The sequence below is a fragment of the Phyllopteryx taeniolatus genome, chromosome 6 (genome assembly GCF_024500385.1).
Source record: "Phyllopteryx taeniolatus isolate TA_2022b chromosome 6, UOR_Ptae_1.2, whole genome shotgun sequence".
In the NCBI taxonomy this organism is placed as follows: Eukaryota; Metazoa; Chordata; class Actinopteri; order Syngnathiformes; family Syngnathidae; genus Phyllopteryx; species Phyllopteryx taeniolatus.
Window position 1 is genome coordinate 15,321,791 of NC_084507.1, and position 144,179 is coordinate 15,465,969.

The window sequence follows — 144,179 nt, forward strand, 5'->3', positions numbered from 1 at the left end:
GCAACCAGCTACGGGAGTTAGGGTGTCTGCAATTGGTGAAATAAATACTATAGACTCACTACCGATGCAGACAACTAGCTAACACGCTAACTAGTATCGGTAAAATCAGCTAGTTTAAGCTCTGACTGTAATTCACTCAGGGCCATATTCTCCTGTACGTAACACACAACTCTTTGAAGGCGAGGATGCGTTTTCTTATTCTGTTGGAAATAAATCCGATAAAAGTAATTTCATGAGAATACTGTCCTTATGACTGAACATGTGTTCGGGCGTCCATCAATAAAAAAGCAATACCGAAGCTTACTTTTGACAAAAAACAAACAAACAAAAAAAAAACTTCAAGCTGCCAGCAGCATATATGAAGTAGAAAAGCTCCTCACAGGTGGGATAAAGTCTGTTAGCGCCGATATCTTTTGCCAATAATATGATACAATATGTCGATGTGCGGCGTAATGTGGTACGGACACATTATGGCCAATTGTACAGTTGGTAAGAGTAGGTGAGCGTTAAGGGCCATGTGTGTCCCGCACCGTCAGTCGTCACCGGTGGCAATTAACGCAGTCAAAACGTGCAATATGATGTTTCACCCTCACGGGGCGCGAGACTTCCTCAACAACCTCTGGAGTGTGGAAGAGGATAAGTGCTTAAGTCCACGGGAGAATGCGCGCAGCATTTGCACAGGGCCAGATTTGACAGGCAACGGCCACATTTTAGGGTTGCTCCACCCAGAGTGCATCGCTGGCATGACGGTGCATGAATCACAGATTTGAGAGAATGAGTGCAGCCAGAAATGCATGCATTTGCACGCCTTTTGCACACTGGAGCATAGAGTACAACCTCAATTTATGAACTCAATTGGTTCTTGAACGGGGCTTTTAAATTGAAAACTTGGTAACTTGAATGTAATTTTGACATAAGAAATAATGTAAACATGAATTATTGCATCCACCCTCAAAAGTCCCTATTTTAGTAAATGTTTGTACAGTTTGTACACAATATAAACTGTATATACAACATGACAAGGGGTGAAAAATCCGTTTATTAAGTAAGTTAACAACGACAAGCGGAACTGTTATTTAAATACAGCTGCCCTGCTGACACACACTCATTGTCATGAGTCCCTCTGGTGCGTTCACAGCCTGTCGAAAATCACAAAACCCCTTAACTGAAAGAACCAGCTTGCTACTGCACAATTATGATGAATACTGAAATGAAATCCACTTTACCTTGACTAAATGCTCACTAGCTGTTTTTAATTTATCCAAACGAGCAACAGCTATTCGAGTTGGTACAGAAGCTTTGCTTGGTCCTTTCGAAGATACTTCATTCCCTTGGCCATGTCAGCAGCAGCAGCAAAAACATCCTTTTTTACCGCCCGCCACAAAAAATTGGTTGCAAACGTTCATTTCAAGACATCCATCAATCCATCCATCCATTTTCTGAGCCGCTTCTCCTCACAGGGGTCACAGGCGTGCTGGAGCCTATCCCAGGTATCATCGGGCAGGAGGCGGGGTACACCCTGAACTGGTTGCCAGCCAATCGCAGGGCACATAGGAACAAACAACCATTTGCACTCACATTCACACCTACGGACAATTTAGAGTTGTCAATTAATGCATGTTTTTAGGATGTGGGAGGAAACCGGAGTGCCCGGAGAAAACCCACGCAGGCACGGGGAGAACATGCAAACTCCACACAGGCGGGGCCGGGGATTGAACCCCAGACCTCAGAACTGTGAGGCAGACGCTCTAACCAGTCGTCCACCGTGCGGCCTATTTCCAGACAGTGTTATATATTTATATGTCAACATTGCCTTCATAATGGATGAATGAAATGTTTGCACACTATGATAAGGTTCGGCAATCAGGCAATATGGTGGTTTGTAAATGGAATAGTTTGAACATTGAGGCATTTGTAAAATCGGGGTTTTGCTTGTGTAGCGATTATGTACAAAATAAGAATTGTAATTAATTAGGATAAAGTAATAAGCCGGTTTATCGTAAAATCCGATTTGATTGTTAAAATCAAACTAATGTCTCAAAGGGCACCATGTCAAGTTTTTCAAGTTTAACTTTAGGCGAAATGACGACAAAACTTTTTAAAATCAGTCTCAGAAACTGGAGGTTGCTACATTCTACGACATTTTGAGTTCTAGATTACAGAAGTTTACTTAAATTCAGAACACACACAAAACACAACCACGAGTGGAATTTTATGGTATATTTAATGAAACACAACTACAACTACAGTAAGAAAATAACACTAACGGTAAATGAAAGAAAAAAAATAAGGCGTACGAAAATGTAAAAGAGGACATCGTGTGTGGTCGCTGGGCTAAACTAAATGAGCGTGTGAGCGTTTAATGCGTTGAGTCAGAGCGAGAGAAAGCAAAGTTGGGATTTCGTATGAAGCTAGTACTTTCCCCACAATTATTACGCACTGATGTTGTACGTCATAGTAAGGATTGCAGTGTCGACTCACGAATGCTGATCAGCCGGTCTTCGGCCGTGGTCTTCCTTTGGAAGGTGCTCCGGAAGCAACGCGACAGATTTGGTTGCAATGGCTGATTGTCACGCTTTCTTGGGAGAACTGGACGTCTCTCTTCCTGCCTCTTTCGTGGCTCGCTGGTAATTTCAGAGTGATCCCGCTTGGCTGGGAGCTGACTCTGTACCTTCGTAGTAGCGGCTCTGCTCGCTTAGCGGAGGCGCAAGTTTAGGCTGGGAAGCCATGTCCGTTCGATCCCGGCTCGCGTTTACCAAGTGTGTGGGGGGGGGGGGGGACGATGGCCAGCCCTGCTGGCGAGCTGCCCGCAAGGTACGAGGAGAGGAAAAACAAGACTAGCATGAACTCAACTCCCTGAGAAAGGTGTGAGTTTAGAGTTAAATACCCCAGGGGCGGGGCGTAGGAAGAGGGAGTGCCGACTTGGAGAAGACCACACCCATCAGCCTGAATCTTGTCTACAAATTTGAGTAAATGGGTTTTAAAATAATATTAATCTAAAGCACTTCCAACTTTTTACTCTCACGCATAGGATCATTGTTTAATCTTTGGTCGTGGCAGATCGGTTGCTTATTGTTCAATACAACATTTCAAATCATGAACAGCTTTCAAAATCATGCAGAGGACCTGTCAAAGTGAGAATGGGGAAACAGACACCAAGGCATACATTTGGAATATTTCTACAGAGTTTGCAAGATATAAAAACGGACATTTTATCTTCCGTTAACAAACATCAGAGGCACGTCCACAAGTTCTGGCGCTTGTAGTTCCTCTCAACGCCAGTGGGTGGAGCCTCACGCGCATCGGTGGATATTAACCACATAGTCTTCCCTGACCATTTGGTCCGGGAAGGGGTCTTTTGAAGACAGGAATCAAGATTTGACGGGAAGCTGCTAATTAGGTTAAGGTCCACTTGACGTGCAGCAGGCCCTGTCCTAGTCGCCGTCTCACAGCAGGGCAGTGTGAAGGAGTGGGGGTTCTCAGGTGGTCGCGAGTCTCTGTGATGCGCATGTCCGCTACACTTGTATGGCACAGAAAGCAGAAGTAGCTACTCATTTTCTGAGATATAAGTAGTTTTACTGCTGTACTACGTTTACATACATTTTAGAGCTGTAATTGGAATACGGTGAAACCGTAATATTCTTGCTCGAGGGTTATCATACTGTCAGAATCTGACACAGGCCCATACCTCGAGACAGCAGTTTTAAGTTTCATACCTGACATTACCTTCTCGCAAAATCGTCATGAAAACAGAATAGTGGGGCAAAATTTTTTGCCTGCTTACCCACAGACGTCCCTTCTGCTTTTACGGAAAAAAAAAAAATTCTAATTTTCCACTTTTCGGAGGTAGTATGAGGGCCATAACAGAGGCGACGCCAAGTACAGTAGGTCTAAGGGAGTTCTGGAATGGGGTGTTAATCAGTTGTTGCGTTGAAAGCAATTGTAGCTCTATGAAAAGTACGGCATCTGACATCCCATAGTGCAGAGCACCCCTATTTATCACTGGGGATACGTTGCAGAGCTACCCAATAAGGTGAAAATCTGCAATATAGAGACTATATAAAACACTTAAAGAAAAAAATAGCTTTACCCCTAACACAAGCTTTCAACATACTATTAAAACACACCTTTTAACTCATTCACTGCTAGCCTTCTCAGTTAACATGGATATTTGACTTCTAAAGTCGTCAATGGCAGTGAATGTGAACACAGTGACATTTCAACATGAAAAATAAATCAAATTGCAGGCATATAATTTATAGAAAATGATGTGCACATTGTACATGCATGTGCCTTTAAGAGGCGGGACCTTGTTGAGTAGTGTGTGAGGTCTGCGAGTCCACTCGAGTGTCTCGGGCATGTGCTGTGGCTGACATCAGCTCCTTTGTGAGTTTGCTCATTGTCTTAACGTGCTTTACTGTTCTCCCGGCGTTCAAAAAGCAGCTGAAAAGGACGTCAGCGACCGTGGTTCTCTTTCCCACATGCAAGGGAATTACAGTAAATAAGTGTACTGTAAAAAAAACAATTTGAAGAACCATAGTGGTGGAACACTAGGCCACTTTGTTGGGTTCAGTATTAACTGCATCGGTGGATAAATTCTGGATCAGGCAGGGATATGGTCATTTTTGCCCGGTCTCTGTGTAAAAGAGGCTGTAAAGTGCTTGAAGCAGTTTGTACAATGTACAATGTTGTTCTTTTATCACACAAAAACAAAATGAGAATTTTTGTGCAAGCGCATGTTGCAATTGATTGTCAAACGCGAGCGCTTGGCTGCCATGTAAACCGCGGAATGAATAAAAGGCATTTTAATTAGGATGATTAGTTAGGGAATCAATGAGCTGGCACCGGCAGAGCTCACAGAGAGAGGCCCCCCGAGTTCACTTTAATGGGGCGATCAAGTGAGCTGCTTTTTCAAGCTGCCTTTTGTTGTTGTGTGCCACAACCTCAAAAAAGAGGAAACGTAACAACCACGCAATATCATAGACATGATATTCTTTTGCTCGTGTTGTTGACAAGTTGAAAAAGCAGGCTGTTTGTATCGAGTCTGTTCTCAGGAGATGAAACACTATGTAAGGGAGTATTTCAGCTACAGTACACTGAAAAGGAAGTTGTAATTTTACAAGAAAACAGTCATAATGTTCAATTAATTTAATGCCTGAGTTTCGAAAGTTGTAAGATTACAAGGTAGTAATTTTAACAGTGAAACAAAATAAAGGCAGCAGTAAAAGAAATGAACTGAAATGCTATGAATATGTTGTAGTCCCAAAGAACCACCATATTTTTGGAGTTTCTTAAATAGCACAGTATTGAAAACAAACATCCATCCATCCATCCATTTTCCGTACCGCATTATCCTCACAAGGGTCGCGGACGTGCTGGAGCCTATCCCAGCCATCTTCGGGCGAGAGGTGGGGTACACCCTGAACTGGTCGCCAGCCAATCGCAGGGCACATATAAACAAACAACAATTCGCGCACACATTCACACCTAAGGGCACTTTAGAGTCTCCAATCAACCTACCAGGCATGTTTTTGGGATGTGGGAGGAAACCGGAGTGCCCGGAGAAAACCCACGCAGGCACGGGGAGAACATGCAAACTCCTGCCAGTGTGGGTTTTCTCCGGGTACACCGGTTTCCTCCCACATTCCCAAAAACATGCCTGGTAGGTTGATTGGAGACTCTAAAGTGCCCTTAGGTGTGAATGTGTGCTCGAATGGTTGTTTGTTTATACCTGTATGTGCCCTGCGATTGGCTGGTGACCAGTGCAGGGTGTACCCCGCCTCTCGTCCAGAGTCAGCTGGGGTAGGCTTCAGCACCCCCACAACCTTAGTGAGGATAAGCAGTAAAGAAAATGGATGGACGGAAATAACTTCGAAGGGAGTTTCCTAGTCTGGTTGGCTGACTCCAGAGTCAGTGTGAGCGCGAGCTGTGGCTTACAGCAGCTCCTTGTGCGAATTCTTGTTTTGTATTTGTATTGAAGTGTTTGTTTTGTTCAATAAAGACCTGAAAGTGCATCAGCGACTGTAGCTCTCCTTGCCCACATGCCAGGGCATTAATCACACTGCAATTTACAGTACATTAATTCCCTTGAATGGTATAACGTCGAGGTGTCAAACCCGTGGCTCGGAGGCCAGATCCGGCCCACCACATCATTTTATGTGGGCCGCGAAAGCAAATAATTTGCGTCAACTTCAATGCTTCTGCTGAAATAAAGCAAAGCAAAGCAAATATATTTATATAGTACATTTCATACACAAGGTTACTCAATGTGCTTTAGATGATTAAAAACATTTAAAAACTTAGAAAAAAAACAGTTTGTTAACATTTAAAACAAAACGAAAAAAATACACTTAAAACAGCGTATTGCAAGAAATATCATTTAAAAGTTGAAATGCTCTAAAAAGCATGAGGAAAAAAGAACATCACTTCTGTTGGCAATTTATTCCATTTGTGTGCAGCATCATAGCTAAATGCTGCTTCACCATATTTGCTTTGGACTCTCTGCTCCACTATTTGACCTGAGTCTGTAGATCGGTAGTAATACCAAAATTGCAGATTGTCTTCACCTTAAATAACATTGAGGTATTGCAAGCATTTCTTTGTTAGAAATCCCCTTTTTAAAATCAATTGAATAGCTGGACAAACAATTTTTTACTGGCTTCTGATTTCAAAACTCGTTATCAATCAATTTGTTGTGCATATGTAATAATATTAGGCGATTATACATTTGCAGAGGTGTCAACCTATGGAAATTCACTTCCAGAAAATGTGTCCAAATTTGACTGAATTTCTATATTTTCAAAGTTTTGTCAAGAACATTACAGCAGGACGCTTATATCAGTGTATTTTGCAATAGGATCAAAATAATTCTGCGTGCTGTTGCACAACATAATCATTACTTTATAATCATAATCGTTAATAAATTATGGCTTAAATATTTGTTATTTTAATGTTTCTATTGCATCAACCTTCTCATGGCGGACACAGTTGCAGCCTGAATCAAAGTATATAAGATTTTGACATGTCACACAATCAACACCGTCAATAATACAACTATTAACAAAGGAGGTTAAGGGATATAACAAGTCTACACACCCCTGTTCAAAACGGCAGGTTTTTGTGATATACAAAAATAAGACAAAGATAAATCATTTTAAAACCTTTTTCCATTACAAGTTAACTTATAACATGTACAAAAAAATTGGAGAGGGAAAATAAAATAAACAATTAAGATAAATTGGTTGCACAAGTGCACACACCCTCTTATAACTGTGTTCAGAATTAAGCAATCACATTAAAACTCATGTTAAATGGGGGTCAGCACACACATGCCATAAAGTGCCTCTGATTAACCCCAAATAAATTAAGGTGGGAACATACTGCATGTACAATGCTCTCAAGGACTCAAATAAATGCCCCTCAAATATCAAAAGACTTTGAGTGGATTTGATGACAGAGAGGGTAATTTTATTTCTTTTTTAAATATTGATGAATGATGAATAAAAATGGCCTTCAGCAAAAAGGGTGCTTTTTTTCATGCGGGCCAAAAGGGCAGGTGCTTAGCACCACTTGGGGTCTATGTGTGCACGTGAGTATGAATACTTGTTTGTCTATATGTGCCCAGTAATCGGCTGGTGTCCAATCCAAAGTGTACCCCACTTCTCACCGGAAGTCAGCTAAAATAGGTTCCAGCACACCTGCAAACCATTTGAGGGTAAGCGGTTTTGAAAATGGATGGATGGATAGATGGACATTACCACCCCAGATGGGTCACATTTTTTTCAGCCATGGCGGAGGTCGTTACATCATTTCTGTCTAGTTCAACGTCATCCTACAAAATTTCCCTGAGTTGTGAGACTGGGAATTTTGTCCTTGTGGCAGGCGGATGCGGTGTTTTGGGGGTGGGGGTCTCTTTTGCATATAAACGAAGATATGGAGAGTGGGAGTGTGGTGCGTATTGGCTGCCAGCTGCCATGGAGCTCCTCGCTTGTTTGGCCAAAGTTGATTTCCCCAGACCCTTCTCTCTTGGGATGGCCAGCTCCCCCCCCCCCCCCCCCCCCCCCCCCCCCCCACTCTGCCATCTCTCCGGGATCCCGCCAGTTAAACGGACAGGTCATACATACACACAGACACACACAAACACACACACACTCCACATCCCAGCATTTCAATCTCCTCTCCCCGTGGGCGCCCTGCTGCTGTATAAAGGCCACATTTCCCTGGTCATTACCGGCGAGTCACATAGAATCTCTCACCTCGCCGTACGACACAATAATCCGATCAAACCTGCAATTACCGTCATTAGAAGGAAACTGGCTCATGAAAAATAGCCCGACAAGCAAATGTGATTCTTACCCCAGCGTGCCTGTAATGAGCATTGTTTAAACGACCCAAATGAAATTGATGCCGACTCGCCGAGCATGAACGACAGCTCATATGAATTGTGTGTGTGCCTGTGTGTGAGAGAGAGAGTGTGTGAGAGTGTGTGTGTGTTTGTGTGTGTGGGCCCTCGTGAGAGGCTGTTTAACAGTGGTATTAATAATCTCCATGATCTATGAGCTCGTCTCGTGTCACTCAGTCATTAAAAAGACATTCGCTGCGTGTTCTCCACACCTCGTTTCCTCCACCCCCTGTACCCCAGTGTCAGCCCCCCAAAATAATTGTGTGTTAATGAGTTGGATGGTGGTGGCGTTAGGAGTGGGGGATTACAGCCCCGGGAGTGAGGATGGAAGGATTATCGGGGCAAGAGGTTGCTGTTAACAGAAGAGATGATTAGCTGTGATGACTGATCCTTTCCTGCTTAGGATATGTTGTCGAGTAAGGAGAATAACTACAGTGAAGCACAGTGGAACAACTAAGGTGGAACATAATTCGTCCTGCGACCATGGTGGGGAAATTTGAACGTGTTTTGCAGGAGTTACCAACCCTCCTGATATCCCAAACAGAGCATATCTTCCGACACAACAAAAGCAGTCGTTTTTGTAATAATACAAAAGCAGTTTTTTGTAATAATACAACTTTTCTTTGTTCTTATTACGATTTTATTCTCAGAAAATGAAAACTTTTTCTTGTAAAATTTTAAATTCCTCCTCGTATAATACAGGTTTTTGCTTACTATTCAAACTTCACTCTCGTAAAATTACAACTTTTTTTTCTTCTAATATTGCTTTTTTATTCTTGGACTATCCCAATTCAGTTCTAGTAAAATTACTTTTTCCTGCAATATTCTTCCTTGACACCAAATATTACTGTGCTATTTTCCAGGAATTGTGGCGGATTTTGTGGCATCTTCCTGTAAGATGTAAGAAAACAAAAGGTTCCACAAAAAAAAAAAAAAAAAACACGAATCGGGGTTCCCTGTATACTGCGGCGGTGGCTGTTGTGATAATGACAGTAAAGAGGAGCATTTTGCACCGGTCTGAAGACCGGGTAGCTCCCAAAGCAATTCAGGGGTCCTAATCTGGATGGAATGAGCTGTGAGAGGAAGCGGGAACTTGAGAACATTTTCTCCCCTGACCCCCCCCTGCCGACTCCCTCCCTTATTTCCTCTCTTCTTCCCGCCCTGCCTTCCATCACTTCCATCCACAAAATGAAGTTGTTTGGCATTGACGGGACCCTTGAGGCTGCCCGCGAGGAGAGGCGGGAGTCACCCCGGCAACACGCAGGCAGGCAAAGGCGGGAGTGAGGACACTGAAGCGTTTCTAATTTAAATAAAGCCTTCGGCAGACTGAAACTGGCAGCGAGCTTCCCCTTTGCTCATGGGGAGAAGATGGAGAAGAAAGGAAAAAGAAAAGGGTGTTAAAGGGAAGGAGAGCTAGAAGGATATAGAGATGTCTCCCGTGCTGGATTTGTTATCCGCATGGAGGAGTTAGAGGCCAAAGGACGACAGGGAGTGGGAGAAAACAGAGCAGCTGGATGAGACAGGGAGGAGGCGACACGAATAATGGAAGGAGAAAAAACAGTGACAAGATGCCAGGATTAAGGGAGCGGAGAGAATATTGAAACTTCTGATGAAGTATGTATGTATTTGTACTTGGTTCCTTACTACCACTGCAATTCTATCTATTCACACAATAGATAGAATTGCAGTGGTAGTAAGAAACCAAGTACAAATACTTTGTCACTGTACGCATATTTTTCAGGTATCTGTACTTTACTTGTGTATGTATTTTTCTGACAACTTCGTACTTTTACTCCCTTGAAAAAGTTGTGTACAAGATGCCACAAGATGGTGCCAAAAGTCCTGTCTTGGTGCCACAGAACTTCAGCGGTGCCTTGAGATGCGAGGGACCCGATTTATGTTTTTTGTAGATACGAACCTTCGTGTGGCCAAATTATTATTATTTTTTTGCTTTGACTTCCAAGCACAAACTTTATATACGAGCGCCATATGGTGGCAGTGAACTAAACTCAACTCACTTCACAACAAGCAGCAGTTTGGCAGATGGAACTAAATTTCTTCAAAAAAAGGGCTTCAAGCTATTTATTGCTAATCCCAGTTGAAGTTTACTAAAATAAATTTAAAACAAAGAGAATTAAATGTGTGTTTTCGTGAACGGAGTAAATCCTGCGCAGCCGGCAGCACAACTGTGCGCCACACGTGGGTCAGACCGGCATTGGTAATTTTGTAGACAAGCGCAGCCCGAGGGATCAGAGAGTGGGCGGGCTGCGCCACTGCGGAAGTGTTTACAGCCGACTTCATTTGCTGCCAATCAAAGCCACATCTCTCATTCCCTTTAAAGGTGCCACAACTGACAGTCTCGATGGGGACATGTCTGTGCGGAAGAGGACGATGTGTAAAGCGCAGCGATCTGTGCGTGAGTGGAGCATTATCACTTTTCTCGCCATGGTGTGGAAACAGACAATGTGAGTGGGTATACAGATGAGCTTGTGATAACCACTGCTGACTTAAATTTATCCACAGAGCTCAGTATCTGTATGCATACATTAGTTATTCAATCCTCAGTCACACCCTGGTGGTGGTAAGCTACTTGTGTAGGCACAGGTGCCCTGGGGCAATCTGATGGAAGCGTGGCTGCCATTCTGCACCTACAGCCCCTCCGACCTCCACTCGTAGGAAATGTGGGTTAAGTGGACACAACAACAACAACATGTGCCAGACAGGAATACGAACTGGCGACCCTCTGGTTGCAGGGAGTAAGCTTACCCTCTGCGCCAACCCGCACACCTCTTCAAGACCTACTATGGCATAAAAAAAAGTAAAAAAATTGAATCAGTACTTTACCACCCCACAATTATCTGTACTTGTACTAAGTACAGAGTTTGAGTACTTTGCCACCTCTGTCGAAGCTGTGTGATCCATCTAGTTGGGAGAGTTCATCCGTTCTCCTGCACCTGCAGAAACACACAAATGAAGGCAGAGAAAATAAAGAGAGGCTCTCTGCAGCAGGGCTGGGATGTGAGGACACCATCACTCTCATCTCTTCAAAACTTGTCCCAAGTTGGGAGCCACTCTTCCCTGTCACACCGTCTCCCCCTGCCTGTGCCCGTGGCTTGTCGCAGCCATGCTCAGCGGGCCGCCTAATCACTCTTCTGAAGTCTTACCCAGGAGCCTCAGCAGAGTGCTGCTAACTTTGCTTTCCTGCTGGTTGTTACGTGGACGGACGAGAGGTGAGGGCTGGCCCGTGACTCAGCTCAGAAACACAACAAAAACACGAAAGGGGACTAAACTGATTTGATTTAGTTTCCTCCATTAGGCTCGTTTAAAGCGTCAACTCTCAAGACGTGGCTACTAAGTCATCTTGTATAAAAGAGAAACGGATCCTGAGTGATTATCCTTAGGTGTGGGGTGGCCTTGCGAATAAAAGCCGTACTCAGTGGTGAGCAGTGGTCATTTGCATGAGACAGATCCCCCAGCCCCGGCCCAAACTGAGTGATTTCAATCAGTGTGACAAGTGGATTTTAAGTGTCCTATAATTGTTGTTGTTTTTTGACTGAATGTCAGACACATTTTATTCATACACCTGGGAACTTTATTATGGCAAATCATCTTTCCCCATTGAAATGAATTGAACAGACATGCAAACACCAAAGGCTTGAAAAAGGTGACAAAAAAAAACATTGTAGAGAATTTTTTTTTTATTTTAACAAATTAAGCAATCTGAAAGACTGAAGAGTACAATAAGGCTAAATAAACTAATTTTCTTCACGCAGAAAAACACTTATTTACACCGCTCATCTACATGTTGATGTACAAATTTAAGATTAAAATAAAATTTGCCTCATTTCTTTGCTTTTTTGTTTTGGCCTCCAAATTGAGCCAGGCCCATCTCCACCTGCACCTGATGCCTGCTTCGAGCTGTGCCACATGAATAGCATCCTCCTCTTTAAGCACTCTCATTCTGGAAAAGAATTGACTAAAATCCTTGTCTGTTTCACTTCATTTTTCACTATTATCAACTTCAAAGGCTTATCCCAAATGCATCCTCCAGGAAACTATTAAGTACAATATTCTTCTGTTTTTATTGGCCATTTCTGAATTAGAAGTTAGTCATTCTGTGTGGTGACATAATCCTTAACATCGCTCCGTCGCTTAATACATTTAACATTAACATCTGTAAACTAATTAGATAATTGTAGCTGCGTTTCCCAATTAATACAAGATGTACTAGTGGATCAATTCTTGTTGCCTCGCGTTTCCGCTGGGACCGTAACCAGGGCCATGACCCGCAGCCACTCAACGCGAAAATACAAAAGACCAGTGCAACAAATATGACACTGGCTGATCTGATGAGCAAAAATGTTGCTTAAACCTAATAGTAGCAATAGAGGATGTCCACTCCAGAGGTGGGTGGAGTAGCCAAACATTGGATTCAAGTAAGAGTACTGTAACTTGACAATAATGTGACTCGAGTAAAAGTAAAAACTCGTCATCCCAAAAATTACTTGAGTAAGAGTAAAAAGTACAAAGTGAAATTATTACTCAAGTACTGAGTAAATATTAACTTCTGATTTTTTCTTTTTTTTTTTTACCACAGCATGAACATCAATAATAAAAAAAATAAAAATTCCATCCATCCATCCATTCTCTACCGCTTATCCGGGTCGGGTCGCGGGGGCAGTAGCTTCAGCAGGGACGCCCAGACTACCCTCTCCCCAGCCACTTCATCCAGCTCTTCCGGGGGGATCCCGAGACGTTCCCAGGCCAGCCGAAGGATGTAGTCTCTCCAGCGCGTCCTGGGTCGTCCCCGGGGTCTCCTCCCGGTGGGACGTGCCCGGAACACCTCACCAGGGAGGCGTCCGGGAGGCATCCGAATCAGATGCCCCAGCCACCTCATCTGGCTCCTCTCAATGCGGAGGAGTAGCGGCTCTACTCTGAGATCCTCCCGGATGACCGAGCTTCTCACCCTATCTCTAAGGGAGAGCCCGGACACCCTGCGGAGGAAACTCATTTCGGCCGCTTGTATCCGGGATCTTGTTCTTTCGGTCACGACCCACAGCTCATGACCATAGGTGAGGGTAGGAACGAAGATCGACCGGTAAATTGAGAGCTTCGCCTTTCGGCTTAGCTCTTTCTTTACCACAACGGACCGATACAAAGTCCGCATCACTGCAGACGCTGCACCGATCCGCCTGTCGATCTCCCGTTCCATTCTTCCCTCACTCGTGAACAAGACCCCAAGATACTTGAATTCCTCCACTTGGGGCAGGATCTCATCCCCGACCTGGAGATGGCATGCCACCCTTTCCCGACTGAGGACCATGGTCTCAGATTTGGAGGTGCTGATTCTCATCCCAGCCGCTTCACACTCGGCTGCGAACTGCTCCAATGAGAGTTGGAGGTCACGGCTTGATGAAGCCAACAGAACCACATCATCTGCAAAAAGCAGAGATGCAATACTGAGGCCACCAAACCGGACCCCCTCTACGCCTCGGCTGCGCCTAGAAATTCTGTCCATAAAAGTTATGAACAGAATCGGCGACAAAGGGCAGCCTTGGCGGAGTCCAGCCCTCACCGGGAACGAGTCCGACTTACTGCCGGATATGCGGACCAAACTCTGACTCCGGTCGTACAGGGACCGAACAGCCCGTAATTTGTAATTTTTATTTTGGTGAACTGATCACCAAAATAAAAATTACAAAATAAAATGTGAATGTGCAAATTCTGATGTTGCTGTGTGTGTGTATGCACAGTCAAAACTCCAAAAAAAACATCTGCAATTTACTGCACAGTATTTTCTCAAGTTATAAGTGAGCTGAAATATCCACGTTTGGGCAGACTGTGCCAGACAAATACTACAAGACATGAAAGCTGTTGTTTTTGTTCGTCTAAATGTAAACACGAGTAGTGCGCCATTGCCTTCATGGTAACGATGACCTTCCCAACATGGCCGCCATGTACGCACGACGATCAGCGGGGAGGCTTATCTCGTGTGAATACCTATGTCCTGGAAGCCCAATGGAAGACGTTGTGTAAGGTCATGTGACTTTCTTGTGTCGTTTGATTGGTATATGAGACTTAAATGTCACTCGGGCTTAAATTGGATTGACGCAAACAGCGCCCAATGGGGAAATCGAAGTCATAGTCATAGTCTCGCGCGCGAAGTAGTTTATAAATAAGGAATAATTGATAAATAAAAGTAGCGAGCGACATTTAGATCATTGTAACGGAGTAAAAGTACTGTTACTTCTTAACAGCAGAAGTTTTTTTCTGGTCTCGTCAACTCCTGTGATTTATCCAAAGCAGGCATGCACTTGCATATGAGTCCGCCGCGGAGTAATATTCAGAAATTGCACCTGCGTGTGGATGGTGGATGTGTGGAATGGATCTCTGCCAGCGTTCAAGGATTACGAAACAGCCGATGACGTCAGCGACGGCGACCCCCACCCCACCACCCCTTCCAGGAAAAACTAATCGGATCTATACGATTCACATAAATGGCCTATTTTGAGTTCAAAATGGTGAATTTCGCCGAAAGGCAACTGATTTGCATGTATGATTGAAAGCCAACAGTATTATATATTTGTGTGTATTACAGTATTCCCCCCAAAACAAAATGTTCCGTTTGTAAGTTTTAAAAAATAGCACTCTGTAATATTGTACTTTATAAAATCATACAGTGATGACATAATTAAACAGAATGTAAAGAATTAAACCAATTTTTGCCACATTTTTTTTTTACTTCAATTCAAATGACTTTGTGCTGCTCCTGGTGTGTGCACCTCAGCCAGCTGGGGGCGGTATCATACAGACACAGATATAAATGGAGACGGTCACAAGTTCCTCCTCAGTAAACCACATCAATTTTAATTCGGCGTTACCAATCGAAAGTTATAATTGTAGTATATTACAAAATTGGATGTATTATATGACGTCTTGTGTTTTTGCAGGCTCACTGAATGTGCATTTGGGAAAGCAGAGGAAGAGAAGAAAACAGGCGGACTTGTTTGATCTTTGGCTTCAGTTGGTCCCAAATGGTCACTGGAATCAAACTGTATTTCTATCAGTTCAGATCCTCTCACTACGTAGGATTAAATGTACAGATGCAGTGATATACATAATCAGATATAGGAATCTGAGCAGCGCAGATTTTAGTAAACATTACTTCTATCAACGTAGTTTGCTAAATACATCACATATTTCCCCCCTCTCACATTTTTTTACAACTCAATTCATTGAGATATTTCACATCTACTCAGTGTGGACCAAAAATATTATTCTTTTGGGGTTTCCCCCCCCCAAAATTACCAGCCTCATAAGTCGCTTCTCTAGTTTTGTAGGACAAATAGTACATACTTCGAGTTAAACATGCATACGTGGTTGCAGTAATTTCCTATACTCGGGTTGACACCACCATGTGTCACGGTAGATGTCTTTACCACAAGCAGAGTGAAGGTGGCATCGGTAAAGCTGACATTTACAGTGGCATTGTCTGAAAGTACTGTTGAGCATTCATTTATGACTATGGAGAGAACAGATAATATGTTGAGATATATTATTTTAATCAAGCATAACTCGTTATTTGCACATAAAATGTATGCTTAAAAAATTAATAGTTTTTCAAATGCTACAAATTAAATGTCCATCCATCCATCCATTTTCTGAGCCGCTTCTCCTCACTAGGGTCGCGGGCGTGCTGGAGCCTATCCCAGCTGTCATCGGGCAGGAGGCGGGGTACACCCTGAACTGGTTGCCAGCCAATCGCAGGGCACATCGAAACAAACAACCATTCGCACTCACAGTCATGCCTACGGGCAATTTAGAGTCTCCAATTAATGCATGTTTTTTGGGATGTGGGAGGAAACCGGAGTGCCCGGAGAAAACCCACGCAGGCACGGGGAGAACATGCAAACTCCACACAGGCGGGGACGGGGATTGAACCCGGGTCCTCAGAACTGTGAGGCTGACGCTCTAACCAGTCGGCCACCGTGCCGCCCAAATTAAATGTCTCACCCATAATAAATGCCTTATCCCTAAAAGAGGCCTGGCAGTCTCTGGAGGTGAGTAAAAATCCCCTGGTCACTAGCTTTGGTAGTGTCCAGAAAGTGAGTGACAGAGGTGATAATACTATAAATAATAGATACTCTTATAATACATACTATACAGTAATATATTACTTATTCATCCAACCATCCATTTTCTCCTCACTAGGGTCGCGGGCGTGCTGGACCCTATCCCAGCTATCATCGGGCAGGAGGCGGGGTACACTCTGAACTGGTTGCCAGCCAATCGCATGGCACATACAAACAAACATCCATTCGCACTCACATTCACACCTACGGGCAATTTAGAGTTGTCAATTAACCTCGCATGCATGTTTTTGGGATGCATGCACCCACGTGAGGCAGAAGCTCTAACCAGTCGCCCACCGTGCCGCCAACATATTACTTAGTTAAGTCTAATTATAAATACAGCAAGATGTTAGAGGAACCGAATGGCTTAATCAGCATTGTGTCATCTCCTCTCCTTTTTTTTTTTTTTTTTTTTTACAAACGAAGTTGTGGATTATAGCTTTAAGTCTCATTATTTACTTGCTATTTACTTAATTAAATAAAAAATGAGGTGTCACGGTGGACGACTGGTGAGCACATCTGCCTCACAGTTCAGAGGTTGTGGGTTCAAATCCGGCTACACCTGTGTGGAGTTTGCATGTTCTCCCTGTGATTGCATGGGTTTTCTCCGGGTACTCCGGTTTCCTAAACATCAGATATTGTCATCTTTTGCAACTCTGCGGTGACATTTTCCATCCATCCATCCATCCCTTTTCTTCCGCTTATTCGAGGTTAGGTCACGGGGGCAGTAGCTGTAGCAGGGAAGCCCTGACTTCCCTCTCCACAGCCACTTCCTCCAGCTCTTCCGAGGGGATCCCGAGGCTTTCCCAGGCAAGCCGAGAGACGTAGTCTCTCCAGCGTATCTAAAAAAAAAAAAACTTGAAAATCTGAATTTAAACAAATTTTTTTATAATAACTAAACAATAACTAAAAATCCAGTTTTAGGCATTACTCTTTACTTTCACTTTTCTCTTTAGACTTTTCCTTAATTTCTAAGTCAATAATGTCTGAATTTTAATGACAAAATGATCCAAATTAGCTTTCCTCGATTAAGAACAATTACAGTTGTTTGTACCGCGGATCTAGCTACAACACTGAAGTTAAATTCAGAATAAGGCCTTGTGCTCCTATGCATATTACAGCAACTATAACAGAGTCAACGAAAGTGTCAGAGCCGCTGAGCAGAAATGACAGGATGCGATTACACAGTGTCGAGATTAAAAGGCGTGTGCGTCAAGGTGCGACATGCATGTGGCGGGAGGCAAAGTCTATAGGATGAATGGCTGGAGAAGGAGGGAGGAATTGGGTGTGGGGGGGCGAGAGACCACCCTTCCCCTCCTCCTCCTTCCTTCAAACATACACACGGAGAACTGGCTCAGGCAGCGGCTCCGCTGGAGTGGAGAACCATAAATCTTCATATAGCGGCTGTTTTGATTAATGCAGCCGAGTCGAGCTAGGGGGCTGGACCTATCCCATTACGGCCTAATGGAAGATGGAGCGGCGCTGTCTCCACCACTAGGCCCCTGTCATTTGTTCCACTTTGCAGTCCATTTGGCCGAGAGACTACAAGCCACTCCATCAAAAATATTTTCAGAGTTAATTTCCGCCCGCTTAATTCGCCTTGATTCGGATTGCGTATCGAATGGCAGGATCGATTTTCGCCTGGCGTCTAAATTAAATAAACGAGAGGGGGTATACTTTAAGGCTGCATTTTCTTTCTTTTCTCTTTTCCATTCCATTCATCCAGCCATTTCCCAGCCATCCTTTACCCCGGGTCGGCTCATTCTTTTTCCGCGATGCATCTCATTTCCTCCCCTTCTCCTAGATTTTGATAGAGCCGCGTTTGCAGTGGCGGCGGCACAAATGCGATATCTGATTGCGCTTACAGGAGAAGGCTGAGCCGCTGAAAAGGGGAGCTTGGGCATATGGGAGGAATGGATGGATGGATTTGATGTGAATTACGCAGACAAAAAGGAGTTGGATGGGGGCAAAAGGCAGTTTTTCAGGTAGGCTTTATAGAAAGTGAGATCGATGATGCAGGCCCCACGTGGCCACGCCACAACAGCAGCTCCCAAAAAAAGAAGATGGGGAGGAAGAAGAATTGCAAAGGTCTGCACAGGGGGAAAAAGAGGGGTATCAAGAAGAAATAAAAAGGGGAAAAAAGCAATGACAAATTGGTTGAGTGTATCAAGAATTCCCGTTTAGATTTAAAGCTGCGTGTAGCCTATCGTCATATCTTTCCAGAGTCATTTATTTTCTCATTTCTCTCTCGCTCTCTCCTCAGTATACTCTCTTGCTCGCTTGCTCTCTCGGTGCGAATTTATCTGGTGCTCACGTGAAACGGCGGAGGAGGGACAAGGGAGGAGGAGGGAAAAGTCAATAAAAGTCTGTGGCGACAACTGTTTCCCCCATCGCTCTCTTGTCTCCTTGGTGCATTATCCCCCCTACTTTACTTTCTATTTGTTTATGTGCTGAAGCTACTTAGCTCCTCCCTGTCTTCCTCCTTGTTTAGCCAAGTTTCCCGTTTCGGATCCACTTTCATCTCATGAGGACCTACAAGCTTATAGCAACTCTTCCCCGGAGAGCCCTATTGATTTTATTCTCCCACTGTGAGCAAGCTTTGAAATTACTAAATCAGGAAGCTGTAGGACACCACTTTATGCTACCACCGTCGATGTGTTGTGACGTCTGCGAGAAAGTTTTCAGAGGCTGGTGTATTAGTGACGAAGGCCTTGCACAAGTGAAGGGCATGGCTGACATCAAGACCTGAACTACATTTGCTGACTCAAGTCCGGAGTTATTGAGCTTACTTGAAAATCAGGGCTCTATGATTCTAATTCCATAATTCTGTTTCAGAAATGCGAGATAGTATTAATGGAATGGAGGACTATTTCGTCAAACAGTGACGGTGGCTCAATTAGAAACCATGGCACAAGAAAAATAAATGGCTCCCTCAAATATTCTCAATGCTGCCTTTTTACCCCATCAGGAAAACAGTTGAGCATAAAGAGAAACGCTGCGAGAAGAGGCTATACTTCTACGAAGAAGATAAATCCAACATTAAATTGGTCCTTCGAGCCGGATGTCAACACACCCGGAGATTCCAGTTGTGGAGCCGACTTCCAGCTAAGAGACCGTGGCCACGGCAAGTAAGACCCTTTACGGGACTGGTCTTCGTTCTCCTCAACTGGGATCTGAAGGTTGACGACAATCCACAGGATTGAAGACGACTGGTGAGTTAAATTTTACAATTTTTTTTTAGGAAAAAGGATTAAAGAGTGAGTGAATCGCGCGACGAAGAAGTCAGAATAAACCTTGTGTAATACTAGTCACTGGCAAGTGGTAAGAGGGACGGCGGAGAACGACATATTCCGCGAGGAATATAACCTCCTCATGAGAAAAAGAAACCAGCGTCTTCATTCCTTTTGTGTCTATTTTTTATAATGTTGGGTAAGATAAATCCAACAGAAGATCTCACATTTGCAAGAGCACCACCCATCACTCTTCGACAAATTCAAGGTAACTTTGATATATTAATATTACGCTGTCTTGAAATCAACGTATCACCCAGCTATGAGAGTTAGCGTGTCCACAACTGGTGACATAAATACTAAATACTTACTACCGAGGTAGATCGCATTGGCTAACATCAGCTGGTTTCCGCTCTGACGTTTCTTCACAAAGAGCAGAGAAGTACCTAGTCATTTTGTGAGAAATACTGCTACTGTTGTACTACTTTTTGATTTTAATTGGAAAAATGCAATTGTTTATTTTGTTTTTATATTTACGAATGTACCAAATATTCTATATGTTGTTTAAAAAAAAATGATCGCATGCAATGGAAAAAGTTATTTACCCAAAAATTTCAAAACAATACATTTTACAGCTGTAATTATAGTACCATGATACTGTGATATTTTTGCTCAAGGTTATCCTACTGTCAGAATCACTGTAGCGAACATGCTCCCCGCAAACTGAGGTGACACAGTGACTACCCACCTTGATAAACTGCATTCTTCCAAGCGACCGTGCTGTGAGACTGCCCCCAAGTAGACTCTTGGTGCACCCTAAACTAATTAACATCTACCCTCGAAGTCTGAACTCCCAAGCATCAAAGGCCAGATGTTTCCACCGGACCACCTGTCTAGGAAGAGGAACAATTGCTGGGACAAGGCGACACCCGTAGGCGTCGAGAGGAAGTGCAAAGTCGAACCGGGCGGACTCTCATTTGATGTTTAGCCAAGGAAAAATGTCTGTTTTGATATTTCACGAACTCTGCAGAAATTTTCCAAATCTATGCCTTGATGTCTGTGTCAGTGTGTCAACTTTACAAGTGCAAGCCCCAGGTTTGCCTTGATTAGACTCCCAGCAGCATAAAATGTGGTTTGAACCATAAGCAGTTGATTTGCCAAAACTAAAGTATAAACAGTCAGTCTGACATGCTTGACCTCTGAGTAAAGAGAGTACCAAGTTGAGGTTATTTTATATTAATATATTATTTTAAACCCCTTTTATCAAATTTGTAGTCTATATTCAAGCTGATGGGTGTGGTCTTCTCCAGGTCCTCAATCCCTCTTGCCCACGCCCCGCCTCTGGGGTATTTAACTCTTAACTCCCGCCTTCTGGCTCTCTTGTGGTTTTTTTCTTGCTCTCCTCTTGTCTTGCTGTCAGCGCGCCAGCCAGGCTAGCCGTGGGCCACCCCTCACCTTTCTTTTGTTCGAGCACATGGCTCGCTAACAGCGAGCCTTGGGGATGGAGACTCGGCTTCCCAACCTCTATGTGGGCCACCGCTAGGCGATCAGAGGAGCTACTCCTAAGGTACCAGGTACGCTTCCAGCCAAGCGTTATCGCTCTGAAATTGCCAGCGAGCCACAAAAAAGACAGGAAGAGACACGGTTATTTTCCCCCTATGAGGCGTGGCGACCAACCATTTTTCGTCTTCTGCCTCTTTTGTTTTGCTTTATTTTTCTACATCTTTTTCGTCTTCAACCATCCTTGCTTCCTGAGCTACGCCCAGAGAGAGACGACCAACCACCAGCTTGAGACTACGGTCGTGAGTAGACACGGCAAACTTTTGCCAGAATGTACAATATTAGTGCCTAATAATTTCGGTGAAATTATTAGCTTCAGACAAAACTTTGTCCTCTCTCTCTTTCTCTCTCTCGTCCAGAATGGACGCGTTAAACGCTCGCGTTTCCCACTTTAATCCAACACACGATGTTCAATTTTCCCTATTTTCTTTCTTTAGTTAGACCCCTTTGTGTGTTTCCCTCTAGATCCCTTGTAGATGTCATTAAATATACTATCAAATTCCACTCCTGGTCATATTTTGTGTGTGTTCTGAGTTTAAGTAAGCCTCCGTCATCTGGAACTCAAACTTTCATAAAGTGTAGCAACCTTCAGATTACGAGACTGATAAAAAGGTTTCTCGTCACTTTCCCTAAATTTTATCCACATAAAAAGTGACGTGGGTCCCCTTTAATAGATCAAATTAGTTTGATTTTAACGTTTAAACTCAAAATTACGCTACACTGGAAGTTACGCAGGCTTCGCCTCCGGCTTATTCTTTTCTCCTAAATTAATTACATTTTTATTTGACTCATATATGCTACATCGCGTTATTAGGATTCTCACATAGTTTCCAGGCAGGACATGCGCCACTGCAACATGATTGACTCCTGCGTTGCAGGAAGGGCAGGCTACGCAGATGTAACAAGATGACCATCCCAAACATGTACAGTGTCACATTTGTATGAAATAAAAACAAATATGTTTGTTATGGTTAGCTTTAGGGCTAGGTTTGGGTCATAAAGTGGTTTAGGATGGGTTACGATTAGGATTAAGGTGGGTTAGGGTTAGTGGGAAACATTAACGCCGCTACACTTAAGTCACATACTTTTCCCATCTGGAAGCATTACCGGGATACAGCAGCCAAATATAGTGCGTGTCCTGGAGCTGGTAATATTGCAGCAGGGTGTGTACAGTCTAAAAACTATGTGGGAATCCTAATAACGCTTCAGAATCTGATACCGGCCCATGCGTAGGCCTAACTTTTTACAGATTTTAGTGGAGTCTGAACTGGCTCTCTTGCCCAGGCCGTCTTCTGTTCCTTCCTGTGATGGTCCTGTCTTCCCGTGTTCTTGCTAAATGACAATCAGAATGATTTCTGTCAAGGACCCGTCACCATCGCAGCTTTAACAAAATCGCACCGATGAGGGCTTAGCAGTGCCAATGTCAAGAACGTAAAGCAAAGACCAAGGCCACTGATACTCAGCAACGGTGGACAGTAAAAGGCATTTCAGTGGTAACCACTTTTGAGAGTCATTTTTAGTCAATATAATTTCAGAGTACTGCTGTAGTCTGCTGTACTACATATTCAGCCCTGGCTAATCTTGCTCCAACTGCTAAATGCCCATAGATGTGAGCTAGTAACCACCATTATTGTTTCACGTAATAACTGAGCTGAAAGGGTTGATAAATGTGCAGGTCACACTGCCACAGCACACAGGACTGATAGCTGAGCCATCCGGCAATATATGACTTGTTCACTCAGCCCATGCAATATCAGCGTCTCCATTTCGTTCGCCACATCTGTTATTGTCTGATTCTTAAGGAAAAAAAGGTGTCTGAGCAGAAGATAATGAAATCAAAAGCCCAACTCACACAGTCAACAAGCCCCTGGTAAGAAAAGCACAGTGTCAATATTAATCTCCTTGACAGAAAGTCGAAATATGGCATCTGTCACACATCATCTGGCCTCTCCCCTGTCTCTCTGCAGAGTGGAAAAAGCACGGCGAGAAGGTGTTCTGGGTTGGAGTGAAGAGGGGGAAATTGAGGACACGGACCAGAGAGGGCCTTCATGTCATTTTTTTTTTTTTTTTTTTTACTTTTTTTTCTGTGGTCACACATTTGAATAACTTGAGCAAAATTCAATTTAGCACAACAAATGTACTCTCTAATATCAACGTTTATCTACAGAAGCTCCCCAAACAATGCTTGAGAAAAGCCCCAGGTCAATACAACTATTAACAGCATTGCTGATACAGATAGAGTCTAGTGTACAGCAAGCATGTTGTCCTACAGCAAAGAGACGTTTAAGAGAAAGTCTACTTTTTAAATATTAGCCCTCTGAGCCAATATAGTTCATGATTTTTAATTTTTTTTTTAGATCTAAAAGAAAAAAACTTCTGTTCATCAATAATGAATTATTCATTCATTCATTTTGCTGTACTGCTTATCCTCACTAGGGTCATGGGCATGCTGGAAGCCTACCCCAGCTGACTCTGGGCGAGAGGCGATGTACACGCTGAACTGGTCACCAGCCAATCACAGGGCACATATAAACAAGCAACCATTCACACTCACATTCACACCTATGGGCAATTTGGAGTCTTCAATTAACATACCATGCATGTTTTTGGGATGTGGGAGGAAACCGGAGTACCCGCAGAAAACCCATGCGGGCACGTGGAGAACATGCAAACTCCACACAGGCGAGGGCGGATTTGAACCCGGGTTCTCAGAACTGTGAGGCAGATGTGGTTTGTACCGTGCCAATAATGAATAAATAAATCTAAAATAGAGGTGCAAAAACATGATCAAACTGTCAAGAAACTACGACGTGCTTCAAGAAACAGACGACCGAATGATGTGGTTAAACAACAATATGATATTGTTCAAGCAACAGTCATACGCATCCAATGTGACAATATGAACAGCAATGTTTTGATTTTAAGAACTGATAAAGTTAAAATAGTCTGTTTCCAGTCTTTCAGAACTGCATGTGTAAATGTTTTATATACTGTAGTTTGAAAATGAAATTGTCGGTGAGTCTAGCCTTATGCAACTTAATCTATTAAAAAATATATAATTTACAATGGAAGACAGCCTGTTCGGAGATGATTTTTCCCATTGGAAATAAATTTGTTCTTGGGTGAAGCGGTCACTATTATAAAACCTTTAACTGTACATACAATGTTTTAAGTTTTAAAATTCTTAGCTGTTAAAAGTTAAAAAATATGGTTACTGTAAAAATTAGACCATTACAAGTCTTATTCTTTGATGATGAATGACAAAGGCATGAACGCAAGAGGTGCGTCATGCATTTAAACTTTTTTACATTTAAAATATACACAGTATATACGGAATATATATATCAACCACTGTTGGAAAAAAAATAAAAATAATACAGTATACGTGGCATATATGTCTATATGATTGTGTGTCTCCATCATACATACACATCCATCCATCCATTTTCTAAGCCGCTTCTCCTCACTAGGGTCGCGGGCGTGCTGGAGCCTACCCCAGCTAACATCGGGCAGGAGGCGGGGTACACTCTGAACTGGTTGCCAGCCAATCACAGGGCGCATACAAACAAACAACCATTCACACACACAGTCACACCTACAGGCAATTTAGAGTCTCCAATTCATGCATGTTTTTGGGATGTGGGAGGAAACCGGAGTGCCCGGAGAAAACCCACGCAGGCAGGGGGAGAACATGCAAACTCCACACAGGCAGGGCCGGGGATTGAACCCCGCTCCTCAGAACTGTGAAGCTGACGCTCTAACCAATCGCCCACCGTGCCGCCATACATACACATATACACCATATATTAAGTGTCTTACAAACACTACAAAAAAGCCAAGGAAGCAAAAGTCGGAGTGTTAATTCTTTGGTGCTTGGTGAACTAAGGTTTGGCAAGGTTTGCTGAGGGCAACGTGAACAAACTCGATGTTTTGTGCAATTTTAGGGACATACTTTCTCCCCGACATTTTGGTTAAGCTTCAGAACTGTATTGACCTCTGGGGTGTTAGACTTTACAGGTTTCACTGTCATGCATTAGCATTTGTAAATTTATACTGAGAGACTGCGGCACAGAGATGCAACTTGACCTTGTCGAGTTGAAGGAAAGTGTATATCTCAAAGTGGACATTCAAAGTCCAAAGAGCGACCTCACTCGTGGGCAGAAAAAAAAACAACTATCTTTTGATGAGTGGTACAAAATGACCTCCAATAGATTCCCCGTGCATATTCACATTCTATCATCCTTGATTCTCTCATCCTTTCAGCCTGTAATCCCGCTCCCTCCTTTCACCCCTTGAACACTTTCCTCTTTCATCCTTTTCCCCTCCGTCTGCTTCCTTGTCCTCCCACTTCTCTTCATCATCCTCCCTTCCCCTCCGTCTGCTTCCTCGTCCACCCACTTCTCTTCCTCATCCTCCCTCCCTCTATCTGTCTTTTGGACATTCCTCCCAGTTCTTTCTGTCCCCCGACCACCCCACCCCGCCCCTCCACTCTCTCGCTCGTCTTACCCCCGTGATGAATGAGTCTGTCTGCTGGGTGAAGTTCATATTTACTGAGCAGGGGAGCGCACCACTGTCAGTCTCTCTTGCCCTCCACATCTTTATCTTACTGCTATGGAGACAGAGGGAGCAAGAGGTTACAGTGGGATGAAAGGAGGAGGGAGGCCCTGGTCAAGAGACCAGCAGACACTCCCATTGTGGCGCTGGCTCGGTGAGGGTGACGAAGGTAGTGGGTAAAGTGGGGTGCACATATACTGACGAATTTAAGCATTTTCTCCCACTTGATATCAAAGTCAACCAAGGCCAGATGCTTGGATCTCTGAAAGACCATCCTGAACAATTATACTGTGGTGGTGATTTTTCCTCCCTGATCTGCTCAGAAAATGGTTGCAGCAGACAATCATCAATGTTAAACCTGAACGTAAGACCCTAATATTCTTTATGCGTTAATACCAGAGTTGGCCCTGGTCACCGACACCGTGATTGTGATGTGAAACAGAACCAATTATGAAGCTCATGCTGTAACGTTTTCAGATACAAATACAGGAGCATCTGGTTTTTGGATTCTGGTTTTTGCTGAAGAACTTTCCTTTCAGGCGGCACGGTGGGCGTCTGGTTAGAGCGTCTGCCTCACAGTTGCGGTCCGGGGTTCAATCCCCGGCCCCGCCTGTGTGGAGTTTGCATGTTCTCCCCGTGCCTGTGTGGGTTTTCTCCGGGCACTCCGGTTTCCTCCCACATCCCAAAAACATGCATGGTAGGTTAATTGACAACTCTAAATTGCCCGTAGGTGTGAATGTGAGTGCAAATGGTTGTTTGTTTATATGTGCCCTGCCATTGGCTGGCAACCAGTTCAGGGTGTACCCCACCTCCTGCCCGATGATAGCTGGGATAAACTCCAGCACGCCCGCGACCCTAGTGAGGAGAAGCGGCTCAGAAAATGGATGGATGGAACTTTTCTTTCATTTCCTAGACCAAGAAGTATTTGGAGGAACGGTTGTTCGAATTCTAAAAATGCTTAGGAAAGGTGCCTCGATACAACTTTTCATCCTGAACAATTTATATGAGAGGAAAGAAGACATTGGATATTAACCATAATCCCTGGGGGCAGCAATAATTAAAACAACAAGCCACTGACAGTTTACCGCAGTTCCATGCAAAAGTCTTAGGTCAGCAATGTTTGTTAGAAAGTGTGGAGTCAAATTTTAAACAGTGCTGTCTTTTCCTTTGTTTGAAAGGAGGGGCCCTTTTTTTTTTTTAAATCTCACGTTGACCCGATAACATTTTCCACAAGGTAAAGGAAAGGTGCTATAAAGGTTAGGGATTAGACTTCCCAAAGAGGCCCGTGGTATTAGGTGTCTCACAAGTCATTCACTGCAAAAAAGAGGTAGTTGTAGTAGTAGTAGTAGAAGTAGCTTGTAACAGCAATGTAGTTACCAGACAAGCTAACAGTAAGCCTAGCTTCTTCTACTACTCTTTTTTTCAGAATCAGAATCAGATCCTCTTTGTATTTTCAGGTCAGCCTTGGTACAACGACAGACATTGTTATGTGTGTGGTGTGCAGTGTTGGTCATCTCGTGGACACCACACATTTTTCGCTTGTCATTTGTGCAGTCTCTCACATTTTATCAATCAGTATGTGTGTAACCCCATTTATGCTTTTTCAGATGTACTGAAGAAATGTACTCTGCAAACAAACAAAAAGAACACACTACACTACAGCTGAGGCACTATTGATTCTGTCTCAACTAGTTTAAATAAGAAGAACATGATGTCAGCAATGGGAAGTTGAGTACATCCTACCAGACAACATTTTGCTAAACACCCACAAAATCAGGGGTTTAGAACATTCAGATAGAGTCTCCAACCCCACTAAATATTGTGGAGACTGTAGAGTAGAATACTGCAAAGGCTGAACTTCATCATGCATTTTCCCTCTGTGTCATTTCTACCTGGATATCCTCAAAGGTTACAATGACAAACCTGCTCGACCAATGAGTGACCAGCAATGGCTAACATTACCGACATGGTAGCGACGTGGCATTTGGAATCTCGACTGACAGGGTACTAGAAATAGTATATGATGGTACCTGATTTGGGGAAAACATTGATAATATGCATGGCAAGCAGAGTAGGTAACGTACAGTGTTAAAAAGGTTACTCAAGAACCATTGTAGCTTCTCAATAACAACATTCGAGGTGGTTGGGTGAGAGAAATATTCCTCACTTTTTGACCAAGCTTTCAATGAAGTAATGCAAGGAGAATTAAAGGCCCTCGCACCACAACACCCAGGGGGACGTGCAAAAGATGGGACGACTCGATGCTTGTTTTTTATCTTGAGTCTGCAGGGGTTGTGTGCTGCGTCGCCATGCTATGCCTACACGCAATGATGACAACGTGAAGCTCTTATAATGAGAAAATATGTCTTACATACACACCAGTTACCAAATTTGAAAGATAAAAAAAATCTCAAATATAGAAATTAAGGTTTCAAAATCAAGTTGTCTCCACTCTCAGAGGCTGTGGGCGTGTCCACTGAATCAGCTGAAATCACACCTCGTTCAACTGTCAGTCAAATACCTTGAGGACGACCTGGAAAAGTGGATGCTACATCATCTAGCATCATAAACCAACACATATCTACATGTTTGAGCTGTGAAAATATATCCTCCACTGGCTGAAATATATCCGACCGGGTCGTCACGAGATATTCCACCCCGTGACAACGAGGCACTCTAGGACAGCCATGCCAGCAGAAAGCCCCTGTCCACACGCTGGCTGTCAAGTCAGACTTGAAAAAATAAAAATAAAAGAAATTCCCACCTCCTCGCTATTCCGCTTTTTTCTACGTGACATGCACGAACTCATGGCCGACGAGAGGTGCTCTAAAACAGCCACGGCAGCAGATTAGATGCATTTTTGGAGTGTAGGCATAGCTAGCTAGCTAACTGCATGTCACAAATGCACCAGCTAACCACTGATATGAACAAAGGCACTCAAGTTGTGATATAGTGGGTGAGGTGCTACTTGTGCAAGACTCCAAAGTGCATCATGTGGCATCATTTTTGCAAAGACCAAGAAAAATCAGGAAGGCTGAAATGGTGAAAAACAGTAATGCTACTTCTCCACAATTGAGTACTACATAGTTCCGAGTTTATGCACATTTTCAACAATAGGGGTTATGTGCAAGCAACTTCTGCATTCGGCAAAACAGGTCAATGCACTTCCTTCCTGTTCAGGTGACTGGCAGAGCCCTATGGCAGGAGACTGGGACAAAACAAATGTAGAATTATTAAACGTCTTCTGTTGTACACAGGATGTTTTCAAGATCGGTCACTGATGGTGTAGTGGTACACTCGCCTGACTTTGGTGCGAGCAACGTGGGTTACGTTTTCTGTAACCTCGAAATGTCAACGTCGATACTGTCACAAACCCCCTGTAATATTTTACTACCTGTCAGCGACCCACCCAAAATGGCTCTGCGATCCACTTTTGGATCCCGACCCACCAGCAGAGAATCACTGCTGTATATCATATAATTTTTGCATCGAGTAATTAGTGGAACCTCGATAGAACGGACTAATAGGGGCGAGGGTCGTTCGATATAGCTGATTGTTACACTGAAGCTTTTTTTGGAAGCCATAGGCACCCATATTACTGTAGAGTACAAAACAGTTTTGTAGGTTTTTTTCATGGCCTAAAAAGCCTTTTGTACAGTACAAAATTATTGTAAATAAATATTAAAAAAATCTTGAAAATGTTTGAAAGTTCCACATTTTATCCAAACTTACCATGCCGGTGTGCTTGGTCATGGTGACATTGTTGATGTACAGTACTCATAACAGGCAAGTCACGTTCATGAGCTGCGAGGAATTACTTTGGTACCTAGTTTCAAATCTGTTGCCAAAGGCGAACGGCTTGACAAAAAAAACTGTTACTGTACCAAAAATAGCATGTTACATACTCCATTCCTCAGAGCCATTCTGCTCTCTCTCTGCCACGCTCTGCGCACAATAGACAATAGATATAACCATCGTCACATGACTGGCACGTCAATGCCCCACATTTAACATGGCCACCATGTAGGCACGGGAGGAGAGAGAGGCATGTCTTTTGGAATTGGATCTAGTCATACTGCATGTCTATGACTTGGAAATACGTGAGAAATACGTCTCTGCCTGCATTGCGCCACATTGCCAGTAAGCAACAGCTGCCAATTCTGGAACTTAAAGACTTTGTCAACAGCAGTTTTAAGTGACCAATGGAAACTATTTTTGGAGATATTGTTCAGTCCCGACGGTCCGTTTTATCTGATATCCGTTATATCGGGGTCCGTTTTATCGAAGTTCCACTCTACATGTATTTAACTTTTGTTTGAACACACCAGCCATAAAGAAAACAAAATTTTAGCATGTATGGTTTCAAACCATCGTGTTATCAACCCATAGTTATGCAAGCAATTGCAGCATCCGCTAATCTGTTTTCCGGGTTTGATCACATGATGTTCTGCAAACACGTATGATGTAGTTAGAAACAAATCTCTACTATTAACCTAACAGGGTCTTTGAAATGCTCGCAATTTAGCATTGCCCATCTGTCTAGTAAGAACACCTGGAAAAGGACCCTAAAATGACTGCTTAAAGTTAAGATGTCAGACTTCCTGTGTCTTGACAGGCCTAAGTTCTTGAGACATTTTTGTGGGTTTATTCATGATTGACATACTAAATTTCCTGTCCGTAAGTGAAACTGACTTAATATTTGGTGAAAGCCACCAAAATGTGATTTATTTGGACGGAAAAAACAATGAAGAAACTTGTCAATTTCAAAAGTGCCTAACAATAAACAACCTTTTTGCAGCTCCTGTAAATCCACAGGTCTCACAACCCAATTCAAATGCATTTTCTCTCTCCTTCCTTTGTGTGCGAGCAGTGCTTTCAGGCACATTTGGACTTGAGAGGCAGAGAAGTATTAAAAAAAAAAAATAAAAAAAAAAATAAAAAAAAAAAAAAGTAGTTGCAGCACAACAACCAAAAAGGTCGGCAAAAATACCCTAGCTTCATCTACGCCCACGCGCACATAGCTGTGTGTTGCAGTGAGTCAAACGGTGTGTTCTGACCCATGCGTTTGACCCTCCCTGCCGTGAATGAGAGGAGCACAAGCAGGCCCTGCCGCAGACCTGAAGCGACGGCGAGGAAAAAAAATACACAAAAAAAGCCCCGCAGAGCCACCGTCTCTTCCCACATGCTGACCCCAGAGGGCAGCGAACAGCGAAAACCACAGCAGTGTGACGACACAGCTGACACCCGGCACCGACACACACATTGTCTTGTGTTCCCCCCGGCAAATTGACAAAAAAGTATAGACAGTAAATACGAAGAAAATTGGATGGCTCAAATTACATCACAAAAAGAAAATCCCCCTCAGCTGCACTTTTATAAGATTCCATAATTCAATTCCCACATGGGGAGAGGCCTAAAACACTAGCAACTGTCTGTCAAGAAAATGACAATGTAGAATTCTTTTGCCATTTGACTTTTGGGTAAAAGGTTAAATAAATGTAAGGTTTTATGATTCTATTTGTTGATCATTTTGCGGGAGCTATATAGGCTGTACATTTACGCCCGTGGGACGGAACACGGCTGAAAGCATACGTGTCACGTAGCTGGATCTAATAGATGGGGAGAGCTGGATGGAAACAGCTGAAAATGGAGCAGTACAGGAAGGGAGTAGGATCGTGAGCAGAGGGAAGGAAAGCATCAGGCCATAATCATCTGAATATTAGGGAAAATTGGATGTGAGAAAGGCGAAAATTGGACGCGGGGAAGATTTGAGAGGAAAGAAAAGCTTGAATGTATCATTATGTGAAAACAATGGCCCATTTTAAGAAGGGACAGAAACAAATAACGAGACCCGCCGGATAAATTGTAAAAGATCCTTTAGGGCTTCTAAAAGCCATCTTCACCAGACCAATAAGAGGGTCAGGTGTCAGGTACACATGGTGCACTGGTAATATGATACAAACATTGTTGCCGGTGTCCAATGAAAACAAAGCAAGTCCGCAAGATTCCGACTAATGTGGAGAGGGCCCTTGGTTTACGACTTACAAGTTCTGTTCCTGTGGCGACGTAACTCAAATTCAAACACAAGTCAGCACTGCAGTCTAGCACTATCCTACACTAACACAGTTTTAAAGTCATAACTATCGTAAATGTTTGTTTGAAAACACTTTTTTGGCCATTAGTATAAAACAACACAAAGTACGGCAGGAACCAAGTGTGCCGTTTGCACGCTGCTGCGCAAAGTAGTTAGTTCCGTGGCATTCGTAACCTGGAAATGTGGAGTGCCTCGAACACTGAGGATGTACTGTAAAAAGTCATGTTTTTAACAAGTATCTCCTGAATGAGCAAAGATGGTAAAGAAAAACACCGACCACGGTTACCTTATTTAAATCAACCAAGTGTTGAGACAAGCTTGTGAGTCTGCTTGGCCAGATTGACAAGTCAGATTTTATGCATACAGGTCAAACGCCAGAGGTTAAACCATCAATTAACCTTTGAATTATGGCGATTTTAAATGTAAAATATCAATGTCGGGCTTGGATGAGCCTTGTGGATACATGTTGAATAGTGAAAAAAATTTTGTAATCGAGTATTCTACCGATTATCCCTTCAATTAATCGCATTCAAATTGATATTACATTCCATCCAGCCATCCATTTTCTGTACCGCTTATCCTCACTAGGGTCGTTATTAAACACAATTACATTTTGCATGTGAGGTGCAGGTATTTTTGTCCACTTGGAGTCGCCATCCTCCTATTCGACTGTAGTATCTGACTTTGAGTGTACGTGCTTATTACGTGTTGGTTTTACTATTTTTTCAATAATGCAGTAACGGTTATTATTAAATTATCCCTGCAAAGCGTCGCACAGAGACTTTGCCAGACCTTTTTTTTAACTGAATTCAAGTTTTTCGATTAAACCTTGCTGCCCTACATCGTTACAAGCTGAGAGGACAACTTGTTAAGTGTCTGTTATCAGAGAAATCCATTACGGCGTTGTTCAAATCTGATTGTTGATCAAGCCTCAAATCTTGAAGCTCGATCACATTTTTTGCTTTCACACATCAGTATGGTGTATTGACCTGTTCTAATCTGCCTGCGACATAAGCTTCAGTACATTAGCTGGTGCTGTGGAATACCAACAAATAAGTAGGACCACTTTGTACTAGAGGTGCAACAATTACTCGATAACTAATCGATTATAAAATTTATCAAAAATGATTTCTGAGAATCGATTAATCATTTAGAGACCTAGTTTCACTTACAACTGTCCAAATCCTCCTGTTGTCATGGTCTGTTTTTGTTGTTTAAAATTATATTTAGTTTCATTGCATGTTACATCTTATTTTCTTTTGCCCCATGTTCATGTCTTTTCTTGCTTATTAGGCTTTATTTCCCACCTGTTCTCATCAGCTCAGTCCCTTGTGTCTACCAATCAGCTTCCTCCAGCCACTTGTGTCTAGACCAGGTGTGCTTCGTTGTCAATTTGTTTGTATTCATTTCCCTGCTTTCTCTCAGTTGTATTTTTTCTTCTACGTTTAATACTTTGAAATCAGATTTTTGGACTTGGTTTAATTTAGTGTTTGCCTTTTTGAAACTAAATCTTATTTGAGTAAATCCTGAACTCCTGCCTGCCTCTCTTCTTCACTGCGCTTGGGTCCACCTTTTGCACAAAAATCACAATTTGTGACACGTTTTATCAAAATAAGACAACATTTGCAAACATTTGCTTTTACTCAAGAAAACAACATTTTTGCCTATTTTCTGCCATGTTAATGACCAAACTGGTAACTAAATCGTCATCAATTTGTGTTTGTGCATTTTCTGCACTATCAATTTGAAATAATGTCCTGTTTTTGAAGAAAGGATGGAAATTTAAAATACATTTAAAAAAAATCTGATTTATCAATTAATCGAAAAAATAAATGACAGCTTGATTACTAAAATAATTGTTAGTTGCAGCCTTACTTTGTACATTACCATGTCTGTGTTGTTGCAGTGCTAAGTACAGTGGTTCCTTAATTTACAAGTTTAATTAGTTTGTGAGTGAGCTCATACTTAATTTACTTTGTATCTCTAATCGTGACACATGGCATGATAGGCGGATGTGGTTTTCTCTGCCATCTGTTGCCTGTTTCAAGAAGCTCCTCCCCTCACTTCACTTCATTCGTTTATTGCCACCAAGATGCCACAAGATGGTGCCAAAGCAATACTTTTATATTAGACAGGGCAATGGCTTGTCTAAATGAAGTGCCTGCCCTCACTTCAACACATAGTTCCTTGGCACCAAGATACCACAAGATTATGCCAAAACAATACTTTTATATTAAACAGGGATTTGGCCTGTGTAAATTTGGCAACAAATAACTTAGAATGGGTTCCAAAAGACAATTTGTGAGGAGGTGAATCTGCAAGTAGCGATGATCTAGGAACACTGTAGTTATCTTTCTTTTCCAATGCAACAGAAAAACAGAACAAAGCGTGGGTGTACTTGATGAAAAATGAATGAATTAATGTGTTTATGAAATATTCTTTAAAACAATTTGCTCTTCCTCCTAAAATGTAGCATACACGACCATCTTCATACCGCAAAAAAAAAAAATTCTCTTTGCAACGTTGACTACAGGCGACCTTTGCTTTTAAAAGATGGCTCAACAAACTTTTCCAAAGCTTGCGTCTTCTTCCACAGTGATTCATTTCCCCCTGGTGCCTCGAGAAGGGAACTGCCACTTGCTTCTTCAGTGCAGGTTTTTGAGGTGTCAAACACAAGACAAACAACAGAGACACCTTTATTCACCGGGGTACATTCTCAAAGACAAACACCTCTTCATCCCAGGAACATATTTGTCCTGTCGTAAAGGTGGAGAAAAAAATTGAAGGGAAAAAAAAGACAGTAGTGAGCGGCGTGATCCATCTCAATTTTCCAAATCTATTAGCTTTCTTTGTGGGGCCTGCCTCTCCTCGAGCCCGATCTTTAAAAGCAGCGCTTGTTCAACAATTATGATAACTGCAACCGGGCAAATTAGAGGCTCCAACCCATTCATCTCTCCGCCCCTCCCACATGCGGCCATGACGCGGCTAAATGAAAAATGGACACGCTTTAGAAAGTATTGATTCCAGCTTTAAACAAAGGTACAGTCAATATTATTTACTCCGAAATATATCTTTGTTATCTGCGCGGGAGTCCGTCCCGCTCGCTGCTCAGTCCTCGTAATTGCGGACATAAAAATAATAGAGCAATTGCCACAGAATTGACGGTGACAGGTTGGACGTCAGTGTGTTTTGCTGTGATGTAAATGAATGAGAAGGCACGTATCAACTACGATCAAAACGGGAGATAACGAGAAAACGCTGGGGAAATAAACGAGGTCTTTCAAAGGTAATTCAATGCACTGAAGTGCCAATCAATCTTCAGATGTTTCCATATCGTTGCTATCCAATAAAAACCATGCATTTCCAAACTCTGTATTTCCTTTACTTGTGAAACCGAAAGAAAACCATTTTCTGCAACAACAAAAAAATTAATTAATCAATTAATTTAAAAAAATTAAATAAAATCTGAAATGATCTATTACAGGACCCGTTTAAATTTGTCAGAATTTTCTTTTTGATAAGAAATTTAAGTTTGTTTACAACAACATCTGTGTTTATCGTGTGTGCAGAATTATTAGATATTTTTTTGTTTTTTTATTTATTTATTCACATTTCTTTGTGTTTATGTAACACAGAAATGATTTGTTTTATTATTTATTTGCTTTTTATGTTTATCGATTAATTTCCAACTAATAGAATATCAAATTAATGGTGAACTATTTTGATGATAAATTAATTGTTTAGAGACAATGTTTAACTTAAAATTGTCCAAAGCCTCTCGACAGTAAATATACTCAGATTTATTTTGTCCTCCATGAAAGCAGAATGATTATCTTTCTGTTTAGTCAAAATAAGACATTTGCAAACATATTTTAGTTTGGAAAACAATGATCAACATTTTTGCCTATTTTCTGACATCTTAAACGCCAAACCAGTAATTGAATCACAATGAATTCATGTTTGTGCATTTTCTGAACTGTCAATTTGAAATAATGTCATCTTTTTAAATAAGGGGATGGGAATTAAAAAAAAAGAAAAGAAAATCGATTCATCGATTAATCAAAAACAAAACTGACAGATTAATCGATTATTAAAATTGTTAGTTTCAGTTACAATTTTTTCACCTGTATTATTTATTACAGCCCTTTTCTATTTAATTTAGTCAGTATTCTTCTGATATGGGCGGCATTCAGAGTATGGCGGTACTTGAGCCCCCCCAGGGTTAGGGTTAGTAACCTTAAACCCCCGATACACTTCAAAGAAAGTGTTTAGAAGAAAAAAAACAAAAAAAACAATACCAAATCTCATTTAACATACAAGCCTAAATTCTCCAACAGATTAAATGAGAATAGACAAACAGCACTAAAACCTTCAATAGAAATCATGTATCTTAATATTTAAGATTTGTTAAAGATATTATTTTCATCTGCATTTGGCACCAAAATCAAACAATAAATTACAATACAAGACTACAATTTATTTAAATTGTGTCCTCACAATAATCCCAGCAAGAGGGATTTAATTAACTTCATGTTTGGAAAAGAAAAGGGCTCCAATCTGGCTACTAGTGAGCAATACTGTATACCCACATTAAACAAGTTGTTGACAATAAACTAGGATTTAGTGGGATTTGTTTTATTATATCATCCGGCCAATGTTTTTGTATGACATGTAATTTGGCCAAAACTTAATTAATTTTGCCATAGCTTTTCCACCCCCCCCCAAGCAGTAATAAATGTTCAAAGGGAGGCAGACACAGCTCTCTGGTGGCTCAAACTGCACACTACAATACATTTGAAATGCATGCTTTCTGCTCACCTCTCTGGGCTTGCATAAATAAATGTCACGTCACAAAAGCCACAAAAGCCGTCAAATCAGAGCTAATACAAAAAGTGCCAATTTTAAGTCAAATGATTTAGTTTTACTTTCCTAGTAAATTGAGTTTTTACATAAACGGACTCATGTTGATATTGTTGTAATCTTATAAAGTGAAAATCTCAGAGCAAGGAAGGAATACTCCTATGGGGCTCTACAAATAAGGTTTTTAAAAGTGACCTGCACCTGTGGACCACATCTTGTGCGATCTTACCTCATAGTGCTCATGAAATTCGCTGAAATACGATCCGGTGTGTCAGGAAGGGGTTTCATTTGCTTCCATTATGTAGCTACCTGCAGAGCAAATGTCAAAAAGGACGTGGACGTTAGTCCAATATGTAACTGAAATACAGTGGGGGAAAGTTTAAATGTGTCATATAACTGGGATGCACAAACCCTAGCTATCCACAAGCCACTGAAATAATCTGAAACTCAATTTTACTTGAATTGTGAGGCGATGTTCTGTAGTTAAAACAGCACTAACACTAACAGCATGGCTCAAATTCACAAGTTTTGCACAAGTTTTATACAGTGGGGGATGTGAGACTTATGCCAGGGACTCAGGTGCTTCACTGTGCCCAGTTTGAACCACAAACCCCAAAAACAAACAGTTTAACACTATTCACCACAATTGAGCACTATATATAGTTCAGTCTTGCACCTTTTCAGCAATTATCGTCAAACACGTATAACGTATTTAGAAACAAATCTCTGCAATCACTTTACAGCCTTTTTAAAGTTGACAATTATCTTCTACCTATGTTATGCCTAAACTACATGTACCTCAAATTTAGTTAAAAGTACCCGTTCCTTAAAACTAGCTGACAAGAAAATGAGTATCTGCAATTTCATACTTGCATGTTATAAAAAAAAAATAAAAGTACGTTCGCTTGAGTTCCAAGTAGCACCAGCAACAGCCTCAGGAATGAAAAGTTGGCTAAAATATGTTGTATATGTGTAGGCTACGTGCGGGTTTGAGGCGTTGTTAAAACATACTTTTACATTCATTTATGAGTTAGAATTTGACGAAATGTAACTTACTTAGGCTACTTAACAGAAGGGGACTAGTAGTGCTGTGGGATAACAACAGCTAGCTTCCCCGGTCCCTGGTCTCGTCACGGTACTGGTCGCCCAAATTCAATTTAGGTGTGTTTGTTTTTGTGCCCGGCGCCGAGCTTGTTTCCGCAGGTGGCACTTCTACTGCTCATACAGTGCGGTGGGAAGTGTACCCGCCCCACAGGGACACACCTAAATTAGTGAGCGCATTTTCGCTCACATTTGAGGTAAATTACACGATGAAGCTTTTCATTGTCGTCCCCCGTGGGGTAACGCTCATTGGCCATCAATTTTAAAATTTACACACACACACACACACACACACACACACACACACACACACAGTGTTAATGCACTGGTCATATAATTTATTACAAGTAGAACAGCACGAGTTAGTAGAGACGAATCAAACATGTACATCACATTGTATACCACATCACTTTGTACTATAATTGTAATTTAAAAAATAGTTAAATAAATAGTTTAGAGTACTGTAGACCTACCAAATTATTAAAAAAAACAAAACAAAACAAAAAACAAATAAGAGCATCAATTTCCATGTTGCGTTTTTTTAAAAATACAGTGGAACCTCGAGTCAAATTTGTAAAATTTCCCTTGTGGGTGATTTATGTCTGGCCTCCCAAGTGGTAAAGATTCCACCAAAAAGTTGTACAAAACTTGGCAGGTTGACTTCAGCTTAGTAAGCATCTAACCGATTCAATTCCACAAGTGTTTTCCTTGTCCTTTGGCTTACTTCAAAATTTTGTGCGAGTGCAGCCACAAATGAAATGAGGACAAAAAGTGTGACTAACCATAGAACTGAAAATGGAAAAATGCCAAACAGTGGTGCATACGCCTCTTTCTGTTCTGGCTGCTCAGTACAACACAGTGAAAAGCCACAATAACTCGACATTAGGGCAGCAACGAGTAATTGGGTATTTCAAGTACCTTGAGTATAAATTTAAAAAAAAAAAAATATATATATATATATATATATATATTGTGAAGCTCAAGGGACCCACGGCCATTAATGTGACACAACGCGCTACGTGACTTAGGAACTAGGAGATGGTTGACGAAGCAGGAACATGGTGACGACGAAGAGAAGAAAATGCAAGAGAAAAAAATGACAGAAAATGGCAAAAGAGTGGAAGCATTTCAAGGCGAACACTGTGACGTTTAATCGTTTCAACAAGACACCCATTGCCTCAGGATGAATCCGTGTAGGACCCAAAACATGGTAAATTAAATGTTGCGCAAATCAGTGAGACTAATATTAACGTACCTTACTAACACAGAATGTTAGCCCTGTGGAGGGCTACTCTCTTAATTATGACTACGGTCAAGTTTGTGGCTGGTTTATTTACGATGGTGACAACAGTATGCCTGTCACCATGACATTACTTCATACAGGGTGCTTGTAGTTTTGCTCAGGCACTGTGTGAGATATGGCCAGTGTACTACCATCTGATCTTTAACACGTTCACTGCCATTGACGGCTTTAAAAGTCAAATATCCATGTTACTGGGAAGGCTGGCAGTGAATGAGTTAAGTGGCTACATTTTGATTCATGTCATTGAAAATCTTTGCTCGAATACTAAAATATTTGATAGCTGCCCAAACTGACATCAGTCATAAAAGAACCTAATGTACACTGTAGTCAGCTGCCTTGAGTTATGCTTCTTATCTTCTTTTTACGGGTACGTATATGACAGTTCCTAACACTCCACAAAATACTTCGCAGTCATCAAGCATCTCCAAGGGGTGAGTAGTTTTACATTTTATTACTCTAATCATTTGTTTTTTAAATTATTGTCTTTTATGGTTTATGTACAGCACTTGGTTGTTAAAGTGCTCTACTAATGCTAATGTTTTTATGCTATTCGCAGCAGTGCTCGGTCCAGACTACTGTACCCCAGTTCAGAGGTTCCACTGTAGTTTTCACATTGAAAGATTTTGATAAGTACACATTTTTCAAGTTAGCGACACTTAGCCACGTGTCCGGAGAGATGGTGGGAACGGGCGAACCTGCGCAGACAGTTGGGGCAGGAGAACGGTTTCTCACCGGTGTGCGTGAGCATGTGCGTCTTCAAATGACCCGACAGGCGGAAGCTCTTGCCGCATTCCTGACAAATGTACGGCCGCAGGTTGGTGTGAGTGCGGCGGTGCTTGCCCAGGTCACCGGATGACGTGTAGCGGCGGTGACATTCGGGGCACTCGAAGGGCTTCTCCCCGGAGTGCGTCCGCTTGTGCTTCACCAGGTCCCCTGACTGCGTAAAGCTCTTGTCGCACTGGTCGCACTTGTAGGGCCGCTCGCCGGTGTGTGTGCGCTGGTGGTTGCGCAGGTGCGCCAGACGGATGAACTTGTTGCCGCAGACGGTGCAGTGGTAGGGCCTCTCGCCAGTGTGAGTGCGCAGGTGGATCTTGAGTGCGCCCAAGTCGCTGATCTTCAGGCCGCAGTCGCTGCACTGATGCGTCTTGTCGCCGTTGTGCAGCTTGCTGTGCACGCGCAGGTTCTTGCGGGTGTTGAATCTCTTGGCACAAACCACGCAGTGAAAAGGCTTTTCGTTGGAGTGCGTCCTCAGGTGGAGATTCAAGCTCGCTTTGAGTCCAAACTCTTTCCCGCATTGGCTGCAGGAGAACTCTTTCTTGGCCGAGTGTGTGGTGAGGTGGCATTTGAGCTGGTGTCCCCTCTGGAAGGCCTTCCCGCACACTTGACACTTGTGCGGCTTCTCGCCCGTATGGATCAGGGCATGTTGGCGCCAGCTGCTTCGCTCCACAAACCGCCGGCCGCAGTCCTTGCACACGAACGGCCGGTCGCCTGTGTGGGTGCGCATGTGGTCCTCTAGACTCTGGGGCGTGCGCAACTTCTTGCCACACACGCTACACTCAACACCCACATCCAGACAAATGGGCTTCTCCTCGCATTCGGTGTTCGGCGCATTGCACAGGTGGGGCCCCTGTCCCCAGGTGGCCTTGAAGCTCTTCCCGCAATGCATGCAGCACAGATGCCCACCTCTGATGACCACCGACATGTCGTGCCAGCGCTGACAGTGGTTCTTCAGATTCTTCAAGTACTGGAAGCTACGCGCACATGTCGGGCAAGGGTGGAGACGGCGAGGTGGGGCGGAAGGGTGGGCCTCTTTGACGTGGACCCGCAGGTAGACTTTAGAACTGAAGGTGCTACCGCAGGTGGTGCAGGTGTGCTCCGGGATGAGGCTTTGGTCACGGTCAGAGAGACATTTCTTGAGCTCGGCGAGGTACTCCTTCTGGTGGACCCACTTGACATGCTTCTCCAGGAAGTCCAGGTTTGTGAAGGAGACATCACAGTGAGGACAGGGGAAGAACTCGGACAACAACTCTGAAAGGAAAGACAGAATGGGGAAAGAGAGCGGTATATTAAAAATAATGTAATTTATATCGGTGATGGGCAAAATGGTGAGTTAGTGGTTAGAATGTCTCACTCACAGGCAAAAGGATCTGGCAAATTAGGGCTGCAACAACAAATAGATAAAATTGATAATTAAAAATGTTGGGAATCAATTTCATTATTGATTTGTCGTGTTGCACAAATATTACATCAGTCACCCGTTCTGTTGGTTTGTTGGACACAGCAGCGGACCCAGAGGCTTCCCTCATGGGGAAGACATTTGCGTCTCTAAACCAATAAATATGCTGAATTTGGATGATTTCAGCACTGCCAGTTAATGACTGGATCCTGATTAACCAATCACGTTTCATTTTCAGGGTGTAGGCATAGCCATTTAGAAAACCACGTTGCAATTATGTCGGAAAACTGCTGATGCGAATGAAGGCGCTCAAGTTCTTAAATAGTGGCGGAGAAACGACTAATGCCGGACTTCAAAGTACATAACAGAGTGTAGTTTTAGCCATGCCCAAAACAGCACATTTCCAGCAATTATTGTCAAACGTATAATGTATTCAGAAATGAACCCACTTTGCAGGGTCTTTTAAACTCAAAATTGTCCAAAGATGTGAACGTGTGTGTGAATGCTTGTTTTTTTTCCCAATTATTTATTAACAGAGCACTTAAAACAAAAAACAGCTGAAAACAAAGTGCTGTACATGAATAATAATCAAACGTCAGACATAAAACAATTATCAAACACTAAAAGCTAAAAACACTGGGCAAGTGCAGTCTCATGCTGAGTTGAAAAGACATGGGATTAAAATGTGTTTTAAGATGATTTCTCTCCCCATCCACCCACCCCCCCTCTCTCTTTCTTTTTAATAGATAGTGAGGGGGCTTGTCTGAAGCACACAAGAAGGTCATTCCATAGAGTTGGGACAAACAACAGAAAAAATATATATATCCCCTCTGAGCTCACGCTTCAACTTCGGTACCGCCAGGAACAGCTGGTCAACTGACCTGTGGCACCGGCAGGAGTGGAGGAATTGAGCATAGAGGTAAGCCCCCCCCCCCCCCCCCCAAAAAAAAATCATGGAACACTTTCACTCACATTTACGCAGTGTCCCTGACCATACCTTGTGCACTCACGCAGCTGTGACGTGCCTGCCTGCAGTAGCTTCATTCTAAAGCGCGAAATAGGGCTGCTGACCCTGCGATGTGACTATTGCGCAAGACACTGATACCCCGAAATGCTCCCCAGGCGCTTCAGCTGCCCCCTGCTCCAGTGTGTTCCACTAACATGAGTATGTGTTCACTGTGATGGGTTAAATGCAGAGAACAAATTTTGTGTGCATGCATGCATGTTCATGACAATAAAAGGTGATTCTTCTTCTTGATTTGTTCTGTCTGTTGCGATGCCTCACTGGCATAAATTGAGGAACAGATACATTATTTCTTGTAAAAATTTATATTTTTTTCAGGAATTAGATACAATTTGGCGGCACGGTGGCCGACTGGTTAGAGCGACAGCCTCACAGTTCTGAGGATCCGGGTTCAATCCCCGGCCCCGCCTGTGTGGAGTTTGCATGTTCTCCCCGTGCCTGTGTGGGTTTTCTCCGGGCACTCCGGTTTCCTCCCACATCCCAAAAACATGCATGAATTGGAGACTCTAAATTGCCCGTAGGCGTGACTGTGAGTGCGAATGGTTGTTTGTTTGTATGTGCCCTGCGATTGGCTGGCAACCAGTTCAGGGTGTACCCCACCTCCTGCCCGATGACAGCTGGGATAGGCTCCAGCATGCCCGCGACCCTAGTGAGGAGAAGCGGCTCAGAAAATGGATGGATGGATAGATAGATAGAGGCGGCACGGTGGATGACTTGTTAGAGAGTCAGCCTCACAGTTCTGAGGACCCAGGTTCAATCCCCGGCCCCGCCTGTGTGGAGTTTGCATGTTCTCCTGCGTGGGTTTTCTCCGGGCACTCCGGTTTCCTCCAGCATCCCAAAAACATGCATGAATTGGAGACTCAAAATTGCAAGATATTTTGCAAGATTGTTCATGGCAGACTAATGTGCCACACCACACTGGTTGGGAATCACTGGACTAGAGAATGAATACTTTTAGATACTCAGTATACATAACACAACTATATACAGTAAATTAACAAGTCATTTAAATAGACGCATTGCTCCAGCTTGGTGATCTGTTATCAGTTTTTTTTTTTTTTACTCGCTGATCGGCCCCAAAAATCCTGATCGTGTAAAGCCTACTTCAGAAGCTGCTTCAACTACATCAATGATGACAATTACAGGTTTCTCACACTACAGCCGCAAAAAAAATTATTTTCATAATAGATTAAACTGACTATTATTTTTTTTAAATGAATTGATGATGATTCAGTTACTGTTTCGGTCTATAACGTCAGAAAATTGGGGAAAATGTTGATCTTTTATCCAAAGTAAAAGCAGAAGTTTTTAAATGTTTCATTTTGATTAAACAAAAGATAATCAGAATGCTTTCATGAAGGACTACAAAAATCAGAAAATATTTACTGTTGAGAGGCTTAAATCGGAGGATTTTGACTATTTTAAGTTAAACAATGGCTCTATACGATTGATTGATTATCAAAATTGCTATTGATTTAATGCTAATTTGATGATCAAGTAGTTGTCGATTAATCGATTAATTGTGACACCTCGCTCAAAGTCAGCTGGGATAGTGTCCAGCTCACCCGCAACCGTAATGAAAACAAGCGCTATTGACAACGGATGGAGAATTCGTTGTTTGTCCATAAGTGGCCTGTGATTGACTGGCGATCCGTCCAGAGTTTACCAAGTCACGTGCCCAAAACTCATAGGGTGCACCAGCAATCATTACACAAAATGGACAGACTTCTTTTTTTGGATCTCTTACCTGTGCTGTCCTCCTCTCCGTCATCCTCCACCTGGTCTCCATCTTGTGAGTCCTCGTCCTGTCTGTCGTCGTCGTCTTCTTCTTCTTCTTCTTCTTTGATGACGTCCTCCAGCTTGACAGCCACCTCGTACTCGCATCCCGCCTGGAGGTCCAAGTCGGACTCCTGTTTGAAAGGACGGTCACCATCTGGCGTCTCTTCCAAATAGCTTAACGGGACGCCACAACGGACCTCGCTGATCTGGGGGAAGCGCGGCTCCTCCTTGATTCGGATGTCGAGCATCTGCCCGTCCGTGCAACCGTCCTCCGTGCCGTCACGTGACCCCGCTTCATCCTCACTTTTGAACATGACCACGACGTCGTCCACCGTCGCCCGATTCAGCGACTCCACAAATTCCACCTTCATCTTGTTCTCCTCCGAGGAATATGCGCGAACAATAACGGCGACGATAGTGAAGCTACGCTGGCGACAACAACAACGCTGTGATTGAGCCGCCCAAGGCTAGCGTAATGGCGTTAGCATCGTGGCTAACCGCATTAACCTGCCTGCGGTCGCGAGACTGAGTGAACCACCGTCGTGCCGTCACATATCCTGGCTTCGGTCGCTATACGTATGTTAATATTATATAGCTGTCTTTAAAGCTGCTGTTTTAATAATATTAAGAAGTACCATCCCCGCCCGCCCCGTGTTTACTGACCTGCTTCATTCGTGAGTTTAATAACATATAAGGGGATGAGAAGGGAGTACTTCCGGATGACGTGGCCAATCAGCGCGTGGGGGGGGGGGGGGGGGGGGGGCGTCCATATTTAAAGCTCCCCGAGGAAGACCACGTCCCTTTCAACCCATTTATGATTACGTTCTAATAATAAATATTAGCAATTGATAATAATAGTGTTGGATATTCCATTATACACGGTAATACAAATATTTATGTAACATAATAATAACAATATAATACAGTACATAATCAATATCCATCCATTTTCTTTACTGCTTATCCTCACTTGGGTCGCGGGCGTGCTGGAGCCTATCCCAGCTTTCTACGGGCGAGAGGCGGACATTTGAACATTTAATAATAAATACTATATAACATTTCCGCGAACCTATTTTGAATTCTAAAAAGAAAGTTACATTTAAAAAAAAATATTTTACAATTTGAATAAAACAAACGAGTTAATGGTTTCTCAAGGGTGCATTATAGTAATATGCAGTATAGAATATTAATTCATTCATTTTCCATTCTGCTTATCCTCACGAGGGTCGCGGGAGTGCTGGAGCCTATCCCAGCTATTTTCGGGCAGGAGGCGGGGTACACCCCGAAGTGGTTGCCAGCCAATCGCAGGGCACATACAAACAAACAACCATTCGCACTCACATTCACACCGACGGGCAATTTAGAGTGTTCAATTAACGTGTATGTTTTTGGGATGTGGGAGGAAACCGGAGTGCCCGGCGAAAACCCACGCAGGCACGGGGAGAACATGCAAACTGCACACAGGCGGGGCCGGGATTTGAACCCCGGTGCTCAGAACTGTGAGGCGGATGTGCTAACCAGATTTTCACCATGCCACCCAGTATAGAATATATTTTTTTTATTTCATTCTGTAAATATATCAGTTATAACATATATATATATATTTATTTATATATATCCATTTTCTCTACCGCTTTATCCTCAGTAGGGTCACGGGCGCGCTGGAGCCTATCCCAGCTATCTTTGGGCAAGAGATGGGGTACACCCTGAACTGGTCACCAGCCAATCGTAGGGCACATATAAACAAACAACCATTCGCGTTCACATTCACATCTACGGACAATTTAGAGTCTTCAGTTAACCTACCATGCATGTTTTTGGGATGTGGGAGGAAACCGGAGTACCCTGAGAAAACCCATGCGGGCACGTGGAGAACATGCAAACTCCACACAGGCAGGGCCGGGATTGGAACCCCGGTCCCCAGAACTGTGAGGCAGATGTGCTAACCAGTCGCCCACCGTGCCGGCACACATATACACATACACACACACGTACAGTGGTGTGAAAGTTTTTTCCACTTCCTGGTTTCTTATTTTTTGCATGTTTGTCACTCTAAATAAATAAATTTAAATATTAGTCAAAATCCAAACCTACATGACCCTGTGTGAAAAAAGTGATTGCCCTCCATTTAAACATACCTGTGGTTTATCATACCAGAGTTAAATTTCTCTAGCCACACCCAGGCCTGATACTGCCACACCTGTTCTCAATCAATAAATCACTGAACTTGGACCTGCCTGACAAAGTGAAATTTACCAAAAGATCTTCAATCTTCATGCCAAGATCCTAAGAAATTCAGGAACAAATGAGAAAAAAATAACTAAGATCTATCAGTGTGGAAAAGGTTATAAAGCAATTTCTAAACCTTTGGGACTCCAGCAAACCACAGTGAAAGTCATTATCCACAAATGGTGAAAACAGAGAACAGTGGTGAACCTTCCCAGGAGTGTCCGGCCGACCAGAATTACCACAAGAGCGCAGTGACGACTCATACAAGAGGTCACAAAAGACCTCACAACAACAGCCAAAGAACTGAAGGCCTCACTTGCCTCAGTTAAAGTTAGTGTTTATGATTCCACCATAAGAAAGAGACAGAGCAAAAAGGAGTGGCTTCAGAACAACTCCGTGACTGTTCTGGAATGGCCCAGCCAGAGCCATGACTTAAACCCAATTGAGCATCTCTGGCGAGACCTGAAAATGGCTGTCCACCAATGTTCACCATCCAACCTGACAGAACTAGAGAAGATCTGCAAGGAGGAAGGGCAGAGGATCCCCAAATCCAGGTGTGAAAAACTTGCATCATTCCCAAAAAGACTCATGGCTGTATTAGCTCAAAAGGGTGCTTCTACTAAATGCTGAGCAAAGGGTCTGAATACTTATGGCTGTGTGCTATTTCAGTTTTTCTTTTTTAATAAATCTGCAAAAATTTCAACAATTCCGTTTTTTTCTATCAATATGGGGTGCTGTATGTACACGAATGAAGGAAAAACATGAACTTAAATGATTTTAGCAAATGGCTGCAATATAAACAAGAGTGAACAATTTAAGGGCTCTGAATACTTTCCGTACCCACTGCAGGTTCTGGGGGCAATCACTTTTTCCACACAGGGCCATGTCGGTTTGGATTGTTTTCCCTTAATAAAAACCTTCATTTAAAAACAGCATTTTGTGTTTACTTCTTTGACTAATCTTTAACTTTGTTTCATGACGGGAAACATTTAAGTGTTACAATGATACAAAAAAAGAAAAAAAATCAGAAAAGGTCAAACTTTTTCACACCACCGTGTTTGTGTGTATATATATGTGTATAAGTGTATACAGTGTATTCGTTTTTCATATACACATTTATTGTGTATGTATTTTTTTTGTGTAAAAACATCACAATAATATTTCACAGATTTTTATTTCATCCGACAAAAGACAGATAATCTTAATGCAATCTTTTGTACAACACTGTTCCCTTCTTACAAAATCAAACAAAGGTTATGTACAAATATAAAGCATGGTAACAACAACAACAAAATGCATCCATCCATTTTCTTCACCGCTTATCCTCACTTGGGTCGCGGGCTGCTGGAGCCTATCCCAGCTTTCTTCGGGCGGGAGGCAGGGTTCACCCTGTACCGGTCGGCAGCCAATCACAGGGCACATAGAAACAAACAACCATTCGCACTCATATTCACACCTAAGGGCAATTTTGAGTCTTCAATCAACCTATCATGCATGTTTTGGGGATGTGGGAGAAAACCCACCCGGGCACGGGGAGAACATGCAAACTCCACACAGGCGGGGCCGGGATTTGAACCCCAGTCCCCAGAACTGTGAGGAAGATGTGCTAACCAGTCATTCACCGTGCCGAACAACAAAATCATTAATGCTTATTTAAGGGGGTTATAAAGTGACCGTATTCAATGGAACATGAATGTAGCGGGATTTACGTAGAACAATTCCTAATTCATCCATGGATGAGGCTGGGTGACTTTTAGTGACAGTAAAGGGGGCTCATTGGGTCTATGCATAAAAACTAACTCAAACAAAAGTCAACCAGTGGAGTGGACGTCATTCAGTCTCACTTTTGTTAATAATACTATCGCCAGAAGAAGTTTTAGAGATAAATATCATTGTACTTGCACAATTTGGACACTATTTAATTTGTTGTACCAGGATCTTTTAAACAGTAGCTACGATTGCTAATACAATCATCTGTAAAAGGCAAACTGCCCCAAATAAAAGCAGTCCCGCAAAACAAGCCAAACAGACATTTCCCACACAAAGGCTAAAGTTTCTTTCTTTTATTTTCATGGACAAATGTGCATCTGTAATTAAATTATGAGTGTCAAAACAGAACATTGCTTTTTTCTTCTCTTCTTACAAAACCATAAAAAGAAGTCCATATACTACTCTCGTGACAGGAACTCAACACACTTCCATTAACACGTGTATTTAGAGCAGAGGCGGGGAACCTTAGCGTCTCCCATCTGTCGCGGTAGGATAGCTGCCTCTGATTGGGGCTCATTTGGGTGAGTTCCCCAGTAGTTATTTGTCAAGAATGAGTGTTTCAAACCAAAATTGCCCAACTTTCTGTTAGATTTCAGGCACTGGCACTTGATACTTTTTGGCATGTCCTATTATGATAGACATGTCCACTAAATTTTGTATTAAGCAGTGAAACTGGGGACTATTTTTTTTCTAACATTCCAGGGAACACTGCTGAATGATTTTTCTCTATTAATTTATTTGGGGGGCATGTTGGGGATCCCTACCAAACCTGCAGAATCACCAAGATACATCAGCATGGAAAAACACAGGGCCTCAATAAGGCAATTCAGCTGATGAAAGAAGAATAGCAAAAGCTGCAAGCAGCGATGAACGAGCCCTCTTGCATCATCCTTTTTTTTTTAGTGCTAAGCCACAAAATGATCATTGAACTTTGACACAATGCTCTACCCACTTTAGACCCTAAAAAAATAAAATAAAAAAAACAAATATTTCCATAATTTAGCCTCTCCCATCTGAGATAATTTATTTCTATTGGGGCTCATTTGGGTGAATTCCCAAGTAGGAATTTGCCTAAAATGGCTGCATGAAACAAAAAATGACCTTCTTCCTGTCTGATTCTCAGCATGGGTCCTTGAAACTTTTTCATGTGTCCTGTTACAATAGACTTGTCTACCAAATTTGGTGTCAATTAGTGATACTGGTGTCTGGGACAATTTTTTTTTCGAACTTTCCAGGTGGTGCTCTTGAGTGAGTTTTGAGTGGTCTTTTTCTGGATTACTAAAATAACAATTGTAAAAATGCATGCGTTTTGGGGCATGTTGAGGAGCCCCTAAAAGGGGATTCAGTCGTTGGAAAAATGACAATAAATAGTTATTACAATAGCTCTTACAAAAATGCTCATGATACTTCATTGCATAATTTTTTTTCTCATAAATTTAGTATGGCCCTCAGAGGCCATATTTATGTAAACTGCAATGGCCCCTGATGGAGGTGAAAAGGTTCCCCACACCTGTATTTGAGTAAGCCACAGACAAGGCAAGCAGTGAAGGCAGATGTGCTGGGAAACAAAACAATGTAACAGAACAGGTGGGTGAAATATAAAATAATAAATATCAAATCATATAGACCAAGATATAAAAAAAAACAAGTTGTTTTCCAGCTGTAACAATCACAAAAAGATTTGTTTTCTCTACTGCAACTTTGACTGTCACTTTTCGAGGTACAAAGCACATGTTAAAAGCCCAACTTGGTACCTCCCCAGTGAACAACAGAGGCGTGACGTCTATAGTACGTATAGTATAGTGCATTTTAAAGGACAGCTGGCTTTGTCACCGGGGAACGCTGGAATACAGTATGGCCATACATTATAGAGGACACTCAATAGCCAAGCATTATACAGTGTATGTACATGTTATGTTTGCTCACCACAGGTGATAAAGCTTTCTATTGGATTCTTGTGAATGGTTTTTACAGGTGTAGTTGCCCATTGAATTGACCGCATTCCCTCAAGTAGTGGCCCCTACACGCTCTGTCTTCAATAAATAAATGCCTCCAACAGACACCTCTACAGAGACCAAGATATAACATGAGGGGGGGGACATTTTATAAAGTGGTCACGTTATTGATAAACAGCACACTAAATGCTTATCTGTGGCCACAAATTATAAATTACTTCAAACGTGCGCACGATATATGAATTTGTGGCCACAAAGTAGGTATATATAACCTGCACACAAAAAATATTGAAAAAAAAATATCATTGCTGGACAGTAAGCAAATCGAGGGCACCTTCTCTGGAAACAGTAAGGTCCCGTAGAGCAGTGATTCTCAACTGTTGGGTCGGGAGAGACCTATTATAAGTGGGTCGTGGAGAGATAGTAAAAAAATTACAGGTTTACGACAGTACTGACATATGACGTTTTGAGGTTATGTCGCACAATGAACTACTGTACTTTCCGAGATATAGTGCCAAGGTATATGTGAATGTTTGGGGCTGTATTTTGTGCAATTGTGATATTTGACTATATTCATGTTTGTATGTGCAGTTGTCATGTTCATCCTCATTTCTTAACCAGGTGCCCCAAAGGTACATATTATCACATATAGTCATGTTTAAAAATAAGATACAGAGTGAACCCACACCCATTTGCAGTTCGTTATTCACGATTTCCGCTGTTTTTTTCCCCCTGTGGAACCTATCCCCAGCTTTTCACTGATAAACTCACCTAGTTGTGATTTTTGTGCTCTTTCTGTCATGCTCTAAGATGGCACCAAAACCCAGGCTTATAGCAAAGCAATAATTGGTGTCAAGGAAGTCCTGTATGTTGAAGTGATAATCTCAACTAAGAGACTAACATCTTTGTATGTCGGTGAGTGGCTAAATTTAGCCTCGGTTGTTAGTGGAATTTACAGAGAGTCTTTGCCGCATATGCAAGTACACGCTTGGTCCATCCCCTGCGAATTGTTGCGGAACACTATACCTATTTTGTGGCCATAAATTAGTATTTTTGGTACCACAATTGTATTGTATTTTTTCCCTCGTGGTGTCTGGGGCTCCGTAACCCTTCCTTTTACCAGTCATTTGCTGACTGTTGCTATGTAAAACAGCAGCACTTAACAGTCTCTGAGAAGAATTAGGGCATGTGCCCTGCGCAGTATCAAACATGATCTTACGTTATGTGGAGTCGACGTGTTTAACAGGGATTGGTGTTCCAGTAGACTCAGGCGGGGTCGCTCCACAATGTCCAAACTTGCCATTTCTCCATTTTCCTTTTGCTTTAAACTCGACTTTAAACACTCTTGTAACTTTTAACGCCCCTGTACAAAATGAACATGCCTTGGCCCAAATAAATGCTTCTTTGTTCTCCTCAGGAATAAATGGTAGCCCCTGTAAATTCATATATGGACATTAAGGATTTCGCCTTTTGAACTCCGTTGCCAACCAAAATAGCAGCATATAACAAAACACAAAAAAAATCGTTACACCAATAGATGTCTCCATATCTCTCCTCGGGTAAATAACAAAACAAAACAAAACACGAAAGTGAATGTAATTATCTCAGGAGTTTGAAGACACAATCGTGAGGATGCTTTGAACTCGGTTGCTAACCAAAACAGCAGCACCTAAGCAATTGCTCAGACGAATGACAGCATCTACAGTATTACAGATGATAAACTGCTGCCTGTCACTATCCAGCGATCCATTTTCTACAGCGCGTGTCCTCATTGGGGTCATGGATTAGCTGGAGCCTATGCCAGCTAACTGTGGGCGAGAGGCGTGGTACACCCTGGACTGGTTGCCGGCCAATTGAAGGGAAATATAGACAAACAACCAGTCCCACTCACATTCACACCTTTGGACAACTTAGACTCTTCACCGAACATGCATGTTCTTGGAATGTGGGAGGAAGCCGGAACCAAGAGAAAAGCCACAACATGCGAACTCCACACATGTTCCAAATGAGATTCGAACCCCGATCATCTGACAGTGAGGCAGATATGCTTAACCACTTGCTTCACTATGGCCCTCTTTATCTTTAATGCGTCCATTTTCTACAGCGTTTGTCCGATCATATCCCGGCTGACTGAGGGCAAAAGGCGGACGACAACCTGGACTGGTTGCTGGCTAATTACAGCAATTACGAAGAAAAAATCACTCTCACATTTGCACCTGTGGGCTATTTTAAGTCTTCACAGAACATGCATGTTTATGGAATGTGGGAGGAAGCCAGAGTAGCCAGAGAAAACACACGCAAGAATGGGGAGAACAACAGATCTTAACCTCAATCTCCTGACTGTGAGGCAAACGTGCTAACCGCTAACCACTAATCCACTGTCAGCCACTATGAGGAAAATGCAGTAATTCTTTTCCTGCCTTGGTGTTCGCCCGCGTCCCTACATGGCCATAGTGGTAAGGTGTTGATGCCCGATCAGCCCCTTGCGGCCGCCACCCGCCCCCGTGTGCCCGCCTCCGTTGCCGTGGCCGCAGTATTCCTGCAGGTTCTGCCTCAGTGTCACCAGCGCCGAGCCCAAGCAGGCCCGATTGGGAGCCAAGACTCCGCCAGGGAGCTGGAAGAGGACGGTGGCCACCCCAGCCATGCCGTCGTCTGTGGGTTCCAGAGTGATGGGCCCCACCTTGAATGAGGAGTAGGAGAATCCCATAAGCTGTGAGAGGAAGGGGTCGGAACGGCAGAAGTGCTGGTAGCCGCTGTATGTGGAGGGGTGGTGTTGTAGCGAGGCTTGTGTGCCGGTGGTGGTACCAGCGTAGTGGTGGGTGTTCAGGTAGTGCAGAGGGAGGTGCTGGCCATTGTTGCCGCCGCCCGGGGCAAGGTGGTGCTGGTGGTGCCCCGCCGGCCCCGAGCCAAGGTCGTGTTTGTAGGACACGGCTCCGGTGCGGCCCCTCTGGCCCACCATCACCCCTCCGAGCTTGGTGGAGCGGGAGTGAGTGACCGACATGCCGCCACCCGGGCCGCCAGTCGACGGGAGATAGATGAGCTGCGGCTCGTCCGGCTCCAGGTAGATGGTCAGCTTGGCAAAGGGCCGCGACGCCATTTTAGTCATCTCCTGGATATGTCGCCGTTGTTCTCGCCGGAAGTCCAGAAACTGCTTGACCTTCCACAGGAGCACGCAGACGGACAGGAAGAGGAAAAAGCAGGAGAAGAAGACGGAGAAGAAGACAAATAGGTCGATGTGGGCTTGGTCCTGGCGCAAGAAGAGCAGGCCTTGGGACTCGCCCTGGTTGGCCACTGTTCCCACCCCTCGGAGGGCAATGTAGAAGCGGCTGGACTTCAGGGAGTGCACCTCGTGCGGGAAGGTGATGACCACCCGGTCCCGAACACCATGGACGATCAGAACTGTCTGTGGTTTCCATACCGTGATGTAAGAAATGAGGCCTTTGGCGTGCTCCTCACGAATCTCCCTCTCTGAGCCCGGCGGCTTTGCCTGCAGCTGCAGTGGATTATGGGAGATGATGCCCCCACCAAGACTGGACGAGGCGTTGGCAAACACCTTGATCTGGGATTGCAGCGAGTCCTTGTCCACCCCCACCGTCGTTGTCCCTCGCGACTCCTCCTCGATCTTAATGGCATGGATGCCCAAGCGGCGGTCCACGTCCACGATGAAGGTGTCGTGCGAGTTGGACACGTAGACCTCCACCTCACCAAATGTCACATCGATGGTGACCCTGATGTCAACGTTGGTGAACTTGGGCTGTGCAGCAAAGAATACCGTGCGACCCTGCGGCAAGTTGCGGATAGCTGGGTCATGGAAACAGTTGGTCTGCGACGTGGGGTCGAAGCAGCACTCGGTGTCCACGTTGAACTGCCGGTAGCACTGGCGTCCGTTCACCGGCGTGCCATTGAAGGAGTCTTTGCACTTGGCACACTGGGGGTAATTTTACAAAGTTAATCAACAAACTTGACAAGCTATCGCACACTATTTGAGGTCATTGTGGCTTCATTTTCATTAAGCAATACAGTTAATTTTGGGATGCTTAACACTTTCACACTGTCCATCTTAAGCCTAGAGAGAAATAGCCCCATTTGCGCCCAATTTCCCCCTTACAATCAAAGCCAGCAAAGGCCTGATTGACGGATGTCTCTAAAATTTCATCCTGAGCGATTATCCTGTGGTGGGGGGGTGTTCTAAAAGTGACCTTTCCTCTATGATCTGCTCCGAAAACGGTCTGGCAGACAATCATAAAACTGGAGTACACACATGATTATTGGGCCAAATTTCAGCACTCCCTTACAATAAAAGTCAGCTAAATCTAATGTCACTAAAATATTTTTCTGAGCGATTATCCTGTGGTGTGGGGTGTGCTTAGTTTCCTCCCCTATTTGCTAGGACAGCAGTCGGGCCAAACAATCGTGAAAGTTGGGTACACGCACACCAATAATTTAATAATAATAATAATTTAGCCCATTTCCCCCCCTTCCAATCAAATTCAGCAAATGCCCGATTATCGGATGTCTCTAAAAGATGATCCTGAACAATTATCCTGTGGTGTGGGGTATATTAATAGTGATTTTTCATCCCCTTTCTGCGCGGAAAACATTCATTCCGATAATCATAAAAGCAGAGTGCAGTAATCTCTCGCAATATCACGGTTTATTGACGATTCAATGCCTCGGGGCTTTAGGCCTATAGTTCAGTGTAGTGTAGTTACTCACCTACACATCTCTGATACAGTTAGCTTTAGCGGCTATATGATTTTAGGGTGGCAGCAATGACGCACATAAGGTAAATTGGGCTCCTATTTTTTGTAGAAAAAGAAACCTTACTGAGTAATCTCAACACATACATTTGGTGACTCACCAAATTGAGGGTACAAAGAACATGACTGGAAAGTCACTGTTTAAAACACCTTCCACAGTCTGAGTTTTATGAAATAAATTCGCAAATTCCAACCTTAGCCCACTGATAGCTAATGCACACACTCATAACAATATAAACAGGAACAAACAATTAAAGAGCAACGTTTAGCTTCATTTTCTACAACTGCAGTACTGTACTTAAAGCTGAAATCCACAACTTTTTTGTGTGCGGGGGAAAAAAAAAACAAAAAAACAAACTCAAGCACCAATACTAGATGAGATGACAAAATGCTGATTAAGCCTGTCAGCTCCTCTTAACATCGTGTAGTATACGTCAATAGTTAATTTTTTTATATTAATGAATTCATTTTCCATGCTGGCCCAGTTGGTGGCTCACCAAAAATGACGTAGAAGGAAATGATGGCACCGAAATGAGGTATTTTGCCGAGCAATGGGCGGAGCACAGTTGTTAAACGCTCACTAAAAATATAATTTTGCATTTCTGTAGCATAAAATATAATTAATAATTACTGTGTAAATGAAAACAATAATAAAAATTGCCGCAAATGAAGAACATTTAGCTCTTTTCGAGGAACCGTTGGCTGCTAGCAGCAGTGTGGGTGGTCATGTGGTCACAACCCAGCACTCCTCTTGTCCTTAATGATCTGTTTAGTGCTTTTGTCATCTCATTTCTTTTAACGTGTGTATGCAAGTTAACTTGCTAATGACCCAGCAATGTGGTTTGTGAGAACTTTTATCCACTTGATTATAACTGTGAGCGTCATAACGCTGCTGGCTCTCCATTTTCTATCATGATGTGGAGAGGTTCTCCCAGCCGGCTGCCGCGACTTCCTGAATCTCCCTACGGACATCGATCACCGTTGACATACAGCTGAGGTCCAGAGACGTGACACAAAAAGCATGATTGCGATGGGAAAAGAGGAAGTACAGCAGGAAGACAGGCGAAAAACGTCTTCCACATCCGCAAAGCGACAACACACACATTGAGCCACTGGATACGTGGCCGGTGCGTTTGATGCTGCACAAATAGTATGTTGTACTTTATCATATTTATTAAACCATAAAAAGAAAGACTAATAGTTGGAAGAAAAGGGGTGTTACAGAATCAGGACGTGGGAGCAATACAGCATTTTAAAAGATGCTCGCTTATTGGAACGGCCGGTGAGAGGCACAAACGTATGTACGGATACCGCCCGTGTACATTTTGGCCACAGGCTTCACTTTTTTATGTACATTATACAAGTAGTTAAGTATTGCTGTAAAATACAATAATATGTTTACTTTCTAATGTACATTATTTTAATGGTTTAGCGGGGAATCCGGAAATGTATGTGTATGTCTCCACATCAACAGGTACTGTAACACTGCAATGGTTAGAGAATGTATTTGTACGTTGGATATTGAACTACAGACAGTTTCTCTCGCCCGTTTTATTTACCTAGCGGGTTTCAACAGCTCTATTATACACTACGTTGGTGTATATTCACCCGGAGTGTTGGGAGAAGAGGAGACGGGGACAGTTGGACTCGGCACAGCCTACGTCACATCGAAGCGAAGGACTGCTTTGTTGTAATGCTGAATTCCAGCAGTATGTGGCGCCAAATATCGTGGATTATAGCTGCATCGCCGCAATGAATTCTCGGTTCCCATAATGCTTTTCACTGACTACACTGCCGGGGCCATCTGTGTGAGGAACAGTGCCAATGCTTAAGGCAGGAAATCACCTGTTCACACCATGTCTGCATGGGCTGTTGTTCACATCACTCGAGCAGAGCCTTTAATAGGCCTGTACTTGTGTACTTTGTGTGGATGGTGACCTCAAGTGGAAACATAAAATACCTGCACATCTCTAAAGTATCACATATTGGCACTGAATTGCATACATTATCTGAAACCTTTAAAGTTATATAATAAATGATTGGTCATTACATCACTGATTTTATTTACTGAGTGAGTTTGCGGAATACAAGACTGGGACCCGCAGGTCACAGGATGTCTGTGTTAAATCAAATTGACACTTAACCAGATAAAGCTTGTTCTCTCTCCCTTGTAAAACATCAAATTGACAAATGCTTCATTTTGGAACAACCCTGGATGGCCAGGAGACCTGCAGGTCTCCTCATGAGCCTCACACTGCAACTGGGAGGGAGAAGGATGTGAGTGATGACTGGGCAGAACAATGGAACAGGTCTTCTCTTGTTAGCCCGCAAGTCGCCGGTCAGCAGTTTCAGAAAACAGGCATCCGGCGTTACCTTGGGGGTCACCCCACTCCTCATTAATGGAACACAAGCACCCCCCAGTGGTGAAAACACTGAAAGGCGTAACTCTCTGACTTTGTACCTCCTCAACCTGAACACTACCAATTAAGAAATCCTACATCTCCACCAAACGAGCATTCTAAATGTGCACCTTGATTTCTGTGTCAATGTGTTGATTCTACTGCTTCTACTTCTGCTCGTGAAGGACTGTACAACTGTTTTAAGCCAAACGTATGAAATGATTTTGTGTTGAACAATAATAATGGATATGACAGAATTAAGGTTGAAACAATCGTTTTGTATACTTAATCTCCGCTTGAGACAGTATCAAAGTTGGGAATCGTTTTTGAAAATGTGCTGAGTTCAACCAGTGCTTAGGGCGTGACCAGAGCTTGAGAAATTTTGAATGAAAATCAGAGTCGATGGGCGTGGTCTCTTTATTATTAATTATTAATCCGTTTATTTGAAAGGGGACAATGCAATTTCATAAAACACGTGAAGTACACATGGTTAAAAAAAGCCAGAATTAGCCAGAAGGCTAGTTTTCATCTGTAGTCCCCTGGCCACGATGTAAAAAAGCAGTAAAATACATCTACAAGACAATATAATACAGGATACATAATCAAAGCCTTACTATACTATTAAGAGAGAATAAAACCACAAATCATTTGATCGTAACAAAAAAAACATCATAACATACTTGTCTTTTAGTGTTGGCAGCTATAGGTGTTAACTAGCCACATTTTCAGTTTTTTTGTGAAGGCCTTGTATGTTGTAAGCAGTTTAACCTCCTCAGGTACTGAGTTCCACTCACCAGCGCCCCTCACTGACCAGGCTGACTTACTGAAAGTGCTTCTGCGCAGAGGAATGAGACAGTCACCTCTGACAGAGCCTCGAGTGACACGCTCAGAGCTGTTTCTTTGGCTGATGAACTCAGCTGGAGCCAAATCATGCAGTACTTTATAAATCAAATTTAAATCTGCAAATATGTGAAGGTTGTCCCAGTTTAAAAGACTGTATTTTTTTTAAATTGCACAGTGATGATAGTGCCTTGGTTTTTCATCCATCACTTTAATTACTTGTTTGTACAAAACTTCCAATGTTTTTTTTGCATTCTGACCAGCCTGGGACCAACTGGTTATGCAATAGTTAAAGTGACTAAGAATCATTGAATGCAAGTACATTTTTGCAGCTTCAGTTGACATTTCATTTCGAATTGCACGAAAATTTGCGAGGTTTAATTTGATATTTTTACACAATTTGTCAATATGGGCTTTAAAGGAAAGCTGTGAATCTATAATTAACCCAAGATATTTGTATTGGCTGACATTTTTTCTCCATTAACAAGTATGTCGGGGTCAGGTGATACTCCATTTGTTTTAGTGAAATACATGACTACAGTTTTAGAAACGTTTAGTTTCTCCTGCGTCTCAGAGGTATAAGAGCCTTGACATTTCTTCTCTCCTGCTTCCTGGTCCAACTTCTCTAAGCTCTCGGCTCCGGCCAACCAACCCCTCCCCCTTTTCCTTTGTTGTCGCCATGCGGCGCATGGACCCCGAGCAAGGCTTGGTCCGACGCCAAGCCTGGGGTGCAACTCATCTTCCTAGCCTCCTCTTATTCCTCGCCAGGTGACCAGAGAAGCCTCTGGGTCAACTTACCAGTTACGCAATTTCCGCGCAATTTCCCACAATGAAAATCAGCTTTCCTTTTGTAGCCCTCTTCTGTTTTTCCCTTTTTCATCCATTCCTTGACTCAACCTGCCTGCTTCTCTCGAGACAACTGAGGAAAGATCATCCCCTGACCGGTATGTGATCTACGAATAGTGAGTAAACATTGCAGCCACGACCAGAATAAGTACAAACTGGTGCATAGTAGCTTGGGGTTAAGTTAGCGATCTCACGAGTCCCAACTTTATTCTGTCTCAACACGCATCAATTCATTCACGCTCATCTCACGAGTTCAGCCATTTCACCCTATATCCAATTGTGTTGCTTCTCTTTGATTTCGTAGTCAAGTCCTTCTGTATTTGTCCCCAAATTTCACTATAGTTTACATTACATTTTCTCTATAGGAAACATCCTATTGCGTACTGTGTGTTTGAGTCAAAGATATTGACCTCTGCAATTGAGAACTAATTCTACATAACTGTGGCAACCCTTTCAGAAAAAGATTGATCCACAAGGTTTTTTGTCATTTTGTCCTCAGATCCCCTTTACATTAATTAGGTTTTCCATTAAAACCAATATATGCTACAAACCCAATAAATGAGTGTTTAGTGTACACAAATACCAACATCCATCTATCCATTTTCAGCACCGCTTATCCTCACTAGGGTCATGGGCAAGCTGGAGCCGTCAAGCAAAATTTGAGCATTGTATTGCTACAGAAACCCTTTCTGATCCATCTTCCCGACACAGTGCTTACCTTCTCTTGATAATGGTTATTCATTTGGGAATGTTAAAATGACAAACCATCGCCTGTATATTTAAGAAAAGGTTTTATGATAGAAAGGGTACGGACTAATTCACTTGATATTAGTTCTTTTGATATAATTTTAAAAATTCCAGCACATACCTGTTGTCTGTAACAGTCTTTACGGTCATTCTGTGGGCTACTGAGACAGGAGGAGGTCTCAGTGTTGTTCTGGCATGGACAACCCGTGCCGTCGTGCTCATTGCAAGTGTCTGCGTGGCCATTACACTGACACCTGGAATTGGGAGGAAACCTATTTTAGTTTGTTATTGGAAAAGTTGTAACATTTGGACCAAAAACACAATCTTGTCTTGAGGCGGTTGAGATGCTCTTGATTCAAACTCTCCAACAGTGACCCCCAATTTATCATGGGGGATATGTTCCAGACCCACCCGCACAATAGGTAATTAAAAACACTTTATCGACATACTGCAAATTTTGTTGTAAGAATGAAATGTATAGAAAATACTGTCTGTTTTATAATGTCTGTGTAAATGCATTTGCCTTTAAGAGGTGGGGCCTGGTGGGAAGGCATGGGCGTCTGCGAGGCTGTGTGTAAGCTGTGGCCGACGGCAGCTTCTGCGTGAGTGCACTCACTGTGTTTTACTCATCTCCCGGCGTTCAATAAATGGCTGAAAAGTGCATCTGCGACTGTGGCTCTCCTTTCCCACGTGTGTGGGTATCACAGTAAGTACACTGTTAAAAACCCATTAAAAAGGATCACTTAAATAACGCGACATACCAGGGATTTGGTGTCCTAAGTACAACATGACGTTAGCTATGGGAAATTTATCTACCACCCCGCTCCTCCAGAGCACTCCCACATAAGGGCGTCATACACCAATAATTAATTAATTAAAATGTATTAAGTATTATTAAATTAGGTTATAAAGCCTTAAAAAGAGCGATTTGTCATAGTCGAGAAATGCTAGTAAGCTACTGCTGGCCAAATAGTGAGCCAACCATCATTGTGTCACGATTTATGTTTGTTCTTTATCTTTTGTTTTGATCTTATCAAATTTTTTGTTTTTACTCTATTTATAGTTCACAAGTCTCGGGACTTATTTGGGCTAATCTGGGAACGGGTATTGTACTTCATGCCATATCATGTGTAAATGTGTGTTGGTATGACAAATAAATTCCTTGAATCCTTATTCTCATGACACATTTTTAGTAATGTTTTCTATGTGTTCCCTTATTGAACAGTGGCACCTTGTGTTTTATGAACACTTATGTATGGTACCAGTGACTTTATAAGGGGTCCTCGGTTTAGGATGTAGTTCCGTTCTTGCGGCTGCCACGCAACTTAAATTTGTATGTAAATCGCCGTAATCTATCACTGACCTAATGCTAACGCAATAGTAAAGTCATAATTAACGTAAATATTTGTATGAAAACTACTTTAAGGGCATGAATATAAAACAATTAAATAAAATAGTAAGTCAGCAATAGCTGCGCGTGCTGCAATGCCACGTATTCTCACGCCGCTGCGCAAATTAGTTCCTTGCACTCCATTCTTAACCTGGAAAAGTTTGTAAATCAAGGAACTCCTGCATTGTTAGTCACTTTGCTTAACATCTGTTAATCACAATAGAAATGGCTGCCACTCACTTCTCGCACTTTCCCTGCAGCAGGAAGTAGCCACTGAGACAGCTCTCGCACTTGTCACCAACGCTGTTGTTTTGGCAGCTCACACACACTGCGTTCTCCTCGGTGGGACCCTCGGACACCCAATTGTGGATCTGTTAAGAGGGCAGCGCTTTGAGACCCAATGGGGAATAAGAAACTAGGCGGCGGTGACCAGAGGTGGGAGTACGTCATATCTGTGCAAGTCATACGTTAGTCTCAAGTTTTCACCTTTTAGTATCAAGCAAGTCCCAAATTACTGTGGCAAAAATCCCTGAGTCCCCACTAAATGTCAAACAGGTTGACTCATCACAGCATACCAGTGGGTTGCCATATTTGTATGCACTGCAGAAAACATAGCTCTTTGTTCAAAAACAGAACAAATTACACACCGTCTTGCAAACAATGTCCAATGTAAATAGACGAGCCTTGGTAAGTTAGTAAGTTAAGTAGTTCAAATCTAAGTTAAGGTGAGTCTCGTGAATACAAGGTTAAAGTTTTTCAAAAGCCAACCAAGTCGTAAGTCGCTAATATTGACAACTTAAGCCTGACTCGAGTCGCCCACCTCTGGGATTGAGGTTCGCTACTCACGCTCTTGGGCTCCAGGGGAAAGCGGCGCGGGTTCTCCTGGGCTTTCTTGTACTCGTCGCGGGACAAACACAAAGCGCTGTTCCCCCGGCAGAACTCCCGACAGGGCCGACAGGTGCCACCGCCTTTGGCTGAGCCCACGAACAACGGCTTGCACTTCTCGCAATGCTTCCCCTGCAATCACAGGAAGGTGACAGTGGGAAAAAAAGTGTAAAAGACCCAGCGAGTCTGTGTTGGGCAAATCGTGTCCACTTACGATGGTGTTGTTGTGGCATTCGAGGCAAATGTCAGGTTTGGCAACGCTGACGCAGTTGCTATGTTTATTGCAACTGCACTGGGAGGAGCAGTTGTCCCCCACAAAGCCAAAGTGACAGCGGCACATGCCAGGGGAAACGCACGTCCCGTTCACACAGCCCTGCGCGCACACCGGCTCACACTGACCACTCACACTAGGCAGGAGATAAAAGGAAAATGCAATTGAATATTAAAAAAGAAAATGCAATTGAATATTGAATAAACACTCGGGATAGACCGATTATCAGCCAGGCCGTCCGTCTATCTGCGCCACTATTCAGAATTTTGATGCATATCGACATCTTTTTTTTTTTTTTTTTTTGTGCAACAGAACTAAAGTAACACTGTTGGGTCTCTGGAGTGCCTGTCAACCTATCAGGTGTGAAATTAAACAACCGAGTCAATTGTTTGTTATGTGCCTATTACTGAAAATGTGTCTGTGAGCAAGCTGGAATGGAATAAAGGAATAAAAATGGTTTCTTGGTCTTTATGGGTGGACCCTGTTTTGCCTGGTCCTTCATGTTTTCTTTAAATAATTGTACCCATCTTACAAATTCTGCCTGGGTAATCAAACATATGAGCAAAACTGTGTGTTTTCTCATTTACTAAATAAAAGTAGGGCTGTGAATTTCAAAATAAGAGCAAGTGAGTAAAAAGCAAGTATTACGTGTTCAAATAAGGTGCTTAACTTCAGAATAATTCTTTGAAAAAATTAACTAAATACAGATAATACTTCATGCTTTGATCATATGGGTAGAAGCAAAATCATGTATTGTAAAAATGCATTATACATCGGTAGAAGGGTTTTCCAGAATTTTGAGGTCAACTTTAGGGGTGCGTTTTATACATGGGTGCGCATTATACACGAGAAGTAAATGTTATTCACCTAGTCTGTTCCAATACCTTTGCTCACTTGAAAAGTGGGTGGCTTCAAACAAAAGGTGCTCTGTCCTGAGTTGTTTAAAACATCTAGTTGTAATTGCCATGAAATAAAAGCTGGAATTCTGAACTTTTGTCTCATATTCATCTTTTGATCTGAAACCTAAATATCTTCAGTATACAACAAAAACAAAGGAATTGACCTTGCAGTTCCAATACTTTTGGAGGGGACTGTACTTGGCCTGAAAAATTGTCTGATTTCAGCTGGACAAGAAATAGTGTAATTCATGCATCGTTTGGGTATTTTGCAAAAAAAAAAAAGGCTAAAGAAAAAGCAAAACACAGGCCGGGAATTACTCATTTGATACTTGCTGAGTTGAAGTGTCGCAGGACATGCTGAGTAGGGTTGGACATCGAGAATCGAGAACCGATTGGAACCAGGACAAAAATTCCGGTTCTCCCGGAATCGTTCAAATTAAAAAAATTCGCTTCCCAGTTTAAATGCCGACAATCCGCCGATCCCGAATAAGAAAGTGTCGAAAACCAACGAAGAATGCGCACGAGGATGTGCTTGTGCCGCCGAAGTGTCTTAACTTAGTTAAAATAAATGATCAGTCGACTCAGCGCAACACTTGGAATAAGATTACAACCCCAATTCCAATGAAGTCGTGACGTTCTGTTATGTTCACAGATGCTGGCTTTTGAACTTTGCGTCCATAACAGTCCGGATGGTTCTTTTCCTCTTTGGCCCGGAGGACACGAGGCCACAATTTCCAAAATGAATTTGAAATGTGGACTCGTCGGACCACAGAACACTTTTCCACTTTGCATCAGTCCATCTTAGATGAGCTCGGGCCCAGAGAAGCCGACGGCGTTTCTGTGTGTTGTTGATAAATGCCTTTTGCTTTGCATAGGAGAGTTTCAAGTTGCACTTACGGATGTAGCGCCGAACTGTATTTACTGACATTGGTTTTCTGAAGTGTTCCTGAGCCCATATGGTGATATCTTTACACATTGATGTCGGTTTTTGATGCAGTGCCGCCTGAGGGATCGAAGGTCACAGGCATTCAATGTTGGTTTTCGGCCTTGCCGCTTACATGCAGTGATTTCTCCAGATTCTCAGAACCTTTTGATGATATTATGGACCATAGATGATGAAATCCTTAAATTCCTTGCAATTTTACGTTGAGGAACATTGTCCTTAAACTCTTCGACTATTTTCTCAAGCACTTGTTCACAAAGAGGTGAACCTCGCCCCATCTTCGCTTGTGAATGACTGAGCAATTCAGGGACGTTCCTTTTATACCCAATCATGGCACCAACCTGTTACCAATTAGCCTGTTCACCTGTGGGATGTTTCAAACAGGTGTTTGATGAGCATTGCTCAATTTTCTCAGTCTTTTTTGCCCTCTGTCCCAGTTTTTTGGGAACATGTTGCAGCCATAAAATTCTAAGTTCATGATTATTTGCTAAAAACAATGAAGTTTATCAGTTTGAACATTAAATATCTTGTCTTTTTAGTGTAATCAATTAAATATAAGTTGAGCATGATTTGCAAATCATTGTATTCTGTTTTTATTTATGTTTAACACAACGTCCCAACTTCATTGGAATTGGGGTTGTATAATGTGCAAAGGAGGCTTTCACAATCTGTAGACGTCGGCATGCTCGCTCCAGCTCCGAGCCTCAGCCTACACTGTGCAGAACTTCAGTGAAGTCAAATTGGGTGAGTGTGAAACAATAAAATATGCCAGCTAACAAGTTAAACAGTGGGTTGCATTTTTGCACTGGTGGTTTTTAGCGTTAATTTTCATTTTCAAACCAACATAAGAGCCGATGACAGAAAAAAAAAAGCTTAACATTGAGCTAAAACTTCACCAAATGTCAAACTAACAACTTTACATCACAATGAATTGGGACAAAATTCACATAAACGTTGTCTCACAGTATCACAAACACTAACCTTGTGCCTCATCGGTGGATAGCTAAAGGAATCAACGTTTTATAGCATTTGGTTTGATTCATTTAATCTTTTTCTTGCCATGTAGGTTTTCTTTCTTTTTCAAAATTCACCGGTGTTGTTTGAAGTTATTTTTCGTGCCAAAATTCTTTTGCGTAAAATAAAAGGCTACAAGCTTAAAACAGGAAGTCAAGTTAAAACCTAAAGTTAAACCATTTTACGAGAAAAAACAATTAGAAATAACTATTTTAACAGTGCTGTATTTAACTTTTAGCTGAAACATGAATATTCTATTCTTAAAGAATATTAAGTCAATTGGGTTAGTTCAACACACACTGCCTTTTAGTTCATAGGTTTGATATTGATACTGGTTACAAGGAACCCTGAGTCAAATCTTCATTTTAATCTGTGCTGCGGGCTGCTCAGAAAATGCATTTTCATAATTTGGACACCCTTTATTTAAACCATGCTAACTTTTTTGACCCAGCGCCCTCAAAGAATCGAAATCGACAATCGTTTAGAACTGGAATCGAAATGAGGAATTAGGACCGGAATCGCTCAAATTCAAACAATGGCCAACACTAATGCTTTTTTTCCAGAACATTTTGGAGTAATCCCTAACTGTACGATCTCAGTAGCGTTCAACTTTAAGAGGTACTACTGTATTGCCACACTTGGCCTTTTTAATAAGGTGAGCGAGTACTCACCTGCTGAGAATGTATCCCTGTTTACAAGTGCAGTGGTATCCTTGAGGAAGATCATGGCAGTCCTGGGTGCTGTTGCAGTGGTGATGGCCGTTAGCGCACTCGTCCTCCCCTGGACAGTGCAGGAAGGACCAGCTGCTGTTTCTTAGCGGACACACGCTCTCACTCACTCCTGTGAGGAGGATAAAGTGGTTAAAACTTGGGCTTAAAACATTTGTGAAGAGGCCATCTAAAATCAAACTCCTCTCACCGTCGAGTCCCCCTTGAAGGCAGTATCCCGCCCCATTTCCCCCCTGCGTGGCGCACCAGCCGCACTGAGGCCTGGCGATGCAATGGGAGCACTGGGTGAGCTGGGAGCATTGGGGAGAGCAGGAGTCGTCGCCGGAGAGAAGACGACCGCACTGGCCCGCTTCACATCGCAGCGGCACAAATGACGGACTCATGCACTGCAGGAAGGGGACCAGATAAGAGCAAAGATTAGAAACATTAGAATTATTTATCTGCCTTTGCCTATTAAACAGAACCTACAGAAGGCCGGCTTTTGGTGCTGCATTTTTCTAAAGTGCAGACAGTGATGACCATCTATTGCGTTCAGCTTTCAACAGGGTGGGAGAAGTAAGTGTCAAACTTCAGCATTCCCTTACTCAAAAGTGACATCCTGCCTCTGTTTTGTCTCTGATACTAACTGCAAAGATTTAAAAAAAAGGTGGCGAAATGTCAGCTTTTACAGGGTAAATGTGGTTTCTAATTCTACCGCAGAAGGTGGAAAGATGCCGGCTTGAGTTTTCCCCACATTCAGTGTCAGTTTAAGGCAGAACGACACTGGAAATGGGTGGTAAATAGAGGAACAAAAAGTGGGGAAATGCTGGCTTCTGCAGGCAGTGTAAGAGTGGTTCCTACCTCAGAAAGCAGACAATTGCCAGGTTGACTTTGTTCGCCTCATTCCGTATCAGTGCCGTTCATACAGAACAGTGAGATGGAAAATGTTATCTTTTAGAGGCTAATGTAATAATGTATATGTTAAAATTTCTAAATGTGAAAAATTGCTGTTTACATAGAAAATCAAGATGGAGGGCGGGGAGAAATAAGCATCCAAAAAGCGTGGAGTACCTTCTATGAGGTGTCTCGTTTCACATGTTGTATGGTATACTTTGGTAAACCCTGGTTTCTGATATTACCTCCTGAAGTGGAAAATTGCTGAGTCGACCTCATCCAACTCATTCCATCTCAGTGATGTTTATACAAAACAGTTACGGGGGGTAAAAAAGTGGGATAAAATTGGAGCTTCTGCAAGCAATGTAAAAGGGGTTTCTGGTACTAAATGTGCCAACAAAAAGTGGATTTTACAAGCTTAGTTTTTAGTCTTACTTTTTAACAGAGAAACACCCACAGTGCGGCGGAACAGTGGACAACTGGTCAGCACATCTGCCTCACAGTTCTGAGGACCCAGGTTCAAATCCGGCCTCCCCTGTGTGGAGTTTGCATGTTCTCCCCTTGCCTGGTTTTCTCCAGTTACTCCAGTTTCCTCCCACATTCCAAAAACAAGCATGGTAGGTTAACTAAGATAAGACTCTAAATTGCCCATAGGTGTGAATGTAAGTGTGAATGTTTGTTTCTCTATGTGTACACTGCGATTGGCTGGCAACCAGTTCAGGGTGTACCCCGCCTCTCGCCCAGAGTCAGCTGGGATAGGTTCCAGCACACCCGCGACCCTAGTGAGGATAAGCGGTACGGAAAATGGATGGAAGGATGGATGGAAGGACACCTATAGTACACTTTCAATGCGTCTCTCTTACCTGCTGCAGGGCCATGCTCCACACACAGTGTTGCCAGCCCCCGTCAGAGCCTCTGGAACTCAAACAGAGGCTACAGTTGAGGAGGGTGTGGCAGGGCGGAGGGCATGGCAGCGGCGGTGAGGATTCCACCTGCATCGGCGAGACGTTGAGCAGGGCATAGCTGAAGCATGTCCAGTCGTAGGTGGGGTTCACGCTCAGGATGCGCCGCGTCTCGCCTGGTGAAAAAAGTAGAAGTGAATGCTGTTGTAACGGATATACACAAACACAATTATAATTACGCTAGGGCAAAGAATTTTATTGATTAAGTCGAGTTTGTGTCTTTCACTAACAATATGGCTGCGAAAAGAGAGTTTACAAAATCACAGTGTGTTGACAAATCATGGACTTTCCCTACACCTCTAGAAGCAATTTTTCAACAAAAAAAAGCAACAAGAGTTTAGTTCCTGCTAAGAAATAGATGAGTAGAATCATTTTCATTGTATTGTGGATGACAATAAAAAAGCTCGGTGGAAGGCAATCACAGTGTCAATCGCACTAAAAGCTTTGCCAAAGAAATGGTGGCCATTTATCTGCAAAAGCCTTGTTTTTAAGTAGAGTGCTTTTGTGCTTCCAAGCCGCAAATATTTTGCTGAGATCTCCGTGTCTCATCTGTACAATTGTGAATAAGAATAATAATGCAATACACTTATATCGCACTTTTCTAGGCACTCAAAGATACTCTACAATTGCATGCATTATTGATTCACTTCATTAGACACACCCTGGCGGTGGTAAGCTACTTGTGTAGCCGCAGCTTCCCTGGGGCAGTCTGGAAGCGTGCCTGCCATTCTGCGCCTATGGCCCCTCCGACCACCCGCAAACATCAACCATATTCATTCATAGGCATTGTGGGTTAAGTGTCTTGCTCAGGGACACACCGACGACATGCACTCGGGCGGGGATAGGAATTGGAGACCCTCCCGGTGCTTACCTTCTGCGCCATGCCGCCTGTGAAAAGACAGAAGGCTGGAGGGGGGGTGCATTGTTGTTCTGTGACAACAGACCAACCGAGCCATGCGATTGATATTAAACTATTTAAAATGTGAATTTCTTAAGAATCTTGTTTACATACTTTTTGGACAAAACAAAGCCCTTATTTTCACATTATCTGTAAAAACAAATATATTTCTGTGGAAGTTGATCCACCTTAATGCTAGAAAACGTTTTCATTGTATCAGTTCATTGTATCAGGAGAAATAAAGTAATGGGATGAAAACAAAAAGCAAAACGTTTTGAACAATTAGTCCTGCTCTTTTTCTATAAGTGACATATGCGAAATGTAATAAAACTGTAAATCGGATTTTTGTGAAGGAAAAAGAGACTATTACCTGTGCGTTTGAACTGGCGGGTCCACATGCATTTGCCAGATGCCGTGCACTTGGGGCAGTCGGAAGCCTCGCAGCTGGTTTCCGTGCAGTTGCTGGAGAGGAAGATCTCACGCTGGTTGATGCGACAGTCGTGTTCAGACGTGCAGCTCACCGAGCTGCTGATGCAAGCCCCCTCGGGGCAGTTGGTGCACCACTTGCACTGGAAAGCAGGCTGGAAAACAAAAAGATAAACAAAGATTTGACACAGAGGAGTCGTGTCAATTGGACTTATGCTAATCGGCGGGAACAACCTGCGATGGACCGGAGAATGTCTTGGGATGTCGGGCGAGGCATTCGCTGCAGGTCTTAAGTCTACGGCACTGATCTGGCTGGCTAGGCGTTGGCGAACAGGGCGACTGGCCAGTGAAACATCCCATTCTATTAGAAATGGTGAAGGGAATTAATCTATTTGTACATAAACCAAAGATTAACAGTGGTGCCTTAAAATACGAGTGACCCGTCTTGCGACTTTTTTTTTTTTTTTTTTTTTTTTATAGAAACGAGCCATCGTGTGGCCAATTTTTTGCTTTGACTTGTGAGCAAAAATTTGAGATCACACTTTATGAACCCGGATGGCCACAATTGATTTTCAAAACAAACAGATCCACCAGGTCATTTTTAGATGAGGTTAAAAAAAGGTTTAACATTTTAATAATACAATACTATTTCAGGGTATATGTTTTAAATTATGCAGAATTTATGTAATTATTATTAGTTCGTATATTTCATTATATATGTTTTTATTTTACTAAGATTTTAGATTTTTAGATTGTTTTTCTTTACAATAAATCAAAAAAAACAAATGTGCTTAATTGCAAAAAATATTACAGGACTCTTGATAATGGAAATGCTTGGTGGGCCGGATTATAGAACAGAGCAGGCCATACTTTACCCACTGTAAATGTAAATAATGTCAACATTAAAACAGTGCTAATCTGTTACCGTTCAGCACTATCGGAAGATGTGCAGGCTCCTCGGCACCAAATGCAGCTGCCGGTGGTGGTGTTACAGGTTTCCGGCGTGGCCATCACGGCACATGGGTCAGCTGGCATCGTTAGGTTCAGAAGACGACCCAACGTAACCCCGTTGAAGCCCCCCGACAAGAAGAGGCTGCCGCCCCAGCTTGTCATGGCGAGAGACACCGAGCGATTGACCGGATCGCCGATGGCAGAGTCTGGCCAACAGAGATATGATGTTAGGACAAAAAAATAAATAATAAGGAAGACACAGAGGGACGAGATGGACTACCCGGCTGGATCCAGGTGTTACAGTTGATTTGGTACAAGGACACAGAGTCACTATAATCCTCCGATTCTGTCCTTCCCCCGACGATTACCATAGTGTCTTTCATCAGGGCTGCAGCATGGAAAAAACGGGAGAGGGGCTGCAAAAAAAATTCAGTGAAATAGCAGAAATGGATGAGTGACTTTTTAAAGGCTTGTGCAAAAATAGTTGCCGCTATGGGGAGCCTGACCACCTAATAATTGTGAAAGAAAACAACCAAGTACACCTTTAATCATCTATCTCTCTTTCTGGAAATCCGTCTGCGAGCGAGACGATTTTGACAGTTTCACTTTAAATTGTGGACAAATTGCTCACACTGTGACATTTGGAAGGTAGATCTAATTACCTTATTACCCTGCGAGGGTACCAGGAGGGACCACGTGAAGTTCGGGTAGTACAGGCTATAAAGCTCTCCCGAGGGCTCCACGGCTTCCACGTGGAAACGGTAACCTCCAAACACATACACGGCGTCAGTCTGCTCGTGGTAAACGGCCGAGTGGCCGTATAAGCCTGTTGGTGGCATTCCAGTGTGCGCCACGACGGTCCAATTTCCGGTGTGAGGGCTGAACTCGAGCAAGTGGTGGTTGAAGCCGTTCTCTGGGGAGTAACCGCCAATCAAGAGCACTGAGTTGTCCCGACGCACTGTCAGCGTGTGGCCCGCCACTGGGGGCAGCACTGAGCTCTGTAATGATGGATAAAGGTTGGGGGTTGGGGTTGGGGGGAAATGTAGGGCTGCAACTAACAATTATTTAAATAGTCGATAAATCTGTTAATTATTTTTTCGATTAATCAGATTAAAACAATAACTTTTTCTATTTAATTTCACTATTCAAAAACAGGACATTATTTGAAATTAACAGAAAATCCACAAACATAAATTGATTATGATTCAGTCACTGGTTTGGTCCGTAACATCCATCAGAAAATCTGTAAAAATGTTGATAATTGTTTTCCAAAGTAAAAGCAGATGGTTTCAAGTGTATTTTTTTTTGATGAAACACAAAGACAATCAGTATAAATATAATGATTTATATTTACTACTTTATTATTATAATAATCCATCCATCCATCCATTCCCTGAGCCGCTCATCCTCACAAGGGTCGCGGGAGTGCTGGAGCCAATCCCAGCTATCATCGGGCAGGAGGCGGGGTACACCCCAACTGGTCGCCAGCCAATTGCAGGGCACATAGAAACAAACAACCATTCACACTCACATTCCTACCTACGGGCAATTTAGAGTCTTCAATTAACCTACCATGCATGTTTTTGGGATGTGGGAGGAAACCGGAGTGCCCGGAGAAAACCCACGCAGGCACGGGGAGAACATGCAAATTCCACACAGGCGGGGTCGGGGATTGAACCCCAGACCTCAGAACTCTAACCAATATAATTATTAATATTTAATGTTGGCTTAGGTTGAATTTCTGAGGATTTGGACAATGTTAAATTAAACCAGGTCTCTAAACGATTAATCGATTATAAAAAATCATCGATTAATTTGATAATCGATAAGTTGTATATTAATCATTGCAGTTCAAGGGAAGTGTGATCAATTTGAGGTCCAAATATTGCAGAGTCTACACAAAATGCCCGTTTCTCAACCTTGTGCTCTCTCCAGACCAAACTGCTGAGGTTAAGACTCCACGCGTCCATGGCAACAGAGTGCTGAGTGACTCCGCCCACCACCAGCATGCAGCTATGACTGGTTCCCATTTCACGACTGCTCAGCAGGGCAGCGGCGTGGTGATAGCGAGCGGGCGGCGTAGAACCCTCATCTGGCGAACTTGTCAACATTTGAGTCCAACGGCGCTCCAACACGGAATATCTAAAACAAGACAAAGAAAGCTGGTATCATATGCCTATGGACAATTTAGTGTATTTCCACCACTGGAATAAATAAATGCAGCACCTCATAGCCTCATTATTTTACCCCAAAGAAAGAAACAAGACTAATTTTGCCCCATCAATGTCTCTCACCAAGTACTAATTTGCAACTGGCGATTTGACCAAAGAGCAGTCCTGCTGTGCAGAAGCATTTAACCAAAATGTTGAACATTCTTTGTTCAACAAATAGAAGAAAGCAATTGGGAAGTGATTGTTTATTAGACAATGCACAGTGACGGTGGAGTACCATAAAAGTGCAAAGAAATGCACGATTTCACTTCTGCCACACTATTTTTGTTATTTTCCTTAGTAAAAAAGTGTATTTGATTGTTGTTACTTTTTTATTTACACATTAAGAATACAGTTTTGCTAGCGGGTTAAACGCGCAATGTATTGTGGGTTAATTATTCATACCAAAGTGTGCGGTCATGGAGGGTAAGGACTGACTCACTGAATGACTTACAATATTTAGCTTAAATAATATTTACAATGAAATGTGAGAACTTTCAACTTCATCTGGAGTCCGGACTGTGAGCTGGTTTAACGCACTGCACGGCTGACGTCACGTAGTAAGTGCTTCTCTAGTTAAAGAGCTGATTAAACTTGTCACTGGGAGCGTTTTCTCACTCTTTGCATCAAATTACTGTGGTGGGAGCCAACCTTTTTTGTAATGGAATATTTCCAAGTATTTGAATAGTCGTTGCAAGGCTACTTAATACACAACAGTATTGATGATGTGACTGTTGCTTACCTGTAAATATTTCCCAGAATGCCCTCTGAAAGTGAGAGTCCTCCGTACATCCAAAGGTTGCCATGAGGTCCAGACACCAGAGAGTGGCCCATCCTGTGGAGGAACCTGTGTGCCTGGTTCTGTGTAGAAAAAAAAAAAGTGTGTCACAATGTCCAGTGCTCCACGGCAGTTTGCGGGGGGGGTGGGGGGGGTGGGGGGGGGTTTGTGGGTTGTCATAGTTATGTTGTACCACTGTCAGTTGCGTGTCCAGCAGTGTCTCCCAAATCAGGCTGTTGGAATCCCACGGGACAGCGCAGTCAGAGCCGGCCCAGTTCTCTGAACACACACACACTCCTAGGGTCTGAGAGAAGAACGTAAAAAGAAGACATTTCCACTCAATGCTTCCATACATCGCATTTTCTCTGAACCGCAGAATACAAAGCGCAGGAATAGTTCTGCCTGTCCAGAGAAAGGCATGCAAATTAAAAATAAAATCTAAATGACTGAAAACAATAATTCTAACTCTTCTTTAATACTTTTACTTCCAACACTTAACTACATTTAATAACATAAACTGCCTGATACTAAGCACATCAAATGTCAGATACCTTTTCTCAGGTAGAATTCTGTTACAACACTTTTCGTTTTACCCAAGTATCACTTCCACGTAGTTTATACAAGACTGGAATGTGGGAGGAAGACAAGAGTACTAAGAGAAAAACCCACGCAAGCACTGGGTGAACATACAAACTGCACACTGGAAGCCTGAAGCCGGGATGTTCAGACCCATAACCTCAGAACTAACCACGAGACCGCCGCCACTCAATGCAATGAATCGGAAATGATGGTCACCACACGTACTATATTACAAGCTCCTCGTCCTTCTGCAATGCCACAGTCGTGGGGGCACACGGGCCGGTCACAGTGGGGGCCTCCATATCCTGGAGGGCACTGGCAAATCCCCCCCTGGCACTGCGCGCCACCAGGACATGGGTGCGACCCGTCGTCACCCTCGTCAGAACTGTGGCGACACCGCCGCACCCAGAAAGACGCATTGAAGCCTTGGGGCTTGTTCGATGACACGTTGGCCTCAAAGTAGACGGAAATCACACCTGGTGGACGGGAGATGAGGGAAGCAGAGAGGGTCAAGTGATCTGTTCAACTGCTTTTAAATGATGAGCATATGGTGATGCGGGCTACCTGATGTTGCCTCGACAGTGATAGGCTGTGTCCTTGTTGTGCCGCAGAATGCCCCGATTAGGTTGTGGTCCGAATGTACGACACCGTTGCCCAGGAGACGAGGAAGGCCGTCAAAGACATACACATATGAACTCTGCAAAATAAATACTTGTATTTATTAATTTAATGTGAATCAGATATTTCTTAAGGCGGACATATTGTGAAATATTTACTTCATAATTGTTTTTATACGAATAGATGCGTGTCTGGAGTGCAAATGTGTTTCTGGGCAAGATGTTCTGCAATTCCACCTAACCATGACATAAGAGTGGGACTAATTTACTTAATAACCACCCCAACATTGAGCCGCTAGGTTCGTAGATCTGCCACTATAAAGAAAGAATGTGAATAATGGGAGTTCAACAGAGCGTTCCCACAAAGGCAGAAGAGCTAACATGTTAACTCACTTTACAGTGAGTATGGGAGTCCGGATGCAGCGTGAGGGCAACGGGCGGACACGGCTGTCTCGGGAGACAGGGCGCCAGGTTCTCAGTCACTGACAGGACCCACAGGCAATGGGAGAGTCCACCGTTTCCCTCTGTGCCACTCCGCCAGCCCAGGGATGAGGAGAGAGGTACAACAGGGGAGGAGGAGCTGGAGGAGAGCAGCACAGAGCGCCCCTGGCACTGGCGATAGCATGTTCCGTTGTTGCTAAAGGAGGGAACAAACATGTCAGTACAGACAAGCTATGATGTTTTACTATGATCATGACGCTGAAGAAACAGAAATGAAACAAGAAAACGTTGTCCACCTTAAGAAAATAGTTTAAGTCTTCAGATAAGAACAGGGAGTGTTTCCTCATGCTTGCCAAACGAGCCCACATTTAGCACTACTGCTTTTTTGTAGCTCATTTTACACCATTACCATTGTGCTCCTTTATGCCAATTTTGTGTGGCAGTGATTCTCAAAGTGTGGTACTCACGTGGTATGAGCCTGAGACACACAGGGCCTGATTTAATAAGATCCCAAATACCAGGGCAAAATTGGGTGTTCACTCGAACAGATTGCATGCGCTCTTGTTGGGCGTTTTGCACATGATCCCAAATAGCAGCGCTATACTGGGTCTTTAATCACTCTAACAGCTTGTGCGCTCTGGTTGACAACAGGTGTAAAAGTGGTAGAGACCACTGTAAAAAAATTGTTTGGCACTTTAGGTAACACTGATGGTTTTCACTATGGAACATTTGGGACAGCGCCACAAGCACAAAATGAATTTGGAATTGATGGATTTGGAAATGTTCGTGGAAGACGAACATAAAAATGTTACTGAGTTACAGAAAATAAGTATATTGCTCCGATAATTTTGGGGAAGCCAGAAAAGCTACATACAAGTCATGCTTTGTTTGATTTCACTCGTTCAGAGTGTGCAGGATTTGGATGCATCTGCCCCTCTTGTGTAACATTGAGTTTAAAACTTGGAACAGAACACCACAAAAAGAAGTCTGGGAGGGGCCAGCACCAATTATCACAGTGTGTTGAAATAATTCAGTCGCATGGAAATGCAGAGTTGATGAGTTTTGTCACAGGCAATATGGTATAACTCCTTCTTGTGACTGGCTCCAAGACAGCCATTAGATCATTCAGAAGCTCCAAAACTGCATTACTGGCAAAACAAAACGTTTTCCCGCTGCCTCTCATTTGACCTGCGCTACATTGGCATTGCTGTCCGTGCTGGTTTGCACATGCCTTTCTGACGCAATACTTAAAGACACCATCGCAATTGGTGTCAGGTTTGACAAATGACATGGCACATGTTAAATTCATCTATTGGCACATACTCCTCACCGAAAGCACAAATTAACTGCATAGCAATTTTGCACGTTAGGCAGATGCACTCCTGGGTGTGCCTGGTGAGTAGATCAGTTTCCCCGTCTGTTTGTGTGAGCAATCAAGTACGCAACCGTTTCTTCTTAAGTCTCTGAAGTATAACCTTGAGTAAATCAGCTCTTAGTGCTTCAAACTACATTTAGAACTGCACAATATTAATTCTAAAGCTTTTATAATGATTATTAACAAATCCGCGGCACGGTGGCCGACTGGTTAGAGCGTCAGCCTCACAGTTCTGAGGTGCGGGGTTCAATCCCCGTCCCCGCCTGTGTGGAGTTTGCATGTTCTCCCCGTGCCTGCGTGGGTTTTCTCCGGGCACTCCGGTTTCCTCCCACATCCCAAAAACATGCATTAATTGGAGACTCTAAATTGCCCGTAGGCATGACTGTGAGTGCGAATGGTTGTTAGTTTCTATGTGCCCTGCGATTGGCTGGCAACCAGTTCAGGGTGTACCCCGCCTCCTGCCCGATGACAGCTGGGATAGGCTTCAGCACGCCCGCGACCCTAGTGAGGAGAAGCGGCTCAGAAAATGGATGGATGGATTAACAAATCCTTTTTATGATAGTTACATCAATTTGAAATTAATATTATTAAGTAGTGAACCTGTTGATATTAATTTCATTTTTAAAACATTGCTTCCCATTTCTCTTGCAAAGCATTGCAAAAACTGCATGGCTGCTCTTATGAATACATTCATACTTAGTTATACTTATTTATTGCTAATTAATATATTTTAATGTGTTTGACAGCTTTAAGCAAGCACGCTGTGCGAGTGAGGAGAGCGAACAGGCACAAAGAAATACTTATAAAGTGTGTTTAAAGAGTTTAAATGTGTTTAAAGCATGTAAGAGGGTACAAGTATTTTTATTAGTCTCTTAACTCTTTCATTGCCAGCCGTTTCGTGAGCAGGGAACCCCCTAGACTGCCAGGCATTTTCAAGCAATTTCACTCATTTCAACCCCCACAGAATATTGTGTAATATGACTATGTAAACACCAAAACAAAGATCAGACTCTCTTCTTTCATCAGAAAAAAAAAATAGCGTACACCATTCTTTAGTAATCAGCAGTCAAATATAGATTACTTTCAGCCAAATCTGTTTCTGGAGGGAAAAAACTGAGAAAACGGTCTTTTTGTGAAAGCAGACAGATCAAACAGAACAATGACACTAATATGTTTTTATTTAGTGAAAATCTCAAACATCTGAACATTAAACAACACTGAAAAAGTACTTTTCAAAGAAAATAAATAATAAATAAATATAACTGTACAGAATTTACATTAGACAAAAATGCATGAACAAATGGGGCTTCCACACTTGCACTTTTGTCTTCCAAATTCTCCTCCTCTACCGTTTGCTCAATAGTCCAGGTTTTTATTACCTTGCGCATAAAATCTAGCAAAGTTTGATCCAGTTCTGGATTTTATTCTTTGGTGGCAGTGAATGGGATCTTGTGTGGTTGTCATTGTCCTTGAAACCAGTCCCTACTTCTCCTTGAAGCAAAACCTGTGCAGTTTAGAAACATTACTATAACTATTACTAAAAAATACATTGTTGAAATTGCTGTCGTGGGACGTGGAGAAAAAAAAGCTTTCAATTACCTTTTTTGTCTGCACTGCGTACTGGAATAGGTGTCGAACATCTGCTGAATGCATAACCTGTACGTTTAAAAAAAAAAATACATACCATTACTAGAGAATATCTTTTATTGATGACGTGTTTTGCAAGGGTAAATAAAACCATTACTATTCTTCGTCGCAATCGTAAAGGACGTTCGACTTGCGGGTGTTGAATTCCTGCAAGATGGACAAAAGGGAAAATTCAAATCAGTACTGGCAACAGATGTTACATTGTAATGTAAACTAGTGGGACTAAATTATGTTTTTATGTAACAAGGATTGCAGGAGTGTGATTGCTCCCTAAATGTAGCTAACGCGAGCTGCAAACGAGTTACCTTCATCTCCATATCATCCGGAGGGATGAAGCTCGGCTGGCGATCCAGAGGGAGTTCACTCGTGACGATTCCGCGTCTGATTTACATAAATCCTGGTCGGTAGACGATCAGCTGGCAAGCGGCCGAGGATGTTTGGCCCGGCATATCGCTCGGAGTGTCATTCTGACTCGGCGCGCATGATCTAAGGCGTCATTCCTGTCGGTCGCAGGAATATTTGTCTTGCATTGCCGCAATAAATTCCTCGTACCGAAAGCTTTTTTGTTAAGATACTTCTTCATTTTGTCTTTTCTCTTTTCTGCCATTATGTTTGCCTTCTCTCATTGTTTCCTGTACCCCGCTGGCCCGCCCCCTCCTTCTTCATCTGAGGGAGGGACGTACACCTTGAGGCATCGTTGCCCTCTACAGGGTGCCAATCCTCATTGCAGTTATCCAGAGGCTCGACGATCACACATAAACCGCACAAGACCCTCCCCCACCCATCCCCGTTAAAAAACACCATTGACCGTCTTTAGACGGCATTGGCAGGGAATAGATGGATTCTGAATGACGGCTTTGGACGGCATTGGCAGGGTATGAGTTAATATTGCGGATTTTCATATATTGCGGATAGGTTTGGAACGTATCCTCCGATCCGCAATAAACAGGTGTTACTATATTTGTAAAATGTGCGCTCACCTGGGGTCACCGTAGTAACCAAGTAGGCAGGACTCACAGTGTGGGCCCTGGGTGTTATGTGTGCAGTAGCACTGGCCCGTCTGGTTGTGGCAGTATCCTCGCAGCGGGTCGCCGTGGCCATTACACTCGCACTGCACGCAACCACCGCCGCCGGCCAGGGCCGAGCCGTAGCTCCCCGGGCGACAGTGCTCACAGTGGGGCCCTGTAGTCCAGTCTTAAAAAGAGAAGCCAAGAAGATTCATTTGTATAGATCTCAATGGAAGGAAATAAAATCATCCTTTGAGGTTCCACCTTGGCATTCGTCACAGATCCCTGGCGCAGTGATGCAGGTGGAGTGGAAGTTGCAGCCGCAGTCCACATCACACTCAACGCCACTCAGAACTAGAGTGGCAGGGTCAGAAGTCCAACCCAGCGAGCATTCACATTCGAAGCGTGGGCTGCCGCTGCATTGACCCTCTCTGCACTCATTGTAGCACCTGCGGGTGGAGAAGGTTTTAGTTTAAATATCTGGACTTTAAATTGGACATACAGTGAAACCGCGATTCATGAACAGCTCAATGTTTGACCTATTCCATTCACAAAGCACAGACCAAACAAAAATTTTGCCCGATGGTCAAACCTTGTTGCAGTGGGTGAACTTTTCATTTATCGCTTTTGTGCTGGCAATGCACCCATTGTGGGGAGGCGGATCCCCCTGAGCCGCTCCAGGGTCACAGTTGGTTGCCACTTTACTTAGGGCGTCATTGTGTGGCTTTTCTGTTTTTCATCTTTATTTTCATGTTTTGCTAGCTCAATATGGGTCCAAGAGAAGCAACTGACAGGTGTGGCATGAGTGAGGGATTCACTGTGGACTTACAAATTACTATTGACGCATTGCAAAGTTTGCTTGCAAGTACAGACCAGTATGGACCAAACAAGTCAACAATTGGCACTTTTGTGGAAACCTTGTTGTGAAAGTTAAGGGGTTTTGTGATTTCCAACTGGCTGTGAACGGATCAGAGGAACTCGTGACACTTTCAGAACAATTTGACCAAATTTGTCCGAATTTCCATATTTTCTAAATTTTGTCAAGAACATTACTATGTGACAGTCATAATCATAATCATTAATAAATTATGGCTTCAATATTTTCATTTAAATGTTTTTATTATATCAACCTCGTAATGGCGGACGCAGTTGCAGCCTGTATCAAAGTACCAATATATGAGATTTCGACATTGCATTATGAAAAATATCTGTGTCTATGGATTAATTCTCCTTTGCCAATTCTGTTTTCAACCCTGATTTAAAAAAATAAAATAAATAATAATAAAAATAAAACGCAAGTCTATTAAAGCAGATTAATCAGATCTCAACCGTCAAGATTAAAACTCAGCACTCTATTTTGCAAACAAACAAATATCATTGTTTATAGATTGAATTGGATAGTTTATGTATGGATAATAGTTTTGGTTTCTATTTTGTGCAAGGTACTTCTTGTACATGTCTTCTCTTCCATGCTATATATATTACATATTTACACTTCCTATATCCACAATTGCTGCTGAAATGATGCAAATTTCCCTATTGTGGGATTAATAAAGGTTATCTTGTATTACAAATATTTAATAATAATACATTTTTAACCTGCCCACGGCGCGAAAAATAACTTCACGACACCGGTAAAAATTAAAAGTAAAACGAAAAAGAGTAATGAATGGAACCAAATGCTCTATAAAACGTTGATTGCTTTACCTACCCACCGATGAGGCACAAGGTTAGTGTTTGTTCTACTGTGAAACAACATTTTTGTGAATTTTGTCCCAATTCATTGTGATGTAAAGTTACTAGAATGACCTTTGGTGAAGTTTTAGCTCAATGTTAAGCTTGTAATGCGACTGTTTCTACTTTCTTTACAGTATGGTAAAGTAATTTATATTTTATTTTTGTGTCTGTCATTAGCTCTTACATTGGTTTGAAGACTAAAATAAACCATCAGTACAAGAGTGCAACCCACCGTTCAACTTGTTAGGTGCCCCAATGTTGGCAGAGACGTATTTTGTTTCACTCACCCAATTGACTTGACTGAAGTTCCGCGCGGTTAGGCTGAGGCTCGCAGCGGGAGGGAGCACGTCAGACTTCTACATATCGTGAAAGCCTCCTTTGCACAATATAATCTTAATCCAAGTGTTGGACTGAGATGACTGGTTATTTATTTTAACATAGTTAAGACACTTTTGTTCGCCGCTGCTGTTGGGCACAAGCACGTCTATGTGCGCGTTCTTCGTTGTTTTTTGCCGCTTCTTCGTTGCTTTTCGCCACATCTTCAAGGTCGGCGGACTGTAGGCATCAAAGCTGGGAACCAAATGTTTTCAATTTGAACGATTCCGGTAGAACAGAATGTTAGTCTTGGTTCCAGTCGGTTCTCGATTCCCGATCCCCAACCCTACTAATAAGCGGCACATGATTGCTCGGTGAAGTTGTCTACGGTGGTGGTCGATGAGGAGGTACTCGTGTTTGGTGATGTGTCCATGTGCCACATATAAACTGCAGTATATGAAGTGCCGCGTCAAGTACAGACGGTTTTACTGTTCTTATGGGCGCTCACTTTCTTCCCCAGTTCGGGTCGGCCAATTAAAAGAGGCCAATTTCAGTGAGCAAGTGTTCTAGAATTTGTATTTATTGTATGTACCGTATATGTATTTGCGCATGTCACAGACGTGTTATTAAGTGTTAAGTCTTTAAAATTGTGAAAACAATGCATAATGTGTCTCCTTTACGATTAACAAGGTCTTACGTCTGGTTGCAGTGCAAAGTGCCGTCCCCCATGTAGCCTCGCTCACAGTGGCATTCGTAAGAGGTGGGGGTGTTGATGCAGGTGGCAAAGAGGTGACAGTTATGTAGGCCGAGACGGCATTCTTCTACATCAGGGCAAGTGGGGTAGGACCACACGGCATCCTGGTCTTCGCTCTCCATGTGCTCCAGCTCCATCTCCATGTCCAGAGGACGAGGCGGGGCAGAGGTCTGTGGTTCAGGGCTGGAGAAGAAAAATATTTCAGAACAAATCCTCTATTTCTATAGTGCTTGTCCTCGTTAGGGTTGTATGTGAGCTAGAGCCTATACCAGCTGACTTAAGGCGAGAGAAGCCGGCTACACCCTGGACTGGTCGCATTTTGATTGATACTTTCCAGTCAGTCTTTAGGCCCCCATTACAGCACCAAGACAGCTCTTATTAACATGACAAATGAAATCCGCCTGAACACAGCTGCAGGCAAAGTCTCTGTTTTAGATCTGCTGGACCTGAGCGCTGCCTTTGACACAGTCGACCATTTGATTTTATTACAGAGGTTAAAACACTCAGTGGGAATCTCTGGTACTGCTCTAAACAGTTTCAATTCCAATCTCGAGGACAGGACGTACTTTGTTGATAATTCATAACTGTGTCAAACACCAAATGGCAATGACCTGTGGGGTTCCCCAGGGGTTAATCCTGGGACCGTTATTGATCAATCTGTACATGCTTCCATGAGGCCAGCTAATACACAGCTATAAAGTGTCCTACCACAACTATGCAGGTGACACTGAGATTTACATGGCAGATGAAGATGGGCCTGAAGAATCACTCTGTCACTGCATCGAACAAATCACTGTGTGGATGCAAAATCATTTTCTCCAGCTAAACTCAGACAAAACTGGAATGAGTGTCTGTGGCCTACAGAAACAAAGAGCAAAGTGTTACAGTGTCACTAAGCAAGCCCAAACAAATGACACGGAAATTCGACACACCACAGAGAAGAGTAATGTTAACAAGCCTGCCAAATTTGAATGGAAAAAAAAAATCTAATAACAAACTAAAAAAATAAATAAAACATTTTAAAAAATAAACAAATCGCTAAGTATATAAAATCAGGTTTCAAAACATGAATAATAAGGGCCAGCTCACAGATGCTGTGGGCGTATCGAATGGATGCGCCAAAAGGAATTAAACATACTGAGTGGGTGATAGCTTATACGCCAAAAAAATCACGTTAGGAGGCTCAACTTAAAAATGTAATGGTTATTGTGGACTATAATCATAAAAATAAGCACACAAGTCAACTTACCCTCGTTGTTGGTGAAATAATATCACAGCCGAACACGGCACCTGACGACAGAGGGATGGTAGGAGGAAGCCCAAGTAGTTATGCCTGGATCAGACTACAAGACAAATTGGATCTTTCCTGATTGCACTATGTCAGACTACTGGCATAAAATCCTGCCCTATCTCAAGACAGACAGTGGCAACACTACAGAAGTGTATTCCGATACCACCGCATCCCATCTTTTCCGATCACTGGGCTTTATCTTGTCAAATCAAACACTGTCGGAGAGGCAGAACCAGAAGACGTGACACCGGTCAACGCGACCAGATACACTCGTTACAATGGCGACGACGACAATACGGCGCGCCAATGTATCGTGTGTGTGTGTGGGGGGGAGAACCAAATGACAAAAAAATGTGTGGTGGTTATCACCGGTGCTCGGGAGAAGACGTTTATTCAAGGATTTCTTTAGGTATGTTCACGTATTTTTAATATGATACGGCTCACAAGCAGGCAACAAAATGTTATGTAGCCTAGCAAGCTAGTGCTAGCACTACTGTACGGTTGTACATATAAACATGCCAGCGTTCTGTCGTATCATGCTCTAAAGCTTGGGTAAACAATGGTTTGTGTTGCACCCTTATGGTGTTAACATGGTGTTCGTTATGGACAATCCGTGACGAGCACAGAAGTCCAATAACAGAACACAGCTCAGGTTCTGATCGGGAGGGCCGTTCCTCCCAATCACGCCCTTCCAGGTCTCACTGTCATTGCCCACGTGAGCATTGAAGTCCCCCAGCAGAACGATGGAGTCCCCAGCGGGAGCGCTCTCCAGCACCCCCTCCAAGGACTCCAAAAAGGGTGGGTACTCTGAACTGCTGTTTGGTGCATAGGCACAAAGCTGTGTGTGGAGCCGAGTCAAACTATATCTCGTCGGAACTTCTTGACCTCACACACCAGCTCAGGCTCCTTCCCTGCCAGAGAGGTGACATTCCACGTCCCTAGAGCCAGCTTCTGTAGCCGGTGATCGGATCGCCAAGGTTCCCGCCTTCGGCCACCGCCCAGCTCACACTGGCACCCGACCCCTATGGCCCCTCCCACAGGTGGTGAGCCCATGGGAAGGGGAACCCACGTTACCCTTTCGGGCTGTGCTCGGCCGGGCCCCATGGGTGCAGGCCCGGCCACCAGGCGCTCGCCTTCGAGCCCCACCACCAAGCTGGCTCCAGTGGGGGGCCCCGCTATAGGCTTTAATTGCTTGTGCTGGGACCAATAACATTAACATATCAACTCACAGGTTCTTACACGTGTTTAGACACTAAAAAGAATCCCACCGCACCGCTCATCAGTAGCACTGCCTTGCTCATTTCCTACATCCTGTCCTACCCTTTTCTATCCTCTCTCATCTTGTTCTCTTGGTTCGTTGTTGCATGTCCTCACGTGGTGTGTGTCCCCCCCCATCCACAAATAATAATACGATTTGACTGTTGTAACGTTACTTGTGCTCACATATCTAGACTATTCTTCTGCTGTGGTTCGCACCCCTATTCCCCATGTCCACTCTGTCCCTCTGTCTGTCTCCTAAAACAGTTTCTGTCCGGCTGCATTTTCAATAAACGTCAGAATCATTAAAAATTAAAGAATAACCAGCGGGAGTATTCCAAACTTTCCTGTTGCACAGCAAAACTGTTCCACCACAAAAGGCATCCAGATCCACGATTCTGCAAGGCCATGCAGCTCAACAGGACAGGTTAAAAAATAAATAAATAAAAATCCAGCACTATACTGTTATAAGTCTTTGCATATGTTTTCAGTAGGGTTGGGCAACGTTTGAATTTGAGCGATTCCGGTCCCGATTCCAGTTCCTTAGTTCGATTCCAGTTCCAAACGATTCTCGATTCCGATTCTTTTCGAGGGCTGGGTCAAAAACGTTTGCATGTTTTAAAAAAAGGTTATCCAAATTATGAACATCCATTTTCTTAGCAGCCCGCAGTTTAGACTAAAATGAATATTTGACTCAAGGTTCTTTATAACCAGTATCAATAACTATGAACTAAAAGGCAATGTGTGTGGAACCAACCCAATTGACTTAATATTCATTCATTGTTTCAGCTAAAAGTTAAATATTTGAATCAATATTGTACATAATATAAATTGTTAAAATAGTTATTTTAACTGTTTGAACTTTTTTATTTTATTGTTTCACTCACCCAGTTGACTGAGAGTTGACTTCACTGAAGCTCCGCAGGGTGTAGGCTGAGGCTCGGAGCGCATCAGATGCTACACATCGGGAAAAACTACTTTGCACAATATAATCTTATTCCAAGTTTTGCACTGAGGCAACTGGTCATTATTTTTAACAAATTGAAGACACACTTTTGTTCGACGCCGCTGCCGTTGAGCACAAGCACGTCATCGTGCCCGTTCTTGTTCGTTGTTTTACGAATATATACAAATCATATTAGCCCAGTGCTCAAAATAGACTTCAAAGCAGCTCTGACTGGACAAGTCTCTTCATGGTCTTCCAAAGCACATCTCTAACATGTTAGCGCCATATGAACCTTCTCAGGCTCCCACCCAGCTTCTTCCCAAAGTCAGCTGGGTTAGGCTCCAGCTCACTACCAGTAAGGACAAGCACTATAGAAAATGGATGGGTAGATCTCAAATGGGAAAAATACAACTACAATGTTCCCCCACATTTTTTTAATTTCTCCTATTCGCAGATTATTATAATTTGTTTTTACCTGTCCTTCGTTATTAGCTGAAAAGCTCCTATTTCCTGTTTTTATGCTCAGGCCAAAGCGCTGTCTAATATAGAAGTATTGGTTTGGCGCCCTGCGATTGGCTGGCACCCAGTTCAAGGAGTACCCCGCCTCTCGCCTGAAGATAGCTGGGATAGGCTCCAGCACGCCCACGACCCATGTGAGGATAGGCAGTACAGAAAACGGATGGATGGATGATTTGGCGCCATCTTGTGGCATTTATAGGCAATTAGAATTATTTGTGGAGGGTTGTGACTTGCTCAGGGATTTTCGCAATTTGTGGCAGGGTCCCCTATACCTCTAACACTGTACGATACTTACTTAGCAACTCGGGCTTCAGCTACGGCCACACTGCAGTTAAACACAGATGGGTCATCCATTCCAGCCCAATCTCCTCTCAAACATCTAAAAAACAAAATGGGACAACAACATGAAACAATTAGATTATCACACTGCATCGTCTTTGTTGTCGACTGCACTTACTTTCCGATAGTGGGGTTGTTGTAGTCGCCACACCAGCCGCACTGGAACGTTCGCAGGCAGTCGGTGCAAGTGTTTAAAGCAGAACATTGCTTGCATTGCGGAACCGAATGCACACTAGTAAGTCAGGAAATGGCAAAATTAAGATTTAGAACATATAAGTGTCCTTAAGTAGTGTTGTGTGATTGTTACCTGTCATACCAGTCCCTGCACTCTCCATATGGGTATTTGGTCAGATAGGCGGCGAAATAGAAGCAGGCCTGGGCTGACTCACACCATGCACACTGGCTGGAGTTGGAGAGGCACTCTGAACACGTCTTCCGCCTTGGTGGAGGAAATATAAACATAATAGGAATTTGTTGTAAAATTGTTACACTACTCTTTCTATGAAGATGATTATTTATTATTTTCAACTCACTGGTTGCAGACTCTGGGACAGCCCGCTGGATGGCGTATGGACCCATCCAGGCGTCCTCTCCTGCTGCACTGGTAGTCACCTTTCTTGCTGGAGTTGATCTGCCACTCACAGTAAGGGTCCTATAGGACAACAACAGGCTTATTGGCAACAGGTAGGTGCCATGATTGGGTATAAAAGGAGCTTCGCTGAATTGCTCAGTCATTCACAAGCAAAGATGGGGCGAGGTTCACCTCTTTGTGAGCAAGTGCGTGAGAAAATAGTCGAACAGTTTAAGGACAATGTTCCTCAAGGTACAATTGCAAGGAATTTAGGGATTCTGACACTCATACAATTATGACTGTTTTCTCATAAAATTGTGATATTACTCTATTATTATTATTAATAAAATTCCGACTTTTTTAGTAATCGTAATATTTATTTTCTTGTAAATTTGACTTTATTTTTGTAAAATGTAATCTTTATTCTTGTGAGTTTTCAACTTTAACAAAGAAAACTAAATTTGCACTTAATCCTATTTTCATAAAATAATTTCTCTCCCTCGTATTGTTATAGCTAAACTCTAAAATTAAGATTTTCTCACTAATTATTCTCTCTTCTTCTTCTTTTCCTTTTGGCTTGTCCCTTTAGGGGTCGCCACAGCGCGTAATCCTTTTCCATGTAAGCCTATTTCCTGCATCCTCCTCTCGAAAACAACTGCCCTCATGTCTTGCCTCACGACATCCATCATTGGTCTTCCTCTAGCTCTCATGCCTGGCAGCTCCATCCATCATCATCCTTCTACCAATATACTCACTATTTCTCCTCTCGAAATGTCCAAACTATCGAAGTCTGCTCTCTCAAACTTTGTCTCCAAAACATCGGACCTTGGCTGTCCCTCTGATGAGCTCTTTTCTAATTTTATCCAACCAGGTCACTCCGAGAGCGAACCTCAACATCTTCATTTCCGCTTCCTGTTGTCTCTACAGTGCCACTGTCTCTAATCCGTACATCATGGCAGGCCTCACCATTGTCTTATAAACTTTGCCCTTCATTTAGCAGAGACTTTTCTGTCACATAACACACCTGACACCTTCCTCTACCCGTTCCAACCTGCTTGGACCCGTTTCTTCACTTACTGACCACACTCGCCATTGCGCTGGACGGTTGACCCCAAGTATTTAAAGTCATCCACCCTTGCTCTCTCTTCTCCCTGTAGCCTCACTCTTCCCCCACCATCCTTTCACTGCAGATCACAATATCATCTGCAAACATCATGGTCGCCATGGATTCCAGTCTAACCTCATCTGTCAGCCTATCCATCACCACTGCAAACAGGAAGGGGCTCTGGGCTGATTCTTGATGCAGTCCCACCTCCACCTTAAATTCCTCTGTCACACCTACAGCACACCTCACTGCTGTTCTGCTGCCCTCGTATTATTCTAACATACTTCTCTGCCACCCCAAACTTCTGCATGCAGTACCACAGTTCCTCTCTGGGTACTCTGTCATAGGCTTTCTCTAGATCTACAAAGACACAATGTAGCTCCTTCTGACATTTTCTGTACTTTTCCATCAACATCCTTGAGGCAAATAATGCATCTGTGGTACTCTTTCTAGGCATACTGTTGCTCGCAAATACTCACTTCTGTCCTGAGTCTAGCCTCCACTACTCTTTCCCATAACTTCATTGTGTGGCTCATCAACTTTATTCCTCTATAGCTCCCACAGCACGTCACCCTTGTTCTTAAAAATGGGCACCAGTACACTTTTCCTCCATTCCTCAGGCATCGTCTCACGCACTAGAATTCTATTGAACAAGCTGGTCAAAAACTCCACAGCCACCTCTCCTAGATGCTTCCATACCTCCACAGGAATGTCATCAGGACCAACTGCCTTTCCATTTTTCATCCTCTTTAATGCCTTTCTAACTTCCCCCTTACTAATCATTGCCACTTCCTGGTCCACCACACTTGCCACTTCTACTCTCCCTTCTCTCTCATTTTCCTCATTCATCAACTCCTCAAAGTATTCTTTCCATCTATCTAGCACACTACGGGCACCAGTCAACATATTTCCATCTCTATCCTTACTCACCCTAACCTGCTGCACATCCTTCCCATCTCTATCCCTCTGTCTGGCCCACCTGTATAGATCATTTTCTCCTTCTTTAGTGTCCAACCTGCCATACATGTCATCATATGCCTCTTGTTTGGCCTTTGTCACCTCTACCTTTGCCCTATGTCGTTTTAGCTCCAAGACATACTTAGCCAACTCTTCTTTTAAAATAACCCCGACTCTATTTCTCTTCCCATCTACACAATGGTAAAATAGTTTAAACCCTGCCCCTAAACTTCTAGCCTTACTGCCTTTCCACCAGGTCTCCTGGACACACACTATATCAACCTTTCTCCTGAGATTTTCCTGTCATAGTCCCCACATTCAGTTCCAGGCTCTGTGCTTTCCTCATCTCTTTCTGCCCAAGAACCCACTTTCGACCTCTTCTTCTTCTTCGACTTCGACCCACTGAATTTCCACCGGCGCCCTGCAAGTTGACGGCGCCGGTGGGGGACGTCGTTAACCCGGGCCACGACCGATCCGGTATGGAATTCTTTGGATGAACGCTCATATTTGTTTGGCAAAGTTTTAAGCCGGATGCCCTTCCTGACGCAACCCTCTGCATTTATCCGGGCTTGGGACCGGCCTCCAGTTTGCACTGGCTTGTGGCCCCCATAGGGCTCCATTTAATTATTCTCTCTTATTCTTGTAATATTCAAATTTTATTCTCGCAATATTACAACTTTATTCATGAACATTTCTATTTTTTTTTTAGTAATTTAATGTATCAACTTTATTCTCGTAAAATTTTAACAGTATTCTTGTAATATTTCAACTTTTCTTTTTCTGACTTTTTGTTGTAATATTTCTGGCTTTTTTCAAGTAATATTTCAACTTTACATTTTCTTTAATTTCTTGTAAAATTATGCCTTGAATCCTATGTATTTTTGACTTTTTTTCTTTGTGAAAGTGACTATTATATAATACATATAATAATATATATCTATATAATAAATACACACACACACACATATATATATATATATACACACTGCAAAACCTTTTGCGGCATTGAACACATACCTGAGTACAAGCTGAGCAGTCCCTGTACTCTTCACACAGGGTGCAGTGCTGGGGCGCAAGCAGCAGATGGCGGTCAGCCATCTCTCCCATTAATTCTCCCAGGTCTGCCTCAGGGCAGGGCTCCAGTTCGGGGCTGTCCCGAACCAGGCAGCGGGAAAGAGATGGGCACCAGCCGCAAGACTGGTCCGACAAACAGGCCAGACAGGACATGTAGCCTGAACAGGAACCTGACCGGTAGGGCTCCAGGAACAGGAAGGAGATTTCCTGTAATTCAGAAGGGGACAAGATAAAATTGCGGTTCCTGAGATGAACTGGGTGAAAAATAATACTCACGCTCCCTCCCGGAAGAGTTCTGTTCCAGATGAGGGCCATCTCACTTGTCTGCCCCGACCCTGAGTTGTTTAAGTAGCCCTCAGCCTGGACCAGGTAATGGTTACCTCTGGTCAGGTTGGAGAACAGCCTACTCCCGTCGGCACGAGACAGCACCTTTAACTCTTTCTCCTGCTGAGCCACCCAACGACCCACCAACTCCTGCTCGAAGAAAACAAAACAATGCCAATGTCTACTCGACCAGTGGGGGGGCCATATAGGAGCCGCTATATAGGGTCCATTATATATACACTGGGTACGGAAAGTATTCAGACCCCCTTAAAATTTTCACTCTTTGTTATATTGCAGCCATTTGCTAAAATCATTTAAGTTCATTTTTTCCTCAATGTACAAACAGTACCCATATTGACAGGGGGAAAAACGGAATTGTTGAAATTTTTGCAGATTTATTCAAAAAGAAAAACTGAAATATCACACAGCCTTAAGTATTCAGACCCTTTGCTCAGTATTGAGGAGAAGCACCCTTTTGAGCTAATAGAGCCATTAGTCTTTTGGGGAATGATGCAACAAGTTTTTCACACCTGGATTCGGGGATCCTCTGCCATTCCTCCTTGCAGATCCTCTCCAGTTCTGTCAGGTTGGATGGTGAACGTTGGTGGAGAGCCATTTTCAGGTCTCTCCAGAGATGCTCAATTGGGTTTAAGTCAGAGCTCTCGCTGGGCCATTCAAGAACAGTCACAGAGTTGTTCTGAAGCCACTCCTTCGTTATTTTAGCTGTGTGCTTAGGGTCGTTGTCTTGAAGGTGAACCTTCGGCCCAGTCTGAGGTCTGGAGGAGGTTTTTGTCCAGGATATCCCTGTACTTGGCCGCATTCATCTTTCCTTCGATTGCAACCAATCGTCCTGTCCCTGCAGCTGAAAAACATCCCCACAGCATGACGCTGCCACCATCATGCTTCACTGTTGGGACTGTATTGGACAGGTGATGAGCCGTGCCTGGTTTTCTCCACACATGTCGCTTACAATTAAAGCCAAAAAATTATATCTTGGTCTCATCAGACCAGAGAATCTTATTTCTCACCATCTTGGAGTCCTTCAGGTGTTTTTTTTAGCAAACTCCGTGCGGGCTTTCAAGTGTCTTGCACTGAAGAGAGGCTTCCGTCAGGCCACTCTGCCATAAACCCCGACTGGTGGAGTGCTGCAGTGATGGTTGACTTTCTAGAACTTTCTCACATCTCCCGACTGCATCTTTGGAGCTCAGCCACAGTGATCTTTGGGTTCTTCTTTACCTCTCTCATCAAGGCTCTTCTCCCCTAATTGCTCAGTTTGGCTGGACAGCCAGCTCTAAGAAGGGTTCTGGTCGTCACAAACGTCTTCCATTTAAGGATTATGGAGGCCACTGTGCTCTTAGGAACCTTAAGTGCAGCAGATATTTTTTGTAACCTTGGCAAGATCTGTGCCTCGCCACAATTCAGTCTCTGAGCTCTTCAGGCAGTTCCTTTGACCTCATGATTCTCATTTGCTCTGACATGCACTGTGGGCTGTAAGGTCTTATATAGACAGGTGTGTGGCTTTCCGAATCAAGTGCAATCAGTATAAACAAACACAGCTGGACTCCAATGAAGGTGTACAACCATCTCAAGGATGATCAGAAGAAATGGACAGCACCTGAGTTAAAAATATGAGCGTCACAGCAAAGGGTCTGAATACTAATGGATGTATGATATTTCAGTTTTTGTTTTTTAATAAATCTGCAAAAATGTCAACAATTCCGTTTCTTTTTTTGTTTTTTTTCCAATATGGTGTTCTGTGTGTACATTAATGAGGGAACAAAATAACAATGATTTTAGCAAATGGCTGCAATATAACAAAGAGTGAAAAATTTAAGGGGGTCTGAATACTTTGCGTCCCCACTATCTATCACAAAGTTGAAATCCATCCATCCATCCATCCATTTTCTGAGCCGCTTCTCCTCACTAGGGTCGCGGGCGTGCTGGAGCCTATCCCAGCTATCATCGGGCAGGAGGCGGGGTACACCCTGAACTGGTTGCCAGCATATTACAGGAATAAAGTCAAAAATAACAAGCATATATATATATATATATACACACTATCTATATTCTTATTATATTATATATATCAATATATCATATATATGACATATATTTATTTATATGCTTATTTTTTACTTTATTCCTTTAATATTTTAACTTTGTTCTTGAATGTATGACTTTTGTCTTGTTTTATTTGACCATAAATGCTAAACGTTTATTGTTTAAATAATCTGTTTTGCTAAATTTAGTAACGCTATGGGAGGACTTAATAAAAAAGGAAAAAGGCTCCCCAAGTATGTTTTCAACTGTCACGTTGTGCTCCTTTTACTCACCAGCTGGCTCGAGTTGGGGCCTGATGCCATTCGAGCCTCAAAGTGGAGTCTCTGGATGCGAGCCCACATGGAGACAGTCTCTGTGGGAGGGGTCGTGGGCGCCCCCCACAGAGGGTGGATAAAGCCCCTGAACTGCAGGGCCACGTCCATCTCGGTGGTTGGGCTGAGAATGATGGTGGTGCTGCGCAGGATGGAAACCTGGCGAGAGCACGGGGGACGGAGTGGGGGAAGTGGAGACACATCAACAGCGGGACTATTCCAGAAGCACTATTCTCTACACCACTGAAATACTTGAAAGATGACATACTATGGAAAATGGAATTCTTAATTGCTTGTATAGAAGTAGTTGGGTCTCTGGACTGCCTGCCGACCCACCAAGTGTGAAATCAAACTACCAAGTAAATGTAAATGCTGCCTATTTCTAAAAGTGTGTCTGTGAGCTTCACCGCCTCAATACCGCCCTAAGACAAAGATTCTATGCCCATGATTTGGCAGCTAGACTGGGTGACAACCCCCATTTTCAAGCACCAGTCAGACTACACAGAAGCTGTATCATGTCAAAACCAAGAGAACAAATAAGCGTACACCAGTCCGTTCAGATGTGTCTTCACATGAACTTGGTACGTGGTGCAAAAAAAGGCTGGGGACCGCTGTACTGTGCAGAGAAAAATATAAATTTGTCATCGATTAATCGATTTCGACTCAACTTTCATCACATTATAGTCGACTACAAAAGAAGTCTTAATTCGTTCAACCCCTAGGGAGCGGCAGCGGTATTCATGTCCGGTGACGTGTTCGCTGCATGCGCCACATACACGGATCCACACACTAACTGATATGTGTAATTCGGCAGATTGGCGATGAATTGATGCATCCACAGGTGAAAATACGATGGTTGCTTCTACTATCTTTAGGGAGGCTTGGGTGGGCTTCAAAGTTTGCACTTGCTATTATAGACTGGGTGAGAAAATACCCCTTGTCTTAATGGTAACAAAAGCATTGGCCCCGCAGTAGAATGGTGAACAGTGGATTATCTGCATTGGACAGGATCGTCGCCTCAAAACGTATTAAGAAACCCGAATACTGTTTTCAATTATGAACAACGCAATGTGTCTGCTTTACAAGTAATAAACTATGAGAGGATTATAAAAAAGACAGAGAAAAGGAGAAAAACTTAAAATGCCAAGAGCACAAGTTGAATTAGGCTGGCTTTACACTACATGGTTCAAGTGACAACTCTGTAAAGAGTGGGTGGGGGGCGGGGGGGGGGACGCATGGTTAATACAGCATGTGGATAAAAATTGGATATCAGACTCGATAAATAAACCCTGTCAATGCTAGATTAATGCTTAAATCAATGAGGGTAAGAGTCAGGGCCAGGCCAACTAAACACTATAAAACAATTGATATTTTCATTATTTATTTTTTACTTGTGTTGTTCCTACCCAATGATGACACTTACGTAGCTGTTTGCATGCATTTTTTACACACGCAGCAAAGTCCTACCTTTTCAATTTATTTTATTCTTTATTTCAGACACAGGAGGATCCATAGCACAGAGTAAAAAAACAATTTAAACCAAAAAAGAAAAACAAATATAGTCTGGCTTTTAGTTGAATTTTAATGTATGCATGAATCTATATTTTTTTTCCGTTTTTATTCTCAGGGCATTGAATTGCTCACAACTGGACTGTTCTCCTTGTTTTCGAATATATGGACTCTCTCACTCCTCTTTCAAACCATCTGTCTTCCCCGTTCAGAATATACACATTTTTGTCCTCAAAAGAGTCCTGTTTCTCTTTGAGGTGCAGGCTGACAGCTGAGTCTTGACCTGAGGAGTTTACCCATCTGTGTTATGCCATGCGTCTGCTCAGTGGTTGCTTGGTTTCCCCGCATACACTCCTTGAAGTCTCAGCGCCCTTTGCACAATGGTCATTGCACCGGACTATTGCAATATTAGTCATTCGAACTGCTCTAAGTGCTAGAGGACTCTGCATCTTTTTGCACAATTGTTTTTTGTCAATGTCTTTATGTCTCCAAAGTGTTCTGTAAATTGACTGTCTGTTGTACTAGAGCGGCTCCAACTACCGGAGACAAATTCCTTGTGTGTTTTGGACATACTTGGCAAATAAAGATGATTCTGATTCTGATGTATGTATTTGTGCATTCCTCACTGCAATTGACCGCATTCTTCTAAGACAAACAGAACAGTCCAGTTGCGATTGATTCAATGCCCTGAGAATGAAATGAATTGAATGAATATTGAAACATCTATTCAATATTAATGAGCATTCACAGGCATGTTTCTATTTTTATAAACTTTCATCAATTATTTACTTTTATTCTTATCCTGTTTGTTGTAAATGAAGTAATTAAATCATCTTTTTTTGGGGTAGGCTGATGTGTCATTCCGTTTCTCATAATTTATACTATATATATATATATATAAAATTCAATTATTTTTCTTTATTCTTGTAGCACTTTTACTTTATTCTCGTAATATTAACATTCATAAAATTATTACTTTGTTAAGTTTGTACTCTGATAATTCTAAAATTGTGACTTTCTTGGAATATTTCATATGGATCATCAGTCCAATGGAGCTTGTACAGTGCCATGAAAAAGTATTGGTCCCCTTCTCAAATTCTTATATTTTTGCATAGTTTCCTCATTTTAATGTTTAATATCATCAAACAAATATAAATATCAGAGAAATATAAGCCAAATGAAATTAAAATGCTGTTTTTAAATGGTAATTTATATTTATTAAGGAAAAAACAATATTCAAAGTTACCTGGCCCTGTGTGAAAAAATAATTACGCCCTTGTTAAATCATGAATTAATTGTGGCTAATAATCTAAAAAAGCTGCAACAAAGTGACACGATCCACAGACATTCCAGAACAGTCGAGAAATAAAGGAATGGAAATCTATCATTCTGAAAATATTATATGGACTGACGAGATTAAAGATGATCTTTTTGGAAGGTGTGTGTCTCGTTACATCTGGAATAAATGTAGCACAGGATTTCAGAAAAAGAACATCATAACAACAGTCAAACATGGTGGTGGTAGTGTGATGGTACTGGGCTGATTTTCTCCTTCAGGACCTGGACAACTTGCTGTGATTGATGGAACCATGAATTCTGCTCTTTAACAGAAAATCCTGAAGGAGAATGTTCAGCCATCAGTTTGTGACCTCAAGCTGAAGCACGCTTGGGTTCTGCAGCAGGATAACAATCCAAAACACAGCAGTCAACTCCTGAATGGCTTAAAAAAACAAAATGAAGCTTTTGGAAGGGCTTAGTCAAAGTCCAGACTTGAATCTGATTAAAATGCCGTGGCATGACCTTAAAAAGGCCGTTCATGCTCAAAAACCTTCCATATTTGTTGAATTCAAACAATTCTGAGAGGAAGAGTGGGCGAAAATGTCTCATTGCCAGCTATAGAAAATGTCTGATTTCAGTTGTTGCTGCTGAGGATGGCCCACTTTGAATCGATGGGTAACTGAATAATTTTTTCCCCTTAATAAATCACCATTTAAAAACAACATTCTGAGCTCCACACAGGAAGGGCTCATCCAAGATTCAAATGCAGAACTGTCAATTACTTGCGGATTTTTGTTTTTCGATAACAGCAAAATATAATAGCAGGGCCCATGGTTCAATTTATTTAGCATCAATAAGACTTCGTTTCTGTCAAATTTGGACTTTAATGAAATTATGTCTTTGCAATGTTTGATTGAATGTTATATTGTAGCTATGTCACTTTGTAATACATGTAAATGTCAAAAACAAGGCACCAAATGGGAATAGGGTATTTAGACTTAGTGTCAATCCCAACTTACATTACAACAGTAATATTGGAAGGAAGGAAGGAAGGAAGGAAGGAAGGAAGGAAGGACGGATACGGTGAGTAAAGAGGGGAAGGACTTACAAGCATAACTATTTGAGACTGGGACTCCGTACCTTGTCAGGCTGGGAGTCGTTGCGGGGATGCTGGAAGGTGAGCAGGTGCAGTCCTGGGACATAGTTCTCGGTGCGACAGGAGTGGAGGGAGGTTAGGAAAAGGGTACGCTCCCCCCACCAGCCGTACGCTCCTGAGATCTGGTCCACACGGCACGCAAATTGCTCTGCGAGATCGAGAGGGAGAGGTCAGTAACACTGGGGAACACAATCTGACCTCGTGAGATCTCAAAATACTGAACTGTGGTGGGTGGCGTAGGTGGTCAGACAGGCGTCAGAGAGAGGTGAAACACTGGCGAACATGCGCCGGAGAGATGGAAGAGGTGAGTCAAATTACCTTTTTGAGTGACCTCTACTATCTCAACTGGGTGTCGTTGAGCCAAGTGTTCGTGTTTCTCAGTGTCAAGGACACTACCCTCCCCTCAGTACATTAAATATTACACACAATGAAATAAACCAGTAGTGGGCAACTGTTTCATGAAATAACTTTTGCACTCTATATGATTCACAATGGCAGTTCTCAGTCAAATTCACTGTAACCGTATCTTCAGACATATTAATACAGCAAAAAGAACATAAAAAAACAATACAGTGGATCCTCTCATTTAGATCAAACCAATATTTTGCAACAAAATTTGCCATTTATGGCACACAAACTCTACGTTTTGCTTTTTCTTTAGCTTTTTGTAAAAGTTGAACTGTATCCACAACAATTGCAGCGAGGTTGCTTTTTAATATGGTACCTTGACGTACAAATTAAATTCATCCATGACTAAGCTCAAAACTCCATTTTCTCATATCCCAAATACATTTCCCCTCCAAATTACCTTACTTGAAATGTGAGAATTCATTCCAGCCCCCAAAAAACATCACTACTTCATTTTTTGTGTGTGTGTTCTTAATGAAGTAAAATAGCACTGTATAATAAGAAAAATTGATAAAACATAACAGGAGAAAAAGTAATTAAACTGGCGGCACAGTAGGCGACTGGTTAGCACATCTGCCTCACACAAAAACTGAGTTGGGGCACTCATAAGTCAAGGTATTTGTCGAATTTGTCAACTGCATTTTTTTAGTCTGACCCTCTATTTTCAGTAGTGTTTGTGTCGGGTCACGAGTGAAATAGAACGAGGGAAGGGTACACCCTGGACTGGTCGCCTACCAATCACAGGGCCAAAAAGGTAAACAAGCATTCACATTCATACTCACACCTATGGACAATTTAGAGTCTTCAATTAACCAAACACTCATGTTTTTGTAACGTGGGAGGAAACCTAAGTACCCAGAGAATATGCAAACTCCACACAAAGCCGAGATTCGAACCACAAACCTGTGACTGTGAGGCAGACGTGCTACCCACTCTCTCCCATGCTGTGTATTTTACATTTATTGAAATATCCATCCATCCATACACTTTCTGTACCAATTATATATTTTAGTTATTTTTTTTTTACTCATGGAGTCATTTCCTTTATTGTTCATTAGGAAATGACTTAACTTCAAGCCAGCCAAAGGTAAAAGAAAAAGTGACTATGGAATACATAATCCAATTAGTCAACTACTTAATTCAATGATCTGAATAATTGCCAATAAAAATAGTCGTTAGTCATAGGCCTATTATACTGTATGTTGGCAATATGAGGACCCTAGAGCATATTGCTGAGCAGTTTCTATGTTGTAACATATAATACTGCAATAAACACTGGGACAAACCAAGAGTATTTTCTTTTTAGTTCTACAGCATATTTTTCTTACTATTGTACTATTACATCTTAAATTATATGACCACAAGACTGTGGGTGACATAGAGCTAGTGAGGATGGCTAGCAACTGTCCATTGATGTAAGCGCCAATAAGAATGCTTCATCCATGTGAGAAGCCCTTCCTTGACACTGAGAAAACACCCCAAAACAAAACATTTCTTCTCTGACACGCACCCAACCGGTATCTAGTCCCTCCCAATATAGTTCCGTCAATGTGCAGCGCAGCCCTGGGACCACCGCTGCAGGTCCTTCCTCCCTCCCTCCCTGTCTCTCACCTGACACAGGCAGGCAGGACTCGTTCTGAACACACCAGCCGAATTCACCGGGTGCTCGGGCTAGCGTGGCCGGCGTGCCGCTGAACACTAGGCAGGACTGACAGTCGGACAGGAAGCGCGCCAGGCCCAGACAGCCGGTGCTGCCGCACTGTGAGTGAGAAAAAAGGGAGTTGGACATTAGTTCTGACAGTACTCCTGACAGCCGGTTTTTGGATTTTGTTTGCTCTACAATGTTACCTGATTAGTGGGCTGATATTCTCGACAACGGCCTTCACACCAGCTGCATTCTGGGTTCTTCAGACACATGCTTTCATCCAGGGCCTCAGCGCAAAGAGCATCCTAGTCAAGAAACACATATGGACACTAACATTTTTTTTTTTCAATACAGTTTTGTGGCGCCTTCACGTACATGACACTTTAGCCCCTCTTCCAGTTTGGTGGTGGTATCATAAGCTCCTTTTACACTTTTTTTTTTAAAGATGGGATTCAGCCGCCCTTATTCTGGGTTGCTGTTCTGTTTAAATGGCATTGAGATGGAATGTGGCGATGAAATGCATGCATGCATCCATCCATTCATTTCCTATACTGCTTATCCCCACAAGTGTTGCAGGTGACTTGGAGCATATCCAAGTTGAGTTTGAGTGAGAGGCAGGGTGCAGCGTGGACTGGTTGGCAACCAATCGCAGTGCACAGATAGACAAAGAGTCAATCAATCTCACATTCAAACCTATGGACAATTTGGAGTTTTCAATTAACCTAAAATGCATCTTTTTGGAATGTGGTTGTGGGGGTAAAACAAAGTACCTTAAAGCAACTCACACAAGCAAGCACAGGGAGGACATGCAAACTCCACACAGAAGGCCAGAGCTGAAATTCAGACTCCAGAACTCCCCGCCCCCCAAAAATAAGAAACAAAATTGAGGGGAAAAAAACACGGCAAAATAATCTGACAATAGGTGACTGATGAAGGTGAGGCTCTTCCTTCCCTGCCTCCCCACACCACATCCCTGATCGGAAGCCCATTTTACACTATTTTTTCCCCAGGCTGCTGTTCTATTTAAATGGCACTGACATGGAACGTCACAATCTGAATCAGCTTTATTGGCCAAGTATGTTACAAGACACACAAGGAATTTGTCTCCGGTAGTTGGAGCCACTCTAGTATAACAACAAAAATCCACTATGACGAAACACACATTTAGGACATAAAAAACACAAATGTGGACAGTTACTGAGCAATGAAAGTGTACCACTAATGTGGTGACACTGATATAATGGCAATTGTGCAAATGATGGAGTCCTCAAGCAATTTAGAGCAGTTTAAAGTGATTATAGTGCAATGATTTGGTACAGTGATGATTGTGCAAATGGTGCAGACAGTTCAGTCGTAATCAACAACAGAATGCAAATAGTGCAGTGTGATAAAACAGTGAGTGTACGAATAATGTATCCTGACGTAGGGACAAAGTCAACCTAGTGATTTTGCGGCTTCAGAGGAAGTATCAGACACCCTTTTTACAGTACATTTTGAAGATGGGAACGCTTTTCCCAGTTGCTCTTTTAAATGGAACAGAAATTTAAAGGGGAGGGGGAATAGGGGCAAAGTTAACAGGGTCATTTTCCACCTACGGAGGTAGTATCGGAAACCCTTTTATCCTGTCTACAACTTTTTCCAAGGCTGCGGTTTTATTTAAGCTGCACTAACATGGAATGTACAGTCAACACGGTGATTTTCACTGTGATCTTTCGAGGAAGTAACAGAAAACCCTTTTAAAGTGCCTTTTAAAGCCGCAAACCTTTTGGTTGCTATTATAAAGGGCAAAAATGAAAGTCGGCGCAAGAATTTATCAACATTAAAAGTAGTATCAGATTTTGTGTTTTGTGGGTCTGATGCGACTGATTTTGCTAGATCACTGTGTGAAAGAGCCTTTTCTCTTACCCTGTCACCTTCATCGCTACTGACAAACAGCGGGACTTTGAAAGCCACCAGGTCTCCGCGGGTGACACCATTGTAACCCCCGGCAACAAGCAGCACCCGCCCCTCCATCATTGCGGCAACGTGGGAATAGCGCCCGTTGATGGCCTCCCCACCTGAGAAAAAACAAGGATACAAAAAAGGCTAAACCAGCAAGAAAGGGAAGAGTCAAATAAAGAGAAGAGCAACTCACTGAGTGACCATCTCTCGCCTGGCAACACCCACTGGTGACAGCCCAAATGGTAAAAGAAGATCTCCTCGTCGTAGCACTTCTCCTCTTGGTAGTGGATGTGAACATTACCACCTAGACAAACACACAAAGATTTATTAAGACCGGGAAAGATTTGTTAGCTGGGGCCTTGGTCCCCCCCTTTGGCTCACCATAAACCACCATGTAGTTTCCAATGACAGTTGCTGAGTGGAAGGCCCTCTCTCGGGGTCCCGTCGCCGGGTAGCGGGAGCGGAACGCTGTCCAAAAGCGTTGGTCCACGTGGAATGCGTCGGTGTTGTTCACCCTCACGCTGAACCTGAGAAAACACGTAATCCCATCAGTTTGTGCCGTTTGACAAGTAGTAGCACTGAATGGCTATGTAGATATCTACTTCGGCTGCTTGCGACTTCCAGATTTGTGTACGTGATAGGACTCCCTGGCGGACTCCGTATTTACCAGATTTTCATGAATAAATTTAGATCTCAATGCATTTGAGTCCCATCTGTTAGTGAAGAGCACTCAGTGAAGATGTAGGCTACTACGTTAGCTTCTTGCTACATCTTGTTTTGTGTGAAGTACTTGATAGCACTCACTGACTTTTGTGAATAAGGGACTTTGATTTGAATCTCTATGCATTTGAGTTATATCTATTTGTGTTGTTTGAAAAGAAGGAGCCCTAAGTGGAGATGTAGACTGCTATGTTAGCGTCTTGCGCCAGCCACCAACACCAGGTGTTATAAATAGAAAGAAAGTCTAGAATGTTTCCGCCTTAACCTGACATTTTTGCCTTTTTATTTTCAGTTGTGTACCTGGCGGTGGTCGGCCGGTGACCCCCGTAGACCAATAGGGTCCTGGAGGGGCTGTGGAACACCATGGAGTGGCCAGCAGTGGCTGGGGGTTTCCCACCGGTGGGCTGGACGATCTCCCACCGCCCAGAGCCCCGCAGGCTGAACCGATACAGGGAGGGGGAAAACATATCCTCCTCAGTGCGACCTGACATATAAAGAGTAGAAACGGCATTGATGTAGAATCATGCTTGCAAGCTCTGCACATATAGTATTCCCTCACTAAATTGAGGCTCACCTAACACAGCCCTGCTATAGCACAGTGGAAGGTATCTATTTCTCTGTTAAAAACCCACCTCCAAACACATAGAGATAACTGTCCACTACGGCTGCTGCGTGATTGGCCAGACTGGGGGCACCTCCGGTATTGGGAAAGCCAAGCTGCTGCCAGTCGTCCTGCAGGGGACGGTACATCCAGACGTCGCTCGCCAAGGAGCCGTTAGACAACTCCCCGCCGAAGATTACCATGTTCCCCGCCCACTCCACAGCAGTGTGGGAGTGCCGTGCCAACTGTTGGCAGAGAGAGAGAGCCATTAAATTAATCACAATCACACAAACAAATTTTTCCTTTCACTACCCCGGAATTTTGGTTAGAGTTACAAACTGGGATGGCCATTCAAACTATTCAGGGCTAAGCGACTTCACATTCAAAAGCACAAGTCAACTTATGAAGTGGTATAAAGGGAAAAAATATTAAAGCAAAAAAAATAATAATTATTCATTCATTTCTAGTTCTCAAAATGGTGCTGGACCAAACTTTTTTATCCTTTATTTCTTTAACACTACTGTTTTTCAGGGCTTTAAGCATTGATTCCTTCAAGGGAAATAAATTAAACTACAATGCACCAAATTTAAACTGTACTTAAGCAATAAAGCTAATTGTTTTGAGTTGCTCTGCAGCTAATTTTGGCATCAAAACTAACTTTTTAAGCCTCTCATTCTTTCAAGCTTCTAGCTAAATTAAATATTGTACAGTGTACTTAATTTAAACTACACTGAAACATAACTACTTTAGTGTTTTAGTTTTTTATGCTTTGATTCCTTCAAGCATCAAGTAAATTAAATATTCTACAATGTGTCATGGTCTGTGTTTTAGTTTACCGGTCGATTCCATTTAGTTTTGTTTCATGCTTTCCCGTGTCCCATGTTGTTCATGTCTTGTATCTTGTAGAGGTGTTCGTGACTTGTTTTAAGTTGTTCGGCAGCCAATTTCACCAGCAAACAAGTTTTTTATTTTTCGATTCCTTCAAGCAAAATTTAATCTTGTACAATTTACTCAATTGAACTTGTACTTATGTAATTTCCTGACTTGTTTTGAGTCGTTCTGCGGGTTGTTTTCGGCAGCAAACTAAAGTAGTTGGGCCTGAATACTAGTGTACTACTACTCTATCCCTTGGCTATTTGGAAGAAAGCATGTCAAAGATATGTCATCCAGGAACAGTTTTAAATTTGGGGGAATTTTTTTAAATATATGTCACCTTTAACAGTACTTACAGGCGAGTGACCGTAAGACCTGCTCTCCCACTGGTTAGATGTGAAGTTGTATTTATTCAAGTCACCAAGTGCTCTGTTCAGGTCAAATCCTGGAGGTTTTGAAAGATAATTAACATAGGAGTCACACTGTTCACTTCTAATGGAAATGTATTTAAAAAACCCAATTTTACTCTCACCTCCAAACAAGTACAACGCTCCCGTGGAGGACAGGTACACGCCAGCGGAACCCGTCCTGGGCGACATGTAGGGGTCTCCCTCGCTAACGCGCCACCACTGTCCCGCCCCGCTGTCGTCATTGAGACCAAGTTGGCAACTGTGACCCAGGAATCCGGAGTTACAAAGGCAGCGCTCTCCTTTCTGATAAAAAAAAATGACAAACAATCAGTACCTACTGGTGACTCTTGTGATTTGTTGTGTTTGATTTGTTGTGCAGTAAGGCCTTGAAAAAAAAACCATCTGTATTTTTTTCCACAAAAGAAAATGACAAAAGACATTATGCAGAACAACTTTTGTTTTTAATTTTTTTTTTCCTTCTGGGATTTTTTTTGGGGTATTTCTACTGATACCAAACAAACTTTGAAAGTTTTTTTTCCCTCACCATTACCTTCCACAGAAATAATATTTTTTTTCTTTACAGATAATGTGAAATAAGGATGAAATGGAAACAGGTATGCAAACACGATCCTTAATAAATTGGAATATTGAAAGTTCAACAATTTTACATTAAGTGAGCCGTCATACTGCATGGCTCATCAGGTTCATATGGCTGATAAAGACTAATACCGCACCCCCTCTAATATAGAAAATACTGCAACTACTATAGTGGAGTACATGTTATGCAGCCCATTTAGCCATGCATGTGCCTTCAAAAGGCCGGGCCTGGTAGACTTCTGTATCAGTGTGCATAAGTGTTTTACTGTTCTCCCAACGTTCAATAAACGACTGAAAATTGCATCGGCAACTGTGGCTCTCCTTCCCCAAATGCAATGACATTACAGTAAGTTAGTACAATGAACCCGTATTTGCGGTTTGGCGTTCACAAATTTGCCCATTGGCGGATTTTGGGGGGAACCTATTCAGTGTTCGCTGAAAATCTCTCGATATAATCAGGACAACGCAATAGCAGTATTATTCTGGCATCATGTGGCATCTATAAAAAAATTAAAACAATTTTATGGGGAGTGTCAATTACTTGCAGACTTTCGCTATTTGCTGAAGGGCCCGGTCCCTATCCCACGCAAATAGCACAGTAGACCTGAGTAGGGTTGGGCATTGAGAATCGAGAACCGATTGGAACCAGGACTAACATTACGGTTCTCCCAGAATCGTTCAAATTTAAACATTTCGGTTCCCAGTTTCGATGCCTAGCCCTCCGGCCCCGAACAAGTTAAAACCAACGAAGAAGCGCCAAATACCAATGAAGAAGAATGCGCACGAAGACGTACTTGTGCCCAATGGTGGCGGTGGCGAACAAAGGTGTGTCTTAACTTTGTTAAAATTAATGACCAGTCACCTCAATGCAACACTTGGAATAAGATTATATTGTGCTAAGGAGGCTTTCACGATGTGAAGTGTCTGACACGCTTCAAGCCTCAGCCGAGACCGCACGGAGCTTCAGTGAAGTCAACTCTCAGTCAATTGGGTGAGTGAATCAAAATAGAATACACTGAACAAAAATATAAACGCAACACTTTTGTTTTTGCTCCCATTTTTCGTGAGCTGGAATATCTAAAACTTTTTCTCCATACACAAAAAGGCCATTGCCCTCAAATATTGTTCACAAATCCGTCTAAATCTGTGTTAGTGAGCATTTCTCCTTTGTCAAGATAATCCATCGCACCGCACAGGTGTGTCATATCAAGATGCTGATTAGACAGCATGATTATTGCACAGGTGTGCCATAGGCTGGCCACAATAAAAGGCCACTCTGAAATGTGCAGTTATTTCACACAGCACAATGCCACAGATGTCTCAAGTTCTGAGGGAGCGTGCAATTGGCATGCTGACTGCAGGAATGTCCACCAGAGCTGTTGCCCATGATTTGAATGTTAATGTCTTCACGGATGAACCCCGGTTTTCACTGTTCAGGGCAGACAGCGTGTGTGGCGTCGTGTGGGTGAGTGGTTTCCTGATGTCAACGTTGTGGATCGAGTGGTCCATGGTGGCGGTGGGGTTATGGTATGGGCAGGCATATGTTATGGGCAACGAACACAGGTGCATTTTATTGATGGCATTTTGAATGCACAGAGATACCATGACGAGATCCTGAGGGCCATTGTTGTGCCATTCATCCACGACCATCGCCTCATGTTGCGGCATGATAATGCACAGCCCCATGTTGCAAGGATCTGTACACAATTCCTGGAAGCTGAAAACATCCCAGTTCTTGCATGGTCAGCATACTCCCCGGACATGGGACCTATTGAGCATGTTTGGGATGCTCTGGCTCGGCATATACAACAGCGTGTTCCAGTTCCTGCCAATATCCAGCACTTCGTACAGCCATTGAAGAGGAGTGGACCAACATCCCACAGGCCACAAACAACAACCTGATCAACTTGATGCGAAGGAGATGTGTGAGGCAAATTGTGGGCACACCAGATACTGACTGGTTTTCTGACCACCCCAGACCCCCACAATAAAGCAAAACTGCAGAGAGTGGGCTTTTATTGTTCAGTGTACATCTATGCCAACATAGAGACCGCTAACAAGGTAAACGGTTGGTTGCACTTTTGCACTGATGGTTTTTAGCGTTTATTGTAGTCTTCAAACCAACTTAAGAAATGATGACAGAAAAAAAGCTTAACATTGAGCTAAAACTTCACCGTAGCATCTTTACATCACAATGAATTGGGACAAAATTCACATTAACGTTGTCTTACAGTATCACAAACACTAACCTTGTGTCTCATCGGTGGGTATGGAAAGGAATTGTTTGATAACATTAGGTTCAACCATAAAAAAAAAATGAAATCAATAAAATTTCACTGTTGCCGTGTGAAGTTAGTTTTCGTGCCAAAATGCCGAGTTCCGGTGCCGTACCCTTCAAAATAAAAGGCTACAAGCTTAAAACGGGAAATCAAGTCAAACCTTATATACACATATAAAACATTTGATGTGATAAAACAGTCCCAAATAACGATTTTGACAATGCTATATTTAACTTTTAGCTGAAACATTAGTTAATAAATATTAAGTCAACTGGGTTGGTGTCACACACATTGCCTTTTAGTTCATAGGTTTGATATTGATACTGGTTACAAAGAACCCCAGAGACAAATGTTCATTTTAGTCTTTACTGCGGGCTGCTAAGGAAATGGATGTTCATAATTTGGACACCCTTTATTTAAACCATGCAAACTTTTTTGACCCAGCACCCTAAAAGAATCGGATTTGAGAATCGTTTTGAACCGAAATCGAAATAAGGAAATGGGACCGGAATCGCTCAAACTCAAACGATGCCCAACCCTAGTCCTGAGCAATAAACTTGAAGCTTGGTAAAATCATTTAATTGACCAGCCCTTGTGTGTTAGTTCCGAACCTTACCTTGTCACATTGGCCATGCGCTGCGCAGGCTTGAGAGCACAGGGGCGTCGTGCAGGCCGCCCCACCCCAGCCCTGGTGGCAGTAGCACTTGTGCGTGGACGAGTCACAGCGCCCGTGGCCACCGCACGCACCGGGACATACGGAGAAGGTGTAGGTAGCGTTGAAGCCAAGCAGGTTGTAGTTGGCATCACTGAAGAGATGAAGCAGCATCTAGAAAAACATGAAGACAGAACGTCAGGTTCCAAATTCAAAGTGTTGGGACGATTGGTAAAAAGACAAGGACCTTCCCGGACGTAGCCTCAATCGACTGCGGCAGGGTGTTGCCGCTCAAACTGGCCAGCAAGGGGCTTTGGTAGGAGTCCCCGTCGTATACAAAGAGGTAGTCATATGTACACTCTGTGTCCATGAAGGTGAAGTTCAGCACAATGCGACTCCTGCTGCTCGGTGCTGGAAGGACAGAAAGATGAGGGGATGAATCTCAGATGATGTGATGTGGAACCTCTTAAGTGCACCATTGGGTCCATTGGCGTTCGAATGTCGGCTACGGCCTTTCTGTGTGGAATTTCCATGTTCTACCAGTGCTAGTGTGGGTTCTACCAGTGCTAGTGTGGGTTTTTCTCCAGGTATTATGTTCTTTGAAGAACCTAAATTGTCCCAAGGTGTGAATGTGAATGGTTGTTTGTCTATACATGCCTTGTGATTGACTGACAACCAGAAAATGGATGGAAGCGTGAACTACCCCAAACATTACAACAAAAACCAGAGCTGTATTTGTTTTTGCTTTCTTGGGCCGGCATTTTGATTATTCATGCGTATGCGTGCACAGAGTTTATCTACGGGGAAGCGTGGAACGCCTACAGACGTGAACCCCGAAATGTAGTATGAATGGAATCGTGTGCATCTGCGGTTCGTGTGCATCTGCGGTTCGTGTGCATCTGCGGTTCGTGTGCAAGTCAAATTGGTCTGTGGACGCGCAATGCGGAAACTATGATAGAGCCTTAAGGCCCGCTGCACACCGCACACACCGAACACGACTGAACTGGACAATCGAAAACAAATTACAGTTGCCAACTCACACCTGGCGATAGACTCTTGCACACACAGAGTCCCCTCCAAAGGTATTGGAACGGCAAGGTCAATTCCTTTGTTTTTGTTGTGTACTGAAGACATTTGGGTTTCAGATCAAAAGATGAATGAGACAAAAGTTCAGAATTCCAGTTTTTATTTCATGTTATTTATATCTAAATGTGTTAAACAACTCAGGACTGAGCACCTTTTGTTTGAAGCCACCCACTTTTCAAGTGATCAAAAGTATTGGAATATGTGACTGATGGGTGTTTCTCGTTGCTCAGGTGTTGCCTTTTAGATTGATTGCTTAAATATTAAATATTGCTTGTTTTTGGCTTTGGGTTTCAACTGTGAAAACTGCATTTGCTGTTAACAGACATGCAAACACCAAAGGCCTGAAAAAGGTGACAAAAAAACATTGTGGGTCTGGGGGAACTCCCAGGCCTCTGCAGAGAATTGTTTTTATTTCAACATAAATTAAGAAATCTGGAAGACTCTGAAGAGTACCATAAGGAAAAAAAAAAAATTTTTTATAAATTCTTCACGGAGAAAAACATTTATTTACACCGCTCAAGTACATGTTGATGTGCAAATTTTAAGATTAAAATTAAATTTGCCTCATTTCTTTGCTTTTTTTTTGGCCTCCAAATTGAGCCAGGCCCATCTTCACCTGAACCTGATGCCTGCTTCGAGCTGTGCCACATGAATAGCATACCCCTCTTTAAGCAGTCATTCTGGAAAAGAATTGACTAAAATCATTGTCTGTTTTACTTCATTTTTCACTATTACCAACTTCAAAGGCTAATCCCAAAGGCATCCTCCATGAAAATATTAAGCACAATATTTTTCTGATTTTATTGGCCATTTCTGAATTTGAAGTTAGTTCATTCTGTGTTGTGACATAATCCCTAACATCGCTCCATCGCTTAATACATTTAATATTAACATCCGTAAACTAATTAATAATTGTAGGCGCGTTTCCTAATTAATACAAGATTTACTAGCGGATCAGCTCTTGTTGCCGATGTTACCACAACCCACAGCACCTCAACGCAAAAATACAAAAGACCAGTGCAACAAATACGACACAGGCTGCTGATCTGATGAGCAAAAATGATGCTTAAACGTAAGAGTAACAATAAAGGATGTCCGCTCCTGATGTGGGCAGATTAGCCAAACATTGTACTCAAGTAAGAGTACTGTCACTTGACAATAATGTGACTCAAGTAAAAGTAAAAAGTAGTCCTCCAAAAAAATACTTGTTTAAGAGTAAAAAGTACACAGTGAAATAATTACTCAAGTACTGAGTAAATAGCACAAAAAAAAAAAACATTTGCTATTTACTGCACCGTGTTTTCTCAAGTTATAAGTGAGCTGAAATATCCACGTTTGGGCAGAAATCCACCCGTCCATTTTCTCATCTTCATTTTGACTTTCTTCACTAGGGTCGCGGGCGTGCTGGAGCCTATCCCAGCTATCATCGGGCAGGAGGCGGGGTAGACCCTGAACTGTTTGCCAGCCAATCGCAGAGCACATACAAACAAACAACCATTCGCACTCACATTCACACCTACGGGCAATTTAGAGTTGTTAATTAACCTAGCATGCATGTTTTTGGGATGTGGGAGGAAACCGGAGTGCCCGGAGAAAACCCACGCAGGCACGGGGAGAACATGCAAACTCCACACAGGCGGGGCTGGGGATTGAACCCCGGTCCTCAGAACTGTGAGGCAGATGCTCTAACCAGTCGGGTTTAGGCAGACAGTACCAGACAAATACTACAATACATGAAAGCTGTTGTTTTGGTTTGTCTAAATGTAAACACGAGTAGCGCGCCTTTGCCTTCATGGTAACGACAACCTTCCCAAAATGGTGGTCACGTAGGCACGACGATCAACCAAGCTGGTTTATCTAGTGTTAATGCCTATGCCCGGGAAACTCAATAGATGTGTGAGGTCATGTGGCTTTCTTGTGTCGTTTGATTGGTGAACTAGACTTAAACGTCACTAGCACTTAAATTAGATTGACGCAAACAGCGCCCAATGCGAAAGTCGAAGTCATAGTCTCGCGCACGAAAGTTGATAAATAAGCAATAACTGATCAATAAAAATAGCGAGCGACATTTAGATCACTGTAAAAGTAGCGTTACCGCTAGCTGCCAGCGTTCAAGGAGTATGAAACAGCCTATGATGTCAGCGACGACGACGGTGACCCCCCCAGCCCCCACCCCACCAGAAAAACTCATCGGATCTATACGATTCATGTAAATGGTCCATTTTGAGTTAAAAACAGTGAATTTCGCCAAAAGGCGACTGAGTTGCATGTATATGTTAAGCAAACACGAAGACCAGAGAGCTGTCTATGGGAGAAAGACAACCCATTTTGAAGCTGAGAGAAGAGGGAAAATCAATCAGAGCTATTGCACGAACATTAGGCATAGCCAATACAACATTTGTAATAAGTTAATAATGTCTGTTTCAATACTTTTGCTCACTTGAAAAGTGGGTGGCTTCAAACAAAAGGTGCTCTGGCCTGAGTATTTTAAAACATCTAGATGTAAATACAATGAAATAAAAGCTGGAATTATGAACTTCCGTCTCATATTCATCTTTTGATCTGAAACCCAAAGGTCTTCAGTATACAACAAAAACAAAGGAATTGACCTTGCCGTTCCAATACTTTTGGAGGGGACTGTACCAACTCGCTGCAACGGAAAAACTGCAAAACTGGCCCTGGTGTTCTTATTGGGGAACAACGATTTTAGCTGTCACGTTTTGATTTTATTTAACAACATGGCATGATTGTCAGGGAAGAAACAGATAATAATTGCTCCATTCAATTATTGCATTCTTTCATTTTGGCAAGAGACTCTCCATCACTTTTAAGCCACCGGTACATATGAAATTATAAATATTATAAACGTAGTTAATTGTAACATCCATCCATCCATCCACTTTCTGAGCTGCTTCTCCTCACTAGGGTTGCGGGCGTGCTGGAGCCTATCCCAGCTATCATCGGGCAGGAGGCGGGGTGCACCCTGAACTGGTTGGCAGCCAATCGCAGGGCACATACAAACAAACAACATTCGCACTCACATTCACACCTACGGGCAATTTAGAGGGATGTGGGAGGAAACTGGAGTGCCCACAGAAAACCCACGCAGGCACGGGGAGAACATGCAAACTCCACACAGGCGGGACCGGGGATTGAACCCCGCTCCTCAGAACTGTGAGGCTGACGCTCTAACCAGTCGGCTACCGTGCCGCCTAATTGTAACATTTCAGTTTAATTTTACTCAAGTGGGGTTGTACATCTAAAGCTCGTAATTCAAATTTTGCACAAAGCAAAAAGTAAGTTGTGACACATAAAATGAGGTACCAGTATTTTAATGAAATAAAGTTGTAAGAAAAACCTTTAATGAGCCATTCACAGTTGCCATTGACCGAGTAGTTCCCCGGTCCATCCGTCACATAGCCCGGCGGTCCCCTCAACACCTGCCGGTGACCCTTGCAGTCACCTGCCTTGCACGTGGGCCACCCGGCCAGAAGCACCAGTACGAGGAAGAAGCGGACAGGCATGGGGGAGGCCATCACCGGAACTGCCTGTGTGTTTGGAAAAAGGAAATGAAATTAATATGAATCATAAGACTGATTTTAACATGTATAATGTACATTAGGGATTCCCACTATCCTGAAATTTCAGTATATTGGTCCAAAAACGTATTTACTACAAATAATTTATTTTTCTTCATCTATATATGCCAGTGACATATAGTGACAGGCAGAACAACAATATTTTCTTCCACTAGACAGCACATAATTAACCTGTGTATTCAACTGTTGTCAATCATAAAGCCGAAAAAGTAATAGAATTCTTCAAGTGATACTAATAATAAACTGTTTTCAAATGCAAACTGGGTCCTGGAGAAAATTCTGACCCAGGTGTGTGTCTGTGTGTGACAGAGAGAGAGAGAGAATTTTCATTTTCTGAAAGTAAGAAAAAGAAAATTCCAGTTGCCTCGATTCAACCTTTGCAGATTATCAAGACCTGGATGATTGAGAATCTACACAAACATGAAGAAGAAACTAGGGCTACAACTGCCAATTATTTTAATAATTAATTAATCTGTTCATTATTTTCTGGATTAATCGAAGAATCGGATTTAAACAAATATTTTAATTTCCATCCCTTTATTCAAAAACAGGACATTATTTCAAATTGACAGTGTAGAAAATGCAAAAAAAAAATTACATTGATTATGATACAGTTACTGGGTTGGTCCGTAACATGTCAGAAAATAGGCAAAAATGTTGATACAAGGTACTTTTATTGTAAATTTTACAATATGCGCATCACATACAGAGGATTAAATTTAGTTTAGTCCTACAAAAAAAACAAAAAAGATCAGTTTTCCAAAGTAAAACCACTCTCATTTATGTCTCATTTTGATTAAAAACATACATAATCAGTCTGCTCTCATGGAGGTCTATAGAAATCTGAGAATATTTGCTATTGAGAAACAGAAATCAGAATATTTAGACAATTTTAATTTAAACAATGTCTTGAAACGATGAATTGTTCATCTTTTAATTTGACAATTAATTAGATGTCGATTAATCGCTCCGCCGCCAGTCTTTTTATTGATATTGTGACAGTAATGTGCCTTGGCTCAATAAAAGTTGGTAAATACTAACGTTCATCAAAAGCAATTAAAATGGTTGACAAACATCCTCGATTTGCAAATTACCTGCTAGATTTATAACAAAACTTTACAATTAACACTCAAATCACACGTTCGACCAGTTAACTCCTGTCATGTGTGTATTAACCGCAACAAAAAATAATGTTATGAACACGAAGTGTTGCGAGAATAATACCAACAGCGCTCCAAAGCGATGCTAAATAGCTAAGCTAAGTCAGAACCGTTAACCAGCTATGGCCCGTTAGCTCGCTAGTTAGCTGCCTAGCATCTGTTAGGTTACATTTAGCCAACATACATTACGTACCAGTTCCCGTCTCTCCGGTACTCTAGCCATTTACATCTTTTATTTTCCTCTCTCTTCGTCCCCAAAGCTGAATTAGCCACTCGCTGGTTCGCCGCTGTTATAAACTGAGAGGAAGTCGCCAGGCTGGCTAATTGCTAACAACAACAGTCTTGAGTCAGCGCAGCCTCAGTCCGAATCCAGATGCGCAGTCAATCCGGAGTCATTGTTGAGGCAGGGCGGCGTAACACGTTCTCCGGTTGACTCGTTATGACAAGGCCAATAAAGATGAGAAGTTAGGCGTTTTATTGTCGCCACCGCACCAGCCGAAGGTACAAGACAAGATGCCCGTTGTTGTTTTGCTGGTCGCCAACACAAAAGATGGCCAGGCAGTGACGCCTGGCTCGGCGGCGTCACCCAGTGGAGATGCAGCACACCGCACATCTGGATCCCATCCTAACATGGTTTTTGGGTGTATGAACTTCAATCCCACTCCCAGGCCCCGTTGACGATTCGTTTTCAAGGTTTGAAAAGTTACATCCACACTCCCCCACCCACCACGTTTATGATCGGTGTTCAAGTTTGGGTAAATTTCATCCTCCCTTTTCAATAGACATTGTGCTGCTCCTTCTCGCGTGTGCCCCTTGTTCAACTGTGTACAGTATGATACAGATATATAGCTATACATGGGGGCAGCACAGTGGACGACTGGTTAGCACATCTGCCTCACAGTTCCGAGGACCCGGGTTCAAATCCAGTCTCGCCAGTGTGGAGTTTGCATGTTCTCCCCATGCCTGAGTGGGTTTTCCCCAGGTACTCCGGTTTCCTCCCACATCCCAAAAACATGCATGGTAGGTTGATTGAAGACTCTAAGTTGCCCGTAGGTGTGCATGTGAGTGCGAGTGGTTGTTTGTTTATATGTGCCCTGCGATAGGCTGGCGACCAGTTCAGGGTGTACCTTGCCTCTCGCCCAGAGTTAGCTGAGATAGGCGCCAGCACACCCGTGACTCTAGTGAGGATAAGCGTATGGAAAATGGATGGATGGATGGATATACATGGAGACGGTGGGAGCTACTCAATAAGATGTAGTAATATTTTCTGCAGGCACTAATGCATAAATGCCTGTGGGTATTGTTTTATTGTCTCTCTACCTGCGTTTGCTCCACCATTTGTGTTCAAATATTAACCGCTGCCTCTTAACACTAAAATAAAAGTAAAATATTAAATTACATCCAAAATCAATGGAATTATAGATTAAAATGGGTGTTAATAAATTCTTATTGGAATGAATATATCAAATGTCTCTTCATTAAAACATGACATGAATGTATCTGAAATTAATGTATCTGAAATAATTGAATTAAAATTAAATTGAGCAAAATAAAATCGTATTAAATTAGATTCAGGCTGTATACTAAAAACTAAACTAAAATAAAAACTGAATTCATGTAAAGGTATTCACCAATTGATGGATTAATTTAATAACAGCTATTTTATTTTCATCCCATTATTTACACAAGAAAATAATATACAGTAGTCATCTTTTTAATAAACGATCAATAAATGCATTATGTGATTCCATGAATAGCAAAATATATATAAAGGACTAAAGCAGTAGATTTCTATATTGTGGATATTACCTAAATTACAAACCATTGTTTTCGTCTTGCTTTATTGTCTCAGCAAATACACAATTAGATTAAAATGATTAATTTATTTCTTTTATTGCTTTATTTCTTAATTAGCGAACATGTAAGTGGGAGCACATAACTCTTATTCTGGCCTCCTCTGCACTTTAGAGTTTAGTTTCAAACTTGTTGAAACCCACTTTTATTCCTTGGTGTTCAACACAGCATTAGACTTGAGCCCATATTTTAGTGTCTTATTTCTTTTAAAAATATTGCAATTTTATTGTTTTTCACTTATTTTGTCTATTTTATGTTTGATTTTTATTTAAACTGTAGCACTTTATTTCAGCTGCAGTTGTTTTTAGGTGTTCTATAACTAAAACTAAGTTGAGTTATTTATATAATGCTCAACAACATAAGTAAATTAAATGTATCGCTGTGTCACGATTGGTTTTTGAAGGCGAGGAAAGCAGAGTCCGCCCCTCAGGGTCAGTCTGGTGACCATCCAGGCCACCCAAGGTGAGGTGCTTGGCTGGGCAGTTCAGGAGGTCGGCCAGGACGCCAAGCACCAGGGTCTTCACAGGGCCATTCAGGCGGACGGCCATGATGCCGAACCCAATGGCAATACAGGGGCCAGGCAATAGGGTTGGGTGGCGGCAGCTGGACGAGCGCAGCTGCCGGGGAGCAGGAACGGGAGCCTGGCGCAGCTGGCGTGCTCCTGGTCTACGTAATTCCTACCATCCTGCCGCCAAGCCAGCCGCCTGTCCTCGCCACTGCCTGCTGCACATCCCTTCCTCCACTGCCCGCCAAAGCACCTCAAGGACCACTTCCATTACCTTCTCTAATAAACTGTTCATCATAACCTATCCATCTCTGCCCGCTCTTGAGTCCAGCTCCTCTCTATTTGTGACAGAATACTTTGGCGATCATGGACCCAGCAACCCCGGAGGCGCTTAAGAATGCTCTCACCCTCCAAGGCGTCCACATAGGACGTCAGGACAAGACATTGCAAGAAATAACAGAAACTCAACTCCCTTTTGCAACAGTCTCCCTCCTTTCGTCAAAGATGCAATCTTTCAATCAAAACGGCCATTCTGAACAACTCAAGGATGAGCTCGCGGTCCGGGACGAGCCCTCCTCTCTCAAGGGTCTCATCGCAATGTCCATCCATCTTGATAACAGACTGCGAGAGAGCGCACAAGAGAAGGGGGTCCGCTCGCGTAAAGTCCCTTCCACTCCGAGCACCGCACAGTCAGCTTCTCACCTGCCTCCTGCACAGTCTGCTGCCCTTTCCTCAATCCCCGTGGAGCCCATGCAAATTGGAAAAACACGTTTAGATCCCCAGGAGCGTCAGAGTCGTGTCATCCAGCAGCTGTGCATCTATTGCGGTCAATCAGGTCATTTAATTTCCTCTTGCACCCTACGATCAAAAGACCAAACCTCCATTTCCTCTAGCTCTTCCTGCCGCATGACCGTTCCCACTCTAGTTTCTGCTCGTAACATCCCCATTACAGCCCTTATCGATTCTGGTGCAGATGACAATTTTATTCATGAAGGTATAGTTCACCAGCTCCAAATCCCTCTCCATCCACTTCCGTCCCCGAAGTCACAGCCCTGGATGGCCGAGTCATTTCCCCTGTCACCCACCAAACTGTGCCTATCACGCTACTTATTTCCAGCAATCACCGTGAGAACATTTCACTCTTCGTCATTCCTTCCCCTGAGACTCCCTCAGTTCTTGGAATTCCTTGGCTCAAACATCACAACCCCACCATAGACTGGACGCATTTATCCATCACTGGATGGAGTCTTCATTGCCATTCACAATGTCTGCTTTCCCCTATGCCACCCTCAGAAGACCCACCAACCTCTGTCACCCCAGTGGACCTCTCCCAGATTCCTGAAGAGTATCATGACCTCTCCCCAGTATTTAGCAAGGACTTGGCAATCTCTCTACCCCCCCACCGCCCGGACGACTGTGCCATTGACCTCTTGCCGGGAGCTCCACTTCCCACCAGCCGACACTTCAAGCTCTCTCGTCCGGAGAAAAAGGCTGTGGAGGATTACATCCGAGACTCATATGCTCCTCCTCGTCGCCGGTCGGGGCCGGGTTTTTTTCGTGGAGAAAAAAAGACACAACTCTCCGCCCATGCATCGACTACTAAATGACATAACTATTTAAAAAAAAAAAAAAAAAAAAAAAGGAACATGGATAAAGCAAACTAAACAAAGTCAAACAACAGATAAGTAACAAAGAAACACTTGACTAAACCTAAAACTGGAAACAAAACATGAGTGGTAACAAAGCCATGGCACAGACAGAGACGATGACACCTGACAAGGAAAATGAACCGACAAGAACTGAACGAAACCAGGGAACTAAATACAAACAGCTTGACGAGGCAACGAGGAACACCTGGACAGGACACGAGTGGCTGGAGGGAGCTGATTGGTTGACACAAGGTAGAAGGTTGATGAGAACAGGTGGACACAATCACTAAATGAGCACACAAGACATGAAAAACATGAAACAAAACCAAACACAACCCAAACCAAAACATAGACCATGACACGCTGTATTTATTCATTAAAAATAAACAACAATAAATCCCCCACACCAAAAGGTAATGTGATATTTGTGATGTATCCATCAGATGGCGTGACAGTATTCTCGTTTGTCGTCAAAGGCCTTGTGAAAAAAACAGCTGCTTATCAACAGCAAATGCCTTCACTATTGCACAGTATTTGCTTATATGATGAGTCAAATTTGTGACATCAAGATGAGAAATTGTGAAGCACCAGTGTTCGAGTAAACATGCCTTATCTGGAGTCACAGCAGGGGTAATATTCTGGTCATACATCTTGGCAATGTGTTGAAAAAATATTTTGACTCATCGAAACCTTCTGCACGGGGGATTGGGGGGTGCTGCCGCTGTAGGATTAACAATGGAGGATGTGACTGTAAGTGCAGTCAACGTTTAGCAGGAAATCAACAAAAATGTGCCAAAGGTTCTCTCTTGCTGCTTCAAATTTCTTTGTAAAGCTTTCTTGCAAAGGTCTGACAAACTCATTCCACTCAATGAGCATTTGAGTCAAAACATGGAAGGAGGATAGGTCAAATTATATGTAAATTACCTATCGTATGTCCGTTTATTTGCCAGGTTGTTGACTTGAGGGCCTCTTAGTTGGTATATTGTACTTATTAAAAACTATTTTGCAAAATATACTCCATATCGGTGTTAATATTAGACTTTACACCGATTTTATCGGGCTGATCGGTATCGGCCGATATTTAGCATTTTATGTTGATCGGCTGATCAGCTTTAATGTCATAATTCGCCATTGATCGGCTCCGCAAAGACATTTACTCCGCGTCGCCGCGTGTACAGTGTATTTGAATTCAAAAGCAAGTTTATTTTTAGCCTTGCCGTGTGTCTTTTGACGTAGTATATATCTGATGGCGAATAAAGTTATTTAAAAAAACAACAACATGTCGGAGACAGACAACACGTAGTATTAATATGAGTAGTATTAATAGTAATAATAACATTTGAAATAAATACTAAAATATGTATGTCTTTATTTATGTATGTATTTAATGGACAATAAATAAATCCACTAATAAATATTATTTTTAAATAACATAAAATAACAGTATAAATGAATAAATAAAAATAATGTATTCATTTATTGAACAGCCTCTAAAGACATACATACATAAGATATTAATTATGGTCTAAATGATTTGGGATGAAATAATACATTTAGGTCCTAATGTGAGAGGGGCAAAACTTTGCCAAGGATAAAATGAAGGAGGAGGCCTATTACAGTATTACGACAGTACCTTATGTACCTTTTGTCAGGTTATGCATTTTCAGACATCGTGGTGTTGTACATAGCAAATGATCAACCCATTTAAAAAAAAAAAAAAAAGTGTCCTTTTTAATACACAACTGTGCTAAAAGAGGTGATCACAAGCTTGTGTCGACTTTCATGTGCACATACGCCCTACAATGTGGTCAGACCAAACCACCCTGAGTCAAAAGAGGAAGGGGTTTGTAAAACCATACCTGCAAAATTAAAGAAATGAATAAAATGCATTTAGGGGAAATGCGTAAGTCAGTAATAATTGTTGTATTTTGTACAGGCGCAAACCCTCCAGTTGTTCTTCAGACACATGCTTAAGGTTAAATAAACAACAGTGTCATTGTGTATTTTCCACTTAGTGGTTGTTAACACGAGGTCTCCTTGTTGTGTACAGGTGCTGTTACTTACCCAGAAAATTGTCATTCTTCTGTGCGATGTGCAATAAGCACGGAAAGAGGGCCACATGCACCCAGAGCAATTCGTATGGCAAGCCACTTTTATTTCACTTCTGAATTTTATTATGGGATTCATACAAAAGTACGTTAGTCAATCAGGCTATGCTGAAACAATTGATCTACTCTTATTTTGTGTGGGAATTACCATGAGATATAAGGTATAGAGTGTATATATAAACTAAACCAAGCTAAAATGTTACATTTCATCCAGGGTATGTGCTGTATCTCAAAGCTGAAGTAAAATCAAACCAAGTATAATTTAATCAAGGGTACACATACAATAGATAAAATAAACTCATGTAAATCATATAAAATAGAATAAAACTAAACAAAATAACATAAATAAATCTGGAGTACCTACTGTAGCGATGAAATAAAATAATATTCAATGAGATCCATAGACATAATATGAATAAATATACATTTGAGAGAACATTAAATGCAGGGTACGCACTATGTCTAAAAGCTTAAACTAAAGTAAATTACAAGCCATCTGGGTATTTAGTGTATCTAAAAACTAAACTCAACTAAAATGCAATACAAATTGAAGAAAAGCACATACTGTCTCTGTGTTTTAGCTACAATCTACCTTCTTATTGCCCATAGACTAAAGTACAACAAATACAACAGTGTCAGATGCAAAATGAACGAGGAAGTGCTTGCATTTGATTCTGAGGTCAAGTTATACCATCACTGTCACAAATATGTGGTGCGTACTGTATTGTCAAAAATGAGCACAGATTTGCATACATATGATTTAAAAAAAACATGCCAAAATTAAGTAAACATTGGTCCAGGAATATTTGAACAGCGTATGATACACCGCCACAATTTATTATTAATGCAGGCACCCTGCGTAACATGGTTATAATTCCTAAATGGTAAAAGTCACATTTTGTGAAACCTCTTCAATCAAAGTTGAAAGCCTCCACTTCTTTGCATCTTGATTGCTTTGGTTCAAATCCACTGCGGTGGTGTACAATTACAAAATCATCAAGCTGCACTATGTTGCTTTCGGGTTAGGTGTAGGTTAATAACAAAACAAGAAGTGGAGACGAGAAGGTGCAAAGAAAACAGGAACACGTCTCAAAGTGGCAAGGGGAGACAGGCTCGCACGCAGGTGTTGGCTCAATGCAAACAACAAGAACTAAAACCCAGATTTCAGAAGAAATGATATACTGATAAGGTTGTTCATAAAGAAGGTCTAAAGAGACAATGATAAATATAATTAAATCCACTTTCCAGGATATGTAGGTAGCCTCCCTCTTCTTTACATCAGAATACTGTAAAGATTTTGAAAATTAAAGTTCATCCCTCATTAAAAAAAGGGAACATGAGAAAATTCTTCTATTTCCAGCGCGATATAAAGTCCTTAAAATCCTTTGCAAGGATTATTATCAAACAAGGAAATCATCTCAATGCTTTCACTGTGATTGCTAAGAACATTAACCAATATTTACGGGAATACACTTCACAATTTCGACTGTTTTAATACACACATCTTTGTGATGGAAAGTGTCACTCGTGTGACTTGCTACTGTGACTGGCAATAGCGTCTGGCTCTTGCTGTTTGTTGGTTACGCATGTTCATTTTCACTGTGAATTTTCATTTTGCTTAAAACTGTTTACCTCTCACCTTTTCCTTTTCTCCGCTCCAATGGCGTAACGCTACTTAATTTTCCTCACATTTTACTTTTGTTTTGCTAATTGCTACCGTCTTCCAGTGTAGTAAGAAGATTGATTAGTCCATTGCATGAGGAGGAAGGAGGAAAATTCTTCCCATAAGTTTCAAGAAAGTATCCAAATCATCTGCTGCAGTCGCAGTCTGCCATGAGCATCCATGCGGCCCCTCATGGCCATTGGATGCCTCGTTCCGCGGAGATGATTGTTGAAAGCAGAAAAAAATGATGCATATAAAATTGCCCTCATCGTCCTTATCTTAACATGACAGCTTGTTCTTGAAAGATACCACCCATTCGCCTTTTCTTCCACAGTTATTATGGCCTTCAAGTAAATAAGACATACGGTACTCTAATTGTTTTCTTTAGAGATTGTCTAAATCCTGATTTTGCTAATCTGCAAAGAGTTTGCGTGTTCAATGTCTGCCTGTTTTCTCTGGGTATTACAGCTTCCTCCCGCATTCCAAAAACTGTCATTTTAAGACTCTAAATTGTCCATAGGTTGAATGTGAGTGTGAATGGTTGTATATGTCTACAGTATATCTACATGTGGCCTGTGATTGGCCGGCGACCAGTCCAAGGTGTATCCCAGCACTCGCCAAAAACTCAGTTGGGATAATCTCCAGCTCACTAATGAAGAGAAGCCCTATATAGGTGTTTCTAGTCCATTTTTGGAGGTGCTGAAGCAGTTCCTAAAATTGGAGAGATTAAAAAAAACAAGGACTTTACAGTAATTGAGAGTCCTCATTAAAAGCCTTCATGATGGTGGATGGTTTCTTTATGGCAAGTGATGAAACAAATGCATTCGGCACTGTTGCTCAGTATTAGGCAAAAGCACCTGTTTTAAATTTTAAAAATCTCACGGCACACCTTCAAACAAATATTTTACAAAAAAGTATATACAGTGTACAATGGCACCTTGACTTACAAGTGCCCCAACTAATAGTTTTTTCAAGTTACGAGCCGTCGCATGGTCGACTGTTTTCTTTGTGTTGCAAGCTAAAATTTGAGCCAAGTGTGAAAAACTGGAGCAATTAAGGCACCGTGATGCCCTCTCATGTGGGCAAGGAGAGCCACAGTCGCCAAAGCATTTTCAGCTGTTACTTGAATGGGACAAACAGTCAAACACACAAATGAGAACACTTGCAAGGAGCTGCTGTAGACCACAGCTCACGCCTAGATGCTCACATGCAGGGTAAGCAGCCAACCCGAATCCAACTTGACATTGCTCACTTGGTCATGAACCTTAAAGGCACATACCCAACCCAATAATTATACTTCATAAAACCAGTTTATTCATTACACTTATATTTTAACTTTTTCATACTAACCCCAATTCCAATGAAGTTGGGACATTGTGTAAAAATTGTTTCCTCGAGCTTTGCCTGTGACGTCATTTGTATCCCCCTTCATGCACTCAGCACTGCACACCTGCCTTCACGATTTGGTTTTCACGTTTTTTTTTTTTTTTAACCTCAACTTCCTCTCTTTTATATAAAGTTACTGTCCGCATTGCGTGTGTATGGTGCATGAATCTGCTGGAATCAACCATGTCACATGATTTCAGCCTGGTAAGTTATTATTACTATTTTAGCGACCCCGAATAGGGAAAAAGCTAGTAAGACGTTATTATTATTATTATTATGAGACTTGCATACCTTTTATTGTTTGCAGCTTACACATTCCTACTTTGTATTTCAGGAACAGCCGTATTTGTGTTTAATTAACTTTACTAACTTTATTAACATAATTAGTTTAATAACAGGTTAATTATCAGTGTGAGTGCTTCCTTTGTGTTAAACAAAAACTGTCAGTTCCACTGAGGTTAAAAGTGACAATGGCAGATCATTTTCAGGTAGTGATTATTGTGAAAGGCTACTAGTTCGATTGACTTCTGAAATAACAAATCAGCTAAATTACCTCAATTCTGTTATTACTATTAATTAATTATATTCATATTTGTGAAGACCCCGACCATGTTAATGATTTCTCATCATAATTTATCAACAATGACATAAGAAAGTAGGAAACAAAAATATAACAATATGCAAAACTTAATTAGTGACCATTACTGTGGAACAACGCAGTCACTGGACACTTCATTAGGTACACCTGCACAATGTCATGCTGATGTAGTGCTTTGATTGACACCATTGTAGTTGTTTTAATCAACATCTGTGAGCAGCAGGTGCTTTCATCTTGTCAGTACTCTCCGTGGGTAAATTGTGTACCTCGCTCTGAACAGGCAGGACTATTTTTCCGCTTTGTGCTCTGTGGTTCAGGCATTTTGTCAACGTACCATTTCGTGTGATTTTTCAGTAAAAAAATGTTTTTATGCAAGAAATGCAGTGGATTTAAAGTGAAAGACAGACACATGAAAATTCTGTTCTACAGTGAAGTATTTATACTCCATTACAAGACTGTTCCTCCCACATTCCAAAAACATGCAAGTTAGGGTCACTCAAGACTCAAATTGCCCATAGGTGTGAATGAGAGAGGGAATAGTTTTTTTGTGTGTCCTGCTGATTGACTGGAAACCAATCCAATGTGTACGCAGCCTCTCGCCCAAAGTCAGCTAGTGGGGGCTCCAAATGATTGTTCCTCATCGACATGAAACAATTATGTGTAACTATCCTACTGTTATGACAGGCTATAGATACACAGCGGCATCATGTGGTTATAAAAAAAAAAAAACAAACAGCCATCCATTCTCGACACTGCTTACTTACCCTGTCCAGGGTTGCGTGGGAGCTGGAGTCTAACTCAGCTGACTTTGGGGCAAAGGCAGACTCCACCCTGGACCTGTCGCCAGGCAAATACAAGGCACATATAGAGAACCATTTGTCACTGAGTGAAAACGGATCTACTCCACCATCGGTGACATGACACCCCAACGTGTCTATCAAAGGACCGATGAAACCAACAAACGTTAGCTAGATAGAATGACCGATAGATCGATGAATGGACTAAACTGTGGACTGGTTGCCAGTCAATCACAGGGCATATTAACAGACAGAAAGATGGAAGGTTAGAGCGATAGCTAAGACAGACTGACAGACAAATTCATGGATTGAAGGACCGACGGATTGCCGAACTGACAGATGTATCAACTGACTGACAGATTGAAGGACAGCTATATAGAGAGAGACAATTCACGCTTGCATTTGAACCGTTACTGAGTGGGAACTGAATACACGCTGGCTGCACAGAAGTTAGGCAAGTGAAACAACACCCAAACACTGCGTCATATTTTCAGAGTTCTTTGCTGGAGAGGGGTGAAGCTGTTACCTTAGACCTAGACTCGTGGTTCTTGGAAGACATCGACCTGCTGGAAGGAAGTGAGTACGACAGCAACGAGTCGTACGTCAGCAATGAGTCGTTTGTCAGCGTGTGTGACCCGAAAGAGGTCCGGCACTTCGAGGCGGTCTTCATACCAGTGCTGTACTCGGTGGCCTTCGTCGTGGGCATCATGGGCAACGGGCTTCTCCTGGGAATTCTGGCTCGGAGCCGGAAGACGTGGAGCGTGACGGACACCTTCATCCTGCACCTGGCTGTGGCTGACGTCCTGTTGCTGTTCACACTACCCTTGATGACCGCACAGGACGCCCAAATTCTTGGGTGGACCTTCGGCACGCCTCTCTGCAAGATCACTGGAGCTGTTTTCACAGTAGGACAAAAGACATTATTATTATTATTATTATTATTATTATTATTGTCATGTGCCCACCAGTGGTGAAATGTGCTGACTGACCGATGTATCGATAGATTGAATGCCGTATCGATGGACAGAGACAGTAATACAGTATGTAATGACATACGGATTGATTGACATATGGACGATCTAATGAATCAAAGGACATACAGGCAGCGAGACAGAAGGTTAAACAGACAGATAGAATGACTGACAGATGAATTGACGGATTGCCGGATGTATAAAGGAGCAACAGATTGAAGGACTGACAGACAGAAAGATGGCTGGACAGAGCAACAGAAGGTTAGACAGACAGGTAGAATGACTGACAAACATATTGATGAATGCATCAAAGTATTAACAGAAAGATAAGATAGATCAACTGATAAAGGGATTGATAGATGGTGTGTCAGACTGATCGATGGTCAGACAGAGACAGATAGATCGAGAGACATAGATGGACAGACGGACAGATGCATCAATGGATTGATTGACAGAGGTATAGATTGATAGACAGACAGACGGACACCTAGACAGAGAGAGAGAGAGAGACGGATGGACCGACTGAAGCAATGATGGCTTGAATGCCAAATTGATTAAGAGAGACAGATACTGTATATGTACTGACAAAAGGATGGAGTGACTGAATGTATAGAGAGCCTGACGGACAGACAGGCAGTTAGATAGACAGATCGATAGCTATAGTGACTGACAGATGATTCCAAAGGTAAATTCCAAAAAACAAACCAAAAGCGTTGTCTTTCCATTCTCAGATCAACTTCTACTGTGGAATCTTGCTTCTGGCGTGCATCAGTCTGGACCGCTACCTGTCCATCGTGCACGCCACCCAGATGTACTCTCGCCGGAAACCCTGGCTCATCCAGTCCAGTTGCCTGGCCGTCTGGCTCTTCTCGGTTGTCCTCTCCGTGCCTGACTGGATCTTCCGGGAGGCGTTGCACGATGCAAGGCGAAACAAAACAGAGTGTGTGTCCAACTTTCACTCGTGGAGACTGGCCTCGCGTCTCCTCGACCACATCGCTGGCTTCCTGCTGCCGTCGCTTGTCCTCATCTTCTGCTACTCGTGTATCCTGCGCCGGCTACGCTGCGGTACAGGGGGCGCCCAGAAGCAGAAGGCGTTTTGGGTCATCGCTGCCGTGGTGGTGGTGTTCTTTCTCTGTTGGACGCCGTACAACATTGTCCTCATGGTGGACACGGCTTTTTTGGACGACACCAGCACCAGTTGTGAATTTAGAGCCTCTCTGGCGAAGGCTATGATTATCACCCAGACTATAGGCTACCTCCACTGCAGCCTCAACCCCATCCTGTACGCCTTTGTGGGGGTCAAGTTTCGCCATCAGCTCCTGGACATCATGAGGATCCTTACCTGCAAATCCGAGAAACTCCAGTCAGCCGTCGGCAGAAGGAGAACCTCCATTTGGTCTGAGTCTGCAGACACCACAAACTCCCTAGCAATCTGAAACACATGACAACAGAAGCATGCACACACCAGAACCAACCTCCTGAAAAATATGTATCTAGAGACATTTCCATTGTACCAAAACCCTTTTGTGTATACAACAATTTTCAACAACAATTTTCTTCTAGTATCGCTTCGATTTCAACAGCATACATACCATAAGTACTGTATTACACTGTGCCATTAAACATACATGAATACATGTTTTGTTTCACATTTGTATACCTCATCGGACACCAATGATTAGTTTTCAATAACAGAACTGAAACCGGCCAAACCACTAGGTATACCTGCACAATCCTAATTAGGGTACAGTAAAACCCCTACTACAGTATTTGTGGGGAATAGGGACCAACCCTGGTCACAAATAACAAAAATCCGTGAGTAATAGATGCTCCCCAAAAGGTTTTTGATTGTCTATAGATGCCACGAGATGGCAGAAAAATACTACTTTTCAGTTAGACAGGGCTTTGGTCTTTCTACTATAAGGTCCTACCCTCAACATGGTTCCTTGCCACTGAGATGCCACATAATGGTGTGGTAGGCTTTGGTCTTTTCCCTACCCTTGCGATCAAAGTCAGCAAAGGCCTGATTGTTGGATGCAGAGGTGTGTAGAGTAGCCAAATATTGTACTCAAGTAAGATTACTGTTACTTTTAGAACAAGATGACGTGATGTTAAAAAGTAGTCCTCTAATAAAGTACTCAGTGAAAAAAACTAATCAAATAAAGAGTGACTGGTGAGTAACTTCTGATTTTAAAAAATAAAAATAAAATCTGAGTAAGAACCTCAAATAAATGTCAACGTCATGGTGGGCCAATTGGGACTGTCCCAAAACAAACACTAGGGTGATATTTTAAAATGTTTGGGGCTGTATTGAACCTAACCTTGTGGGTGTGAGAGGGGGGGCAAGCACAGTGTTTTGGGGGGACTGGCCCCCAAGTTCCCCCCTAGAACCGCCACTTCAACACTGAGCCACGAGCTCCATTACTGTGACGTGAAACAGAACAATACACACACAATAATGACAAGGACTTTGCAACCTTAATGCAATTACCAAATAAGCTAACAACTAGATTCTTCTATTTCTACTTCTGCTACTCCACTACTTTCTTCTTTAGATTTTCAGGTAGTGTAGATGTCCGGTGGCACCATGTTGCCTCTCACAGGTGAGTTTTGGTACTATGACAAAAATCAGTACGTGTGGTGTGTTGTGCTCATCATCTTGAGTACACCACACACAATAAAAGCAGTAAGCACACATCTGATTTTTCTCTCAACATGTGTGAAGTCTCTCACATAAATATATATATATATATATATATATATATATAATATATTATATATAATATATATATATATATATAACATATAATATATATAATATATATATATATAATATATATATAATATATGTTAGATGTTAGTGAGAGCTAATAGAAGAGTTGTTACCTTAACAGTGATAATAGTGCTCTTTTGACATTGTCCGAGGGGTGGGTATTCATTAACAAAGTGTTGCTCCATTACATCATATTCAGAATTGTTGTATCAGGAACAGTTGTACATGACTGCAAACTACATAGTACAACCACAATAAGAAACATCTCAGTAAATGAATACCTTTCTGACAGTGTCATTCAAAACGACCATTATCTTTGTGAAGGCATAATTTATGGACAATAGTCAGATTGCAGATAACACTTTTACCAACGTCATACACGGGAATCAGTGGTGGTGAAGTAGAAATACTTCAGTTACTAAAGTACTCATAGACTAATAAAATACTAATCATTTTTTTTTTTTTTACACATAACTTTACTAATACTTCAGCACAGAGTGGAATTACTTCAATACCTAAAAGCAAGTTTTGAAGACATGTCCTAATAAGGCGTGTAGACTTTCAATGACTTCATGGCACGAATTCAACACCCTCAAGAAAAACATCTTGTGTGATTCTGACAGGAAACAAATGTAGGGAAAACAAAAGCACAGCTTTGCACCCTTGTGCAATGTGCGGTTTATGCAAGAAAAAAAAAAGAGATGATAAGGAGCAGAGTGGGGGCCTGCAAACCTCACCCAAATATGCAAGACTGTGATCAATTTGTCATGGCTTTAAGTTGTAATGGCTTGTAACATGGCTTTTTCTGTACTTTCATAGAACATATTTATTTGAGAGGAAACAAAATAACATTTAACTCATTGTTACTCAGAATACACATTTGTTTGATTGTTTTCATACATTTAGTACAGCCATTGGAGGACTATCCAGGATCAACACTGAAAAAGTTTCCCTCACCCGGTTTCGTTCTTTGTATCGTGTCTTTGCATTTACACAACCTCGGCTTACAAATCAGGTTGGTCTGGTTGACTGTGAGAGACAAGCCCTCCCAAACAGACAGGGAGTCAACACATAAGAGCTTTTAATAGTCTAGTAGAAACATGACCAATGACATTACCGACATATCTGTGTCAACCTGCTGTGTGCCCTCCACAATCATGTTGTAACAGTGAAAAAAAAAAAGCACTGCAGGATTTGCCCAGCAGGAAATTCCCTTGCATGCTTGTTACGTAACTGCGTGGTTCTTGGAGTAAAATGGCCAGATTACTTAGTTGTCACTGTCGACTTTACCAAGTGCCTCGGCACCGTTGAAGATGACTGATAAGGACATGAGCTTATCTTCCCAACATATAATAATATTTAGCTACTAAAACTACTAGAATTACACTGCCCAGCCATAAAAACTCACACACTGCTCTACACGGATTGCCTGTCGCTTTGATTATGACACAGCATCGTTTGGATAAATTCCATTTGTATTGGGCCACAGCTGTAAGCCTCCTTCAGCACATTCCAAAGATTCTTACAGTCTGGATTCTGGCAATGTGGTGGTGGGGGTCAATCCCTGTGTGAAAATGTGGTCTCATGCTCCCAATACCTTCAAGTTTTCTTCGGACTTGGAGAATTACTGATACTTCTCATTATTAAAGATGGTCAGGATCAATGGATTACTCACCTCAACTTTATTTTTAGAGCACTTTGAAAAACAACCACAGCTGAAACAAAGTGTTGTACATAAAAATACACAAACATTAATAATAATAATAACTATTATAATAATAACTGAAGTCATGTGAAGACCAAGACTTTGAAACAAGTCAAGACCAATATGGTACTTTCAGACAAAGAAGGCAGGTCAAGGCCATGACTTTGGGACTCAGACTTTCATATAAATATGAAGAAATTGAAGACAAGTTATGATCAATACTTTGAGATCAAGACTCTAAGGCTAAGTCAAAATCAAGACCATAACTTTGGGACCCAGACTTTGTGGACATATTGACATATTGAGATAAAGACTTTGAAACCAAGTCATGACTTTGACTTTTGGACCAAGACTTTGTGGTCATATCAAGATCGAGACTGTGAAACCAAGTTATAATCAAGACTTTGAGACCAATACTTTGAGGCCAAGTCAAAATCAAGACCAGGATTTCAAGACCAAGACTTTGAGCCCAAGTTAAGACCAAGCCTTTGAGGCCAAGTCAAGAAGAAGACTTTGACACCAAATCAAGACCAAGACTTTGAGGCCAAGTCAAGACAAAGCCTTTGTGGCCAAGTTAAAATCAAGACCATGATTTTAAGACCAATTCAAGACCAAGCCTTTGAGACCAAGTCAAAAAGAAGACTTTGATGCCAAGTCAAGACCCAGACTTTAAGACCAAGTTAAGACCAAGACTTTGAGGCCAAGTCAAGACCAAGCCTTTGAGGCCAAGTCAAGTCCTAGACTTTCAGGCCAAGGTAAGACAAATACTCTAAGGAAAAGTCAAGACCAAGCCTTGGAGACCAAGTCAAAATCAAGACCACTTTGAGACCAAGACCAAGAATTTGAGACCAGGAAGAAGGGCACGTATCCAATTGCTTTGGTAAAAGCAGACTTTTTTTTTTTTTTTTTTTTTTTTTAGGAGGGTTAGGCAGTGTATGAGACAACACAAGTTTGCAATAAGAGCGACTATTAAAATACAGGCATTAAAAACATATGTACACAAAGTGACAAAGAAATGTTGTGAAACAGTGGTTAAATATGACACTAACTTCCCTTTGAGAGTGCATCATTCAGAGTGCATCATTCAGAAAATAATAGTGACCTATGTGGCAGAGGTACTTCTTATTATTGTTATGTTACTTTGGCAAAAATCAAGCAAGTCAATTTCGAGTTTCCACTAAATGTCAAGCAAGTCGAGTCAAGTCATTACTTGGGTTAAGCAGCTCACGAGTCAAGTGTACTCTTGCTCAGTTGCACGTTATCCACTTGGTATTAGCATGTACTGTCAACATTATCGGTACTTGTGTTCGTTAGCTGTACCAACATGCTCACAATTACCGTTTTTAATGGTTCCAAACTAGTCTCCACATTGTCTATTACTTGATTGTGTTTTCAATTAAACACATAACTGACTTCAAGCCTACATTTGACCAGCTGCAGGTTAGCTAAACTGTGAAGTTGACAGTTTACTTGTCCTTCTAGTTTTTGTAATAACTCATGAAGTTAGATGTTGTGGCTGTTGGGTCTCATCTCTCGAGTTGCAAATCCTGCATGTTGCTTTTCTCTTTTTCTCTATTTCATCAAAAACATAATCCTTGAAACCAAATTGAATTATCTTCTGAGCCCTTCACATGTTTTTTGCATCATAGCGTACTGGTGGGTTGCCAGGTTTGCATGCACGACACAGAAAATAACATTTATTTCAAAACAGAACAAATGGCACATCTTGAAAATGCAGATTTTGAAGTATAAACAGCCAAGACAGTGCTACCTTATGAGTTTAGTTTGTTACATGACCAAACTCGCAACTCAAATTTACTCATATATCAAATACATTTTTTTCCCAATAAAATGAATGGAAATGCCATTCATCGTTTCAGCCTCCCAAAACCACCACAATTTTTGTTGTACGTTTTAATAAAGAAAAATATCACTGTATTGAAAAATATAAATACATAATAAAATAGAATGTAAAGAAATACATTCGTTTTAAGAAGTGCAATTCAGCCGCAAGTCTCACACAGAAACACACAGAGCAGTGTATTTGTGTTTGACGGGCGCCTTTAAAGGGGGTGTGGCCTCGTGAGTGAAGTCAGGAGCTCTGACTTCAGCTCAGGTCAGCCATTTCCCACATGGTGACATCTGTTCCATGCTCCTTGTGCGTGTGTTTTCATTTTTTTTTATTTGTAATTTATTTGTTTAGCTGCTGGTCCCGTTCAATAAATGGCTGAAAGTGCATTGGTAAGTGTGTCTTTCCTTGCCCACACGGGAGTGTATTACAGTGCTCCATTTGTTTTCCACTTCACTTGTATGTACAATTTTGGCTCGCAACAAAATGCTTCAAAAAATCCACTATGCAATAGCTTGTAACTCGAAAAACCTGTAAGTGAGGCATTGGTATGTCAAGGTACCACTGTAATTCAGGTTGAAGTCGTCAAGGCTCATGAATATCAAGTCAAAGTCAAGTCGATTCGAGTCTATCATATGTTTTAGCCAAGGAAGTCCCAAGTCTTAAAACTGGTGACTAAAGTTTGAATTGCACAACTTCCTTCGAGTTCCCCACCTCTGCTACGTGGCCATTTTAGACTGCACTTGCTGCTCCACACTGGCAATCTGCTTAAGCTCCTCCGTCTCTGGTCTCTGCTCGAGCGAGGCGTCGTCACCCACGCCCAATTCCCACACTGACCCCTTAGGTTCTGCTCCGACACAACTCAACACCGCCAGGGTCCACTTCCTAAAATCGCTGCTCAGGCCGAGGTAGAGCAACGGCCTGAGGCAGGCGTGGACGCAGCCCAATGCCGCCGTGACGGTCAGAGAGGTCCTCCGGGAACTTTGGGGAAGACCGGACGAACCGTTGGAGGTGTTCTCTGCCCCTCTGAATGTGTCTGCGACGAGCGCGACATTATACGGAATCCAGCAGAGCGAGAAGACCCCCACTAGGATGAGTGTGACCACCCTCTTACGGAGTGTTTTGGCAGGGCGCTGGAGCCACGGCATCGCGCACGAGAAGCCGATGACGATGGCGGAGGCCGCGCTGAGCACGTGGTGGGGAAGGCGCGATGCCAAGCGCTTGTTGGTGGGGTAGAGGCTGAGGACGCACTGGGTCTTCTCCTTCCACGGGTGCCGTTCCAACGCCACGAAGAGCCACTCGGGGACGGTGAGAAGCAGGGAGACGAGCCACACCGACAGGCAGCTGAGGTGGGCCAACATGGGCTTCTTGTGGGAGTACAGCTGCTTGGCGTGGACCAACGACAGGTAACGGTCCAAACAAATGATGGTCAGGAGAAAAATCCCGCAGAAGAAGTTTAGCTAGGGAGAGGAAAACAATGTGATTTAGTTTAAAGGGGGCATATGATGGAGAATGTACTTTTTAACACATTTACTACTCAAAACGGAGCTTCCAATATCAGAAGCTGTTTTAGAGCATTTTGACTCATCTTTCAAGACCCACAGAATATTGTGTTCTCTTTTTTTTAACCAGTAAAAAAAGTCTATTACTATATTTTTCCACTCTTTAGATGGGTTGGTTTCACCAAAAACATCAGTTCCTGACCAAAACTAGCTTTTTGTCAAAAGAAACATGTCAAGCAGAAAAGTGATTTTGACTGATGACTGATACTAATGAGTGCAATTTTTATTGTGATGGAGGCACGATGGACAACTAGCTAGCACATCCGCCTCACAGTTCTGAGGACCGTGGTTTCCTTCCACATCCGAAAAACATGAGTGGTAGGTTAACTGAAGACTCTAGATTGCCCCTAGGTGTGAATGTGAGTGTGAATGGTTGTTTGTTTCTAGTTGCATTTCCATTTATTTCAATGGGGGAAGATGGTTTGAGATACAAATGTTTTGAGATGCATACAAATTAAACTTGTATCTCTGGGCACCAATGTATTTGAATTTGCATGTTCCTATTTTATATATTTGTTCTGTTCTATTTGATATTCATGCTCTGACTAAAAACAAAAAATGGTAACCTATATCATTTACTCAGTACTTGAGTAGCTTTTTCACTGAATACTATTATTCATAGGACTAATTTTTACTTTTACTTGAGTTATATTACTCTAAAATAACAGCAGTATTGTACTTTTCTTTATGCACTTTTTCATTTTACCAAAGTCTTTTTTTTTTTTACACAAGGAGTTGTAGTTTTACTTAACTACAGAGTGAAAGTAGTTTTGCCTCTTCTGAAGTTACATATTACATTTCGGATGTAGTTTTGCCTCATGTGTTCAGAAAGTGAGTGTGAGGGGGGAACAAAACAGCCCAAACCTTAAAAATAACTGCGCTGATTCTGCAAAGAGCGAGTCCGATGCACCATCCGCAACTCTGGGTGGTCTGTGCCGCCCACAGTGGCAGCGTGACCAGCAGCAGGATGTCGGCGACACTCAGGTGGAGAATGAAGATGTCCGACGTCCTCCACGCTCGCTTCTTCAGTGCCAGTGTCGCCAGCAGCAGCCCGTTCCCGAACAGGCCGAGGATCAGAACGACCGAGTAGACGAGCGGGATCCACACTGCCTGGCTGCCCTGGGACTCCGGGTCATCATCTTTGTACGCGTAGTCATCGTCGTAGTCGTAGCTGACGTTATGCCGGAACAATCCGTCCAGGTTGACGTCCATCTTGGTCCTGCTGCTGCGGAGACAACAGTGCCGTCTTCAGAATGCGCTTATATAGCTGAACTGGTTTGTATACAGCTGAACTGGTTTAATCCTCTCTGTCTGTGTGTGCGTGTGAAGTTTTGAGAATGTCCATGCCAGAGTGCTTTTAAAGAATACAGGCTGAGGTCTCACATGGTGTACTGTGATATCATTGTATGAGGCAAGAGCAGCGAGTGGGTTCAAATCGGAAGTCCCCCCCACCCCACACACACTCATTGACAAAGCTGAGCGTCAGGAACACCAACCACCCTGATGTGAGAACACTTCTGCTTTTTAATTCACATGCGGTAAATACAAATGTCATGGGTAATCTATGCAATGATCAGATGAGAAATTGTAGAAATAACACCGAGCAGTGAGATGTGTTTCAAGATCTTCCAGTAAGTGCTGCTCTTATGGTGTGTGGTGTACACTAGAGCAGTGGTTCTCAAACTATTTACACCAAGTACCACCTACAAAAAAAATACTGATCTTTCAGAATTCTGATCATCAGAAGCGAGAAAGAGGTTTTATTGCTTAAAAGTTTAGTTCATATTACTGTAAGCCACTGTAACATTATGTACATTATGAACACTAGCTTGAAAATAGGAAAATGAAAAATAATTTTACTTCCAATAAAACATTTCAAACAAACCGTGTCAAACTCCATGCCCGGGAGCCAGATCCAAACATAATTTTACGTGGCCCGCGAAAGCAAATCATGTATGTCAACTAAATGTTTTGTGTTTTTCTGAAATGCTTAACAGTTTAAATTGAATCCTATTAAAATAAAATTAAATGTGTTTCGCCTGGTCCTTCATGTTTTCTTTAAAGAATTGTACACATCTTACAATTTTTGCCTGGGTAAACAAACATCTGAGCACAACTGAGTGTTTTCTCATTTACTAAATAAAAGTAGGGCTGTTAATTATATTGACATCAACATTATATTAATTATATTTATATATAGCTTTTGAATTTTTCAAATCCAAAATAAAACGATACATTTTAAAAATATTTCCAATTAAAAAAATATTTGCGCTGTTGTATTAGTTTTTTATAATTCAATAATATATAAAATGATATTTTATGTCATGAACATGATATTTTAACATTGTGTATTTTTGTAATTTTTGAAATATTCAAAACTTAAGAATAGTGGAATACAGTATCTTGCAACATATAACCTTTTTTTAACATTTGTAAAATATTTCCAATGAAAACTAAAGTGTAATCTCTTTTGTTTTAGATTTTTTTTAAACACTTTAAATAAAACAAAATTTGGGATATCTTGTAACATTTAACTTTTCTGTACATTTTTAAAACAGTGAAATATCTTGGCACATTCAATTTAAAAAACTGACTTTTTCCAAACATTTCTTATAATATTTAAAAATATAGCGATGTCTTGTAACATCCCAACTTTTTTACAACCCCAATTCCAATGAAGTTGGGACGTTGTGTTAAACAAAAATAAAAACAGCTTACAATGATTTGCAAATCATGTTCAACCTATATTTAATGGAATACACTACAAAGACAAGATATTTAATATTCAAACTGATAAACTTTATTGTTTTTAGCAAATAATCATTAACTTGGAATTTTATGGCTGCAACACGTTCCAAAAAAGCTGGGACAGGTGGCATAAAAGACTGAGAAAGTCGATGAACGCTCATCAAACACCTGTTTGGAACATCCCACAGGTGAACAGGCTAATTGGGAACAGGTGGGTGCCATGATTGGGTATAAAAGGAGCTTCCCTCAATTGCTCAGTCATTCACAATCAAAGATGGGGCGAGGTTCACCTCTTTGTGAACAAGTGCGTGATAACATAGTCGAACAGTTTAAAGACAATGTTCCTCAACGTACAATTGCAAGGAATTTAGGGATTTCATCATCTACGGTCCATAATATCGTCAAAAGGTTCAGAGAATCTGGAGAAATCGCTGCATGTAAGCGGCAAGGCCGAAAACCAACATTGAATGCCCGTGACCTTCGATCCCTCAGGCGGCACTGCATCAAAAACCGACATCAATGTGTAAAGGATATCACCACGTGGGGTCAGGAACACTTTAGAGAACCAATGTCAGTAAATACAGTTCAGCGCTACATCCGTCAGTACAACTATGCAAAGCAAAAGCCATTTATCAACAACACCCAGAAACGCCGCCGGCTTCTCTGGGCCCGAGTTCATCTAAGATGGACTGGTGCAAAGTGTAAAAGTGTTCTGTGGGCCGACCAGTCCACATTTCAAATTTTTTGTGGAAATTGTGGACGTCGTGTCCTCCGGGCCAAAGAGGAAAAGAACCATCCGGACTGTTATGGACGGAAAGTTCAGACGCGAGCATCTGTGATGGTATGGGGCTGTGTTAGCGCCAACGGCATGGGTAACCTACACATCTGTGAAGGCACCAATAATGCTGAAAGGTACATACAGGTTTTGGAGAAACATATGCTGCCATCCAAGCAACATCTTTTTCATGGACACCCCTGCTTATGTCAGCAAGACAGTGCCAAACCACATTCTGCACGTGTTACAACAGCGTGGCTTCGTAGTAAAAGAATGCGGGTACTAGACTGGCCTGCCTGCAGTCCAGACCTGTCTCCCATTGAAAATGTGTGGCGCATTATGAAGCGTAAAATACGACAATGGAGACCCCGGACTGTTGAACAGCTGAAGCTGTACATCAAGCAAGAATGGGAAAGAATTCCACCTACAAAGCTTCAACAATTAGTGTCCACAGTTCCCAAACGTTTATTGAATGTTATTAAAAGAAAAGGTGATGTAACACAGTGGTAAACATGACCCTGTCCCAGCTTTTTTGGAACGTGTTGCAGCCATAAAATTCCAAGTTAATGATTATTTGCTAAAAACAATAAAGTTTATCTGTTTGAACATTAAATATCTTGTCTTTGTAGTGTATTCAATTAAATATAGGTCGAATATGATTTGCAAATCATTGTATTCTGTTTTTATTTATATTTAACACAACGTCCCAACTTCATTGGAATTGGGGTTTTACTTTTTTTAGATTTTAAAATATTTTCTTAATTTATCCATTCATCTTCCATACCGCTTATGCTCACTAGGGTCACAGGCGTGCTGGAGCCTATGTTTTGGGGATGTGGGAGGAAACCGGAGTACCCACGCAGTCACGGGGAATACATGCAAACTCCACGCAGGCGAGGCCGGATTCGAACCCAGGTCCACTGTACTGTGAGGCAGATGCGCTCACCATGCTGCCTAAAATATTTTAAATAATAATTAAAAAATAAAATAGAAATAACCATCAACAATTGAACTACCGGTATTTCTCATAAACCTTAGCTGTTGGCCACAAATGACTCATTGCGCTTCACATTATTCTTGCACACGTACTTCAACCAGGAGGGTCATTTCAGCTCACTTCGTGCTAATTTTGACAAGGATGACAGTGAACTTCGCACACGCACCAAAAGAAATTTAGACTCAGAGATGTCAGTGTTTGGTTCACCGTATACTTGGGTTGTAACATTACACATGGACCATATTAGGTCGCGTGTTAAGCCACACGTCTGTGTCGTAAACAAATACAATGTAGCTCATTCTCTGGCAAGAAAATAAATAAATTAAATTAAATTAAAATTTAAAAATACTGCTGCGCAAACACAACTTCCAGCGATATTTAAACAGCTTCTCCCAGGCTCTTTCAGAGGAGCCAAAGCAATAGCAAATTCCATTGTTAGTGATTTTATAGCAGAATAATTCACACTGTTTAAACTGTTAGTCTTGCACTCGATGTTGCACTTTCCTAAAAAGAAAGTTGTTTTTATTTCACTCTTCTTTATTTTAAAATCATTTATTGGAGAATGTATAGCTCGCTGTTTGAAATGTCTTCTAGATAATACATAAGCACTTTTCTTCCTTTACTGTCCCCAACTTGAACCAAATTGAGGCCTTAAAACCCAGGTAGGTCTTGCAACGTGATGTTTGGTGGACTGTTACACACCGACCATATATGTGTGGGAATATTTTCCCCCAAACACTAAACCACATTATGAAAACAAAATATGGCTCTGTTGTCAGAGACACATGCGGACGAGTTACTTAACTGAAGTCAAGTCAAACCAACTTAATTTATTTAGTATTAAGGCCAATCACAACTCCCCTACCAAAGTATCTAGGGCTGCGACTAATGATTATTTTAATAAATGATTAATCTGTCAATATTTTTTTTTAATAATCAATGACTGGGATAAAAAAAATATATATTTTTTATTTCCATCCATTTTTACTTCACTTGATTCTTTATGTCAGACTCAGAGGGATACATCTCACAGAGTGAAGAATTTTTTTTTTAGAGAAACAAGAAAGGAATTTATAATAATAATAATAATACCAACAACAATACCAATTGGTGGCACGGTGAACAACTGGTTAGCATATCTGCCTCACAGTTCTGAGGCCCTGGTTTCGAATCCGGCCCCGCCTCTGTGGAGTTTGCATGTTCTCCCCGTGACTGTGTGGGTACTCCGGTTTCCTCCCACATCCCCAAAACATGCGTGGTAGGTTAATTGAAGACTCTAAATTGCCCGTAGGTGTGAAAGTGAGTGTGACTGGTTGTTTGTTTATAAGTGCCCTGCGACCAGTTCAGGGTTTATCCCACCTCTCGCCCAGAGTCAGCTGGGCTAGGCTCCAGCACCCCTGCGATCCTAGTGAGGAGAAGCGGTATGGGAAATGAATGCATGAATGAACAATAATGATTCATTTATTCAATAAGTTTTTAATTTAAAATTGACAGTGCAGAAAATGCACAAAGTGATTATGATTCAGTTACTGTTTTGGTCCGTAACATGTCAGAAAATAGGCAAAAATGTTGATCATTGTTTTCTACAAAGGACTACAGAAAACTGAGAATATTTACTGTTGGAAGGTTGAAATCTGAGCAATGGGACAAGTTAAACAATGGTTCTAAACGATTAATCAATTATCAAAATAGTCTCAATGAATTTGATAATCGATTAGTTGTTGATTAATGGATCAATTGTTCCACCCCTACAATTAACATAAGAATATTGGGTTGTACAATTCAGTCACAATTTTTATTCTGTGCCTCCTTTAGAGAGTCTGCTATATTTATAGTCAGTCTATTTTATATTTACTGTATATTTCTTTATATGCCGGCATGGTGACCGACTGGTTAGCACATCTGCCTCACAGTTCTGAGGACTGGGGTTTCAAATCCCGGCCCCACCTGTGTGGAGTTTGCATGTTCTCCCCGTGCCTGCGTGGGTTTTCTCCGGGTACTCCGGTTTCCTCCCACATCCCAAAAACATGCGTGGTAGGTTGATTGAGGACTCTAAATTGCCCGTAGGTGTGAACGTGAGTGGATGGTTGTTTTGTTTCTATGTGCCCTGTGATTGGCTGGCAACCAGTTCAGGATGTACCCTGCCTCTCGTCCGAAGATAACTGGGATAGGCTCCAGCACGCCCGCGACCCTAGTGAGGAGAAGCCGTAAAGAAAATGGATGGATTTCTTTATATGTATAATTTAGGGTCTAGTTATTGTACAGCTTGTAGAACTGCTTGTAAATTTACTGTCCCCTCAAAATAACTCAACACACTCATGAATGTCTAAACCACAGGCAATAAAAGTGAGTACACCCCGATATGAAAATGTCCAAATTGGGACCAATTAGCCATTTTCAGCTTGCTTTTGGAATATGAAAAACTATACTACAGAAGTAATCCAAGCAGATACGCTAAACAATAGCCCATTGTACTTTCTCAATAGATAATATAGTGTCTCAAAAATGGGAGTATTTGTAAATAGTTTATCATACATTTTCATGGGACAAGACTGGATGACATTTTGCTAAAGTGGTCGGTGTCCAGCTTGTATAACAATGTAATTTTACCCCCAAAATAATAAAAATAAATAAAATACTGTAACTCAACACACAGCCAATGTCTAAATGGCTAGTAACAAAAGTGAGTAAACCCCTATGCTAAAGTCCAAATTGGGCCCACTTTTCCCATCTAGGTGGAGTTTTGGAATATGGGAGGAAGCTGGAGTAGTCTACCAGGAGAAAATCCACACAAGCAATTGGCGAACATGCAAAATCCACACAAGAAGACCTAAGATTCGAACCCAGAAATTGGGAACTGTGAGGCAGACGTTTAAAAATAATGATCATAATAATTGTGCTCACCTTTAACAGAAGATGACAGCTGCAAGGTTCAGCGTGATAGTGAAAAACAGGGGAAAAAATCACACCTTTAGCAGTTTTTGGGGGGAGTTGCGGGGGTTCTGCAGGACTTCAAATCAAGAAGTAAAACGAAACCCAGAAGATCCCTATTCCTTTTAAACTGACAGGGGGGGTCGGAGTTGAGAAACGCGCGGTGGTGACCAAAAACAACACACGGAGAGGGAAAACTAGAACAATAAAGACACTCGGCAACAACGAGGTTAAATCGTCGTTAAATCGCGAAAAGGATTTAATGACTAATTAAGTCTCTGCCTCTCGATTCCTATAAACAAATTTCAGCTCAGACCTGCGAACAGCCATATTCCTCAAAAACCACGAAGCCAGAGACCGCTTGCGTGCTTTTCAAATTAAAATCTTACCGCCTTCCCTACATTAATATAACTCCGTCAAATGAACGAATTTTGATTCAGTCCTTAATTATCATAGTTAAACATGTTATAGAATTCGAACCGAACGTAATATATGGGTCTAATGTGGAATATGTATCGGAAACACTTTATTTTGAAGGCTATATTTGCGAGCTTCGAAACTTCCGGACAAGGGAGGCGCTGACTTGACGCTTGTGAACAAAGAGGGACACAAAGCAAGCGCAATGACAGCAGCTGACCACATAGAGGGCGTCAACAACCTTTTTCTCCCCCCTAATTAATTAATTAATAAATATACTATTAATTAATTAATTAATTAATTAATTAATAAATAAATACATACATACATACATAAATAAATAAATAAATAAATAAATAAGATTACAGCTTTTCCTTTCTTGTAAGACAGACTTTTCTTTTTAAATATACGTTTTATGTGAAAATGTACTTATTCTTGCCGACATTGCTACTTTTTTCTCTAAAGTATTATTTCACTTTAAAATATAATTGTTTTTTTCCTGAATAATATAGGACTATAAATAACTATAACTATCTAGTAAGATTTTAAAAAATTTACAATGATTACCTTTTCCTCATTAATATAAAACTTATTTCTTGAAAAAATACTATATTTTTATTGACGATATCTCAACTTTTTTTTCTAAAAATATACATCTTTTTCTAAATATACTATTTTTTAAAAATATTTATTTTATTATTACTATTTTTCATAAAAATATACAAATTTATATTTTTCAACGTTTTTCTTGGAAATATTTTTATTTCTTGAAAATATACCCTTCTTCCTTAAATATGTAACTTTTCCTTCAAATGTAGTACTTCTCTCGCTCTCTCTCTCACTCTCTCTCTCTCTCTCTCTCTCTCTCTATATATATATATATATATTAGAAAGCATGATTTTTTTTCTCTTAAAAAATTAACAACTTTTTTTTCGTAATGTATATATATTAGAATATTGTATTACATTATATTAGAATATATATAGACCTCATTCTTGCACAATTAAATTTTCCTTATATGAGATATTTTGTTGATTTCTCAAAAAACATCTTGTATTGTGTAAAAGATAGACTTTATTCTAGGAATATTATATCTTTTTTTCTCAAAAATTTACAACTTTATATGAATAAGATTACAATGGCCATTCTAGTGAGATTATGACTTTTTTTTTTTTTTTTTTTTAGAAATATACACCTACGTTGTGGATGATGTGGAAAATCTTTTTTTCTCTATGATGTATGACTTCATTTTTGTAGAATTGAGACTTTATTCCTCAAAAATATACAATATACACTTGGCATCATGCTAAAAAGTAAATCAGAAGAAGACAGTTTTATTCCCCCAAAAAATCTATCACACAAATATTAGCACATAACTAATACTGACAGTTAGGTTCCATATTTAACCTCATACATGACTCACAATCATTTCCTCTTTTTTTTGCAACACAGACTGCAGGCATGGAGCTGTATGTTTGGAGTGGGGGGGGGGAAGACAAAGTCAGCAGAATTGTACACTTTTGTTTTTTCATTTCACTCAAACCAGCTTGTTTTCATGCTAAAGGAGAAGGGCATGATTACATTCCCAGGTATGTGTCAGACTACGTACAAATGACTTAGCGACCAAACAAGTGCGAAGAAATCAAACTATTTCACAAGATTACCATACACAAAAAAAAAGTCAACAACACAACAGGGCATTCAAGGAAACATCGAAAGTGACGATAAAATGCATGAAGCGGCATCATATCCACAGAGAACATTTTCCAGTCTTTATTCACCTGACATTTTATTTCGCGGCAGTTTCCCATGCAGATTCACCCCGAAACTCTAACTATATTCCAGAGTCTCCACTCTGCTGCAACAGTCCCTTTTCTCGCTACCCTCCGTCTCCTCTCGAATAAATGTTTTCTATTTTTCATTGAAAACATACAACTTTAAATTTTCGAAAATATGTCTCCTTTGATTTTTTCAACAACACTATTTTTTTGTCCCAAATGTACAACTTTATTCTCATTAGATCAATGATTCTCAAAGCGCGCTCCCTCTCGTGGTATGCAACAGCATCACAGAATGAAATGTTCAAACTCTGTAACGTTACAGTGGCTTAAACTGTTTTCAAATCCAGAAAAGTGCATTTGTTAAATACAGTTCCGTTGTATTTAAGTTTTAAGTTCAATACATTTGCATTTAATCGTTAAAAATTGTTAATTGAAAGAAAGTACATACAATTTTTTATTTTATTTTACATTTCATTTGAATCATTCGAGAACAGTTGTTTCCCCCTTATTTAAGGACAGTGTTCATGTTCAAACTGTACATAATGTTACAGTGGCTTTCAAAAATATGAAATATACTTTTTAGGAATAAAATCTACGTCTTGATTTGGGCGAACACTTGGGCCCAGTACGCGACTGTATTTTAATGTTGTCATTATGGTGGTACATTGAGAGCTAATGTTTTTTCTAGGTAATACCTGGTGTAAAAAGTTTGAGAACTACTACATTAGGTGACTATATATTTATCAAAGATATGTGTGATTTTTTTCTTGGCAAAATATGTAATTACATGGTCAGAAGATTCGGGTTTTTTTTAATATGCAACTTTTTGGCTGAAAATATGGGACTGTTTTTCCTCAAAAATATACAACTTTAATCTCAAAAGCTTTTCAAGAAAATACACCACTTTTAAAAAATACATATACAGTGTGACATTTTATTTTGTGGGAGGGGGGGAATATGACGTTTTTCAACAATATACAACAATTTTGGGGGGAAATTGGTGACTTTTTTTAATTATTATTATTGTCATAATAACAACATAACATAATATTTTTTGTATACTAAGTATACTATGAGTTGAGTGGCCCATCCACTTTGACATCAAATTAATGTGGCCCCTGAACTACAATGAGTTTAATACCCCTGGTAGAAAGTATCCTAGCGATAAATGGGAGTTCACTGTATTATTTTTTTTAAGTGCAAGGCATTTGAAAATTTGCATCTGACTTGAGAGGTTCCATGGTTGGCAACAGCGGAGTGGAGCAAGTACAGCAAAGTGAAAAAGTGGAACTATTTGACAAGCTACTCTAAAACATTTGGAGAGCTACCTGTTGGACACACTGCACATCATTTCCCCACCATTACCGAGTAGGAGGTGTTTTCGCTATCGGCAGAGCTGTAGGAGCTGGTTGTTTTCCGCTTCCTCTCCCTCCATTCCTCCATTCCTAGCCAGCCTCTCTTTCCCAGCAGCCCCTTGCACATCCGAGCCATCTCCCTGCGAAACTTGACCCCCACAAAGCCGTACAGCAGCGGGTTGAGGGCGCAGTGCGACAGCCCCACGCTCTCGGTGATCAACGTGCCCATGTCTACGATGCGGCCGAACTGGCAACCCCCGACCACGACGTCCAGCCTCTGCAGGCTGTCGGCCAGCTGGAAGCAGTTGTACGGCGCCCAGCAGACCACGAAGATGGACACCAGGGAGATGATGAGACGTAGGGACTTGCGCTTTTGCCGGCGGGTGGCATTGCACAGCGAGCGGAAAATCCGGATGTAGCAGTAAAGCATGATCTGGAGCGGAAGTCCGAAGCCCAGACTCACGCTGACCAGCTGCAGGCCGGCCTGCCACTGCGCAGCGTTGTCGGTGAACCACACCTGGCACAAGAGAGGCCCCTGCCCGTCTCCGATTTTCACCTCGCCCACCTGCTTGAAGGCAATGTCCACCCCACCGAGGGCCAGGCAGCCCACCCAAATAAAAGCGCAGGCCACCTGGGCCTGGCAGGTGTTGTTGCGCTTCCAGCCGGAGCTGACGGCGTGGACGATGGCCATGTAGCGGTCGAAACTGATGCAGGCCAGGAAAAGGATGCCACTGTAGCGGTTGAGCGAGAACAGAGCGCCGGAGATCTTGCAGACCGCCTCGCCGAACACCCACTGGTGGGCCCACTGCGTGGCGAAGAGCGGCAGCGTTAAGGCCAGGAGCAGGTCGGAGATGGCCAGGTGGAGGAGGAAGGTGTCGGTCAGGGAGAATGAGCAGGCGCGGCCTCCGCGGGAGTTACGGTAGCGTCGGATCACGCAGAGCACCAGCACGTTGCCCGCCACGGCCAGGAAGAAGACCAGGCTGTAGACGACGGGCAGGTACCTCTGCGCAAAAGTGTAGATGTCCTTGTGGGGGCAGGGGGCCGCGTACGTCTTGCTGGTTTCGGGGGACAACGTGTAGTTGTCATAGTCAAATATCTGCAGATGGGGATGACACACAAGATCGTCGTTTCCTTTAATCAACATAATTCATATACAGTCTTCCCTCTCGAGCCATGACGTGAATAGTGATTGAGGCATCTTGGTGCCAAGGAACTATATTGAAGTTAGTTGAGGACCTTCATGGACTACTTTGGCGCCATCATGTGGAATCTTGGTGGCAGGGAAACTATGTTGAAGTGAGTTTAGGAGCTTTATGTAGTGCTTTACCACCATCCTGTGGAATCTTGGTGCCAAAGAATTAAGTTGAAGTGAGTTGAGGAGCTTCATGTAGTGCTTTGCCGCCATCATGTGGAATCTTGGTGGCACGGAACTAAGTTGAAGTGAGTTGAGGAGTTTCATGTAGTGCTTTGGCGCAATCTTGTGGCATCTATAGGCAATTTTAAACTTTTTTTGTTGTTGGGGGAGGAGAATCTCAATCACAATTTTGCATCCCCTAAAAAGGCTTCCAAACAATTTTTTAAGAGCTCTTTTCAAAAATATGATTAACCTTTGCTATGCCAGCCAT

At 42.2% G+C, this 144,179-nt stretch overlaps 6 protein-coding genes across 13 annotated transcripts in view; 1 reads left to right on the top strand and 5 right to left on the bottom strand.

The window, feature by feature from the left end:
* Window positions 1–38,154, bottom strand: part of erfl1 (Ets2 repressor factor like 1) — a 178,356-nt gene extending 140,202 nt beyond the window's left edge. The window contains exons 1-5 of one of the 2 annotated variants that reach the window (XM_061777658.1): window positions 37,888–38,154; window positions 37,061–37,140; window positions 11,300–11,355; window positions 11,168–11,202; window positions 2,482–3,520 (exon numbers count right to left, since the gene is read on the bottom strand). The gene's annotated coding sequence lies outside the window, so the exon portion shown is untranslated. Of the gene's footprint in view, window positions 1–2,481; window positions 3,521–11,167; window positions 11,203–11,299; window positions 11,356–33,641; window positions 34,728–37,060; window positions 37,141–37,887 lie in introns of those variants that run through there. The other variant, XR_009789152.1, reaches the window with a different exon arrangement.
* A 95-nt stretch (window positions 38,155–38,249) lies between these two features.
* Window positions 38,250–44,919, bottom strand: LOC133480142 (oocyte zinc finger protein XlCOF6). Of its 2 annotated transcripts, XM_061777834.1 has the most exons (3): window positions 44,412–44,919; window positions 44,183–44,345; window positions 38,250–41,263 (listed from the first exon to the last, which is right to left on the bottom strand). In XM_061777834.1, exons 1-3 carry the CDS (start codon window positions 44,583–44,585, stop codon window positions 39,882–39,884), a joined length of 1,719 nt encoding a protein of 572 aa, XP_061633818.1. In that variant the 5' UTR covers window positions 44,586–44,919; the 3' UTR covers window positions 38,250–39,881. The 2 variants fall into 2 exon arrangements, with proteins under 2 accessions (XP_061633818.1, XP_061633817.1); XM_061777833.1 differs by having other exon boundaries at window positions 44,183–44,919.
* A 2,679-nt stretch (window positions 44,920–47,598) lies between these two features.
* Window positions 47,599–112,696, bottom strand: megf8 (multiple EGF-like-domains 8). Of its 3 annotated transcripts, none has more exons than XM_061777829.1 (43): window positions 112,323–112,696; window positions 110,729–110,918; window positions 106,532–106,695; window positions 106,249–106,458; window positions 102,879–103,059; window positions 102,703–102,791; window positions 101,505–101,718; window positions 101,173–101,356; window positions 100,534–100,679; window positions 100,346–100,456; window positions 100,117–100,268; window positions 98,415–98,516; window positions 98,178–98,325; window positions 96,143–96,306; window positions 92,177–92,374; window positions 89,796–89,993; window positions 89,463–89,726; window positions 86,346–86,464; window positions 86,120–86,251; window positions 85,931–86,044; window positions 85,769–85,852; window positions 81,404–81,643; window positions 78,919–79,103; window positions 78,628–78,841; window positions 74,578–74,821; window positions 74,132–74,264; window positions 73,793–74,043; window positions 73,182–73,292; window positions 72,953–73,071; window positions 71,920–72,142; window positions 70,663–70,998; window positions 70,281–70,416; window positions 69,975–70,206; window positions 69,284–69,410; window positions 68,994–69,204; window positions 67,627–67,841; window positions 66,081–66,276; window positions 65,834–66,002; window positions 62,250–62,442; window positions 61,997–62,167; window positions 61,391–61,521; window positions 59,882–60,014; window positions 47,599–54,096 (listed from the first exon to the last, which is right to left on the bottom strand). In XM_061777829.1, the coding sequence occupies exons 1-43, from the start codon at window positions 112,350–112,352 to the stop codon at window positions 52,609–52,611; spliced, it is 8,652 nt and encodes a 2,883-aa protein (XP_061633813.1). In that variant the 5' UTR covers window positions 112,353–112,696; the 3' UTR covers window positions 47,599–52,608. The 3 variants fall into 3 exon arrangements, with proteins under 3 accessions (XP_061633813.1, XP_061633814.1, XP_061633816.1); XM_061777832.1 differs by lacking the exon at window positions 47,599–54,096 and adding an exon at window positions 54,151–58,162; XM_061777830.1 differs by lacking the exons at window positions 106,249–106,458; window positions 106,532–106,695; window positions 110,729–110,918; window positions 112,323–112,696 and adding an exon at window positions 105,603–106,224.
* An 8,722-nt stretch (window positions 112,697–121,418) lies between these two features.
* cxcr3.1 (chemokine (C-X-C motif) receptor 3, tandem duplicate 1) lies at window positions 121,419–125,313 on the top strand. Its single transcript, XM_061777835.1, has 3 exons — window positions 121,419–121,498; window positions 123,184–123,594; window positions 124,392–125,313. The coding sequence occupies exons 1-3, from the start codon at window positions 121,457–121,459 to the stop codon at window positions 125,094–125,096; spliced, it is 1,158 nt and encodes a 385-aa protein (XP_061633819.1). The 5' UTR covers window positions 121,419–121,456; the 3' UTR covers window positions 125,097–125,313.
* Window positions 125,314–127,380: 2,067 nt separating this feature from the next.
* Window positions 127,381–139,382, bottom strand: LOC133479862 (C-X-C chemokine receptor type 3-like). Of its 4 annotated transcripts, none has more exons than XM_061777359.1 (4): window positions 138,974–139,382; window positions 137,429–137,474; window positions 132,414–132,771; window positions 127,381–131,447 (listed from the first exon to the last, which is right to left on the bottom strand). In XM_061777359.1, the coding sequence occupies exons 3-4, from the start codon at window positions 132,759–132,761 to the stop codon at window positions 130,707–130,709; spliced, it is 1,089 nt and encodes a 362-aa protein (XP_061633343.1). In that variant the 5' UTR covers window positions 132,762–132,771; window positions 137,429–137,474; window positions 138,974–139,382; the 3' UTR covers window positions 127,381–130,706. The 4 variants fall into 4 exon arrangements, with proteins under 4 accessions (XP_061633343.1, XP_061633344.1, XP_061633342.1 ...); XM_061777358.1 differs by having other exon boundaries at window positions 127,382–131,447; window positions 132,414–132,774; XM_061777360.1 differs by lacking the exon at window positions 137,429–137,474.
* A 1,295-nt stretch (window positions 139,383–140,677) lies between these two features.
* Window positions 140,678–144,179, bottom strand: part of cxcr3.2 (chemokine (C-X-C motif) receptor 3, tandem duplicate 2) — a 4,188-nt gene continuing 686 nt past the window's right edge. Inside the window, exon 2 of the mRNA XM_061777770.1 lies at window positions 140,678–143,650. Coding sequence (XP_061633754.1) covers window positions 142,547–143,650 — 1,104 coding nt within the window. The 3' untranslated portion in view covers window positions 140,678–142,546. The remainder of the gene's footprint in view (window positions 143,651–144,179) is intronic.

Coding starts and splice junctions, on each gene's coding strand:
- cxcr3.1 (XM_061777835.1), top strand. CDS start 121,457: ATGAATCTGCTGGAATCAACCATGTCACATGATTTCAGCCTG. Junction 121,499..123,183: donor TGTCACATGATTTCAGCCTG/GTAAGTTATTAT, acceptor TCATATTTTCAG/AGTTCTTTGCTGGAGAGGGG. Junction 123,595..124,391: donor TCACTGGAGCTGTTTTCACA/GTAGGACAAAAG, acceptor TTCCATTCTCAG/ATCAACTTCTACTGTGGAAT.
- LOC133479862 (XM_061777360.1), bottom strand. CDS start 132,761: ATGGACGTCAACCTGGACGGATTGTTCCGGCATAACGTCAGCTACGAC. Junction 131,448..132,413: donor TCAGCGCAGTTATTTTTAAG/GTTTGGGCTGTT, acceptor TCCTCTCCCTAG/CTAAACTTCTTCTGCGGGAT.
- LOC133480142 (XM_061777833.1), bottom strand. CDS start 44,585: ATGAAGGTGGAATTTGTGGAGTCGCTGAATCGGGCGACGGTGGACGAC. Junction 41,264..44,182: donor CGGAGAGGAGGACAGCACAG/GTAAGAGATCCA, acceptor CTTTCCTTTCAG/AGTTGTTGTCCGAGTTCTTC.
- megf8 (XM_061777829.1), bottom strand. CDS start 112,352: ATGGCTAGAGTACCGGAGAGACGGGAACTG. Junction 85,853..85,930: donor AACAACCCCACTATCGGAAA/GTAAGTGCAGTC, acceptor TTTGTTTTTTAG/ATGTTTGAGAGGAGATTGGG. Junction 74,044..74,131: donor CACTGTCGAGGCAACATCAG/GTAGCCCGCATC, acceptor CCCGTCCACCAG/GTGTGATTTCCGTCTACTTT.